The sequence below is a fragment of the Notamacropus eugenii genome, chromosome 1 (genome assembly GCF_028372415.1).
Source record: "Notamacropus eugenii isolate mMacEug1 chromosome 1, mMacEug1.pri_v2, whole genome shotgun sequence".
Lineage (NCBI taxonomy): Eukaryota > Metazoa > Chordata > Mammalia > Diprotodontia > Macropodidae > Notamacropus > Notamacropus eugenii.
The window spans coordinates 172,180,915-172,301,249 of NC_092872.1; the positions used below are offsets into that span (position 1 = coordinate 172,180,915).

At 36.6% G+C, this 120,335-nt stretch overlaps 1 protein-coding gene across 22 annotated transcripts; it reads left to right on the forward strand.

The window, feature by feature from the left end:
• Window positions 1–622: 622 nt before the first annotated feature.
• Window positions 623–109,027, forward strand: ZFAND6 (zinc finger AN1-type containing 6). 22 transcript variants are annotated; one of them, XM_072618991.1, is made up of 9 exons: window positions 1,568–1,600; window positions 28,114–28,160; window positions 59,480–59,640; window positions 80,711–80,845; window positions 90,153–90,323; window positions 91,948–92,059; window positions 96,010–96,110; window positions 106,544–106,657; window positions 108,086–109,027. In XM_072618991.1, the coding sequence occupies exons 5-9, from the start codon at window positions 90,170–90,172 to the stop codon at window positions 108,232–108,234; spliced, it is 630 nt and encodes a 209-aa protein (XP_072475092.1). In that variant the 5' UTR covers window positions 1,568–1,600; window positions 28,114–28,160; window positions 59,480–59,640; window positions 80,711–80,845; window positions 90,153–90,169; the 3' UTR covers window positions 108,235–109,027. The 22 variants fall into 22 exon arrangements, with proteins under 22 accessions (XP_072475138.1, XP_072475207.1, XP_072475092.1 ...); XM_072618965.1 differs by lacking the exon at window positions 1,568–1,600 and adding an exon at window positions 1,919–2,088; XM_072619088.1 differs by lacking the exon at window positions 28,114–28,160 and having other exon boundaries at window positions 1,585–1,600; window positions 91,984–92,059.
• The last annotated feature ends 11,308 nt before the right edge of the window (window positions 109,028–120,335 follow it).

The following is a 120,335-nucleotide window of genomic DNA, read 5'->3' on the forward strand; positions in this document are numbered from 1 at the left end:
GATTATATAGATTTTCCAGTCATCTTTATGTAGTAATAACCTGTTGAAACCAAGAGGGTAGATGAGCTCCATCAATCAACAAGTATTTATTAAGCATTCCAAAGTGCCAGGCTCAAAGCCAGGTGATAGGGATGTAATTACAAACATATACTTGGCAAGCAAGTCACTTAAGGAACAGAGGCCACCTGGAACAGTGGATAGAGAGCTTCCCTTGAAGTCAGACCCATCCACCCCAACACATACTGACCCTGGATAAATGATTTCACCTCACAATGCCCAGTTTCAGATCTGGTTTGGTAGAGCGTTCTCCTCCCCAAAGAGCTCCTAGACCAATACGATCACAGATCCGAACAACCACCACAAAAACCCGGTGTAAAGCACTTTATGTGATCCCAGAAAATGGAGAGAGGGAGCATTATCATTCCCATTTTTTAGCTCCAACACGTTAGTTGACTTGTACAAGATCACACAGCTGCTAAGTGGAAGAGAGACCCTATGCGAACACGAGGTCTCCTCACTCGAGGCGCTCTTCCTTCTATCTTGCTGCCAATGGGGAGCACAGAGTGAGAACCCAATTTTCTTTGACTGATCCAAGATATGTTCATTGCAATCATTAAGGGTGGGAATTGACTGACTGGATCCCTAGATTTAGGACTGATTCTAACCTTCGAGACTAGAGCCCTCTTTGCCTACGATGACAGCTAATACAATCAATAATTTATATTCATTCAGAGTGAAGTCCTGTAGGAAGTTTCACCAACATAGCCTCAGCTAGAAATCAGTCTCAGGAGTGTATCTGAAAATGCAGGGATCAATTTATACCAACGTGGCTTCTCACGAGAGCCTCAGGGTTCTTTCAGTGCTGCGCCCAGGGGGCACACGGATGACTTGGGGGCGAATCAGCGTCAAAGAGCACTGACTTTGTTATTAGAGCGCTGGAAGATATTCCAGATATAGAGGAGAAGGCACTCGAGAGGTCACCTTATTCCAGTCCCTCTCCTGGCTCCAGCTGAAGTGTGGCTCTAGGCTTGGGATGTGAAAAAGGGGTCGGGGAGGGGGCCTCTCTGCCCCTAGCACTCCAGAGGTTGGGAAGGGCAGCCTCTGGAGCTGGGCACCCACCCACGCACGTGGGCCGGGCACGTCACCAGCCACACCTGCCCAGCCAGGGGCAGCCTGCGAGCAGCTGGAGCAGCTGGCTTGGGGGAAGCAGCCGCCGGCTTTCCGCTGCCCCCGACACTAGGACAAAGGACTGTTTCGGCGGCAGAGTCCCCCATCTGGGGGTTCCTGCCGCTTTTGCCCTTATAAATGTGGGGTGAGGAGGGGCTGGGGAAGGGCGAGGGCTCCGCAGCTGCGCCAGCAGGTGCAACTCCTGCGAGCACCGGGCGCTTTCTTCTTCTCGTGACCCAAGGACGGAGAAGCCCCGCCCACCTCGCACCAGCTGGGTGGGAGGCGGAAGGTGCAGCCTCTACTGCGCCTGTCTCTTTAAATTTTCACCTCGCCTGGGAAAGCCCAGCGCGTCATGGCCACGCCCCACTCCGTGCCCGAAACTATTAGGTGCCTGGAACACAGCTGCGAGTGGGGGAAGGAGTAGGACATGAGGGTGAGGAAGGAGTGAGGAGGGAGGAGCTGAAGGGAAGAGGGACCGGGGAGGGGGTGGGGACAAACAGGGAGAAGGTGGGGATGGAGGGGGGGAGGGAGAACGGAAGAGAGAGGGCGGGGGAGCGACGCTCCGAGGGTTCGGACCAATCGCCGCGCGCTCCGAGCCATCGCCCCACCCCCGTCGCCCATCCCCCGTCTCCCGGCTCCGCCTCCGCCGGTAATAATTAGGCTGCGGGAGGGGGGCGCCGCGTCAGCGCCCGGCGTCGGCCAATCCCAGGGCTCTTCCCGGCGGTCGCGTCACGGGCCGAACAACCAAACAGAAAAGTTTAATAAACAGCGGACGGAGGGGCCGGCGGTGGTGGCGGCAGCGGCGGGGCCGGAGCCGGAGCGAGCGGGGGGTTCGACGGCCTCACCTGTCCCCATTCACCCGCGGCGGGGGCGGCGGCGGCGGTGGTGGCGGGCGCGTCCGGCGGAGGGAGCCGCCGCCAGGTGAGAGTGGCCCGGGGCCCTAGTCGGCTAGCGCTGTCCCCTCCCCCCGTTCGGGTCGGCCGGCCGGCTGGCAAGCTGAGAAGCTGGCGGGCGGCGCTCGAGCCCGGAGTTAGGCGCCTCCCTCCGCCCCTCCCGGCTCGGGTGGGGAGGGGGGAGCCGGAAGCGCCCACGCAGCAGGTGGTGGGGCCGGACCTCCCCCCGCCTTGTGGGTCTCGCACTCTTGCGGGGTGGGGAGGGAGAGAGAAGAGGAGGGAGCGAAAAGAGGGGACGTTTGTGGGGGAGGGGATTCCCGGTTGGGGGGTGGGGGGAGGGGAGAGAGGAGGCGGGGGCGGGGTGGTGGGCGGAGGCTTGGGGAGGCCGCGTGTGTGGGGGGTGTCCGGGGGCGGGGCGAGCCGCGGGCTGGGAGGATTAGATTAGGGTGTGCTGTGGCCTCTGGGGCGGGAGAGGAGGGGACGGAGAGTCGGGGCCCGGCCCGGTTAGGGTGGGGTTGGAGTCTACTTTGTTTTCTGAAAGCCAGCTCGGGTCCCGGCCTCTGGATCCGGAGGGTCCGGCCCTTGGGGGGTGGGTCAGCCCTGGGCAGCTTTCCTCCCGGGGGGAGTCAGCTTCCTTCGGGCAGCTGTTCGCTAATGGACGTGTTTACCTTCTTAGGTCCCTGGGGAACTCCTTTCCGGCCCTGACGTTCCCCGACCTCTCGTTGCTCTCTTAACCCCAATTTTATGCCCCCGTTGGGGGTGTTGGGAGCTCCTTCGGACGCTTGGCGTGTGTATACGTTTAAAACCGATCTCGTACCTTGCACGACTCTTTCTGTATAACACCCGAACTGTTCGGCGTTACAAAAGTTAGCCTTTTGGTTTGTCTTGGTTAATGCTTTGGTGGCATCTCTTTCTAGCGGACGGGGAAGACACATTTTTATGTCCCCTGGCATAGAAATCTTACGTATTGGAGGATTCCCTCCTGATCGATCCCCTTCGGGAGGCGGTGACTTTGGCATAGAACGTGAATTTGGCGGATCGGTGCCCTTCCTTTGGAGTTTTCTACTGCTTGTGCTAAAATACTGTTTTTCCAAGTCACAACATGATTTCAGGCCTCTGATTCTAGTGGGATAGGTTTGGAGAAGCAAGACTTTTGACTTTAACGTTGGTCAAGATATGGTTGGCAAAACGTCTTTATTAAATGTCATGGAAGGGATATTGTTACTGTAAGAAATTTAAGATGCTTCCACCACTTACCTCCTAACAAGTAACCGTGGCTATAATTGTAGTTATCATAGCTTGAAGATATTAATAGGTGGAATTCAAACGTTGATTCCAGATGAAAAGTAAATTTTGTTACATTAAATTAACTGTAAAAAGTTGTTTTTAATGACACTACAGATGTAGTCCTGGGTGCTTTAGGTTGGGTACATAAAGTGATTTTTAAAACTGTTGTATTTTGAAAAGGAATTTTAGCTTGGGTGTTTTTTTAGTAGCCAGGAGTAAAATGGAGTCTGCATATGATCTTTTGTGAATTTTTAAAAATAGAATCCTTAAGAATTTTTAAAAATTTATATCTTTAAAAGAAGCCATCATAGTATGAAAATGATACTTGAAAACATAAAACTGCATTGACTGTTACGATCTTGTTGGCAAGTGTGCTGCTGTTAATTTCCTTATATTTGAAGTGGAAATAACCCTTTCCCCCTATGCATTGTGAGTACTAAGTAAGGTTCTGTAACTTGAGGGAAAAACTAAAGTTGAGTCCACAAGGTGACTACTGCAAAATTCCCAAGTTTCTGCTGGAATTTGTGTGTAAGGAAAGCTAGCTACAACGACAAGTATAGTGGTTCAAAGAATAATGCTTCAACTTGATTTTAAAAAACAAAATGTTACTTTTAAGGTAAGAGGCAGTATCTAAATAAGGAAGTCCTCTTGACTTACTAGATGGTGACCCTGGGCTGACACTCTTAAAACCTAAGTTACAGAAAACCTGCATTGGTAGAGGTGGTTTATTTACCCTGAAATTTCCCTGTACTATTGAAATCAGGGGTACAGATCTCTGTCCCTCCCTATTCATAAGGTAGAAATAGCTTAAACCATTGTCAAGATTAAGAATAAGAAATTGCTTTTCTGTACCACCCTTATTTTTTTTTTGTCTCATTGGAAAAAAAAATAGTGGAAAAATCTTCACATTCTTAAAGATAACATGCACATGTAAAATAAGCCACTTTTGTCTTTGAGTAAGTCACATAGTTGATGTAAAAGTAGAGAAAGAAGACTTTTAACTTACAATTTTGAAAGGAAATTCCAGTAGTACACTTTCAATAACATTATGGTTTTTAACTTTTAAAAAACTTTTTTAAACCTCCCATATCATCTATTGCAGATTCATTGCAGTTTTATTTAAGAAATTATTTGCCTTAATGTTACAAGTAATGTGGAAAATGAATTTTATGTCCATTTGCCCATAGGCCTGATACTGTTTTGGGCCAGTGGAGGTAGTTTTCCCTAGTTGTGCTTATTCATGAACTCCTTGAAAGAGCTTTTTTTGGTAAACTTTTTCCTTTCCATAATTACCCTTCCTACTAATGATTTTTTGGCTCCATCATGGTGACCTAGTAAGGTCTGTCTAGGCTCCCTAGTGATTCCAAATGATTTTAAGAAGTGTTTTTTGGCAGACTTGTATCTTCTGGGGAAATATGAGTCTTTAGAAAGATCTGAGTGACTTTTCGTCTCTTCTTCAGCCATAGAAATTGTTCCAAAGTTCTCTTTGCTCCACTTATAAATTAAAGTACCTTAAATTTAATGTTACTGATATGCTGGCTCCTACTTTTCTTGCTAGGATCTTGATCAGCAGGAAAACTGAATATCTCTTATTCTCCAATTCTTTCTAAGATGATTATATGGGAAAACCTCTTGGATTGATTTACATGGTAAATATACATTCTTAGGATACAAATATTTTGTTCTTTGGAGGTGGAGATAATGTCACATCAAATTGGAGACCTGATTTCCTTCTTCTGGCATAGGTGGATTTCTGTGTGTGTTCCCTTTGAGTTTACCATGCAGCTTTCTAAATTGACCTGTTTCTGAAGGACAATTTTCATACTGGAATAAGTTTTGGGTGCTTTGTATGCCTAGAAGGACATTTGGGGTACAAAATAATTCACTTTCATATCTGAATTTTTATTTTGTGAAATTGTTTCTTCATTGAATTTAATCTATTTTTCTTTAGTCTTTGTTTTCTAACTACAGGTTGCAGCTGTCTTGATGACATCCTGGTTGAGCAGGATTGCTTGTGTTGCTTGTGTCTGTTTCATACCAATAATTAACTTTTGTGGGTGAACGATTGTGGTCAGATCAAAGGTTGTTTTGTTTTGTGACTGCAGCTATTTGCTTCCGATTTCATGCCAAATTTGATGTTTAAAATGTTTGCCCTTTGAATCTTCTCATGACCCCTAAATTTTACTAGTCACACACCTCACATCTGCAGTATTAGTTGTGTATTTATTGCTTATGTTGTGTACCTGGTACTTTGGTGGCTTTACATTTTTCCTAGAACAAATGGGAAGTTAGGTTAGGAAGAAAACCTGGTGAACTTTATATTCTTGTAGTTTTGTGCATTCAAAGCACTGGGTCCTTGCAAAGCATCTTGGGACTAGAACTCTGTGAATTGGCTCTTTCAATTTGTACACTTAAACAGCATAATACACTATGCAGCTGTCTGGGCTTCTTGAGTTTAGCCTTTTTTCCCCTTTATCACCTCATGTTTGAGCCTTAGAAACAAATATGTGGATTTAATTTTATTTTTTTTAAAAGACCTTCATTTAATATCCAAAGCACCTTGGTGTTTCTTTATAATAGCACACTGTAACAAAAGAATTGTTTTGAAATGGCGTGTCTACAGAAATCGTGTTTCTAAAGTTTAATTCCTTGAACCATTAAGAAGAATATTTGGTGAATTAAGTAGTGCTATTTGGAAACTTAATAAGACAATTTTCAAAATTGGTGAGTTACATAAAATTTTAAAACTTTGTCTTCATACTCTTTTTTTTTTTTTTAACGACTCCATTTAGCAACGTCATCCTTTAGCGTCTTTAGGTTCCAGAGATACATAGTGTCTTAAAGGAGGAATTTTTGAGAGGAGTAAAAATAACTTTCTATTGATCAGACAAAAAAATGAAATTGGTTACTTAGGTTACTAGAACCTGGGCTTTGTTTAGAATAGATGCAATAACTTTATAAAAATGACATGTATTGTCAGACAGATCTCTTAAGTTATAATATGGAAATACTGTTTCTGCCTATAATATTTTTCTCTAGTTTAAAATGCAGTTTCAAACCTTACGATAATTTTTTTTTGTGATATTTCGGACAAACTTTTAAAAAAATGTTAAGAGATATCCCAGAAAATGAATTTTTAATAGCTTTATGATGAATGATAGTTAAAAGTTTTGGTGAATCTTCAGAATGATTTTCTCCATGGTGGAAACTTATTTAGGTATCCAAATTAGAACTGCATGAAAGCTAAGAATGTTGCTGAATCGTTTGCTAAGTTAGTAGACTGAAACTAGTTGAAACTTTTCGAAACAGCATAACCTACTTGTTATTTGCCACTATTTCAAATGAGCATTATCAGTTTTTAATTTCAAGTTAGTGTCTTATTGGTGTGATAATTCATTCTCCCGTTTAAAAGTTCCGACAGGAAGAAGTGATTGCGAGGAGGGGGGAAGAGGTGGTTCATCTGAATTTTTAGACAAAGTGAAATCCAGTAAAATCACGGTTAAAAAAGAATCTTCACCTCTTGTCAAGGACTAATTCCAGCCAAAATGAAAGCATTGTATTCTGAATGGTTTGACATCATGAAATTCCATTAAATAAGTTTGTGGCCCTGCATGATCTTAATTGGTAGGCCATGCAGTTTTATTTTCTGAGTAGGCAAAAAAGAAATTCGATAGGTTGCGAGATACTGAAGCCGCATTACGTACTGTTTCTTTAAGGAAGCAGCTTTTTCAGGGTGTTTTAACATGCTTAACCTAACCTGCTAGCTGGGAAAAGTTCTTTAAAATAATGGATATTAGTCTTAACCAGTCAAAAGGAAGAGTTTGATCAAAGGGGCGGAGATTGGACTGTTCAGCCACTAACCTTGAAGAGGGCGGGGCTTAGTATTCAGGGTTGGTTGCTTTGGAGTACAGCTTCAAGTGAAGTTAATCTGAGGTGAAGCAAACAGAAAATTGGGGAGGTTTTGGTAGGATTTTTGTTCTCATCTCATAATGTTCCTCTGTTTCACACTCGTGCACTTTTGGGTTTCTGTGTATGCCAGATTTTGCTATTGTTTTATTTTCCATTGCTAATTGAATATGAGAATTAAGCTGGGAAGCAGAACAAAAGGGCTGTTTGGACAGGAAATAGAGTGCACAGAATCCAACTTGACTTTCCGTGACGATTTAATTTGGTGTAGTGTCTGTCTTTTATTTAAAACTAGCCCCCATCCGTATGAGAATCTTGCCATGTATTGCTCTTGTGATGAATAATTCTTGAATAAAAAATGAGAACTTTAGGAGGTCTGCTTGGTTTTTAAAAATGCTCATTTCTTTGATTTTAAGAGATTAAGTAGCTGAATGAGTGTCCAGTAGGTTTTATTTTTAAGTACTGAGATGTAGTTTCCTTTATATTCTAACATCTTTAACTTTTAATTACTTGTAAATACAGAAATAGGAAATTTAGATTTAAAAATATGTTCTTGGTACAGTTTGATTTTCTTGAAAAGATAACTTGTTTACTTTTGAACAGGAGGAAAACCTTGATTCGTTAAAACACCATTATTTCTTTGAAAGGTAGAGATTGAAACGGAACTTTTATTTAAAGCCTTGCAATCATGTTATGATTTGAATTTGTTATGTTTTAAAAAGCATATCTTTATTGGGAAATGACACAGTAGTCTTTTATTTAAAAATTATAGCATATTTTAGTTATTTGGCATTTCTCTGTTAAAGGAAAACAATTTTAAATTTTTACTGCATTACATCTGTGAATCCAGGGCTCTTTTTTTTACAAAAAGAATGGCTCCCTTGCTTTTAAAGTAACACTTACCTAGGGAACTTAAATTCTTAAGTAGTTTGCAGACTCAGATTTGTCAAGGTTCCTCAGTAAAATTTCACTGCTTTTTGTTAAAATTTTTATTTGGAAATAAGAAATTGAATGCTTTTGGGGGATATAAAAAGAATTAGGAAGACTGAATTAAGTATGAGGCTACTTTGACTGGATTTGTTTTCTGAAATGTCTTTGGTCTCAAGTTCTCTTAAATAGTCTTCTTGCCACGTCCACCCGAAGCAAACTGAGAAAACGCTTTCTGAAAACCAAGAAACATCTCTACTATCTATTTTTCAGTTGTCGTAATTGGTTTTATACTTACACTAACTTTGTTTTTATTTAGGCTTATTATCTTTGTATCCTTTAAATGTAGAACTATTTACTACTTTTAAGACATTTTTTTTTCCTGAGGAAGCTAAAAAAGCAGCCAGTGTCAGTAACCTTCCATTTTTTTACCTGAAGGTCCACTCTACATATTATAATTCTCATGTAGCTGTTCTCAAGAACAGCAAAAATAATGTTTAGTTTAAGTAAATGATAATACTAGGTCTAGCTTTAAAAGTAGTGTCAGTACCCTTCAGTGTTTTATTGGTTTTTATGACACTGGCTTACCCTTAATTGTATATACTATATATAGACAAGTATTGTATATCTCTTTGCCTTTAATAGCATTCTTTGTTTCCTGATGACTAGCTGATTATATGTATTCATCACTACTAGTCTTTCTGTGCTAAATGAGCTAGACTAGAAACAATTTGAGTTCTTAGTCTAGACATTTACTATTGATTTTTCTTCCCACCCTCCCTTTCTCCCACCCCCACCCCCAGCAAAATACAAAACAAATATAAGTAGTATTTTTAAAATGCTAGATTTACCAGTGAAGGTCCAGTGATAAAATGTTTGTGAATAGGAATTATCCTTAAGCCAAATATTTTATTAAAACATTCTAATCCACTCTGTAAGTCAGATACTATAACCAGTCATTCTGAAAAGGTTGATTATTCATTAGTTGCACTTTATACTACTTGCAGCTTTTAGACTTGATAGTAGTGATTGTGTATTTTTGTATTTGACAGTTTTATAGGTAGAAATTTTGTCTATCATGACTGAAGTTCTATTTTCCTCAATGTTTGAGCTTAATAAGTTCTATTTTTGTACCAGGGGATAGAAATTTAGCTTTGATTATTGAATATGTTAGTCAGTTTATTAGTGTACTAGTTTCTTTAAGGATCTGTTGTACCCTTGTGTTTTAAGTTGCTTTTTAATGTATAAGAACTTGAGTATTTCTTGCCTTTTTATTAATAGAGCAATTCATTGACTTCTTATTTGAATGATTGAATCCAAACTTCCATTTGGTCTTAACTGTCCATATGAAATATTTACCTCATTCAAAATTTGTGAGAAAATGAATATGATTTTCATTTCTTTTGCTTTCATAGAAAAAGTTAATTTCATTGCCTCCGTATCAAAAATAAGCTCTCATTTGATTAACTTTTAGACAGAATTGTTTTAAAGCTTTTTTTATTGTTTGTTTTCTATGTAGAATCCCAAGTAAGAACTGCCAACTTTCTCTTATGCTATTGAAAAGTCCAAATTGGTGATTCTTGGTCAATCTTTTTAAATTTCCTGATTAGAGTCTGTGGTAGACATTCTATATTGTACAAAATAGAGGTTCATGGTTGAGTCAGGAAGCAAAATAGGAATAATTTTTTTTCATAGGGAAGAGGTTTTAGAACTCAAACTCTGTAAGTTTCTTAGGTTTTTATAGAGACTAGACATACTTATTTTAAAAATTTTTGGTATTTTTTAACTGAATGGATCAAGAAAAGTAAGTAACCTTTTAACAATGCCAGTTGCATAGGTAGGGGCTTAATAAGTGCTAGGTGACCAGTGTAACAGATGATTATTTATAGACTTTTTATAGTAAGCCTGTAAATGTGGCATTCAGTATGGAATCGTAGATTTACAGCTGAAAGGAAACTAAGAATTTTTAGAGTCCAAGTATCTCATTTTACAGTTGAAGAAACTGAGGTACAGAAAGGGGAAATAGATGTGTCCCATGGATAGATAACTAATGAGTGTTTTTACCAAGAATTTGAACCCAGTTCTTCTTGACTCCCAAGTCCAGTGCCCCCATGCCATTACAGAACAATACAGCTACAGTATGCTTTTCTGACTTGGAATTGAACCCAGGAGTTAGCAGGGAAAGCACAGAATCTTAACCAGTAGAGCATCAGGAGAAAAACACAAATTGCTAGTATATTTTCTTTCCATTTCCTACTGACGATTATTTTGGGAGGCCATCTCTTTGAATTGTGACTATCAATTCAGGATTAAAAAAACAATTCTATAGAACAGAGCTATTATAGTCTTATAAAGTAGTCTTGTAGGTTGGCTTTCCTGTTCATCTGCTCTTGAAAGTAGGTAAATGGTTTAGTATAGGTAACTTTTGTTCCTAATTCTAGAAAAGTTGTTAACCATTTATACTCCCAAAGTTGTTTTTGAGTGAATCTGTGTTTTCCTGTATTCTAATCATTAGAAACAAACTGGAAGAAATCTTTATATCTGGGATGCAGAGAGAGCTCGGGGACAGGGGAAGAGCAACTGGAAGAATCAGTCAACTGCTGTTAATAGTTGGTTATATTTTTATGTCTTACAAAAAACTAGCTTAAAACTACTTTTTAGTAATGTTTCCAGGTGTCAATTAACTTTTGGCATGCATTGAAAACTGTTATATAAGCAGGTAACTGACATAGGGTATAGAATACTGGTGAGGATTAAGTGGTGTAATTTGTAAATGCACTTTGAAAACATTAATTTGCTCTCTACATACATACATACATACATACACACACATTCTGTTATTACTACTACTACTTCTGTTAATACTAGCACTGGGCTTTGAAGTCCTTTGATCAATACCTGGATACAAGTCTCTTACATCTGATCCTCAGTTTCCTTGTTTGCAAAATGAGGATAACATCTGAACTACCTTTTGGTTAGTAATGATTTGATTCAAATGATATGAAGTGTTAAGCATAAGCCCTAAAAATCCTAAGCTACTTCTTTTAACATTGAACCCTACTTCCTTAAAACCCCTACGTGCTTCCAAAGGTACTTTTGACACTTGAAATATATAAAAGGCTTGTTTTTCTGTGTATTTTGGAATTAATAGCTACTCTGTTCCCTAAATCCTGGGGCTGAAATAGTGTGAAAAGAGATTAGGGAAAGTGTGAAAGCACTTTATACTAGTCTCTCTACTGTTTGAAATACTAATGTCTTAGAATTCGCACTTAGTTTCTTCTGCTTTCAGGTATGGGGCATACCTCAGAGATATTTTTGGTTGGGTTCCTGAAAGCAAGTGAGAATTTTTTTGGTTTCCCATTGTATTTAAAAGTTATGTTTAACCATAATGTTGTCTATTGAATGTATAATACTATCATGTTTAAAAAAAATCAATGTATGTATGTACCTTAATTAAAAATACTTTATTGCTGAAAAAAATGCTTGCCATCATCTGAGCCTTCAGTGAGTCATAATCTTTTTGCTGAGGGAGGGTCTTGCCAAGATGTTGATGGCTGCTGACAGATCAGGGTGGTGTGATGTGGTTGCTGAAGATTGGGGTGGCTGTTTATCAGTTCTTAAAATAAGACAGCAATGAACTTTGCTTCATCAATTGACTCTTTCACTTACAGGGTTATTAATTGGCCTAATTTCAGTATTGTTGTGTCTTGGAATAGGGAGACCTGAGGAGAGGGAGAGTGATGGGATTTGGAGGTCAGTGGAGCAGTTGGAACACCAGAACATCTGCATACCCTCCCCCAGTCAGTGTGTTCAAACAATTAAGTTTGCTATCTTAATGTGGGTTTGTGGCACCCCAGAACAATTACAAAAGTAAGATCGCGGATTTTAAAGATCATAAATAACAGATCATCGTAACAGGTGTAATAATGAAAAAGTTTGAAATATTGCTAGAATTACCAAAATGTGACACAAACACCATATGAGCACATGCTTTTGGGAAAATGGCACCAATAGACTTGCTTAGTGAAGGGTTGGCACAAACCTTCAATTTGTAAAAAATGTAGTATTTTTGAAGCACAATAAAGTGTGTGTTTGTCCTTTGTTGTCAAAGAAGACCATGCCATCAGAGAATTGATGACATGACTTGCACTTGACTTTGTTTTGAGTGAGGGAGGGCTGTGCAGGTCGCCAGCCTCACTTCTCCTCCACAGCCATCTGAATCCAGTGACCAGATATTCATCAGGATGACTGGAGATGACCCAGGATGAGGCAATTGGGGTTAAGTGATTTGCCCAAGGTCACACAGCTAGTGAGTGTCCAGTGTTTGAGGTGAGATTTGAACTCAGGTCTTCCTGACTCCTGCACTGGTGCTCTATCCACTGCACTACCTAGCTGCCCCAGTTCATCTTTGAAGCACAATAAAGCAAAGTACAGCAAAATGAGGTATGCCTGAATATGAAGTATCCACCTGTGAGTATAGCATCTTTGAAAGCAAATTGAGGGTAGCTTTTAAAATAGCTTAATCCAGTTACTTTCCTTTGCCCCCCAGCTTTCAACCTAATTTAGACTTTCTTTTGCCATCCCAATCTCCTCTCCCCTCCCTTCCCTTTCAGTGCAAACTGTAGTGCCACATCTTATGCAAAGTGACTCTTTGGATGAAAAGTATGATCCTATAAACTTCTGGTTGGAGACTTAACAAATGAAACTGAAGGCCCTTGCTGTCCTCTAAAAACACAACTAACTGCTTTCTCTGTAGATATGAAAACTCAACTTTTCTCAGTATGCCAAATCCCTGAGAAAAGTTTGAATGGATTACCTTAAAAATTAGAAGTTTGGGTAAAGCATTGACAGTTTATTTTCAAAAGGGTTTTTTTAATTCTTTGCCTAAAGCTTTGAGATTATAGGCATCTTGATCCTGTTTAGATTTGCTTTTTAAAGACATAAAGCCATAACTTGCTCTTCAACATTTACGTGTAAGGCATTTTGGTAAGTGCTGAGGATAGAAAAATATAAGTATAATTAGTTCATGCCTTTAGGAGAAAGAAATGTAATATGGTAGGAGGAAGGAATAGTACATATTCAAAAATAACATGCAAGGTAAATTATAGTTAAGACAAAGAAATTTAGGCACAGTGGATCCCTGTAGACTCCACATTGACTTTCAAAACCATAAATTGACACTGTTGTATTGTATCTTTAGTTTATTAAACTTTTCCCATTATGTTTTTATCTGGTTCAGGCCACACCGGGAAGTTTTGCAAGCGGTGAATTGGGCACCCTTTTCTAGATAGCTTGTCATTAGGAAGAATCATATCCCTTTTGTGGAAAAAGAGAATGTGTGCGAGTCTAGAAATCAGAAAGGGGGCAGAATGGAGTTAAAGTAGGTGAATACTGCTCATCTCATACTTGTGAAGCTTGTTTATCATGGGATCTTGGATCTAGAGCAGCTATCTAGAGCAGTCTTTTCATTTTACAGATAAGGAAAGGAAGCATAGGGAGGTTAAGGGACTTTGTGCATGGTCGTATTACTTATATAGTAAGTGTCAGGGCCAGAATTTGAACCCAAATCCACTGACTAGAGGTTCTTTCCACATTGCAGCTCTGGTTTTCTTTTTCTCCCAATTACTGTTCTTTACTGAATCTGTTTTGGTAGCCACATGGATACAGCTGAATAGCCAGAAGGTAGAGCTGGCAGTCTTTTCCTTATGAAGCTCTTCCCCCTGGTTTTATTCTCTAGGTAGAACACTTTTCTTTATGATAACCATACCATGACAACCATTCCTTAATGGCCTGTGAGATCCAGTTTCAGGCATGAGCCCTTCTGGCTTTTGATGATCTGAGTGTTAAGGCAAGTGAGGGGTGGGTAACTTTTTTAAGTTAACAAAGATTTAGATTTTGGATTTTCCTTCAGAGACTCTTAAAGGCAGGTTGTATTTGCAACTGTTTGCAAAAGTGGATTATTTTTAGGATTTAATATTTGAAATTGTTTGTGGCTATAAGCAAAAACATTTCAGCCTATGCTTTTTTTGGTCAAATATTCCTGTACCAAAACTTTAAAACATTTTCCAGTTAATGGGCCCCCCTCAAATTTCTAGTTCATTGCCAACATAAGAAGAGCTGCTATAAATGTTTCTGTGTATTTGGGTTCTTTTATCTCAGTGGGAGAGGGTGGGGGTGGCAACTAGGTGTTGCAGTGGATAGAGTATCGAACCTGAAATCAGGAAGACTTGAGTTTAAATATGGTCTCAAACATTAGCATTTGACCCTGAAAAAGTCACTTAAACTTGCTTGCCTTCAGTGTTTTCATCTGTAAAAGGAGCTGGAGAAGGAAATGGACAACCATTCCAATATCTTTGCCAAGAGAACCTTAGAAAGGGTCACAAGTTGCGACCTGACTGAAAAACAACCAACCAACATCATCATCTGGAGGGGCAATAGGGGTAGGAGTACAGGTGGTATTATAGACCTCGTACTGGTATCACTGGGTCAATGGGTTGCAATGTAATAACATTCTGGGCGTAGTTAGAAATTGTTTTCTTGAATGACTGGACCAATTCACAATTCCACCAACAGTGTATTAATGTACCTGTTTTCTCACAGCCCCTCCAACATTTGTCATTTTCCTATTTTTGTCAGCTTCATCAATTTGATGCATAGTAGAATCCAAGAGTTGTTTTAATTGGCATTTCTGGAATAGTGATTAAGAGGTATATTTTGTATGGCTTTTGACAGATTGGATTTCTTCCTCCAAAAACTGGCCTGTTGATAGCCTTTGACTGACTGTCAATTAATTGGACAATGGCTTTTAGAAATTTTTTGCTTCTGAAAAATAAAGAAAATGAAAATGAGCAGTTCTTTTATAGCTTTAAGTGTCTGTTTCAATTAATACAAATCATCACATTTTCTAAATGATTGGGAAGAAATCAATACTTTGAGAATAGAATGTATCATGAAACATCTTTATTTAATAAGAATCACGTTTCATAATGAAGATTGGTTTAGATCCTGTTGATTCTACATCTGCCATACTAAACATCCCTTTTTTCTCGAACTCACAGTGCATCTATTCTGGTTCAGTCTCCTGTCACCTTTCCTTGGACTGTTAAAATCACTTTCTAGCTATTGTCCCTGCACCCATAACACGGCTGCCCGTGTAATCTTCCTGATGTACTGTTCTGTTGAAGTAAGTTTTTCTTAAAAAAAAGTATGGTAACTCCATATTGCCTACCAAATAAAGTTCAGACTTCTTAGCTTCACGTTCAAAGTTCTCCACAATCGAGTTCTAACTCCTTTCTTTTTGTATTCCAGCTTAATTAAACCGCCCACTATTCTCTGTTCTCTCATCACCCTCTTATCTCAGTGCTGTCCTGCTGTCAGTTGAGCTTGGAATTGATTCTTCTTCCTTCCTCCTCATACTTTCTGTCAGTGCATGACTTAAGCTTTATTCCTACTATGAAGCCTTGTATGATTTACTTCCATTAGTTGGAAAAAGTAATTTGTGTCTTGTCTTCATTTTGAGGCTACTAGATAGTGCAGTTGTTAGAATGTTGTACCACAGTGTGACCTCAGACGCTAATTGTGTGACCTTGGGCAAGGCACTTAGGCTTTGTTTCAGTTGCTCTAATTGTAAAATGGGAAAAATAATAGCACCTTCCTCCCACAGTTGTTTTGAGATCAAATTAGATATTTGTAAATCACTCAACAAAGCTCCTGGCACTGTGTTAATACAAATGCTAGTTATTATTATAATTATCATTATTATTATTCATATTCCCCTTACATTTTTTTACCTCCTATTGCCTTAATTCAATTTACTGTCCCATATCTTTCCTCCTTTTTGCTGCTGAAGTACCAGAAAAAACTGCATATGATTTCGCTTCTTTCAATTCTGTCTTTTATAATTTGACTTTTAATCAACAGAAATTTATTAAGGGTTTAGCAACCATTGTGCTAAATGCGAAAGATATAAAGACAAAAATGAAACAATCCCTGCCCCCAGAGAGCTTAGCATCCTTTTAAAAGAAACAGTGTATTCATATATAAATATGAAAATAATAGATAACCAAGTGAATCTAAGACAGTTTGGATGGAGTGCATGAATATTTGAGGGGGTCAGGAAAGCATTACAGTATTGTATATTTTATGCAACCCTAATTTTTAATAAATGAAATTCCCTATTAATTTGAGGTTCTTATGCATTAATATATTTCAGTACAAAATATGCAAGTATTTTGGGCAAATTTTAAAAAATGAACTCATTGCTATCTTTTTTATATCTCCTTTAATTCCCAATATGTTCAGACATTCTTATTTATTCTTTTATTTTGTTACATATTTCCCAATTACATGTAAAAAAAAGTAATCATTTTTAAAAATTTTGAGTTCCAAATTCTTCTCTTTCCAGCCACTTCCCTCTTCCAAGCAATTTTATTTTAGTTATACATGTGAGGTCATGGAAAACTTGTTTCCATCTTAGTCATGTTGCAAAAGGAAACAACAAAATAGAACAATAAAATAAAGTTTAAAAAAGTATGCTTCAGTCTGCATTTACAGTTCATCATCTCTGGAAGTAGGTAGCATTTTTCATCATAGGTCCCTTGAAATTTCTTGAATAGAGTAGCTAAATTTTTTGTATTTGATCATCCATTACAATATTGTTGTTCTGGTTCTGCTCACTTCATTTTGCATGAGTTCATATAAATCTTGTGAGGTTTTTCTGAAACCTTCCTTATCTTTTTTGTAGTATAATAGTATTCCATCACAGTCACATACAACAACTTGTTGAGACATTCCCTAATGGATGGGCATCCCCTCAATTTCCAATTCTATGTACTTACAAAAAGAGCTGCTATAAAAGTTTTTGTACACATATATCCTTTCCCTGGGTCAAAGGGTATGCACAGTTTGATAGCCATTTAGACTTAGTTCCAAGTTGTTCTTGAGAGCGGTTGGATTACTTGACAGCTCCACCAGCAGCATGTTAGTGTCCCAATTTTTCAACATCTCCAGCGTGTCATTTTCCTTTTGTGTCATGTTAACCAATCTGATAGATGTGAGGTGATATCTCAGGGTTGTCTTAATTTTCCTTTTTCTAGCCATTAGTGATTTAGAACTTTTTTTCACATGACTGTTGATAACTTTGATTTCTTCTTCTGAAAACTTCTTGTTAATATTCCCTTGACCATTTATCAATTGGGGAAGTGGCTCTATCTTTGTCAACTTGTCTCAGTTCACTATATATTTGAGAAAGGAGATCTTTAATTGTAAAATTATTTCCCCAGTTTCCTGTTTTCCTTCTAACTTTGGCTGTGTTAGTTTTGTTTGTGCAAAAGTCTTTTAATTTCATGTGATCAAAATTATTTATTATTACCACTTGTGAACCTCTCTACCTTTTGTTGAGTCATTCTTCCCTTAGATCTGACAGGTAAAATTTACATGCTCCTCTAATTTGCTTATGATATCACCTATTATTTCTAACTCACGTACTCATTTTGATCTTATATCATTGTATATAGCTTGAGATATTCATCTATACCTAGTTTCTGCCAAATTGCATTACAGTTTTTCTAGCAATTTTTGTTAAATAGTGAATTCTTACCCCTAAAACTTGGATCTAGATTACTATGGTTTTTTACTGCTGTATAGTTAATCTGTCCCACTGATTTACTGCTCTTGTTTCTTGGCCAGTATCAACTTGTTTTGATAATTTGTAGTATACTGCTTTGTAGTATACTTTGAAATCTGGAACTGCTAGGCTGCCCTTCCTTAATCTTTTTATTTTCTTTTCATTGATTCCCTTGATATTGACCTTTTGTTCTTCCAGATGAATTCTGACATTTTTTCCTACCTCTGAGAGAAATGATCATTTCTCTTATACTAATAACCAGTTATTGAGATTAAGATTTTTTTTCTCATTCAGAAATAAATTCATATCAGTTTATACAGTCTTTGAAAGATCTTACTGACCTAGCTCAAAAATTTGCCCCACTTAGACCATCTTATCCAGGTGGAATTATTACTCCACCCAACTAGAAGAACCTTTACTTAGAAAATCTAATCTAGGTGAATTCTGGCCCATTGTGTTCCACTCAGGCTTAGGTCCGGGTAGACCCTTCGTCTAGATTGCCTGAGACTGGAGTGGTCTGGGAATATGTGTGACATCATAATCAAAGTCACAGGTCCCCCGGCCTCTCCCTAGAATAGGTTTGTCTCATTATATTCATTCTCTCTTTAAATTGTTAACCAATCAGAGTTGATTGCTGCCTGTTGGAAACACCTACTCTTCCAAGGGTATATGAGAATCAAGAGGCCTCCAGGAGAGGGGTCTTTGGTTTACTAGAGACAACCAGATGGTATCCTTTTATTAATTCTTCACTAGCCATAATTGATAAAATTATTAATTATCCAGAAACTAAGTCTCAAATATTTTCATTCACAGCTCTATAAAATAATTCTTTGGTAATTTGATTGGTATGGCAGTAAATAAGTAAATTAACTTAGGTAGAATTGTTATTTGTATCATTATGGCTCTGCCAACCCATGAGCAATAAATATTTCTACAGTTGTTTAGATCTGTCTTTATTTGTGTGAAAAAGTGTTTTGTAATTGTGTTCGTATAATACCTGTGTTTGTCCTGGTAGAGTCCCAAATACTTTTATGTTGTTTGCAGTTATTTTAAATGGAATTTCTCTTTCTGTATCTTCTTGCTAGATTTTGTTGGTAATATATAGTAATGAGTTTATTTTTGCTTTGCTAAAGTTGTTGATTGTTTCAGCCAGTTTATTAGTTGATTCTCTAGGGTGTTGTAAGTATGCCATCATGTCATCTGCAAAGAGTGATAGTTTTGTTTTGTCATGGTCTATTTTTATTCTTTCAGTTTTTTTTGTTGTCTTTACTATAAGCTATAACATTTGTAGTACAATGTTGAGTTATAGTGATGATAATGGACATCCTTGCTTCATTTCTGATCTTGGGAAGACTTCAAGTTTATCTTCATTACAGTTTGGTTTAAGATAGATACTGCTTACCATTTAAGGGGTTCCATTGATTCCTATGCCTTCTGATGTTTTTAATAGAAATGAGTGTTGTATTTTGTTAAAGGCTTTTTTCTGTGTCTGTTGTAATAATTATATGGTTTTTGTTGTTTATTGATATGGCCAATTATGCTGATAGTTTTCCTAATATTCCACCAGTCCTGTATTCCTGGTATAAATCCCAGCTTGCAAATGTATGATCTTTGTGATATATTGCTATAATCCTTTTATTGGTATTTTATTTAAAATATGCTTTGATATAAAAGAAATTGGTTAATAGTTTTCTTTTCAGTTTTTTTCCCTGACTTAGGTATCAAAATCATATTCATGTCATAAGAATTTGGTAGGCTCTTTCTTTTCCTGTTTTTTCAAATAGTTTTTATATAGTATTGGGATTAATTGTTGTGTAAATGTTTGGTAGCATTCACTTGTACATCTGTTTCTGGGAATTTTTTTTCTTGAGGAGTTCATTGATGGCATATCTTTTTCTCAGATAGGGTTACTTAAGTATTTGATTTCCTATCCTGTCAATCTAGGCAGTTTACATTTGTGTAAATATTCATCTACTTCATTTAGATTGCCCTTCTGGCATATAATTGGACAAAATTAATTCCTTTAATTTCATCTTCATTGGTGATGAATTCGCCCTTTTCATTTTTGATTTTAGTAGTTTGGTTTTCTTTGTTTTAAAAAAAAAAAGTCAAATTAACCAATGGTTTATCTGTTTTATTTTTCCCCCATAAAACAATCTCCTAATTTTATTTATTCATTTGGCTTTTAAAAAAAAAATTTTTTTGTTTACTTATCTCTTCTTTGATTTTAAGGATTTCTATTTTAGAATTTTAATTTGGGATTGGGGAATTTTAGTTTGTTCATTTTTAAACTTTTTCATTGCATGCCCAATTCATTGATCTGGTCTCTTTTATTGATCTGTGTATTTAAAAATACAACTTGTCCCCTAAGTATTACTTTGGCTGCATACCACAGATTTTGAAATGTTGTCTCTTTGTTGTCATTCTCTTTAATGAAATAATTTATTGTTTCTATGATTTGTTCTTTGACCCACTCATTCTTTAGGCTTAGATTATTTTGTTTCCAGTTAATTTTTAATTCGTGCTTCTGACCCTTTATTAAATATAATTTTATTGCATTATGGTCTTAATAAGGGAAAAGGTGTGATCACTATTATCTTGGTCTGAACGGTCTTACCCAAGAAGGGCCTCTGATTCCTTGGGGTCACAATTGATAATTGTTCCTCAGGCTTCCACTGCCCCTTGCCTGAAAATGCTCTTCTCTGCCCTTGAACTATGTGTTCCAGAAGTGGGTATAGGCAGTGGAGTTGACAAGTAGTGGCTTCCACTTTCTAGACCAGAAGTGGGGAAACTGAGGCCTCTCAAGACCATATATGACCTTGTGGTTCTTGGGAGGGGCCTTTTGACCAAGTCCAAGTTTTGCAGGACGAATCCTTTGATTCTGCGAAATTTGGATTCAAAGGGTCTCATTTGAGGACCTAGACGGGGCTGTGTGTGACCTCAAGGCTACAGGTTCCCCAGCCCTGCCCTAGACCCTAAGTGTTCCTCCCTGCCCTGGAATAATGACCTAGAGATAGATGTAAGCAGTGGAGTTACCAAAAAGTGTCTGGTCCTGGGTCCATGCTAGCACGGGGTTACTCTGTAATCTCTTTCTAATCAGTTGCTAGTTACCTATACAGTCTCTTGCTTGAGAGTTCAAGAACCTGCTGCTGTTTGTCACCACCATCTAGTGTACCACCGCTGGCTGTTTCATCCACATGGACTGCAAGATTATCTTATTCTGACCTTTTGTTGACTGCTACTTCAGAATTCGATTTGATGAGTTATTTTGAAGTTGTTTGGAAAGGAACATTGGAAGAGCTCAACTGGTCCTTCTGTATTCTCCTGTCTTGGCTCTTCTCCTCATCCCCATTCCCATTCTTTTATTTATATAACCAAACCGCCAACCAAGTCACATATTACATACAATACTATGTACCCATGCACTCTCTCTCCCACCCACCCACCCTTTGTACTTTGGAAGTAGATTTTCATAGTTAATTGGGCTATGATGGGCATTAAAATTATACTGTGTGCTCAGTTTTTCGTTTTTTTCCATTTGCATTGTTGTAGTACTTGTGTATATAGTCATGCTTCATTTTGCACCATTTCACATGTTTTACAGCAAAGTGGCCCAGTAGATAGAGTGCTGAACTTGAGGTCAGGAAGACCTGGATTCAGAACCTGACTCAGACACTTACTGGCCATGTGATTCTTGACTTCGGGTCTCAGCTTTCTCATATGTAAAATGGAGCTTAATAATATCTACATCGCATGTTGTGAGGATCAAATAAGATTCCAAGCATTTTGCAAAACTCAAAGCACTATATAAATGCTAGCTGTGGTTTTTATGTTTCCCCTGCTTTTCTGAATTCTTCATAATTATCATTTGCAGTACAATACATCATTATGTTCAAATGATATACTAAATCTGTGACTTAATTTAGGTAGTATATTTTTTATTGGAGTAGCCTAGGCATGAACATTAACTGTCCCTCTGGGTTTTTAGATATATTTTTAATTGTATCTTTATAGGACCTGAGTGTGACTGTTGATCACATACCAAATATTTTATGCAGTTTTTTAATTACTTTGAATGAGGCATACCTTTTTATTTATTTCCTAAAATATTTATTATAAAAACAATTTCCTTTATCTTTACGAAGAAAAATGTCAGTTTTTGAAATACTTTGAAAATTCTTTGACTCATTCTTTGAATTACTTTGACATGCAATAAACCTAACATATTTCATAGTAATATATAAATGATTTATGCTCTCCCCCATATTGTTACACATTTTTGCAAAAAAAAAAATTACTGGACTATTGTTGTAAAGTTGGTTTTCCTCATAACTTGACAAACTGTATGTAACATTTTGCTCATATTTCTTTAAGCAATTATGAACCATTCCTTGTATCTACATTGCTTTTAGACCAGTGCTTTATCACATCCATTTAACTGTCAGTACAGAATCGGTTATATCATCATTCTGTTAATGTGATTTAAAAAAAAAAATCAGTTTTAAGTTTAAGATTTACCTTCTTCCACTCTAACCCATTGAGAAGGCAAAAAAATAGAAAAACAGATTACAAATGTGAAGTCATGCAAAACGAATTTCCATGTTAGCAGCTTTCCAGAGATAAGAAAGAAAAAGAAAAGATACATTCCAGTCTTAGTTTGAGCCCGTCAGTCCCCTTTTTGGAAGAGAGAATGCTATAAGACCTTAGCCTGAAAGGGCCAGGGTCCCACATTGCTTCCTGGGCCATCTCCAGTCATCCTGATGAGTATCAGGCCACTGGACCCAGATGGCTCAAGAGAAGAAAGTGAGGTTGGTGATCTCGCACAGCCCTCCCTCACTCAAATCAAAGTCAGCTGCAAGTCATGTCATCAATCTGATGTCATGGTCCTCTTTGAGAACCAAGACAAATACAACCTGTGAATGAGTAGCAGTTCTCCTCCTCCTCCTTCTATCTCCTATCCTCCCTCCTCCTCCTGTGTTCCACCCCCCAAAGCTGCTTTTTTTTTTCCTCTGGGTTTACTGGCTACATTTTCTGCGCAAAGATCAAGTCTTAAACCCAATTCATTCTGGAGCTCACAGATTGGACAAGTCCCCACTCACCTAGCACAGAATGGATTTAAATACTAAATAATAATTGTTTCTCTTTTATCCAGGAACCCTGAAGGTCTTCTCCCAGTGTGATTTTTTTTTTTTAAAGGGGCCATCCCTTGAGTGACAACTTAAAGAAGCCTTTTCGTTGAATGGGTGTGTCTCACTCAGTTCCCTTTTTGGAGGTGGATAGCATGTTTCTGAAATACCCTAGGCTGTCCAAAATCCTTTGGCTATATGTTTTAGAAATGAAACCTTTATTAGAAAAACTTGCTGCAAAGATCCATTCCCTCCTCCCCCATTCCATTTTTCTCCTAATTTTAGCTGCATTGGTTTTATTTGTGCACAAACTTTTTAATTTGTGTAATCAAAGTGGTTCATTGGTACCTCCTATGAAACTCTCCATCTCTTTTTTTTTTTTTTTTTTTTGGTCACAAACTTCCCCTAAATTTGATAGGTCATTTCTTCCCATCTCTGCTAATGATAACACCCTTCTTTAACTAGGTACCCATTTTGAGCTTATTTTTGTATGCAGTGTGAGATGTTGGTCTGTGCCCACTTTTTCTGCCAGACTACTTGCCAATTTTCCCGGTAGTTTTTGTCAGATAGTAAGTTTTTGCCCCAGTAGCTTGAATCTTTGGCTTTATCAGATGCTGACTTAGTTATGTTCATTTGCTTCTGTGTATTATGTACTTAATCTTTCCTGTTGATCAGTGGAATCTTGATTGATCTGGATTTTCATTGATTTTTTTTTTCTTAGTACCAAATTGTTTTTGATGATTTATAGCTTTGTAGTATAGTTTATGACATGGTACTTTAGGCCTTTTTATTTCTGATTTTTTTCATTTCCTTGATATTCTTGACTTTTTTCCTCCAGATGAATTTTGTATTTTTTTCTAGCTATGGCAGTGAAGAAGTAAATTAGATAGTATTGTCATTTTTATTACACTGACTCAGCCTATATGTGAGCAATTAATAGTTCTCCATTTATTTAGATCTGTCTTTATTTGTGTGAAGTGTTTTGTAATTGTGTTCATATAATTCCTGTATGTATTTTGTCTCTCCCAAGTATTTTATATTGTCTGTAGTTATTTTAAATGGATTCTTTATAATTTTTAAAAAATATCAGTTGTATTGAAGATTTATCCTAATGCAGCAATGCTATATTAGACTGCAAAAGAACAAATTTTCCCTAACATCACTTTTAACAGCATAGCATGCCTCATCTGCAGTTTCCTTTACTTGTGCACAATAGGAAGATTTTAGTTTCTCAATTAATGAATCACATAAGTCTTCGAACATACGGAGGCATGATTTCTTCTCACCATAATATTTGAAAATGGAACTGTTGGAAGCTGTTTTTCACATTATGTGCTAAGCTTTGTTTCAACTCTGTGAAAGCTGAAGTTAATGCCTGTGTTTCTCTCTGTTGAGGCCTTTCATGCTCACCTATTCTCTAAGTGACCTTAAATGATCGAGTCTTTTTCCTGTCAAAGATGTAACTTTGAAAGAGTTTCTGTTAAAAGTATTTAATTTTCTCTGGAAAACCTTACCTTGTTAATCTTTTGCTTTACAGTGTCAAGAGATTAGTGTTATTTGTGACATTGCTCTGTCCTACTTCTCCATTTTTCTTCCAACCCTTCCTGCTTAGGAATTTTTGATAGATCATCTTAGATTGTAAGCATATGCCCAAAACTTTGTCCCCTCCCTTTTGTTTCTCTGTGCTCTCTTGAGAATGCTATCATTCTTTCTGTATAGCTCCCAGTTCTGTTTTTTAAGTGTCATTCTCTCATTGCCTTTTGGATTCAAACTAGATGTCTTACTCTCCACACACTTTAACCTCTTTTTTGAATTTGCATATGTCTAGTCTGTCAGATTCTCAGCGTTGGCATTGTCCTCAATTCATCCTCATTTTCCTGTCATCAACCAAATCTTGGCATTAAGACCTCTAGGATACTTTTATCTGACCCCTTCACAGTTACATCAGCTTAGTTCAGCCCTCACTGTCTCTTGCCTGCACTATTGCAATTGCCTCCTCAATGATTTCCCTTTTTCAAGTCCTACCCTATTCCAGTCCATTCTCCACACTATTTCCAAAACCATTGTCACTAATTTCAGATCGACTCTTATCACTTTCCTATTTAATCATTTCATTAAATTCATATTTGACTATCACCTTTCTGTTTAATCAACCACACTATATCCCTTTTGTATTACTTCTAGTATGAACTTTTCTGTTTGACATTTAAAGCCTTTTGAAACCTGGTCACAATCCAATTTTCCAGCTACACTGGCTTTCTTACTGTTTATTTCATCTCCCCTCTTGTGCCTTTGCACTAGTTTTGTTTCCTATGCATGAAATAATACTTTTCTCATCTCATCACCAAAAATCACTGGTTTTTTTCAAGTCAGGCACCACCTCGTGAAACCCTTAAGTGTTACCCTCTCTCCTTTGTATTTATTCTATATCTACATGCTACATGCACTTACTTACATGCACCCTACTACAATATAAGCTTCTTGAGAACAGGGATTATTTCCTTCTGATTTTGTATTTTCAGTGCATAGAGCATAGTAGACACTTAATAGATGCATGCTGATAGGTTTCATGCTAAATGCTCTTAAAGTGTATAAAGCAAACCTAGCATGTGTTTCTGTTCTATCAGTAACAGTACTTGTGAATCCTAGTTGTTAGTATAGTAGATTATATATCTCCTGGATTTGAACTTTTTACTTTTTTTCTATCTTTGCTTCTTACTTATTGTTGCTCCAGTAGATTTTATCTGCATGCTGGTTATATATTTTCCTCTCACAAAAAATTATTATTTCTGTCTAGAAAATTCTTAAAAAATGACAATTTAACTTATTAAATATTTCAAACAATTGTCTATCAGTTATCGAATTGCCTATGAGAGTTTTCAAATTATTTTAGTTTTTTACTTGTGATTTTTTTGGAAACCAGCTTAAAATAACTAATAAAGAGAATTGTAACAGAAAATTATAATACTTTATACTTGTGCAAAAAGATTATTTTTGAGTTGATGCTTTGCATTCCAGGCAGCAAGCAGCACTAGAACACTGATTGATGGCACATGCGTACACCTACTGACCTAAATTTTACTCTGCATATACCATTCAATTGCTATCCTGGATTCTCAGTCACCTAGAGCAGATTCAAATGTTAGACTAACCTTTGTTGATTCTGACCTTTGTTTTCTTTGAAAAAAATTAAACAATTTTTTGGGAAGTTGCCAGTCATTTTGGCTATTGCTTCTTATATACATCCCATAATTTGGAAAATTCTGGATTAAGATAGAAACAAGTTGCTGGAGATTACTAAGGTCTGGCTACTGCTACTGTCAAAATAATGGTATGAAAATTATGGTATATCTTAATATACTTTTTGCTGGGATGTGTATACAAATTTTATATAGATGAATGGGTAATTTCATGCCAGCCAAAATGTGTGCATGTAAATTGGTCTCTCTTTATCCCCAGTAATGTGTGTTGGGAAAACTTTTGGAGTGTTGGAGAAGAGTAAAAGGTGAATTTGTTTATAGTCAGTAAGAAAATAGTTTCTGTAATACTGGTCCTTTGTTCATCTTGACTCTTAAGTGTAAGAATAGATAAAAAGGAATTTAGTGAGGTTGAAAGCACCCTAGAATATGGACAACAAGAGATAATTGTACCCCAGGGTTCTTATAAGTTATTAGCAACAGCTGAGTATCTTTCTAAAAAATCCCATGAGGTCTAATTATTTTATGGCATTCATAGTTGTCTCAGTTAAGCAAAACTGAGTGAGGGGTGTCATCTTTTTCATGAAAACTTAGTACTTAATTGAAGAACACTCATGTTTGACATTTATAAGGGGGAAATATAAACTTCAAAATTCTTTACTAATCTAAACCTTGGCAGATTTTGAACCATTCAGGCTAATCCAGTCATGGTCTTGTCATGATTTAATCTCTGAAGAGAAACATTTTATTTATTTGTTTCAAATGTTTAATGAAGAAATATGAACCATCTGCCCTTCCCTGTTCACCAGTCTCAAGGACAGTCCAGAACCCATCTACTGGCATTTGCAAGCTTTTGAGGTGCTTCAGAAATGGCCTGAAGTAGGGAAGTCTAAATTACTGGTGATAGATTTTCTGGAGAGCATTTGGGGAAAGGGAAGGGAATAAGCATTTAAATAGCAGTGCCACGTATATAGGAGGCACTAAGCACTTTATTACAGGTATTATCTCATTTGATCCTCACAACAACTCTGAGATAGGTGCTGAAAGAACGTATAAAAAGGAAAAATAGACTGGAGACAAATTATAGAGGATTTTAAATGGCAAAGAGACAGGGTAAAGAAAGATGCTGAAATACACTGGGAGATGTGTAAATTAGTCTAATTTCTTCACAGCTGTTAGGGAAACCAATTTGGAAATACGCTAGAAAGTTATTAAATTTTGACTGAGATCTCATTGCTAAGTATACACTTCTGGGAAGTTTATCTATCTATTTGTAAAAGACCCATGCACCAAAATGTTCATAGTAGCACCTTTTGTGGTAGTAAAGAACTGGGGGCCAATATAGATGCCCTTCAGATGTTACGGTACACAGATGAAATGCCGTATCACTGCGCTATAAGAAACAGTCGATATAATGAATTCAGGAAAGCATGGAAACTGATTCAGAAGGAAATAACTGACCCTGTAAAATAATTCATAGAAAGAGTAAAAAAGATCTTGTTAAGTGGGATAGTACAAATAAAAAAAAAAATGAGCTCTTAAAGAGCAAGACTCAGTTTTGGGAGAACCAACATGTAAAAGAAAGTTCAGTTGTAGGGCATATGAAAAGTTCCATATGTCCTGAAGTTTATTAGTGGCACATTGGTACGGTCAAACTCAAATAGAAATGGGCTAGGGCTTTGTATTGACTTAAAAACTGCAATTAACATTATGGATGTTCTGTTGTATTTTTATTTTGTTAAGTATTTCCCAATTACATTTTAATCTTGGAGTTTGACACCTGATTTACATCACTAGAAGACATACAGTTGTTGACTCTCATCTTACTCAAGCCATATGAGCCACCAAACAGCAATGGAAAAGAACATTTAGGTGGTAGCAGATCCTTCTGCTTGTCCCATGTGGGTTCTAGTGAGTAGAGAAAAGAGGGTCTTCTCACTACGTGATTATAGTGACCAAGCTTGGCCCTCCTCCCTCTTTTTCAGGTATTTGAGACTGTCGATGTGGGAAACTGCATATGCTGTCAGACTTGGTGATGTATTAGTTTTTCTGAACTTCTTTTTTTCTCTTTGTTACATGGGATAGGTCACTATTGAAACAAAAGTGATAATAGGAAAAAAGAATTTTTAAAAGAAACTTTTCCAAAAGGACAAACAGTAATTAATATTTTATTCTAAACAAAATGAGGAGCTACTGAAGCTTCTCTAGCAACTCTTAGATCTTTATTTAGTATTATTATTTGAGGAGCAGCCTGGAGAATTCTTGATGGCAGGAGAGGCTATATGCAAGGATGCTATTTATTACAGGAGCGCAGGCTTGATAAAGATCATGAGAGCCTAGCCTTGAGTTGTAGGTATTTGAGAGAAAGGGATGGATGGAAGAACTGTCGAGATGAAATGAACAAAACATGGCAGATTATTAGATGTGAGAATGAAGTTCAGAATGAACTTGCCTCAAGATGGTTGAGTGTAGGAAAAATTGTTCAGCTTAATTGGCATTAATCCAACCAAAAAATTTTTTAAAAGTGCCTCACAGAAAAATGATCAAGAACTCTTATTTGAAAATATACTGCATTTTGCTAGACCAGGTTAGCACTAAGAGACACCCAGAAGCCTGTGGACACTAGGGATGAGGTCCAGATAAAACAGCCCAGCCTCAAAACATAGCCCGGAGGAGCCTTCCAGCTTGGGGATTACAGAGAAGATTGCAAACCCTGGGACACTTAGAGCCTAGAGCTATTACAAGGAGATAAGATTTAGTCAGAGGTTTCTGGAACTGTGTTAGCCTGACTTGATACCTTGTGGGAATGGGGAATGAGCATCTTATCACCTTGTCATATAGTCAGTCTTGCATGCAGTGCCTCAGTAATTAGGGCCCTAATTCCCTTTATATCACTTTGTGGATCACCAGTAACCTGAAAGAAACCCCAAAATAGAAACTTCCATGAACATCATAGCCAAAATCTGGAGCTTTCAGGTTAAGGAAGTCCGAAGAGGTAGGTATTGTTGTTATCCTCATTTTTCCATTGATACTGAGGCAGACAGAGGGACTTGCCCAGGGTGACATAGTAATGCCCAGAGTCAAACAACTAATAAGTGTCTGAAGCTGAATTTGAACTCAAAAATTCCAGACTAGAGTGGACCTTTAATGAAATAGAGGATTTTGAAATATCGCAGATGAAGAGACCATTCCTGAGTAGATACTTTAAAATGCCCAACAACTGTAGAAGAGTAAATACATTTGAATAATTAGAACACTAGATGGTCAAGTGTTTATATTCTAATAGGGAGAGAAGAAACATTGAGAGCCTTATTGTTTTCTCAAGCATCATAGGAGTCAGTAAGTCTGAGGACAAAGGAGTAGTTTTGTTACATTTTGATGACCCTAAGAGAAAAAAGGAAACCCTAGGGAAGAAAAAAAGGAAGGAAGAAGGGAGAAGGTAGAACTTAATTTGCATAATTTAAGTGTGGTAGACTATTCAAATATGGAGGAAAGGGTGCTGGTGGGGAAATTGGCAAATTGGAGAGAGTTAAATGCACACAAAATTTAGTGTGGGAATATATTAAATTTGTCAGGGAATTGGGGGAAAAAGGGTATTAAGTAGTGTATTTTGAGAGAGTGATTAATCATAAGCAAAACAAACTATTTGGAGAATGAATCTTGAAGGAGAGAATAAGAGAATGGAAAGAAAGGGTAGGAACCTATCAAAGACTAGTAGAGGAGTAGAAACAGATATTGGATTCAATATAGATGAGTAGTGTTGAGCACACTCCTGGAGACCTTTGAGAAGAAGGAATTGGGAGGCCAAAAGAGGGGAATGGTAATGTGGAGGAAGTTATCTACCTACATCTGTGAAGTTGAATGGGATGAATCAAGGCATAAAATGGAGGAGAAAAGTAGGATGGAGTAGAAAGTAGAATCCAACCTTTTTGTTGTTGTTCACATGAAGTGATAGGATTGTAGTTTTTGAGCTGGAAAAGATGGAGGCCATTGAGTCTCCCTCCTTTACAAATGAAGCACTTGAAACTGAAAGCATCACAGTTAAAATATAACATTTCAGGTAAAAAAAATGATTTCCTGTAAGGCAACCATAAAAATAGACTGGATTAAATAATATATGGGGAAAGCACATCATGTTTAGAGGTAACATAGGCAATGAATTAATGTCAAAGCATGCATCTAATGGTATAACATCTAAATTCTTAAAGGAAAAAGTATTTACAAGAAGATGATCAAATTATAATGGGGGGGAAATCTTAGTGTACCTTACAGTGTATCTCAGAGACTTAAGTAAATAAAAACAACAACCCAAAACCTGAAGTCAACGACCTAAATACAGAGTTTAGGTTTGATGGCTCTTTAGTGATAACTAAATGGGAACAAAAAGTAGTTATATACATTTTCTTCATTTTTGCATGTTTCTTTTACAAACTTTTCCTAAACAAATACAGAAAAGAGTTAAAGGTAACTTGTAGGTTGTAATCCTTGATGACTAGAAGAGGAGTGATATCTTCAACAGAAATGGGAATACTAGAAGGTATGGGTTTATGGGGTGTTCTCTTTGGATGGTTTTAAGTTTGGGCTATGAGATTTCTTTACATAAAATTCTCAGTGTCTCCAAAAAGAACTCCCTAAGATGTGGCAACTAAGACCCACATTGACAGATTGGAGATTATTTTTAGAAATTGGGACAAAAATAAAAGAGGTGACTGTTAATAGACTGTTAATAACTCTTAATGGCTGACATTACTGAAAATAGCATGCTACTTGTAGCTACCAAGAATTAAAACAGTATTTCCTAAATTTCTAAGTAGGAGTTTCCTGAATTTTAAAGTAAGAGATTGCTACTTTTAACTTAACTTCCTCTTACTGATATAAGATGTTTTTTATCCTCAGAAGACTTGGAGGGGGAGATACATTAGAATTCATCTGGTTTATTAAGGAGTCCCCTGAATTTGTCTTTTTGAGTTGCCATATTTTCAAGAAACACCGAACCCAGAGCATGCCAGAGGCCCTTGACTGAATATGTCAAGGACAAAACTCCCCTTAGCTGACATAATTTGTTGTTGTACCCCAAGCTGGACTCCCTGTGTGTCCTTGGGAGTCAAGACAGGTGCCAGTCAGTCTGTGCCAGGCTGGGATAATGCTTGTGCAGTTGGGGTCCTTTGCAGATAAGTAGACTCTCCTTCCTGTCTTCATAGTCTAGCAGTACACAAGGGAAAAGAATGAGGCTTTAGCCATTACCTTGCTCTTACCCATAGAGCGTGGTCTTTTTTTCCACCTTTGCTGGACCATCCCTCTCCCCTGTCATGTCCATTCCTGGTATCCCCTTCTCCTTTTGTCCTGCTATTATAAAAATGTAAACTTATGTAATAACTGGGAATCCTTTGGATTACACTTGCATGTTCATTTCTCTTGTTATAAACTTGGTTTTTGCATAAGTCTTGTGATGTGTTGACCTTTCCTCACTCTTGTCTAGGGATTCTCTCTAACTCGGTAGAGTTATGGTATCTTGAATTTGTTTGGAATTTTGAGGTTACACATTCCTGTTTCTTAGTTGGCAGCCAACTAGAACTCCCTTAAATAACTCTCTGGGCTTTGCTTTTTTTTCACCTATAAGAGGAGGTGTTTGAACTAGATGAAATACTAGACTTAAATTCATCAGAAAGACCTGGGTTCAGATTATATGTTCTTGGGCAAGTCACTTCACTTTGTTTTGCTTCAGTTTCCTCATCTGTAATATTGGGGAAGTGGATTCAATGGCCTTTTCAGGGCCCTTTTAAGTCTATGTTTCTAATGTATTTTCTGCTAAAATCCTGAAAGTTGAGTTCACTATCCCTGTGAGGCCTAGGGTGCTTACTGATCTTGAGAAAGCTCATTATATGTTTGGACACTTACTGGATAAGTTTCTTTATATGAAGCTGAAATGTATCCTTTTGTCACTAATTTCTCCACCCTTAGTTGTTTTTATTTTTTTCTTTAAATAGTACTTTATTTTTTCCCCTAATTATATATCAAGAAAATTATTTTAGCATTCATTTTTAGAAGACTTTGAGTTCCAAATTTTTATCCCTCCCTCTCTTCCCTTCCAAAAATGGCAGGCAATTTGATATAGAAGTGCTGTCATGTAGAACATATTTCTATATTCTTCACAGTTGTGAAAGAAGAAACAGATCAAAAGGAAATAAAACCATGAGAAAAATAAAGTGGAAAAAATATGCTTCGACCTGCATTCAGAGTCATCCACGGTTCTTTATCTGGATGTGGATAGCATTTTCCTTAGTAAATCCTTTGTACACATCTTGGATCATTGTGTTGCTGAGAAGAGCTGAGTCATTCATAGTTGATTATCACACGATCTTGCTGATACTGTGTTCAAACAATGTTTTCCTGGTTCTCATTTCACTGTGTCAGTTTGTACTAGTAGTCTTTTCATGTTTTCCTGAAATCTGCCTATTCATCTTAATTGTTTTTAGTAATTCTCTTTGGGGCAAGGTGATCTTATTGTTTGAGGTACTGCCAGGACGTTCATGTGGTTTTCTTGGTTTTGGAGCTGAAGGGTGAAGCCCTATCTTCTCCTCTTGGTATTTTTTTTCCTCTTAGTGATTTCATCAACTCATGATTTCAGTTATTTTTACTCTCTACATGAAACCTTTCCTGATTTCCTCCAACTTCAGTTACTAGTTCCTTATTCTTTTCCTCCAACAAGTACCTTTTCTTATTTTATACATAGTTGTATTTGCATATGCTGTCTTTCCAAATAGAATGTAAGCTCTTAGCAGGCAAGGATTTTTTCACTTTTGTTTTTCTATTCCCAGGACCTGGCACTTTGAAGACAGCTAATATATCATTTATTATTCAGATGACTTAGCAAATTTGTGTATCTAGCTCCTAAATTCCCTTCACAGTTTGTTTTGCATTGGAAAACTACCAACTAAACATGTCCACATGGGTGTCTTTTCAATATCTCTAACTTTAACAGGTCCCAAAAGCATGATCTCTTCTTTCCTTCCCTTTTTCTCCCCTATCCTACCCTACCCCAAACTCGTGTATTTCCTTCAGATTTCTTGATTTCCTCTGAAGGATCCGTGATCCTCTGTTTGTAGCCATACGATGTAGCCTCATAGTCTCTACTCTTCCATTTTCCTCTTCCCCTCGTAACTATTTAGTTTTCAACAGCATCTTTAACGTATGTACCTTTTTGTTTATTATCCTAGTTTAGACTTTTATTATCTCTTTCTTTGTTGTATGTCTTTGTACTTATTCATCAGTGTAGGGAACTTGACTAAGTGACCTCTAAGGCCAATTTTTAAACTGTCTGATGTAGAAGGAATTCTTTTGTAATATGGGAAGTTAGATAGCTTCTGAAACCCTTTCTGATGGATTCATTGACTTTTCAGATAGCTGTTTATTTCATGTTGTAACAATTTATAGGAACCTAAATTTTTCACATTCATTGTTTTTTATAGTATGATATCCCGTGTCATATCATGTACCCCAAGTTATTTAGCCACTTCTTAATCTTTTGCTAGCTATTTTCCAGTTCTTTGGGGAAAAATGTCATTGTGAACATTTTGGCAACTTCATTTTATAGAAAAAGAAACTAAGGTCTAAGAGGTTAAGAAATTGCTGGTGGCCCATGCAGTTGGAAAGCAGAAGGACTAACATTTAAATTTAGGCCCTCTTAATTCCATTTATGATTTAATGGAGTGTCTTTGAGCATGACAAGATAAGGTTGTGAAGTCAGAGGGGCAAAGCCATAACTGTAAGTATCCGTTTTACAGATAACACACTGGAGGCACTGGAGTTTTTGGATTCCAACCTCTTAACAGGTTCACTCTTGATCTGGTCAGACAGGCAGAAAGCTTTGGAGCAGTTAATAATCAGCTTTATTCTAGTCTAGTCTTCTCAAATGGTTGTGAGAGAAGCAGCTCCTATAGAATTCCCTAATCACCCTTCTCAAAGGGACCAGCGAGAAAGGGGAGGTGGGGGAGGGACAACTACCCCTATGTCTCATTGGGGTCAATTGAGACAGGAACACTTGTGCACTCCCTTAAAATCCCCTCAAATTTCAGTGGGGGCTGGTTGAGGCAGGTACAAGTATTCCCCCATGCATTACCTATGGCTTTTCTCCACTCACTGACTAGTCCTCACCTGCTTTATCTGTCTGTATTTGTCCTTTGCTGCCAAAGAGGACCATGCCATCAGAAATAATGACATGACTTGCATTTGACTGTTTTGAGTGAGTGAGGGGCTGTGCAGGTCACCAGCCTCACTTGTCCTCCAGAGCCATCTGAATCCAGTGGCCAGATATTCAGCAGGATGACTGGAGATGACGCAGGATGAGGCAGTTGGGGTTAAGTGACTAGGCCAATGTCACAAGGCATCTTGCCAACAATTGTCACCCCTTACCTCACGGTACAGCCTCAGTAGAACTGTCTATCATTATGATTCTATGAACTAATATCTAGAATCCTTGGGGCTATTCTGAGAGTTGAAAACTAGACATTCCCATAGCCATGGATCCTGAGAAACTAAAAAGGATAACAGTCCTCCTTACATAGTGTATCATTGAAAGCTTGATGGAGAAGATGGCGTTTGTGCTTTTATATTTGGATAGGAGTCAATAGGCAAAGAGGAGAAAGAGAAAAGACACTTCTATCCATAGAGAATATAGCATGAAAAGAAGTATGATAGTATTTAAACTCAGTTCATATTTTGAGGGCACCAAGTCTGTTTTGACTGGAGTATAGAATAAGTAGATAAGAACAATAGAAAACGAAGCTAGAAAGGTATGGTGGCACTTAGAATGTAGAGAGCGTTGAATCTCAGGCAACACAATCTGAATTTTACCCTAAAGGTGGTGGTATGGAGCCACTGTAGAGTTTTGAGTAGGTATGATCTTGAGCTCTAAAGAAGCAGAAATACAGTATATCTGTATTGCTAGTGATAAGGTGGGGAAAGTCCCCAACTATAGACTATCCCTGGTTCAAGCAAGATTTCTTCTACAAAGTACCTAAAACATCATCCAGTGTTTGATTGGAAATCTATGACTTATAGATTGACAATCTGGGTGAAGTAGTAATAGCTCCAAATATTAAAAAACTCATAGGAAAACTTCATGTTGGGTGGATCCTACTTGGAAGATTTATCCAGAGACATGGACAAGAATCTGGAGATAAGAAGTGGGGTATGCCTGGTTTGTCATCTATACTAATGAAGGGAATGTGTGGGACAATGAAATCAGATAAAGTGAAATAAATCTATTTATAGTGCCATTAGGGACTCCTTACCCTTAAAATTTTATTTAATCTTAACGTATTTACATATTGGAGATATTTTGGAGGAGAGCATTAAAAGCTAATTTATTCTACAAAATCAAAATTTTTTTTTTAAATTACCAGACAATTGACATGGGGTTTTTGTAAAGCTGTCAGCTGTAAAGGAATGTGATGCAGTGGGGAAAGTACTGGTTCAGAGAACTTTCAGAGCATTTGAGTTCTAAAATTGGCTCTGCCCCCTACTACCTTTGTTGGGCAAGTCACTTCACTTCTGAACTTGAGTTTCCCTTGTGAGGATGGTTGAACCAGCTGTTCTCTTATCCTACAATCTTACAAGATAATCCATTCCAGTTTTTTAAAAGTTCTTATTGTTAGTCCTTCCTTAACTCAAGCCTAAATTTACTTCTTTTTAATTGTTACCCATTGCTGTTAGCTTTGCTCTCCTGGGCCAGGTAGGGCAAATGTGATCTATCCAGGTAATGGCCCTGAACATATTTGAAGAGAGTTATCATTCTTCAGTCCTTTTTTCTGCTTCTCTGAACCTCATCTTTAAGATGAGGAATCTGGGCTAAGTGAGTTCTTAAAGTTCTTTCTAATTCTGAATCCATGTCCTATGACAATACTTGCATACCATAAGAAGGAATATCCCAGCAATAGTAAGAAGAGAGAATGGAAATAACAACAAAATATGAGGGATGAATCTGAGATAACCCAAGGTTGTGAATATGGGATAATGAATGATGGTTCTATATTCAGAAATAGCAGTTGCAGAAGAAAGAGCTGGTTTAGGAGGAAAGATAAACCCAATTTTGGGCATGTTAAGGTTTGGATTCTGGAGAAATGTTAAGGTAGAATGTCTTTTAGCCAGTTATTGATGAAAGTCTAAAGGTCAGGGCTAGAGGTCTAGAATTTTGAGTCATTTGCATAGAGGCAGAGAAGAGTATAAGAAGAGAGCCAGCGTCAGAATCCTACCCACATCAGGAGGTGGGAAAGAAGACTAGGAGCCAGGAGTGACATTTCATATTATAGAAGTCACAAGATACGGGTGTCGCTGAAGCCAGGGGAGGACAATTTCCAGTAGCGGGAAATGGTATGACAAAATGGAGAAGTGGCTTTGTAATCCAGGGATTTTTTAATTCTTCCTCTACTATTACTGAGAATTTGACAAGAGACCTGTTACATTTATAGGATCAGAGGTAATAATGATTAAAGAATTTATGTATTGTACCTCACTTGATCCTGATGGTTACTGAGAGATTATAATGAAGTCCAAGTATTATCTCTAATTTACATATGAGGAAACAGATTTACTGAGGGACCTCAAGCAATTTGAGGTGAGATTTGTACCCAGATCTTCTGACCTCAGATCTGTATATAATCTTTCCTTTACATATACTTCTATTCATTCAAATGTTGAGCATTTATCTATACACTTAAACAATAACAACCTGTTTCTCTCACAGCTTTGGATTAGATTGTATTACTTTTGATCAGTTCCTATTTCATCTTTCTCTCAATAACTTTTCTTTCTATAGTCATCAGTGTCTTTGTATCATTAAATCCAATGACCTTTTTTTGTTAGCCCTCATTCTCCTTGATCTCTCTGTAGTTTGATTATAATCTTTTTGTTATCTTCTCTGATATTATTATTGTGATTCTCATCCTGTTTCTTTTCCTTACTGGCTTCTCATCTTCCTCCTGCCCCTTATTTTTGATTTTCCTGCAAGTTTCCCTCCTTTATGTGCTTCTTAAAAGAAGCACTGAAAGGGTCTTGAATGGAAAAAAGTTAAGAAGCATTACTGAGTTAATAATTAGTTTCCTGACAATTTTATAACATCATTATGACTTCATTTGTCATTTCTTTACTGACTCCTTACATCCTCAACTTCTTCCCAGGGTAGTTTGTCCAACTGCCTATTTCAACACCTTCACCTAAAGGTCCTGTCAACATTTCCAGACTTATGTTCAAAACAGAACTCAATATCTTCCCTCACCAAATAATTAAGTGTTTTCTGTTCCTTGAAACCATACCCAAGATTGTGATCTTGGGGGCATTTTTTTAAGCATTTAAAAAAATGTTTTGTTATCTGAATTTTATAGACATCAGCAAGTATCTATTTCCGTAAAAAGAACAGAAAAATATTCTACATAAAACCTTGAATCTATTATGTATAGCTTTTTTTTAAGTATATAATAAATTTAGTACAGTTCAACACTTGTCCTCACTTGGCCAGGATTATGGTTGTGGAATAGTAGAACTAAAGAGTCGTTTTAATTTGTATATTTCTCTTCATTATTAGCGACTTGGAACATGCACTTCTTTTAATGTCTGCCTATTCATATCCTTTGACTAGTTCATACCTTTTGGGGAAATACTTGTTCTCATATAGTTGTTTCAGATTCCTGTATATCTTGGACTTTGGACCTTGCAACAATCCCTTCATCTCCCCCAGTTAAGTTTTCCTTCTAAATTGAGCTGTATTGATTTTGTTTATGCAAAAACCTTTTCAATTTTATGTAATCAAAATTGTTCATTTTATCTCTAGATCCTTGGAGAGTTGGGCAGCTGGGTGGCACAGTGGATAGAGTACTGACTCTGAAGTCAGGAGGAACTGAGTTCAAATGTGGCTTTACACACTTACTAGCTATGTTACACTGGGCAAGTCACTTAATCCTGATTGCCTTCCCTTCCCCCCCAAAAAAGAATTAGATCTTTGGGGGCTATAAGTCTTCCTTATCCATGGTTGTGAAAAGTTATCTCTTTCCCTGCTTCTAATTTATTAGGTGACTTTTTACAGTGTTATGGGAATGCTATATTTAATTCTAAGCTAGATATGTTTAAACCATTGTATCTAGGTTCTTTATATATTTGTTGCTTATTGTGGTATGTGGTGTGAATGTCAGTCTAAACCTATTTTCTGCCAAGCTTCTTGTCTATAGTAACATCAATTTTTTGTTAGATAGTGAATCCTTAACTTAAGTAGTTAGCAACTTCAGGCTTATTGAATACTATGCTACTCTATCAGATAGTATTTATTAAATGTCTGCTCTACACTGGGCACTGGTAATATTTGCTATGTTTGCTCTTGCATAGCATGTACATGTTCCATTAGATGACTTTTTTTTTAAACAGTACCAATTAATTTTAAAGATAGCTGCTTTGTCCTATAAGTTAAAATCTGGCATGGCTAGGTTCCTTTACTTCCTACTTTAGTACATCATTACATGGTATTTTTGACCTTTCTGTTTTCTAAATGATATTTTTTTGTTTTTGTTTATTCTGTAAATAACCCTTTGATACTTTCATTACTCTGATACCAAATAAGTAGAATGGACATTTTTATCATATTGGCATGGCCCAGCCATGGATATTTTATATCCTTCTAATTATTGAGCTCATCTTTATTTCTTTAAGGAGTTTTTACTAGTTGTATGCAAAATATTCCTATGTATGTCCTAGTAGGTAGGTAGATTCCCAGATATTTTTCATATATTTTGAAAGTTTATTTTTTTAATGCGATTTCTATTCCTTATCCTGCTGGGTTTTGTTGATTTGTATGCTGATTCATGTGGGTTTATTTTATATTCAGGTTTTTTATTGAAGCTACTGTTAAAAATTAATTATTTAGTTTATTTTCTAGGGTTTTCTAAGTAGATACTGCCTGTAAGAAATATTAATTTTGTTTCCTTTATTCTTAGACTTTTTGGGTTTTTTTGTGTGTGTCTTATTGCTACAACTAACATTTCTATATCAAATAATACCGTTGTTATATAAGGGACATTATCCTTATTTTATCCCTAATCTTATTTGTAAAATCCTTTAGGTTATCATTGATGGTACAGATAATACTGGTTCTTGGTTTCAGATGACATTTTTGTGATTGACTCTTTTGTCAGTCTGGGTAAGCCTGTGAACCCCTTTTCAGGTCACTCATAAAATACATAGGATTACAAATCCCCTCATTAGAATTGTAATTTGAGGGAAGGGACTGTCTTTTGCCTCTTTGTATTCTTAATACTTAGTACAGTGCCTGTCACATATTAGGTACTTGACAAATGTTTTGGTTGACAAAGGAGAAAATAATATTTTGAAATACAAATACTTGGATCTCAGGCTAAGAATCAGTTTTTCTGATATTAAATACTTCATTCTGGATATAAATTCAACTTGATCATAATCTATAATCTTTCTAGTATGTTATCATAGCCTCTTAAATGCTTTTATGTCCATATTTATTAGGGAAGTTAGCTTTGTAGTTGCTTCTTCATTTCTCTATATTCTCTAAGTTAAGACCATATTGTTTCATAGAATGATTTTTTATAAAATACCTTCTTTCCCTAATTTTTTGGTTTATATAATATTGTAATTAGTTATTCTTTGAGTGTTTGAAAGAATTCACTTGTAAATCTTTGTCTTCTTGGTTCTTCCCTTCTCTCCCCCTTTTTCGGAGTTCATTTATGTACTTGTCCAGTTACTTTTTCTAAGATTTGGTTATTTAAATTCTTTCCTATCATCTTAATCTGCTATTTATTATTGTAACTTGTCATCATTTTTCATTGAAATTATTGCTTTTATTGACGTAATTGGTGAAATAGTTTCAAATTTCCACATTTCTCCTATTGTGAATTTTTTTTGTTTGTTTTTCCCAGCTTGATTTTTACTCATTTAAAAAAATATTAGCTATTGGTTTATGATTTCCTTTTTTTTTTTTAATCTCCATTGATTTTTCTGATTTTATTTTTGGTTGTGAGGTGGTTTTTTAATGGATTTTCTTGGTTGTTGGTTTCTTTTTTTCCTCTTATTGATCTAAATGTTTGAAGCTATACGTTTCCTTATGACAACTTTGGGTTCACCTCAAATGTTTTACTTTGTTGTCTTATTCCTATCATTCCTTTCCATGAAATTCTTTGTTATTTCAGTGATTTGTCCTTTGATCCATTACTTCTTTAAAATTAGTTTCCGTTTAAATTTTACTACTTTCTTCAGATGCCTTTTATGATCATAATTTTTATTGTCATGATAGTAAAGAATATTTAATATTTTTGCACTTTTCAATATGTGAGATTTTTTTTATTCCCTGAATCCATGGTCAGTCTATTTTTGTAAAGGAGCCACGTACTGCTGAGAATTAAGACTATTTTTCCCTCTCAAAGTTGCTCTAAGAGATATATATTATATCAAGCTTTTCTAAAATTTATTTAGTACTTTAACTTTCTTACTAATTTATTTTTTTAAATTTTTTTTTAAAAAATGTCTAAGGTCTGAAAAGGGAAACCTTGGGGTCCCTGAATATTAGATTTTGTTGTCCATATCTTCCTACAGTTTATTTAACTTTTCCTTTAAGTACTTGAATGTTATGCCATTTGGTGCAGATTTAATAAATATTGTTATTCCTTCTCTGTAGTGCATTTAGACATAATGTAGTTTTCCCTTTTTAGCTCTTCTATTTTTAGTTTTGCATTGTCTGAGATCATGATTGCTACATCTGCTTTTTCAAGTTTGCCTAAAACATATTCTCCTCTATCTCCTCATTTTTTAAATATGTGAATCTTTATTTCAAGTCTATTTCTTGTAAACAAAAAAAAAAAAGAAAGAAAACCCAAAACAAGACATGTTTGTACTTTTTAATCCATTTCATATCCCCAGCTTTGGCACATGCTACATGCTTATTAAATGTTTATTGACTGATTCTTAGATTCTCTTTCATTTTATGAGTAAGTTTATTCTATGGCCCATTTTGCTTGTTAATTGTATATTTTACTCCATCATATCACCTATACTTTTTTTCTCTGCCTACCTGCCCTCCTCTTTACAAATCAGTGAAGAAATACTTAAGTGCCTTTTATGCACCAACTACCACATTAGATGCTGGGAATAAGAAGAATGAAACAATTCTCACTAGCAAGGTGCTTATATTTCTAATGAAACAGTAAATACTTAAATATATAAAGCATAAATATAAAGTTAATAAATCCCAAATATATACAAGGCTATTTGAGAAGGAGAGCACTAGCAATTGAAGGGATCAGGAAAGGCTTACTACAGAATTTGGCACTTGATCAGCAGTGTAAAGGAAGGGAGGGAACTGGAGGAGGCAGTAGGAAATGCATTCTAGACATTGGGGGATGGTCAGTGAGGAGATGGACTGTCATGAATGAGGAGCTTAGAGGTTGTTTTGCAGAATGTCAAGTCAGTAAACATATATTAAATACTTAATGTGTGCTAGATCTTATACTCTGGACTGCTTTCCAGGAGCTTAATTTTGAGTGAGGAGGATGGTATGCAAATAATTAAATGTAATCAATTGAAAGAAAACACTAACATTCAGGGAGCTGATCAAGAAAGCCTCCTTGAAGAAAGTGTTTACCTGGAACTTGAAACCAGGATTCAGATGAAGAGGGAGAAATTCTTGGCATGGAAGGCAGCTAGTGAAAATGCCTGGAATTGTTTGCAAATGGAGTGTTGTGTTCAGCACACAGTAAGGAGAAACTCATTAGATCACCGAATATGTTGGTGGGATTCAGGTGTAAAAAGACTGGAAAGGTAGGAAGGCACCCACTTATGAAAGGCCAAATAGAAAATTTTATATTTGATCTTGAAAGTTTTTGCAGGTCTTTCTGAAAGTCAGCCTGCTCATCATTTCTTATGGAGCAAGAGTAAGAATGTTCCACTATATTCACATGCCACAACTTGTTCAGCCATTCCCCAAAATGATTTTCTATTTCCAATTCTTGGCCACCACGTAAAGAGCTGCTATAAATATTTTTGTACATGTGGGTCATTTCCCCATTTTTATGATCTCTTTGGCATACAGACCTAGACATGGTATTGCTGGGTCAAAGGGTATGCAGAGTTTTATAGCCCTTTGGACATAGTTGCGTATTACTCACCAGAATGGTTGGATCAGTTCACAACTCTATCAACAGTGCGTTAGTGTTCCAGTTTTCTCACATTTTCAACATTTATCATTTTCCTGTTTTGTCTATACCATTACTTCTTTAGCTATTCACTAGTTGATGACTCTCCCTTCAGTTTCCAGTTCTTTGCTACCAGAAAAAGAGCTGATAGAAATATTCTTGTGTACGTATGAATCTTTGCAGGGGTGGGGAACCTGCATCCTCGAGGCCATGTGTGGCCTTCTAAGTCCTTGGGTACAGCCTTTTGATTGACTTCAAGTTTTACAGAACAAATCCTTTTATTAAGGTGATTTGTGAAGTTTGGATTCAGTCAAAGGACTTCATTTTAGGACCTAAGAGGGTCACATATAGCCTCGGGACTGCAGGTTCCACACCCCTACTTTGGGACATAGACTTAGTAATGGTATTGCTGGGTCAGAAGGTATTCACAGTTTAATAATTTGGGGGCATAATACTAAATTGCTTTCAAGAATGGTTCGTCCAGTTCACAACTCCTTCAACAGTGTATTAGTGTAACTCGGTTCCAGTGTATCACACATTCCCTCCAGCATCTGTCATTTTCCTTTTCTGTCATGTTAACCAATTTGGGTATGAGGTGGTATCTCAGAATTGTTGTTGTTTGTATTTCTCTAAATATTAGTGATTTAGAGTATTTTTTTCATATGACGATTGGTACCTTTTGACGACTTATCAAAACTGCCAGTTCATATCTTTTGACCATTTATCAATTGGGGAATGTCTCTTATGTTTGAACTCTGGCTTCATTCCCCCTGTTTTAGAAATGAGATCTTTATCAGAGAAACTTGTTAGACTTTTTTCTCCCAGTTTCCTGCTTTTTTTCCTAAGTTTTTAGATGTATTGTTTTTGTTGTGTAAAATTTTTATGTGATCAGAATGGTCCTTTTTATTTCCTGTGAAACTCCCATCTCATGTTCGGTCACAAACTATTTCCCCATCCATAAATCTGACAGGTTAATTTCTTCTCTACTCCACTAATTTGCTTCCGGTGTCACCCTTTCTGGTTAACTCGTGTATCCGTTTTGAGCTTTTCTTAATATATAGTGTGAGATGTTGGTCTATGCCTAATTTTTGCTAAACAGTTTTCCCAACAGTTTTTGTCAGCGAGTTTTTGCCCTAGTAGCTGGAATCTTTGGCTTTATGAAACACCAGGTTATTATGCTCATTTGCATCTATAGATTGTGTACCTAATCTGTTCCACTGAGCAACTTTGAAAAACAGTTTTTTGATGATTGTAGCTTTGTTTATTATAGGTTGTGATCTAGTACTGCCAGACTATTTTCCTTCTATATTTTTTCCATTCCCTTGAATAATCATTGACATTTTTCTCCTCCAGATGAATTTTGTTATTGTTTTTCATAGCTCTTTAAAATAATCTTTCTGTAGTTTGATTAGTATGGCAGTGAACAAGTAAAGTAATTTAGGTGGTATTGTCATTTTTATTAAATTGGCTCATCCTGCACGGGAACAAATATTTCTCATTTAGATCTGTTGTTATTTGTGTGAAGAGTGTTTTGTAATTGTGTTCTTATTTCCTGTATGTGTCTTAGCAGGTGGACTCTCCAATAATTTATACTGTCTGTAGTTATTTTAAATGGAATTTGTTATTCTATCTTTTCCAGCTTTTTTTTTTTTTTGTAATATGCAGAAATGCTAATGATTTGTGTGGGTTTATTTTGTATCTTGCAACTTTACTAAAGTTGTTATTTATCTTTATTTTAGTTTTTTAATTGACTATAGGGTATTTTAAGGAAGCTGTCATACCAAAAATGATAGTTTTGTTTGCTCACTTCCTGTACTTATTTCTTCCATTCTTTTCTTATTGTTATAGCTAGCATTTCTAATACGGTATTTAATGATAGTGATAATGGACATCTTTGTGTCCTTCCCCCACTCCCCCCACAATGCTCCTCACTTCCATCTAGCTTATCTAGGCTTCTAGGTTATTCCCCATTACAGATAATGCTTCTTCTTGTGTTTATATAGTTACTACTTTAGAGTTTTAAGGAAAACTTAATTTTTTCCCTATGCTTTGCAGTGGTGGTGGTGTTATTTTAACAGGAATGGGTGCTGTATTTCGTCAAGGTTTTTTCTACTGTGGTGAGGTATATTTATATAGTTTTCCTAATATTGAATCAGTTTTGCATTCCTAGAATAAATCTAGTCTAGTCATCGTGTATCATTTTTGTGATATATCTTGGTAATTTCCTTTCTGGTTTAAAAAATATTTTTGCATTAATATTCATCAGTTTTCTCTGGGTATCAAGATCAGATTTAAATCATGGATGAATTTAGTAGGATTCCTTTACCTTTTTTTTTTTTCTCCAGACTGTTTATGTATGATTAGTCTTAATTCTTAAATGTTTTGTAGCATTCACTTGGAAATTCAATCAGTCCTGGAGCTTTTTCCTTAGGGAGTTTATTTATGTCTTGTTAAATTTCTTTTTTATTTTAAACAGGGTTCTTCAAATAGTTTCTTTCCTGTTCTGTTAATCTGGGCAGTGTATGTTTTGTAAATATTCATCTCTTTCACTTTAATATCAGTTTTATTGGTATATTGTTAGGCAAAATAGTTCCTAATAATTGGTTTGTGAATTCATCTTTTTCATTTTTGTTACTGATATTTGGTTTTCTTATCAAGTTTATCAAGTTTCTTATTGTTCTTATAATGGCTTACATATTTTGTTATTTTATTTCCTTCAAAACCCCAACTCCTAATTTTATTTATTAGTTCATTTTGTTTTTACTTTTAACTTTCTTAATTTCTTTAATTTTTCAAAATTTCTATTTTGATGTTTAATTGGGAATTTTTAATTTGTTGGTTAGTTTTTTTTAATTACATTCTTAATTCTTTAATCTGTTCTTTCTCTTTTATTGATGTGGTTGTTTAGAGTCTTTTATTCCTTTAAGGTGGTACCTGCTAAATCTTATGTGATCTCCCTGACTGTGTCTCTGTGATAATTGAATTCTTTCTTTCTGACCACTTTCAGCATTTTCTCTTTGACCCAGGGAACTGTATTTTGGCTATAATATTCTTGGCAGATGGGATTTCTTTCAGGAGGTGAATAGTTGATTCTCTCGGTTTCTACTTTGTCCTCTGGTTCTAGAATATTTGGACAGCTTTCCTTCATAATTTCTTGAAGTATGATGTGTAGGCTCGTTTTTATTCTTGTTTTTCACAGCTTGTACATAGTCCAATGAGTTATAATATCCTCTATTATCCAAGTCAGGTTTTTTTAAATCTATGAGATATTTCACAAATATTTCATTTCAATCTTTTGTCTTTTTAAAAATTATTTCTTGATGACTTATAGAGTCATTACCATCCATTTGGCCAGTTTTCATTTTTAAAGGAGTCATTTTCTTCAGTAAGTCTTTTAATACTTTCTTTACCGAGTTGTTAACTCTCTTCATGATTTTCTTGCATAGCTCTCATCTTTTCCCAGTTTTTCTCATACCTCTCAAATTTGGTTCTAAAAAAATTTTCTCTCTTTTTATCTTTTAAGTCTTGTGAGAATTATTACTGGCCTTATGTGCAATCTGCATTTTTCTTTAAGGCTGTACTTGTAGATATTTTCAAGGGTTTCTTGAGCATCCATTTCACCCTAGGAGCTCTTTATACCTGGGTTTTTTGTTTTGTTTTGTTTGCTTATGCTTTTAGCCTGCTTATTGACTTTGGACTTTATTTTAACTGTAGGCTCTGCTCACCTGGGGGTAAGGACAGTTACCTGGCCTATCCTTCTGTCCTTTGATGTCTTGCTAGTTGCTTTTTTTAAAAGTACTAAAAAGTACTAAAATTGCCAAACCTCATTGGCCAATTTGATTTTTTTAAAAAGAGGGCAAAATCACATTAATAGCAAAAAGTTGAATGAGATAAATGCATGTAGAATGGAGAGGAAATAAATGTAATAGCAAAACCTACTATTTAACCATTAAATATGGTAGTGGTGAAACATGAGAATTGAAAGAAATTGAACATTTTCTATAATATGTAGGATTCTACACAGTTATACCAAGATTCTGGCAACACCCTGCATAATATCAAATTAACATAAGAAATTGAGATCTTAAACAATTATTTGAGAAATTGATCAAGCCATTAATAAACTACCAAAGAGCCTTAGATCAAATAGATTTACAAGCAAATTGAATCAAATGTTTAAAGAGCAATTAGTACCTATACTACGAAAAATTTTTCTTGTAACTTCTTCCCTTATCCTAGAGGTGCACGTTTTGTTAACCCAAAATTATCATTTTTATTTTTTATAAATAAGTGTTCACCCTTTACCCATAGCTATGAGAGACCTATGGTCTTCTACTCTCCTGCTGCCTCTCACCTGTAAACTTTCTTGTCACATATATTCATTTTTAATGAATTTCGGACTGTGATGTGTTTCTTATGCCTGATTTCTGTCAGATTGCTTTCTAGTTTTCCTAGCCATTCTTTTCAGATAGGGGATTCCTAGGTAGTTTATTCTTCCAGATTTATCACACTCTTGGTTATTGAGTTGAATTGTTTCTGATGAGTTCAATGATTTCTTAAATTCTCTTCTTACCCTCCTTTCCAGGTCATATGTTTTGTATAGTAACTATCTTTCATTTTCTATTTTTTTCCAACCTTATGATTTTGTATTGCGTTCTTTTCTTGGAATCACTGAGTTGTACTTGCTCATATTTTTTCCAGTGAACCTTTGGGGGTAAGTATCCTGTCTTATTCTAAACTCTGTTTTATTCTCTTTTTTTCTCTAGAGCTGTTTCATATTATTTCTTGTTTGATTTCATATGGGTACTTTTGTAATTCTTATTGTCAGACTATTATTTTCTCTGAGGCTCTACTTGGACTCATATCTTTGGGGATTTATCTCTTGGGGGGTCTCCTGATCTATAGTAATTCTTGATTGTTTTTTGTTGTCTTTTTAGACTATCTCTAGCCTCAGTTCCTGATTTAGGACTTTGTTGCTGGAGCAGTCAGACTCTGCACACCGTCCCTCTTAGTATATGGGATACCCTGTTTGGTTCTGACTTCATTCTCCTAAAATCCTGAATTCATCTGCCCTAACATGTCTTCATTTTTGTTACTGTTAGGTTTTAGTCCCTTTCATCCAGTCAACAGTGCTACAGTCTTCAGAGCATGGGACTTCTGCTCTCCTCCTTCCTACCACCTTCTTGTAGTCCCTTACTCTCCTCATGTCCTAGTCAAAGCTCTGTGGACTTCTGAACTCCCTGGAGTTCTCCCATCAGAATTCTCTGAGATTTTTCCCCCCACTAGATACTGCCCCCTCTTCCTCTGCACTGCAGGTTTTAGGTACCCCTAGAATATCTATGGTGTGTATACTCACAAGCTTCCACCCTGTTTACTTTTCTGTTCATCTGACATCACTGTGCCTATGGGCACTGGTGTTCTTTATATATAGACCTAAGGCTAGTTGAGGGTACTTTTCTTTCAAAATTGATTTTTGAACACAGTATACTTCCTAGTATTCTCTCCTACATTTCCTTTAAAAAGTTCAAATATAGCAGTTGTGACAGAACATGTAATGTATTTTTTGCTTTTATTCATCATTTCTTAATAGAGAATGTGATCTGGAGCCAGTATATTTTATCCAAATTCTGTAATGTCTTCTCTCATCTTTCTTTTGCATGATCATCATCATTTATATAAGATTTTCTCCTTGTTCTGCTTCCTTGATTCTGTATCATTTCATGCAAGACTTAACCATACTTCTATTTCATTTCATTCTTTTTAAAGTTTCTTGTATTCATTGTTTCCTACAGCACAATAATATTCCATTATATTTACATACTGCATTTTGTTTAGTCATTCTCTATGACTAACCCCCCCAACCTTTTGTCTGTTCAGAATGTTTATGTTATGAATGTTTTGATATTTGTGAGACCCTTCCTTTAATCGACCAACCTTCTTGCCACGTAAGCCCTTAAAATTGTATTGCTGAGTTTACCCTCACATTACCTGCTTGAAATCTAAATTTTTTGAGTCCATTTTGTTGTTCTTTTTTAACCTTTTGCTTTTTCAGCCTTTATAAGTGTACAAATAGAATCTTTTTTCTTCTACCCTACCCACACAAAAACTCAAACCATCACATCTTTTAGTTTTAACTACATACACCTCTGTTGCCCCTTCCCAAGGCACATTATTTTAATTCATCCTATTCCTTGTCCCTTTCCTCTTTTAGTATGTTCTAGAATCTGATATTCCATTTATGGGAACAATATTCTGAAAAAGAATACTTAGACTTCATCAGACTGCTAAAGGGTCCATGAAACAAAATGAATGTAAGAATCTGTGCTTTAGTTGATTACTTCTCCAGTTTCTCTTTCCAAATACTATTCACAGATGTTTATAATGAACTGTGTTGGTAATGCCACCTCTCTATTAAAGGGTCCTCCTTGACTTCTGAGATCAAGAATAAATTTTTTCATTATCTTGACATTTGAGGTCCTTTATAGCCTACCTCATACCTATATTTTCAACCTTTCACACTATTCCACTTCTTGTACTCTCATAGCCAAATCGGGCTGCCCAATTTTTACCTGTTTTATTTTGCCTTTCCCAATTGTCTTACCATTTGTTCAGAACTATCTCCCATGCTTTCAATAAGTTTCCCTTGCCTGGTTCTGCATTTTTATGTTTCTCTAGCTCTCTTCTGTCAAGGCCCACCTCATTCTTTTCAATTAGACTTTACTCCAACTCTATATATTCTCCATTGCACCCATCACATTTTTCCTTATCTGTTATTTGTCTGCTATTTTCTCCTACTATAGCATTGAAATCTTCTTGAGAAACTGAGTCCGATTTTTCTCTGCTGTCTTTGTATCCTTAGCCCCCAGCAAATAGTTGCTCTTAGTGAATGTTTATTGAATTGAGTTTAATGATAATAATAATAGTAATTATCATCCTCCTCATCATCCATTTTTCCCTTGCTGCTATTGTGAGATATAAAATACTAAGAGCTTCAAAGGCCCTTAGAGATCTGCTGGTCTAACCCCCTTGTTTTAGAAATGGAGTTAAGGCCTAGAGTATATCACATATCACATTAGTCATTCAGTTAGGTAATTGCAGATGTTATTTTATTACTTCATCTAGATGAATATGAACTAACCAAGGTTTCTTTTGTGTAATATTAGCGAGTTTTCTCCCCAACTAGGATGATTAGCGAACTCTGTACTTAGGGAGAAAATTAGGTTTCTTTTGCTTGGTTTTAGATATGATCCTTTCACATCGAAACACGTCTCTGTATTCTTCTAAATCCATGCGTTTTGGCAGTTCTTTGGTGGGACAGGCAAGGAATTAAAACTTGGTCTTGAAGTTTTAGAAGACTTGAGTTTGAATCTCGCCTCAGACAGTTATTGTGCGATCCTGGGCAAGCCATTTAACTTTTCTTGGTGTTAGTTCCATCATCTGTAAAGTGAGGGGGCATAGAAGTTAATGGCTACTGAGGAAATTTCTCACACTAAATATTTGATCCTTCTTGATCTGGTTGGTGTCTTCCTTTGTTCCTTTTCTGGCTTGGAAAAGCCCAGTTGCTTGTGGCTGTTGATTACACATAAGTTTTTTTCTTAACTGATTTGCTTTTGAGTACTTTGGGTGGTCACTGTAGCCCTATCAACTTGAATCTTATCTTATCTCCCCTCCACTTTTTAAGAATATATTAACATAACTTTTTCACTTCTGACCTTGTCAAAGCCACTTTCATGAGACTTCAGTGAAACTTACGAAGAGGTGAGTTGTGTAACATACCCTTTTCAGGAGCACATGTAGGTATAACTACAGTTATAGGTATGGTGAATTGAATACAATTTCAGCTAATATTTGTCTTGACTCTTGCTCCTCTCTCTCTGAGTGTGAACCAGAAGATGAATATCTAAATCTGAGAACTTGGGGTTATTTAAGAAAAATTGGTCTGTAATCCAGGAAGTCTCTCAGCTTGTATATTGCTGTGGAATTCTGTAGAATCTAGTCACACTGTTGGTTTATAATGCTATTGAACTTAAAAGAGAGTTTCTAAGCTCTTGTTACCTTTTTAAGAAACGACATTACACCACATTGCTTTTGTGATTGATTTGGAGCCATATGAATTTTATCTAGGAGTACAGAAAAATGGGACAGCTGGCACAAGGCCTATAGAAATGAAATCTACATCTGGATGTCAGCTGTAGATTGGTGTCAGTGAATTCCATGGTACTTAAACAATTCCAGTATGTTTTCAACTGTAGTAGTTGTTGATGATGATTTCTTTTACAAACCAGATCAGGTTTGATGGATTTTTAAAATAGTTTTGGAATTTACTTTTTTGTATCTTTTCAGTATCTTTCCTAATTAAGAGAAATTGGAGAGATAGCCAAATTGCTAATGGTGGAAATTAAGGTGTATGAATTTTTAGGGAAATATTCATTATATTTATGCTTGGTGAATACTACTGAATAAAAGTGACCCTAATTCTGCATGAAAATCCTGAAGACAATCTACTTCTGTAAATGAGAATTTAGAAAAAGAAAACTTGGGGCATCTGGTAACCTATTTTCAGGTTATCACATTGCTTAAATCCAGTGCTTAAGTCATGGGGTGGTGGAATAAAGAAGAGAAGTTGAGAGGCTTGGTATGTTTCCAGTATAAAGAGTTTACTGAATTACCTAATAGAAATAAAAGATGTAAAAGATTATATTACAATTGATTTTTCTATAGCAGACAATTTGGTTTTGTCCCCTTTTTATTAATATCTTTAAAGTATTTTTTAAAAACAGTTTTGATTTCCAAATTCTTTCACTCCTTCTGTCCCCTTCTCCTTCACCAAGAAGGCAAGCAGTATGATACCTTTTTACGCATGTATCAAGCAAAACATTTTTCTCCATTAGCCATGTCTCAAGAAAACTAAAGTGAGAAAGTTATACTTCGGTTTATGCTCAGAGTTCATCATTTCTCTTTCTGGAGGTAAATAGCAGTTTTCATTATAAGGTCTTCCAAATTATCTTGGATCACTATATTAATCAGTAGATAAGTTTTTCATAATCCTGTGTAAAATTATGATCTTGTTTTGCTCACTTCACATCAGATCATATAGGTCTTTCCAGGTTTTTCTTGAAACCATCTTCTTTTCTCATAACACAATAGTGTTCTATCACAGTTGTGTTGTATACTGTAACAGCCATTTCTTAATTGATAGGCATACCCTCAATTTCCTATTCTTTGCCAACACTAAAACAGCTGCTGTAAATTTTTTTTTAATCTGTAGATCATTTTCCCTTTTCTTTGATCTTTTTGGTGATATAGACCTACTGGTTTTACTGGGTCAAAGTGTATGTACATTTTTGTAGCCTTTTGGGTGCAGTTCTAAATTTTTCTCCAGAATGGTTGCAGCAGTTTACAACTCTACCAATAGTTCATTAATATACTTATTTTCCCACATGCCCTCCAGCATTTGTCATTTCTGATAAGTATGCAGTGGTACCTCAGACTTGTTTTAATTTGCATTTCTCTAATCAGTGATTTAAAACATTTTTTTTTTATATAACTATAGATAGCTTTGATTTCTTCTTATGAAAATTGCCTGTTCATATTCCTTGACTGTTTACTAATTGGAGGATGGTTCTTATTCCAGTGAATATTATTTTGTTCTGTACATATTTGAGAAATGAGGCCTCAGAGAAACTTGAAATAAAAATTTTGGCTATTACTTCATTGTCTATGGTTCCTTTTAGCAAAATGTAGTTTCCCTGCTTATCTCTTTTAATTAGGTCTGTATTTGCTTTTGCTTTTGCTTTGTCTGAGATCATGATTACTGCCCCTACCTGTTTACTTCAGCTGAAGCATAATAGATTCTACTCCAACCTTTTATTTTAACTATTTTTCTGTTTCAAGTGTGTCTCGTGAACAGCATAGTTTTTGATTCCAGTTTCTAATCCATTCTGCTACCTACTTATATTTTTGTTTGTTTTAAAATTATTTTCTACTTCATAAAATATTTCACAATTTAATACAAAATTGCTAAACACTTAAAAGTTTTGAATTTCAATTTCTTTCCCTTCTTCCTAGTCATTACCTTTCCTTGAAAGGCAAGGATTTTGACACTGTTTATACATGTGAAATTAATGTAAGACATATTTCCATATAAGTCATGTTGCAAAAGAAAACGAAATAAAACAATAATAAAGTTTGGAAATTATGCTTCAATCCTATTCAGAGTTTATTAGTTCTCTCTGGAGGGGAAAAGCATTTTTCATCATTGGTCTGTTGAAATTGTCTTGGATCATTGTCTTGATGAGAGTCTGCTTCCACAGCTAAAAGGAAGGATTTGGGTTAGATGATCTTAAGGACTCTCTGCCTCTAAATCCTAAGAAAGAAGATAGGACTGACTGGAATCATGATTTCTTTAAACCAAGTAATAAATGCTCTTTTATTAAGTACTTACTTTGCACCAGGCACTATGGTAGGAACATGCAGATTCAAATTACTGACATTAAGCACTTTCTATTCTTGGGGGGAGGGGAAGGGACACACAGGGATGCGTTGGATAACATTCGGGATTAGACAAAATAAATCCAGAGATTTGTGCTTGTAAATGCATGTTTATATGCTGTTGTTGTTGTGTTCGTCCTGCCAAAGAAGACCATGCCATCAGAGAAATGATGACATGATTTGCACTTGACTTTGTTTCTAGTGAGGGAGGGCTGTGCAAGGTCACTAGCCTCACTTCTCCTCCAGAGCCATCTGAATCCAGGGACCTGATATTCATAAGGAGGCACTGGGAAACCTTGGACCCTTTAGTCCTGAGAGTTAATGTACTAAGAAACACCTTTGCAAAACATCCTTTGCAGAAATAAAGAAGGTCTAAATAACTGGATTGAGTATTCTAGCTATATAAATCACAATTTAGTTATACCTCACTCAAAGTCTTACTCTTCTGGGAAGATGGTCTTTCTGACTCTTCAGGAAAGAAGATATGTTGGTTTTTTGTATTTACTTGTCTGCATGTATCTAGAAATTGTGTTTTATGTTTTGCATCTTACCCTAGGTATTTACCTTTCCAACTAAAATTAGAAATTCCACCATATTTTTGCCCTGAGCCAATATTGGGGGAATCAAGAAAGGCCTCTTGAAGAATGTAGCACTTGAGATAAACTTGAAAAGATCTAGCAGTGCAAGAGCATTTCAGGAGTATGAGACAAACTATGCAAAGACATCTTAGGTGGAGTGATAGCATGTTGTGAATGGGAGCAGTGTGTAGGTCATTCTGGTCGCTACTTGAAGTGTGGAAGAGAAAAGTAGGCTAGAAAGATAGGTAGGAGCCAGTAAGCGTTAAATACTAAACATTTAATTTGTGTTTTATTCTAAACATAACAAACCACTACTTCTTGAGCATGTGAGTGACATGGCTAAACTTAGGTCTCATTGTAACACTGATTTGACAACTGATGTTTGGAGAGGGCAGAGACTAGGAGGCTACTACATTAGTCCAGGCTGATGAGGATCTTTTGTGTAGGAAGAAAGGGACAGTTGTGAAATGTGGGACTGGAACTTTGGAGAAAGATGAGGACTGGGTATGTAGATTTGAGGAGTTACCTGTATCAGAGATACAGATTTTGCCCCTTTGTGAAGGTCCCAAGGGATACTCAGGACAAAGCTCTAGGTGGTCAAGGAGAAAGCATAAAAATAAGACAGGGATCATTCCTTACTATGAAAAATGTATTTAAGAATTACTACAGCTTTACAAGATGTTTGTTTATATTTGAGTAACTTTAAAACATTCTAGAGCCAAATAAAAGCAATTTTAAAAATATTTTGAGATAATATTGTAAAGTAATTTAAAACCTTAAAGTGCTTTATTTAAATGTATTGCTACTTAGAAGTACCCATGCTACTGCTATCCATCATTATTGCAAGTAAGTTCAGTAAACACTTTTAAGATTGTAGTTCTTAACCTTTCTATGTATCATAGGATGCTTTGACAATGTATGGGCCACTCAGAATAATGTTTGGATATGTGTAAAATGAAATATCTAAGATAATAAAGGACACCAATTATATTGAAATGCTTATCAAAGTAATTAGTCCATGGAGCACAGCTTAGGAACAAACCCCTGCTTTAGGATACAAGAGTAATCGACAGACTTTATTTCATTGGACTTGATGTTGGTTAGTATTGTATTCATCTTAGTCTTGAAAGAAAATTTTATAATCTTTGGTTTAGAAGGGACCTTATGACAAACTCCTACGTATTTTTTTCTAATTGTCATTAATAACTTCTGGTTTGCATCACTTTCATTTTTGAATATCCCCCCTTGCACAACCCCCAACTTATCCAGCCATTCCTTGTAACAAACTGCTGTGATGGAAAAAAAAAAAAACTCAAAAAAAAACCCAAAACATCACACATGATTGATAGTATATGCACTCCACAGCTGCAGCCCCCAACCTTGAGGGGAATGCATTTTTATTAATTTTTCCAGGGTCAGCCTAGATCACTATAGTTCTACAATATTGATTCTTTTTTTTTAAATTAAATTTACATTGGTATGACTATATATTTTGTTTTTCTGGTCCTTTTTCTTTAACATTGCATCAGTTCATATATGTTCTACCTCACCTCTCTGAAGTCTTCATAGTGTCTTACTGCGTAGCAGTATTCCTTTATAGTCCTATACCACAATTTGTTAAGTTTTCCCCAGTTGAATGAAATCCACTTTGTCTCCAGTTCTTTACTGCCATAGAGAGATCTTCTGTGAATTTTTTGTTGTACATGAAATTTCTCTCAGCATCTTCTGAGTATATTTCTAGGAGAGCAATATTTGAGTCAATAGATATGGACATGTTCACTTTTTTTAAAGCATAGTTTGAAATTACCTTGTTAGATTGCTTTCACCCAGTTTTGACTCTGTCAACAGGGTGAACAATACATGTATTGCTTTACCTGTCTTTCCCCTACCACTGCAACATTGATTATTTTCACTTTTTATCATATGCTATTCTAGTACAAGATAAAAGTGTCAGTTTTCATAAAACATTTTTCTTGTTATATGTGCTGTGGAATAATGTTACATTTGGTTGTTAATAGTGTGCTATTCTTTGTAGGCTGTTTATAACGTTTGACTACTTAATCTCTCCCACCTAAGTGGAAAAAAATTCCCTCCCTTTTATATTCCTCACATAGATGTTCAACCTCTTTACTTTAATCCTTCCAGTGGTTGGTAGAGTTCACTACCTTTCACAAGAAAACCTCTTCTAGTATTGATTAGTTCTAGCTATGGAAAGAACAGATCTCATAACTCCTTTTCTACTTAATCACATAAGGCAGATGTCCTTCTCTTCCACAATCTACCTCTAAATCTCATTAGGCTAATTAAACACATCTAGTTCCTTCAGCCATTCCTTATACAGTAATCTCTAGATTTCTTTTAGATGCACTCTAGGTTGTCAGTTTCCTTTTTAAAGTGTATTGCCCACAATTGGATACAATGTTGCAGATATGGTCTGACTGGTATGGAATATAGTGAGATTATTATTATTTCCTGTGGTCTGGAAATTCTGTTTCTTTAACGCAGCATGGATTGTTAGCTTATTTAACAGTTGCTTTTTTATATAGCTGCTTCAATAAGGCTGTGATTAAGCCCCCAAATTTGTTTCACAAACATAAATTTTCTCTATTCTCTATTATGAACTTTATAGCAGCATCTGTAAACATTTGTCTTCTTGCTTTTTTACTTTTTAACTTTTAAATATTAAGACTTTTCATTATCTCTAATATGGTTTAACTGCCACTTTTAGCTTTATCTTCTGATTTAATAAATATATTCTAGTCTTCTTACAAGTCATTGATAAAAACAAGTGAGCAGTATAGGAACAAGGAAAAAGCTCTGCAGCATGCTACCAAAGATTTGATTACATTTGTTCAACCAGCTGATGCACTTTTTGTTTTATTCCATTAGAATATTTTCCAAAACAGTAACAAGGTATAAGATTTTTACCTTTAAAACCCTTGAACACATACTCTTTTGGGGCTAGAGATTCCCAGATTGTTCTTTGGAAATAATTCGGCAGTTTAGAGTTCCGCTGTATCTGATGGACTTTATTTTTTTCTCACTTTGAGAAGGGTGAAAGTTGTTTATAAATTGTTATTATATGTTTTTAGTCAAAGTTGAGTACTTTGATTAACTGCTTTTCTTTGTTATCCTTGTAAAAAGCCAATTAAATATCTACTATTATAGAGAGAAACTAAACTACCTATTTTCTACAGGATAGAGAAATATTAAGAATTATTAAACTTGGTATATAAAATATCCATTCTATTTGCTTTTAATAGTGTTATTTCTTAGTTCCTGTTATTCTGGGTTGAGTAGAAAGTGTCAAGTACCTGAAATGATTTTGTGTGTTTACTGCTATGACCTAGAATAAAGTTAGCATATTGTCTTAAATTTTTTCAGTTAATAAGATGTGTTGAATTCACTTGTTTGTCTTATACAGAGAACATTTTTAGGTAAATTACCAAATTTAAAGTGTAGAGAGTCAAGGGAAACTCTTTGTAGGCCTGGCCATTTAAAGAACATTTTGTACAAATTTGGGGCATTTTGTTTGTTTGTTTGTTTACCAATGAAGATGGATAGTAAAAGTCAAACATGTTTGAAATTCATGAGATTTTTATAAATATCACTGAAGCACATTTTAGAAGTTTAGAATCAAATCTTTTCACAACTTACCAATTTAAAAGAAGGTCATATTGTAATATTCTTACGAGATTTTGACTTATGTCTTTCAGTGCTGTAAATCGAATACCTGTATATGTCCAGTGTAACTTAGATAATAAAGAAACTTTGGAAATATTTTGAGTGGACTTGTGCATTTGGTCACCTTTTATAGCACAGCAGGTATGTCAGATGCTTCAGTATAAAGTAGTACTTTATTCTGATTTTATGATGCTGATTTATTTCAATTAGTTGCTGCATTTAGTATGGAAGAGATGAGGGGAAAAAAATTTTTCAATAAACTGGGGAAAAAACCCACCCCTCTTAAATCTCATTAAAAATCAGCATGGCAAATACTGAATACATAAGACAGAACTAGAAATTAAGAGGCCTGGGATCTAATTCCAGCTCTACCACTTCAGTTCCCTTATCTCTAAAATGAAGGGTGGAAATAGATCTTTAAGAACCTCTTAGCCTATGAATCTCATTTAGCAACAAGTTGAAGTAATAAGAAGTACTAGTGTGGTGTTATGGATAGAGTGCTGGACCTCAGTAAGACCTGAGTTCAAATTCAGCCTCAGACACTTAATAACTGTGTGACCCTGGGGAAGCCCCTTAATCTTTCTTAGCCTTAGTTTCCTTATCTGTGAAATGGGAATAATTTTACAGACACACCTACCTCACAGGGTTTGTTGTGGGGATCATATGAGATAAATGTAAAGTGTTTTGCAAACTGCAAAGCTCTGTATAAATGTTTGTTAGTTGTTATTTTTCATGATCATTTTTCAGCTAGAGAAAACATGAATGCTAATCAAAAGGCAAAGAGATTGCTATAAGCAATTGCTATAACTAGAGGAATTCCTTATCTTGGAAATATTCACATTCTTGTCCATCAGCATGATGTCAGAGACAAACTGTCTGTTTTTGTGGTATTAATAGGAAATTCAGGATTTGGAGTTAGAGGCCCTGGGTTTGAATCGCACATTTATTATTTAGTTACCTATGTGACATTGGACAAATCATTTAACTTCCTTGGATCTCAGTTTTCTCATCTCTAAAAATGAAGACCCTGTACTAGACCTCTGAATCCCTTCTAGTTTTGACAATCTGCGAATTTGTCATTCATGGAATTTTGATTGAGAGATGAGAATACAACTTTATACCATTTGAGAATAATATGAAAAGAAAAACAAATCAGAACATCTTGACCTCAGCTGGTAGATCTAACTGACCAAGTATATATCTAACAATAGTATCTACTGTTTAAATAAATAAAACTATTGTAAGATTTAGTGATGGTGCCAAAATAATTGTCTTTTTCTTGCTACTATGATTTAAAACTCTATTTTACTTTCAATATTTAAATCTTTTGTTCTTGGTATATAAACTCCTGGCTCCCCTTCATTTCTTCACCCCCACCCCCAAGATAAGAATATTGGGAAGTTTCCTTGAAGAGTGGGGAAGAGCAGAATGAATTGAAGACTATGTGTTTCTTTAATATATGCTGTTAAAGACAGATATTATAATACCAAAATAACAGGCATAAAGAAAGAAAAGTAGAAATGGGGATGTTAGCTTGTTATTGTAGGGCACTTGTCAGATTTGCAGTATGTGCAGTATGAAGTTAGGTGTTTGAAATTCAGAGCCCATTTTTACTTGTAGAAACTACATAAATGAAATGGTTAGAATCCCAAGGCAACCCTCCTCCTACCCCCAAGACTATTTAACTTACAATATACCTTATAAAATCTGCCATTTTATAGCATGAATTGTTAAGGGAAATGTATTCCAAGCCTAATATAGCATATCTCTGACCACTGTCCCTCTTATCCCCTCACCCCCAAGGGTAGAAAATTGATTCTTTTCCTATCCACAGTGTGCAAATGTACACACTCCAGCAAGGGTAAGTGGAATGGGAACTTCAGGTATCCCTGTGATGGAGAACTTGGGATTTTTGATTCTAGGTCTAGTACTTGCTTGGATGTTGAGGTCTTACAAAAGTCAGGGCCTGTCTATGTTAACTCAAATGAATGTCCTTTAAGAAAATAAGAGAGCTGATGTGCTTATTTTAATATTCACCCAGAGCTGGGGGCTGGGAGTACAGGGAGGGTAGGAGCAGTTATGGAGGGAGAAAGTTGACAAATAGTTTTCAAAAGATAGTCCTTGCTCCTGATTGTACCAGATAGAATAAGAGAATATTTTTTATGGGACTTTTTTAAACCTAACCTACCCATAAATTTTATTAACCAACTTAAGAAATCTTCTGTTAGAATGTTTTGGGGTTTTTTTGTATTTTTTTTTTTTACTATGCTCACAAAAAATCATTTTTAAATAAATATAAAAAGTAATGAAACTGTTCCTTTAAAATTTTGGAAGTTTTTTTTAGAATGTTCATAATGGATTTTAACTATTTCAATTCTTTCATATTAAATGTGTTACAGGAATGAAACTGAAGTCTGCTGCAATAAAACACTGAAGGCTTTAAAATGTTTTCTTGCACAAAACTCAAACTTTAAGTAGCTGCTTATGAGGATAGGGAAGTCAGGAAACTAATGTCTGTCTCAAGATACAGGACAGCTGTTTGTTCATCAACTTCAACTGTGTGAGTAGAGCCTTAAGCCTGTAAGCTTGCTTAATTGGACGTAGTGAATAATTTTTGTTTGTTTCTGTGAGGCTATAGTTAAATCAACATGAATAAATATTTTAAAAGGCTTTTTTCTTCCCTCTGTTCCCTCACTACCCTGCCATTGCAGGCTGTTGATGGTGAAGTGGGTAGTGATAGTTTTAAAGAGTAGTAGAAAATTCTTGGCATAAGTATTTCTATGAGCATTAAGACTCATAACTAAATGGAAGTGTTTCTTTTATACCGAAGTTATTCTAAATCATAGGGATTCTACCTCTTATAAAAAATAACCTACATCATACTTAGAGATATGTGATAAATTTTTTATTTAAATTATGCTCCAAGCAAAATTTACTGATTTAAAATATAGTGTGTATGTATTTTGTGTAGTTTATATCTTAAAAAAAATGTTTACATGTATATACTCATACATGACAGTGAAAAACAGAATTTGGGGAAATAATAGGTCAAATTCTAATTTGGAACAATATTCTGAAAAGACATTTTACCAAAAGTTATGCCTAACCTTTGTATACTTAATTGATTGTGGTATTTTAAACTCAGCAGTAATAAATCTTTAGTTAAAGAACCATTGATTATATTAAAGTAGTTGTGTCTTAAATACAGTTGGAATTATGTCTATAAACTATTAGGATGCTTGTTCTTAAAGTATGTTTTATAATCGCCTTTCTCTTGAAAAGCAAAATGATAGCCCTATCTAAGAATCAATTTGTAGAGCTCTGCTATTTCTACTCGGTCCTTGCTTCACAGATTTGTCTGTGAGAGCCTCTTTGTGTCCAAGAGAAATATGGCATTTCATAGGATATTGTTCAGAAGGCATTGTTTTAAAACATAAAATGCTATATCTTAAAAATAATGAAATCTCGTTGCACTTAATCAGCGAAGTTAAGTAATTGCTTGGCAGTGTCAAGACTGCAATGAAGGTATCCAAGTCTAGTGCTGTTATGATTCCTTTTAAGGACATATAAAATGATGTCATATTTTCAGAATATTCAAGGGAAAGGAGTCAATTGTTTAGCAATTCCTAACATACAGTAAATCTGTACCTTGAAACTTATCTCCTCTCTTCTGCTATAGTTTAGCCCTTTGTTTTTTAACTAATGAATATCAAAAACAAATGGTCACAAACCTTCATGTTCTTGTATTTGCTGGATCCTATATGAATCTGGCAGGTATGCCTCTTTCAAGAAGTTGGCTCAAGTAATGTTAATTCTACAAATAAATGTGGATCTGAGTTCTAGTGCTAAAATTTGAAAGGGCATAGAAAGCACTTTTGTATCACTATTTCCTCTAGTTTTTCAAGTTTCTTATTGACCTGTATGTAGTCCACTTTCTTTGCATTTGATTTTAATTTTATTTTTCTCAATTACATGCAAATAAAATTTTTAGCTTTCATTTTTGTTTTAAAATTTTAAGTTCCAGATTTTTTCCCTGTCCCCCTCCTTAAGAAGTCAAGAAATTTGACATAGGTTGTATGTGTGTAATCATGCAAACATTTTCATATTAGCCAAGTTGCAGAAGAAACCAGACCAAGAAAAAAAGAAAGAATAAACTATACAGTATATGTTGTGTAATTATTCAATTAGTTTTCCGTATCAGCAGGTCTAGTGGGTTTATTTTTTTCCTTTATCAGCTAAATTTGAACTTCATGACAGAAAAGTATCCAATGAAAACTGTACTAGGCTGGAAAATGAGAGTCAGGTTCTGATCCCATAAACTAGCTATTGAGAAATTTACTTCTCATTTTCCCCTATCTGTAAACTAAAGGAGTTAGACTAAAGCCTTAAGACCTTTCCAACTCTGAAATTCTATAATGACATAGATAATTTAGATGTATCCTTCACATGTTTAAGAGACAGAAAAAGAATCTTTTTTAAGTAAATGTATGAAAAGAGTGTCAATTTAGTATTCCCTTTGACGTGAAAATAAGAAGTTCGAGGGTATATATCTGGGTTTTAAATTAGCTGGAATTTTTTGTTGTTGTTGTTGGGTAAGGTAAGGTAGATGGAAGTGTTGGGGATCCTAAATCTTTTATGACCCAGTTATAATTAGTGACACAAAAATAAGAACCAAGGTCATGTATATGTTTGTTATGTATACATTTGGAGAAATCTTTTCTCTTGAATATAATTCCATTATGTTCCACTAGCTAGAAACAGTACACTTTAAAAGTCCAGTATCTATTTCCAAGGAAAGACATTGAGCAGGAAAGTCAACAGACAGATTGAAAATAGCCCTGCAAATGATGACAGTTTCAAACCAGTCTTTATATGTATTGAGGAAAACACTATTGGTGATCTAAATGATACTGCTTGTTAAGATTATGGTAATTCAATTCTTTAAATATTTATTAAGTACCTATGATGTGTCAGGCAATGTGCTAAACACTAGGGGTACAAAAAGAGGTAAAAGACAACCCGTGCCCTCAAGAAGATTACAGTCTAATAGGGGAGACAAATATGAACCCAATACATAAATACATATATAATATGTAAAATTCAAATTATATGCAGGGTAAATAGAAAATAACAGAAGGAGAACATTAGCGTAATCATTAAACATAGTAAAATGTTGTATGTATGATATGCACAGATGGTAATATTTTTGAGCAAACATCAGATATTAGTATGCTTAGGAGAGGAATTAGAGCCCACAAAGTTAGTTTCATACAGTGATGCTAAAGATATTTGGCCCTTTGAATGTCTGAACTTTGGAGTTTGTTTCAGAATCTTAGAAATATAGGTTTAAAATAATTAAATATTTGTTGAACATATAACAAGTTTCTATCAGTATTCTATGTGATAAGAAAAATATGAGGAACTACAAAATATGGTCTTACCCCTTAGAATTTTATAATCTAACTGGGGAAACAAGTTGTAGACTTGTGAAACATGCGATAGCGATTCAGAGAGAAGAGAACTCAGTGGGTAACTAGAAGGTGGGAAAAAAAAAAGATCATTCTGGAGGAAGGAGGCTATAGCAGCAGTGGGAACCAAGACTTGGAGGCAGGAATGAACATGATTATGTTAAAGGAGCAGAGTGACCTGAATGAACAGAAAGGTTTATATTAAGATATTACACTTTTAGATTTTATTATAGAAAATAAAGTTGGGCCATAATTAGGAAGAGCATTAAAAACTAGGCATAGAAATTGAGTTTTAGTATAATTGACAATAAGGACATAATTCTTTGAGCAGGAAGTGATGAAAATAGCTTTAGAATGTAGAATGTTTAGGGCAGAGGTATGTAGAATGGATTGCAGGATGAAGGAGGGAGGAGAGACCTACTAAGTGTATTGCTGTAATCTCTATGAAGTGAAGAGGGATTGTATATTAGGTTGCTAGTTGTAGTTACAAAGAAGAAAGGGTGAAGAGAAAAATGAATAGACCTTAGTGAAAGAAAAAGAATCAGAAGTGATGCCAAGATTTCTAACCTGGAAGGCTGGTGAGATCATTGTAGAGATTTTAATGTGTTTGTAAAGAGACACTTGTTTAAGGGAGAGCACTGAGCAGTGCACATAATGGACACTTAGTTTTTTGTGGGAGGGTATCTGAATTGAATAATGAGGTTTGTTTTGTACATCTCCTGAAGAAGATGGGAACATTTCTCAAGTGTAGGTTAGTGATTAGTTTTATAAACTAGCAGATAAATCTCTTCCTAGGGCCTAGAGGAACAAATAAGGTGTTGAGCTGAAAAAGGGGGTGGGAATTATGAGGGAACTTATTTTGTGGATGGCCTCAGTCTTTTCTAGAAACTAGGGAATAAGGACACTTAATAGAAAGTGAGGACATTGGGCATTTAAGGAATTTAGTGTCATTCTTAGATTGCTGTGTTTTGTGTTGGGAGCTCCAAAACAATTAAGTACATATATGTGCATATATGAGAAATGCTGTTTCTTGGCAAGAGCCAAATTTAATGGGTAATTGACCACTTCTTTAAGAGCAGAATGGGAGAAAGCATGTTGGTAAGACTGAGGATTTGATAGAATGACTCCATGCAAAGTCAGGGGTTGAGGAAGGACTGTGTGACAAGACAGTCCAAAGTACTAGAGATTGAGATAGTTAGTTGACCTTGGAGTGTGAAGAGAATCCATTGTAATTGTGAGAGGGCCAATAAAATGGATAAAGTAAAAAAGAGTGAAAAATCTCTTTGAAGGTAGATTGATTGGTTGGTTGTTGTCCATCATTCTCTAAGAGTACCAAAATGGTATCACTATGATAAAGTCAGGTTTCAATGTGTCCAGCTGTGGCTGATTAGACTTATACGAGCTCAGAATGCTCTACCACAGATTGGGCACAAGTAGTCCATGTGAATATTTGGGGTGGATACTCTAAATTTGTGCATCGCAAGTTTCCTTTGAGCTGTTTCAGTTCTGCTTTGCTCATAGGGTATAGCACCTTCTCTGATGCTGGCACACCATAATGAGTGATCCCATACCAGTGTCTCCCATGTCACACAATCAATTCCAAAGTTCTTGAGGGAGACCTTGAGAGTATCCTTGTATTGCTTCTTCTGACTGCCATGTGATTGCCTGCCCTGTGTGAATTCTCCATAAAATAGTCTTTTTGGCAAGCATATGTTTTGCATTTGAACAATGTGGCCAGTTCATTGGAGATGCACTCTCTGAAGCCTAGTTTGAATGCTTGGCAGTTTAGTTCAAGTAAGGACCTCAGTGCTTGGTACCTTATCCTGCCAGGTGATCTTCAGAATCTTCCTAAAACAGTTCAAATGGAAGCTATTCAGTTTCCTGGCATGGCACTGGTATGGTAGACTTTCCATGTTTCACAGGGATACAGAAATGAGGTCAGCACAACAGCTCTGTAGACCTTCAGTGTGGTAGTCAGTCTAATCTCTCCCATGCTTTCCTTTGGAGCCTCCCAAGAGCTAGTCTGGCAGTGCATGTGTCTACCTCATTATCAGTGTGTACATCCCTGGAAAGTACACTACCAAGGTAAGTGAACTTATCCACAGCATTCAAAGCTTCTCCATTTGCTGGCAACCAGTGGTTCAGCATATGGATGGTGTGGTGGTGGCTGATGAAGCACCTGTGTTTTCTTGGTGTTAATTGTTAGGCCAAAATGAGCACAAGCAGCAGAGAACTGATCCATACTTTGTTGCATCTCAGGTTCAGAGGCTGCATTGAGTGCACAATCATCTGCAAACAGAAAATCATACACCAACACTCCTTCCACTTTGGTCTTGGCTTGTAGCCTTTTCAAATTGAAGAATTTACCATCACTGTGATAGCTGACCGTGAAGCTATGTTCATCCTCATTGAAAGCATTTGACAACATGGCTGAAAAATCATTTTGAAAAGCATGAGAGCAAGCACACAACCTTGTTTCACTCTGGTGTCTGCGAAGGCACAAAACCCAGGCAAACGTGCCATCATGAAATTGATATACAATGCTGATGAACTTTGCTGGGCAATCAAATTTTGACATAATTTTCCATAAGTCCTCATGACTTAACAGTGTCGGAGGTCTTGTTCAGATCTACAGATGTTGTGTACAGACCTCTGTTCTGCTCCTGATGTTGTTGGGCAGCAAATACCATATTGACTGTTCTTCAGTCCTTTCTGAAGCCACACTAGCTCTCTAGTAGATGACCAACTTCCAGGTGAAGGATCAGCTTATTAAGGAGGACTCTGGCAAGAATCTTGCCAGCAATGACAAAGAGAGACCCTCCTCCCCCCATATGATTGTCACAAGACATTCTATTTCCTTTACCTTTATAGAGATGGACAGTGGAGGCATACCTGGACTCCTGGGGGATAACCTCCTTTTGCCATATAACCTGGAAAATTTCAATCAGCTTTTGTATGAGCAGTGGTCTCCCCTACCTTGTAAATCTCAGATGGAGTAGAATCAGCACCAGGTAATTTGCTACATGAAAGGAGCCTAATGACATTCAAAACCTCTTCTTCAGTTGGAGGTTCAGCTAAAGAGGGATTAACTTCAGTCTGAGGTAAATTGGCCTCAACGCTGATTGATGATGGTCTTTGGAGAACACTATAGAAATGTTTAGCCCATCTCTCTAGGATCATATCCTTATCACTAATCAATGTGGCTCCATCAGCACTGAGTAGTTGTGATGCACCATAGGTTCTCAATTCATAAATAGCTTTCACAGAATCATAAAATCGGTTTGGACTGTTACTGTCAGCTTAAAACTGTATTTCATCTGCCTTCTTACTGAGTCAGGAATCCTGCATCTCTCTAAACTTTGCTTGTACTTTACTTTTGATGGAATTAAATGCTACCTTCTTAGTGATGGATTAACCATCCTGCTGGAAAATCCTGTGGAGTTCCCGTTTTTCATTTAGCAGTTTCTGAATTTCCTCATCATTTTCATCAAACCAGTCTTGGTGTTTGTGAGTTTTCTGACCTATTTGGGCAAATGCAGTACTGTACACCACATCTCTGAAAGTTGCCCACTCCTTTTATGCTCCACCGTTGCCATCTGTGTGTTGGCTTAACTTTCCCTCCAAGTTAGCAATAAACTGTTCACACTCAGAGAAGAGCTCTAATTTGTTGACATTAATTCTTGTGGTAGTCATTTTGCCTTGGGGGTGGCACTTTTGTTGAAGGAGATTGATGATACAGACTTCATAAAATTTTACTTTGACCTAATCAGGGTTTGTCATGTGGGAGCATAGGCGCTGATGATGGTGGCATGACGTTTTCCTGCAAGTGGCGATCACATTGTCATGAGCCTCTCATTCCTTTTGGCAGGTATACCAGTTTGTTCACTAGGTTAGCTTTAATTGCAAAACCTGTGCCAGCTCTGCGGTGACCTCCTTCACTGCGACAACTCCAGAAAAATGACTTAAGTAAGCTGGTCTTCATTTGCCAGCTTTGTTTCGCGCAGGGCTGCTATTTGGATGTGATACCTGTTGAGTTCTCTTACAACAGGAACTCTTCATCTTTCAGGTCTACTGGATTTTGTGTTGTCTATAAGTGTGCGCATGTTCCATGTGCCAATGGTGAGTGGAATCATCTTTGCAGACGTTTTTGTACGTTTTTTTTGTTTGAACCACAGAGTGAGATTCCCACCTGTTGTGGTAATCAGGCCAGGGTTGGGTAAGCAGACAATTTTTAAAAAGATACAAACATACATAATTTATTTTCAGTTCTTAACATTCACTTCCACGAGAATTGGAATTCAAAATTTTTTCCCCATCTCTCCCCACCCCCAACTCCGGGGTAGCATGCACCCCTTCCTTCAATCTGTCCTCCGTTCTGTTATTTACCATTTTTCCATCCCCCTTCTCTATTTTCCTGTAGGGCAAAATAGATTTCTATACTCCATTGCCTGTATATCTTAATTTCCAGTTATATGCTAAAAGAATTTATAACATTCATTATTAAAGCTTTGAGTTCCATATTCTCTCGCTTCCTCCCTCCCCACCCACCCTCATTGAGAAAACAAGCAATTCAGTGTAGGTCATACATATGTAACAGTGCAGAGTACTTCCATAATAGTTACATTGTAAAAGACTAACCACATTTCCCTCTATCCTATCCTGCCCTCCATTTATTCCATTATCTCCCTTGACCTGTCCTCCCACAATAGTGTTTGTTTCTGATTATCCCTTTCCCCAATTTGCTGTCCCTATTATTAACTTTCATCTTCCCCCTCTTCCCCTCCATTGTAAAAGTTCTTATATGTGAGATGATTTGCTATATTCTACCTCTCCCTTTCTCTTACTCTTAGTACATTCCACTCTAGAAAAAAATTTATCTTCCTTCATATTCAGCTCAGTCTATGCCGTGTGTGTGTGTGTATGTGTGTGTGTATTCCCTCTAACCATCCTAATACTGAAAAAAGTCTCATGAGTTACAAATAACATCTTTCCATGTAGGAATGTAAACAGTTCAACTTTACTGACTTCCTTAAGGCTTCTCCTTCCTGTTTACCTTTTCATATTTCTCTTGATTCTTGTATTTGAAAGTCAGATTTTCTGTTTAGCTCTGGTCTTTTCAACAAAAATGCTTGGAAGTCCTCTATTTCATTGAAATTCCATTTTTTTCCCCTGAAGTATTATACTCAGTTTTGCTGGGTAGATGATTCTTGGTTTTAATCCTATCTCCTTTCATCTCTGGAATATCATATTCTAAGCCCTTTGATCCGTTAGTACAGAATCTGCTAAATCCTATTGTATCCTGATTGTATTTCCACAATAATTGTTTATTTCTGGCTGCTTGTAATATTTTCTCCTTGACCTGCGAACTGTGGAATTTGGCTACAATATTCTTAGAAGTTTTCCTTTGGGGATCTCTTTCAGGAGGTGATTGGTGAATGCTTTCTGTTTCTTTTTTACCTTCTGATTCTAGAACATCAGGGCAGTTTTCCTTGATGATTTCTTGGAAGATGATGTTTAGGGGCCCCTCCCCCCTTTTTTTTTTGATCATTGTTTTCAGGTAGACTAATAATTTTTAAATTATCTGTCCTGGATCTATTTTCCAGGTCAATTGTTTTTCCAGTGAGGTATTTCACATTGTCTTCTATTTTTTCATTCTTTTGGTTTTGTTTTGTCATTTCTTGGTTTCTCATAAAGTCATTAGCTTCTATCTTCTCCTTTCCAGTTTTCAAAGAACTATTTTCTTCAGTGAGCTTTTGAACCTTCTTTTCCATTTGGCCCATTCTGTTTGTAAAGCATTATTCTCATTGGCTCTTTGGACCTCTTTTGCCATTTAAGTCTATTTTTAAAGGTGTTATTTTCTGGAGAAAAAAAGCATTTTTTTTTTGTCTCCTTTAGCACGCTGTTGACTCACTTTTCATGATTTTTTTGTATCACTCTCATTTCTCCTCCCAATTTTTCCTCCACCTTTCTTACTTGATTTTCAAAATTCTTTTTGAGCTCTTCCATGGCCTGAGACCATTGCATTTTTTTTTTAGAGGTTTTGGATGCAAAAGCCTTGACTTGGATGTCTTCCTCTGAAGGTATGCTTTGTTCTTCCTCATCCATAAGAATGGAAGAAAATACCTGTTCACCAAGAAAGTAACCTTCATTTTTTCCCCCTTTTTTGGGCATTTTCCCAGCCAGTTACTTGACTTTTGAGTCCTTTGTCAAGTGGAGGGTATACTCTAGGGACCTGTAAGTTTTCAATTCCTCCTAGGTGACACAATCAAGGGAGAGGAGTTTCCTCCTCTCCTGGCCTGTGCTCTGGTGTGTGAGGAACCACACGTACTCCTTTCTGTCCAGGATCTGTGAATAGGATTCCCTCTGCAGAGCTTCCACCAGATCCACCATGTCAGTGCTCTTCTTCACTCAAGGACTTGCCACTCAGAACTGAGACCTAGATCAGGAGATCGATTCCTCCAGGGTTATTTAGGCTGAGGGCTCCAATAGTGTATGCTGCTGCAGTGGTCTACAGGTTGGGACTGGGGCCTGAAGTCACTCCTCTTTCACTCAGGTGAAAGAGGTTTCTTACTGACCTTTGAAGCTGTCTTTGGGGGTTTTGGGCAGGGAAATATGGGAACCACAGCTACCACTTGTGATTTCACACCTTGAAGCCTGCTCCAGTCCTGTCTATGCTGTTCTGAGGTCAAGGCTGGGCTGCACCCCATTCTAAGCCTGGTGGGATAGACCCTTCCTGTTGGCCTTCCAGTCTGTCTTGGCCTGGAAATCTCCTTCACTGTTGTTTTGTGACTTCTGCTGCTCTAGAATTTGTTTAGAGTCATTTTTTACATTTCTTTTATGGGGGTAGAGCTAGAACAGGTCTGTCCTGTTACTCCACCATCTTGTTTCCTCCCCCCAAGCTGACAATTTTTAGGGCACCTTTTCTACCTCCCTTCCTCACACCAGGAAGTGAGCAATGTGATCCTTAAAAGGCTGCTTAGAAACCCAGGGCCTGCCGAATCCCACTGCTCCTTCCAGTGAGAAACGACCCTATGGCTTGGGGGCCCTCTGTTGTAACTACAGCTCCCATTTTATCTGCACCTACTGCTTCATCAGTTGCCTGTTGCCACAGGGCTTTGTGATAAGTATAATAGCATAGAGATAGGTATAATAGTAAAATGGTATGGGTGATGTCTTTGAGCGTAAATTGAATATAAGTGAGGCAGAGTTGCATGAAATCAACAGCCTCACTCCTCTATAGTCATTACAGTCCAGTGACAGGACAGAATCAAGATGACTGATGATGGCTCAAGATCCGGTGGATGACCTTGGCATCTATGATGTCTAACCAAATTCTAAGCACTCCATAGCACCTGCTTCAGTTGCTTTCATGGTTGTTGGAATAAATTGTTCTCATCTGCCCATTCCATCAGGCAGTCTTCACATGCTTGGGGTAGACACCCCCCTAACTCACCAGTGGGTTTGAGACCCCTTAGTCACCTTCAGCCTGGTTTAGCTTGTCTGCTGAAATGGTTTACCAGGGTGTGGCTGCTGTGCATCCCACAGCTTCTTGGAGTCATAGGTGAGAGTTGGGTGGAACAGGTAGACTCCAGAGATGGAAAGCAGCCCTGAAATGGCTTGGCAGCCATCACAACCAGAGGTACTGGTCCTCCCTGAACACACCCTACACCCCAGGTAGATAATCCATATACAAGTACATGAGAGAGAAGGAGAAGTTTGGTCAGGAAAAGGCCAGGAGGGAAGGGAAAGAGAAGGAGAACAAGAACAGGCAGCATGGTTGTGATAGAAAAGAAGGAGCACCAAATTTCAGAGATCCAAGGAGGATGATAAGTCATAATGATGAATTTTGAGGGTATGATTAAGTTACTGTCTGGCTTAGATGTCTGTGAAGTAGGGGATGGTGAAAGGATCCTGTGGTTACACCATCACATATGCTGAAGTTTCCAGAAATAATAGTAAGATAAGCTTAGAGGAGAAAAAGCAAGTGCTTCAGTCATCTAGGGAAGAAATGAAAAAGCTTTTGAAGCAAAGACAGTTTCAGTCAATAGTGTGGTAGAGAATAGTCATGCGCATAGATAGTTGTATAGAATCAAGAATATCTTCTACACTTCTGCTGCTAAAATAAAAAAATGACATGCCTAATATAACTCTGGGTCTATCCTGTGCAGCCTCTTCTGGGCTCTTGTGGTTTTCTTCAGTGTGAACTAACTTTAAAAAGGGATGGGGAAAAGATCAACTCTTCACCCCCCCCACCCCCCCAATGGATCTCCTTTTCTAGCACAATGATTAGGCTATAGGATTCTTCTCTATCATTGGGTCTCTTTTTTCTTCTTGCAGAGGAAGTAGCAGTGCTCAAGTTCTGTGCCCCCAGTTTTACATTACTGAGTTCTTTTTCTTTTCCAAGAACCTATTAATAACTTTAGGTGACTCTCACACTGTCTTTAAAATTTTCTTATTCAAGTACCCCACCCAAGTCTTATCTTTTCCTCTGAAGTTTTTCCACATTTCCTGTTACAGCTCTTTCCTTTACTTTCATTAAAACCTTGATCAAGAATAATAATAATAATTAGCATTTATGTAGTACTTACTATGTGCCAGGCACTGTGCTAAGTGCTTTATAAATATTATCTCATTTGATCCCCACGATATTCTTACATCTCTATTTTTATAGTTAAGGAAACTGAGGCAAACGGAGGTTGAATGACTTGCCCATGGTCAAACAGTATGAGCGTCTGAGATTTAAACTCAGATTTTTCTGACTCCAGGCCTGATGCTCTATCCACTTGCCACCTAGCTAGCTTCCTATTGATTCTCTCAGTATTATTCGTCTCAGTTTGATGTGAGGCGAAGTATTCTGATTAAATTTATTCTGCTTAGCACTTATGTGCATTAAGTGCTAAGCATAGAAATAGAAAAGTCAGAAGGCCCCTATTCTCACGGACCTCAAATTTTAATGGAGGATACAATACATAGAAAGCTTCAGCTGCCAATCAAGTGAAAGATTCTTAGAGTGCAGTGTCAAAATAGATGGAAATGGCTGTTCTTTAGTGTCATTTCCACAGATAAAAGCATATCAGTTTTTGAGCTGGTGTCGAACCATCTTTACAATGCCAAGGACTTTGACAAGAAGTTTCTTTTCCTTCAAATTCTCTTGCATTCAGTTATGAGTTGTCCCCATCTGGGTCTGAGAGGAGATGGTAAAGGTGGTGGTAAAGGTTATTCTGGCATGTTCTGCCTCCTGTCTGTACTTCTACTCGGTTACGTGGCCATCCCTTTGTTTTGTAGTTTGTGAAGGCTATTGAGCAATAAAGGGTATAGCCCCTTTTTAATCCTCCCTGGGTTTTTTGTACTCTAGGACAGTTAACTTCTGTCTGTATCTATTTGGATGAATGCCACAAGACAGGAGAGGTATTGGAAGTTGTTTGTTTATTTATTTATTTATTTATTTTTACCATCTTGACAGTAATAGGAGTGGGCTAGAAGATGCCTTATTGTCTAGTCTCTAGAAATCTTGAAAGATGGCTCAGAGTAGTTTTGTGTCCCCTCCCCACAATCAAATCTCAAAAATGTTCTAATCTTAAATTTTTATAATGTCTTTACTCTCTCCATGCCCAGCTCCTTACCCTTTTACTTGGTTTTCTTGGAGGTTGGGATGTGTGATTCAATAAGTCTCCTCTCTGAGCTACCTATTTACCACACTAAAATAGACCTGATAGTCAATCACAACCTTCTGTTAAGCACTTATTATGTGCCAAGAACTGTGCAGGAATATGGATATAAGTAGAAAGACTATCTCTGCACTCAAGGAGTTTATATTCTAATGAAGAAAGATAATACATAAAAGGAAGCTTAAAAACTCAGGTGGTAGGGTTGTGGGGAGAAGAGTCAGGGGTGGAACCTGGGGAAGGAATGAAATTCCATTGCTGGTCTGGGTGCTTTCCTTAATGAGGAAGATCTGGGAGGAACTAGACAATCTTGAGGAAGGGCCTACAAGAGCAGAGTGTGTGATGTCCAGGGGTGAAGTAAACTTCAGCTTGAGGAGGATAGTGCCACTTTTTTCACTTGGCTCCCAAACTTGAGTAATTGGCCTCCATTCTCAGCTTTGTGGTATTGGGCTGATTGGAATATCAAGAACGAGTTGGGGAAGGTGAAACTTTAGAAAGAGGTAATGGGAGATACAACAATTAATAATTTTTTCATTTTGTTTTAACACATTTTATTGTATCTTATGTTTTTGTATAATCATTTCCCATTATATCACTCCTTCCACATCTTCCCAGAGAGCCTTGTAAGAAAAAATGGACAAAAAAGGGAAGGGGAAGATAAATTCAGCAAAACCAACCATTGATTGGAATATTTGAAGTTAAATACAGTGTTCCACATCCGTAGTCTCCACCTTTGTAAAGAAGCTTTGAAGGGGATGTCTTTTCACATTTCTTCTTTGGGATCAAGATTTTGCAGCATTCGGTTCCAATTTTGTTTTTTATTCTAGACTGTTTACATTGCTGTTCTTATGTCAGTAGTCTTCCTGGTTCTATTTATTCTACTTTGCATCAATTTGTAGAAGTCTTATCTATTCTGCTAGTAGTGCCTTTATGAGGAATATTGAATTCAGATGACTTTTTTGATCAAGAAAGTAATTGAATTTGTTGGTTTTGAAAAATTCAATTTGCCAGACATTTATTGAGCACTTACTGTTAGGTCAATGTGTTTTATCAGACACTGCTAATATACACAAATAGATTATGATCCCTGACCTTAAGGAATGGAGGGACATAACAAGTACACAAATAGTACTGTGCATGATAATTGAACAAAGAAGTGAGAGGAAAGGATGAGATGGGTATCAGAAAAGAATTCTGAGAGGAGATGATGAGTATCATATCTGATAGGCAGAAAGTTAGTGAAAATCTATGCAGGTGGGAGATGGAAAAGCTAACCATTCAATTTGGCTAGAATATAAAGTGAATGAAGTAATAAGAAATAAGGTGATAAAGTTATATAGGAGTGAGATTGTGATGAGCCAGCCTGTGGAATTTGTATTTTATCCAAGAACCAGTAAGGAGAATATCTGATTTTTATTCCTACTTCATATACAAAAGGTTTTTGAGTAGAAAAGTGTCATTGTAAACCAGGCTTCTTTTTTTTTCTATTTAGTTCTTTATTTTTTAATTAATTAATTTGTTTTCAGTTTTCTACAGTCACTTCTATATATCTTAGATTTTTCCCCCTCCCTCCCCAAGACAGTGTGCAATCTTATATAGGTTCTACACATAAGTTCCTATTAAATAAATTTTCACCTTAGTCATGTTGCATAGAAGAATTACAATGAAGGGGAGAAACCATGAAAACAAAACATAACACAAGAGAAAATAGTCTGCTTCATTCTGTGATCCAATTCCATAGTTCTTTCTCTGGATGTGTAAGGCATTTTGCCTCAAGTCCACTGGACATTTTTTAGGTCCTTGCATTGCTGTGAAGAAGGGCTAAGTCTACCAGAAGAATTCCTCGCAAACTGTGGTTGTTGCTGTGTACAAAGTTGTCCTGGTTCTACTCCTTTCACTCAGCATCAGTTCATATAGGTCCTTCCAGGCCTCTTGGGAGTCTTCCTGGTCATAATTTCTTATAGCATAATAGTATTCCTTTGCATTCATATACTACAACTTGTTCAGCCATTCTCCAACTGATTGGCATCCCTTTGATTTCCAGTTCTGGGCCACCACAGAAAGAGCTGCTATAAATATTTTTGTACATGTGGTACCCTTTCCCATTTCTATGATCTCTTTGGGATACAGTCCTAAAAATGACATTGCTAGGTCAGAGGATGTGCACCATTTTTGTAGCCCTTTGAGCATACTTCCAAATTGCTCTCCTGTAAACCAGGCTTTTTTGAAAGACTTTGGAAAACTCGTTCACAAGATGGGTTGGGTAGATAAATTAGGAAACTCTTTAAAAGAGTTTTGTTAAAAAGCTTGAACTTGGTTGGGCCATGTGAGTAGAGGAAAAAGGACAGCTACTGGAGATACAGAATCGACAACTTTAAAACTGATTGGATGGGGCAGAAGGATGGGTGGAAGGAAAGGTTAAGAATGGAAGATGATTTAAAATTAACCAGCATGACTGAACACATGATGGTGCCTTTGACAGAAATAGGGAGTACGAAGGGATTTGGGGGTTAGAAGAGAAAAATGTTGTTATATTTGAGATATTTTGAGGAGAACTTGCTATAAACCATCCTTCGCATATCTTTGGAGACAAAGGTGCATTGGGGTAGCCTGCTTTGGTCAAATTCTGTGTCTGTAGAACCAGATGTAAAATAGTTTTGGATTTTAGGTTGGCATGTGTTTCCTGTTGAATATTTTTTAGGATCCACTTATTAAAGGGACTCTAAAAAGCTTTCCTATATAGCATAGGTTCCTGGAAGGAACATCATATCATTAGTTTTCTGTATTCTACAGCTACATACTTTTTATGCTGAAAAGTACTTCCAAAGTCATAATTGATGGATTCAGTGGTATACATTATTTAAATATCAAGGTGCTTAATAAAATTTGCCATACAACATAGGAGGAACTGTGCTCAAATAATAACCCTGATATTTTTAACCTTATTAGAAATTGATTGTTATTTCCTTGAATTTAAAAAAAGAGCCCCCAGTTTTCTTCAATTCCTTTAGGCAAACTGGCAAAATAGAAAAGGAAGTTCTTTTGTAACTTTACAATTGAATTTTACATGGAATTACTTGCGTGCCATTTTGAAGGCTTACAGCATTAATCTGAATGGAGCATGTTGGAAACCATTCCTTATGTTGTCAGTCAGTAAAGCTTTTTTCCCCCTGCTCCCTAAGTAGAAAGCCTTATTCAAGAATGTCTACTAACAGTAATTGTTGGCTGCATGGATGGGAATTACTGTTACATAGCCAACTGTCTTTGTAGTTTGCATACTTGTTAAAATTTTTTTAAATTTGAGATTGCAGTGCCCTTGCAGCACCTGTTACTGTAAATCTACGTCCTGTGATTGTCACCTTTGTTAGCCATATTATATAACAGACCTGTCCGTCACTGGTTAACAGTGGACTGGACTAATGGTTACAAGTTTTCACAGAGGCACAAATGTGAATTCATTAAAGTATTTCTCTGGCTCCCTTGCTTTTGACTGGCTGTCTTCATCTCACCAAAAAACAGTTATTCTACTTGGGTATTCTGCTTTAGTTCTCTTCTATCTGTTCTCTAAACATTTCCAGTCAAAAGGATCTTTTGTAGTAGTGGTACTAGTTTACATTTACAGAATGCTTTGCTTTCTCATTTCATCCTCAACATGATGTTATGAATTAGATAGTAGTGTAAGTATTATTATCCCTATTTTACAAGTGAAGAAACTGGTGTTAGAAAGGTAAAATGATTTGTCCAAAGTTACAGTAGTTGGTGACAAGCCTCGGGTTCAGATGAAGGACTAGTTCCAAATATAATACTCTTTGCATTCCATTGTGCTCTCAAGCCTGCTGCTTTCCAGAATTTATTTATAGTCATCATGACCTGTATATGACAATCCAAGACTTCAGGCTTTGCTGAAGACTTTGCACAAAAAGTTGGACACAAACACTTCTTTTATATATTTTCAACGTAATCTGGAGTTTGGTACCTCAGCCTTTGAGGAATTTTTCCTAACAACATCAGCCGCGGTTGGATGTAATTTTAAAGTCTATGAAACACCTTAATTATAATACTCTGAGTTAGGTAGCATGTGTTTATTCTCATTTCATAGCTGAAAATCCTATGGCTCAAAGAGATGAATAGACTATAAGAAAATTTTCACACAAATGGATTAAAAATTCAGAGCATGATATGCATTTGGATGGAAGTCTTACAGAGCTGATCTGTTAATGTATATATCTTGGACACACACCTCAAATGAATAATATGCTTGTTCCAGGAAAGAATAAAATAGGCTAGGTTGAAATTGGGGAATCATGTAACAATTTAAAAGACCTCAAGACTTCTTTTATGAAACAAAAACTCAGCTTTATACCATTGTTTTTCCCATGATGCCATATGGCTTGAAAATAAAATAATGACTATAGGCTATAGAATTTTACCAAATTTCATGTGAGGTGTGAATTTTAAAGGTATCGTGAAAGAGAAGTATGACTAGAAAAAAAGTGTTCTTTTGGGATAGCAAGAGGAAAGGATAGTAGATAAACAGATGACATGGGTTGTCCCCATGTAGTGATAAGAGGTCTAGATGAAGGGACCTAGCATATGGGTGTGTATAAGTGAGGTGTTGGAGAGAATACATTAGTGCCCCTCCTCAAAAAGTTACCTGGTATACATTTTGCATATACTTGTATTCAAAGCTCTATGTATATGTTGCTTTCCCCAGTACACTCTTAAGTTTTTGAGGGCAGATAACTTTTCATTTTTGTCTTTGTCGTTCCCCAATCAATTGACAAACATTTATGAATTCTGTATGTGTTAGCCACTGTACTGGGTTCTGGGAAGACAAATTACAAAAATGTAAACTATACTTGGGGAGCTTGCATTCTGTTGGGACAAATAATATATACATGACTAAGTATAGAATCAATGCAAGATCATTAAGGAGAGAAAACATTAGGATTTTTTTCATTGGAATGGGCAGGAGCTTGGCATGTCAGGCATGATTCGAGGAAACAGTATTCCTTGAGTTGAATCTTGAAACCTAGGGTTTAAAGCAGCATTCCAGGCTCAGGAACAGCCTGAAAAGGCATAGAAATTGGAGATAATGAAGTGTTTTATGTGAAGAACACAAAGGCCATTTGGGTGTGTTATAGAGTACTGGAATGGAAATGCTGCATCATCAGGCTGGAAAGGTAGATTTTGTCTGATTTTGAAGGGTTTTAAGTGTTAAACAGAGTTTGTATCAGAGAGGGAGCTACTGGAATCAGAGTAGAGGAGCAACATTGTCTGACCTATGTTTCAGAAAAATCATCTTTGTAGCTATGAAAGCTGAATTAGAGAAGAAAGACCTGAGGCGGGAAACGAAGACGTAAGCTATTGCAGGAGGCCAGTGGAGAGGTGTTGCTAGGGTTATAGAAGTAGAAACAGGAAGATTTTGCTGCTGAGTGGATATTGAAAGGAGAGGGGTGAGGAGTCGGGAAATGCTGTGAGGTTTAAAATCTTGAATGATTGAAAGGATGGTGGTATCTGACAAAAATAGTTAAGAAGATAGGTGGATTTGAGGAGTTGGGCAGGTGGAATAATTTGGTAGAATTTATTTGTGCCATGTTTAGTTTGAGTTGATGATAGGCCATTTGGTTTTAAAAGTCTAATAGGCAGTTTGTACTGCAGGACTGGATCTTAGGAGAGAGACTAGAGCTGGATATATAAATCTGGAAGCCTTCTGGTTATATAAATCATCATTGACACCTTGGGAACTCATGAGGTCACCAAGAAAAAAGAGAAGATCTACATCGTAGTATTGGGGTATACCGATCATGTTAATTAAGCTTGAAAGTGCACTAAACTTTTGGGACACTGACACTATGAATTTCCACAGGAAAACAAGTGGTGATAGGAAACAGAGTTTAAAAGAGGAAGATCAGGAGGGGGAAATTGTCACAAACAAAACAAACTTTGTGATCTCAAAGCATTAAATGGAAAAGGCAGGGTGGGAGGAGAGCAGTAGCTAAAAAACCTAGAGTCTAAGGGGAAATCAGTTGGGAAGTGGTTAAACAATTTTTGGGAATGCCATGAAATATTATTTTGCTGTCAAACAGTTTAGAGAAACTTGAGTAATTTTTAACTGATGCATAGTAAAGAGAGCTGAATGAGGAGAACAATTTATACAAAAACAAAGTATTGTCAAGGAGAACAACTTTAAAGACCTAGGAATCTTGTCACTCGTAGCGAGGACCATGTCTCCAGAGGGTTTAGGATTAATCTTGTTATCCACTTCCTGACAGAAAAATTATGTACTCCAGGTACAGAAGGAGATACATGTATGGACATGGTGCATATGTGGCTTTCTTTTGCTTCACTATGACAGTTTATTACAATGTTTTCCCTTTTTTCCTTTTAGGTTTTAATTGGAGGGAGAGGGTAATTGTCATGATAACAAAAAATTGAAACATTTTCAGGAATGAACACAAGAAAATAGAAAGAAATTCAGAAGATAATATAGCTAGTATAGTTTGGAAAGTAGTGTGTAATTTTGTACTTTTTGAAAAGTATGTAGTTTAAAATGGAGAGTCACGATTTCATAATAATACAATTGTGTTCTGATGTATATGGAAATGATCTTTTGTTTATTAATAATGAAGTATAAAAGTTTAAAAATTATACTTTTATATTTGATCTGGAGGTAATGGAGAAACACTGTGGTTTATTATATAGAGGGGTGAGATAAATAGATTTATGTTTCAGGAAAAGCATTTGAGAAGCTGTGTGGAGGATGAATTGGAGTGGGGAGAGACTTAAGGCAGGGAAGTTAATTAGAAATCCGTTGCAGTAGTTCGGGTGAGAGGTGTTAAAGGCCTGGACTAATTACGAAGTGAGATAAGAGGGTTTATACTAGAGGTATTGTGATAAGTAGTAACAACAAAATAGTGCAAATTAATTGGATATATGAAAGTGGAAAGCTGAGAATGACACCTTAGTTGTACACCTTAGTGACCAAAAGAGTGTTAGTACCCTCAACAGTAACAGGGAAATTTGGAAATAGAGGAAGGGGCGATTTCTGGGAAAAGATTGCTGTTTTGGAGTTGCTGAGTCTTAGAAGCCTACTGGACATACAGTTGGAAAGGTCCAGTAGGAAGTTGGTGATAATTAGAACTCAAGAAAAAGACTAAGAGTGGACACATAGATCTGGGAATTATCTATATAGAGATGGTATTTGAATTCATGGGAACCAATGAGAGAGAAAAGAGCAAGTGAGCCCCAGTACAGAGCCTTGGGACATATATACTGGTTGAAGGTATACTCAGAGAGACTAAGAAGCAGTCAGATTAGGCAGGAGAACCAGCCAGGAGATATGGTCCTGAAAATCTAGAAGAGATAGTGGAGAAAGTCTACAGAGTTAAATGCTACTGAGAGGTCAAAAACTATGGCGATTAAGAAAAGGTCATTAGATTTGACAGCTAAGGGATCATTGGTAACTTTGTAGAGAAAACTACATCTTACTGCCATTGTTAAAAGTTGAAGGTAATGCTGACCTATGTCCTTGCTGTTAGAAGAAATTGACTTTATTGTTAACCTGCTAGGCATAATCAGTAATCAGCAATTATTTAGTAATGGCTTTGTAAATGCTTGTTAATTATTTCCATTTGGCACTTGGCACCCTGTGTGTAAGGGGTAACAGGTAATCCAGTTATCCTTTTTTTGGGTGACACAGTGACTGGAATTTTTTTCGGTCTTATTCTTTTATATAATAAATGTATTCCTATGTTATTATTTAGTTGTTTTTCAGTCGTGTCTATCTCTTCATGACCCCATTTGGGGTTTTCTTGGTAAAGATACTGGAGTGGTTTACCATTTCCTTCTCCAGCTCATTTTACAAGAGAGGAAACTGAGGCAAACAGAGAGAAGTGACTTGCCCAGGGTCACCCAACTACTAAGTGTTTGAGGCCAGATTTGAACTCAGGAGTATCAATCTTCTGACTTCAGATCTGGTGTTTTTCCACTTTGCTGCCTAGGTGCCCATACTTTAAGGCCTATTTAAATATCGAATCAAGCAAGAAGTAATATTCTTAAATTTCAGGTGCATTTGCCTTGGATTTTTAGAAATCTCACTACTAATAGGTCATATGTTTGAGTTTTCCCCATATTACTTGATAAATTGCACTAGGCCATGTGAGAACAAACTGGTAATGTGAGTGTCCCTTCTTCAGTACTGTCTTTTCTTTGTACCCTGTTCAGCAACAGGTAGCTTCTGTGTCCTTACATGTGGAATATGGTATCAATTACGCTGCATTAGTCATTGAGGTCTTTACTACAAACTTGATAGCAGGGTGGGGGAGGGAAAAAGAAAGTATTTTCCTAATTACTAAAATGAGCTTTAATGTTCTCATATATTGTATATGTTTGTGGCTTACGATTTGGGGGATGACTTGATTATCATTAAGGGGGAAAAAATTGATACATGAATCTTATATCCTTGTCAGCCAGTTGTAAACCTTTTGTCTTTCAGCCCAAGCTGCAGAGGGAAAGGCAGCCTGACATAGGGGAAGTGGGGACAGCTACAGAGAGAGAGAACTGCAAATCATCCTCAGTACAGTAGCAGGCCTGTACTCCCAATCCAAAATCCCTATACTTTTTCACCAGAGTGAGTAACATCTTTCCCTCCTTTATCAAAGCAAAGTACTTTTATATATCATTGCAGTATTTCTTAGCTAATTCTATTGCAGGCTTTCCTTTCTTTGATCTCCATAGATAATTTCTTGCCCCCTGGACCATCCTTCTTTTTCCCCATAACATAACTGTCTCTGTGTCTATCTCTGTTTCTTTCTTCCTCTGTCTTCCCCCATTGTCCCATGTGAAACTTTAATATAAAATGAGTTGTTGGCAAACACCTGTGGTTATTTTCCTTTAAAAGACATTATTACTCTGTTCTCTTCTGACTTCAAGAGGCTACTGCACATAACTACTAGTAAGTTGTTAAGTAAGTTGCTACTCAAGTAATTTATATCAGAAAAAAAAAGTGAGTCATATACCTAATAAATGGTGTGATTATAGTCTTTAGATTTAAAGTAACTTCTAGTTTAGCTTTCCTAACATGCCTGCTACCAGTTTTCCTTTGTTTTCTGGAAGATCATATTATAGAAAAGTCAATTTAGATCCCAAGTTAAAAGAAGAGATCAATTTTTACCACAAGGTATTCTAGTCTTATAATTAAGATAGTTTCCCATTCTATTCTCTCCAGGAAAAACACACATAGTAGTAGTGGTAGTGGCAGTGGTAGTGGCGGTAGCAGTAGCAGCAATAGTGAAATCAGCATTCCTAACTGCTTGCCTAGCAGTCAGTAGCCCTCCTACTTAGATAGACATCTTATCTAAGAGCAGAAGAAGATGTGTTCATTTTCTTTGTGACTAATTTTTCTAAAGAGGAAAGGCTTTTGTTCTTATAAATAAGATGAAAACTTAAATGTTTTTGGAATTGAAATAAAAAAGGACTTTTTTTTCAAATATGACATTAGCACTGATTTAGTTTTTCATTCAGTGAATATTAATGGAATACTTAAGATGAACACGCATGGTGGGAATTTCTTTGGGAGATACAAAGGAAGTTAGTCTCATTCTCAACTATCTTATAATCTAATTGGAACAGTAAAACCTATACACTTTTCTTCAGCAAACATTTATTAAGACACCTTTGTGGGAGGTATTCTGCAATCTGCTAAGGAAATAGAATTCTAGATAAGAAAGGTCCTTGCCTTTAAGGAACTTGTACTTTAATAGAAACGTATAGAAGTTAAATAACCATGCAAGGTACATCATAAGGTGCCACACGTAAGTGGTGTAGAGCGTCTGAAATTGTCTCTCTGGACCCACAATTTTAGAAGCACCGAAAGGGCTGAGAGTAGTTAAAAGTTTAAGAAGCCCTGATAGACAACTTTTTTTAGATGGAGCTATGATTTCATAGATTTTTGAAGTACCCTTCAATGATGCAGATCACAACTCATCCATCCCTGCTCATCCTGTGTAACTTTTGTTGATGTTTTATTGTAAATTCACCACTGGGGGCTGGGGAAGGCTATGTCCTTCTCCTGATACTACAAAAACACTAGTGTGACTACTGGGATTCAGGGTGAAGGATACTAGAGTGTTCTTATGCAGTGAGGTGCCTCATGAAGGTTGGTGATGGGGATTTTAACTGTACACTTGAAAAAAAGAAAGAAGGGATCCAAAGAATCTGAGCAGAGGCTTATGTTAAGAAATGAAGATTTGGGTGTTCAGCAAACAGTAATAAAACCAACCTGATTGGTATTGAAGTATTTGCATTGGGGAATAGGGGAAGATAAAATTGGATAGATTGATGTCAAATTAAAGAGTTTTAATTGCCAGAGTAAGGAGTATTTAAACTTTATATTGACATTTGGGCTTCCTTGGCAGGTTTTTGAGCAAGGGAATAAATGACATGATAATGGATGTTTTAGACATTTTATCTGTATAAGTAAGATGTATAGAATGGATTTAGGCAAGGTAAAGCTGAAGGCAGGAAAACCAGTGATGGCATCAGTTCATAGTGTGTTAGAGTATAGTAATAGTAAAAATGGACATAAGTTGGGATGATGCCAAGGAAGAATTGGTAGAAATTAGAGATGACAAAGCTATAGTTAAAAGGTATTTGCTGTATTCCTCTTGAAAGTACATGGTGTGAGAGACAGCAAAAGTGTTCACACAGTGAGTTATTGTTAATTGATGAAATCATTGAGAATAAGTTAGATAATAAGAAAGCCAACAGACTGCAGGTGGACTTAACCAATCAAAAGACAGACAGTGGCCTTTAGAAAATTACAAGTTTTTGATAAAGGAAGCAAATCTTCAACTAGCTGGAACTAGCCAAGAACAATGACCTAGAGTTACGTAGAGAAGGCTTTTCTTCACTGTGCTTGCTTGATGAACTTCATGCACATAAGCAGACATACCCCACATAAAATTATTCCTCTGTTTTTTGATCATGGGTCCTATGTTAGAGCATGTTTGGGAGGGGAGATCATACTTGAGAGGGGGTTACATAATGGGCTTGTAGAGAAGATGGTGACCTATTGGAGGATGGACTCATCTCACTTCCATATGCAGTGCTCCCTCCCCCTCCTGAAAAGAGATTGGTGACCCTCTTTGGCCAAAGTGTTCAATTCCTCTTAATTCTGCTGCAATAAATTTTCCTTGATACCTCATTAGTGTCAAGTGTGTTTCTAGCAATGGCATATAGGGAGTCAGGAAGAGGGTGTGAATCCTATCTCTGCTATTACTTCCTCTGTGACTTTGAGCAAGACACTTCATCTCTCTGGGCCTTGGTTTTCTCCTTTGTAAAGTGAGGGAGTTGGGCCCTCAAGGAGACCTCCAAGTTTCCTTCAAACTCTGTATTTGTGATCCTAAGTTATAAATTTAGAAGCATTTTTTTGTGAAGATATTTGAATTTTCCTTTTATTAATATCATCCTAAATCAGAGTTGGAAAAAGCTTAATGGTCATGACTTGAGAAATACAAAAGGTTAGGTTAGCAACAAACTTAACAAGCATTTTCTTCAGAGTTCTGTAAAGCCATAAAATCACCTTAGCAGAATAAATACAAAAATTTTAAAACATAGAGTTTGGAAAGAAGAATATATTTTAAAATTCACCCGAGTGAATCATATCCCTTTATTTTATGGCTGGGCAAATTAAGGCCCAGAGATGTTAAGGGACTTAGCCATGTTCCTACAGATAGTGGCAGAAAGAGACCTGTATCTGTGTTCTAATCTCTCCCCTACTGAAGAGGTATTGATTCCTCCCCCCACCCCATTACCTGTCACTGTTCTTTTTCTTATCTTTTTTTTCTGAGTTTTGATACTGAGAGGAATTGTACTTGAGGTTTCATTTATATAAGAAACTGCTAGATGAGGAAATGTCCTCATTTAGCAAGTAGAACACCTCTACATTTTTGCCTAGAGCAATGGTGGTGTCAAATTCATAGAAATGGATACTTCAGGCTATATGTTGACTTAGAAAACCACACATTAATATTTTCTGTATTGTATTTTAAAATACCTTGTTAGACATTTCTCAGTTATATTTTAATCTGGTTTGGGCCACGCTCAGAAGTGTTGTGGACTACATGTGGCTGCAGCTTCTTGGACTTAGCAGCTACAGGACTTTAGAGATTCAATGACTTGTCCAGCATTGCAGTGCCAGATTGGTCAGGCAGGAATTGAACCCCTGAGTCTTGAGAATCTAAAGCCAGCTCCCTGTCTACTTCACTGCCCTGCTTCTTCTTAAGCATAACAGAATATTAATTAAGGACTTAAGTTCTTTTCATATTCTTTTTTACCTAACTTCCTTCTTGGGAATGTTAGGCTTTCTTTGGTATAATTAGTCATTCACCAAATTGGTATAACATAGAAAACATGTTCCTTCCCTTCCTCCTTCTACTGCTACCCTATCCCTTCACCAAGCTAAGCCTAGTTTATTAGGGCTTGTAAACAGGAGTTCAAACCATTCAAGGTATTGGTCTCCTTATAACTTGTATCCTCCATACTTACTAGTCTGCTTATTAATCTATATAATTTTCCCCTACTTTATGTTGTGTCTCTCCCCCAACCCCCCCATGCCCCTGGGGGGGGACTTAGAAAAATGCTTTTAAGTTACCAAAATTCACAGAATCAAAGCCCTCTGTCCCTTTACCTAGAATGAAACAATAAACTGTGGCAGGCAGTATCAGTGGGGCCACATCTCAACCTCTCATGAAAGAAGGCTAATATCTTTCCCCTTACAGCATTCTCTTTCTCTAGACATTTGAAAGTAAAGGAGTCTGATCAAACCAGGAGGAAGATTTCAACCATGAGAGGAGAATCCTGAGGCATTTTGAAGGATGTCCCTGGTTCTGGTTTTGTACCTGCAGCCTAGTTAAAGAGGTTGCAATTTACCACTCAGTCAACCATCTGGAACCAGTTACACAATGTCCACACATGCTTCAGTCTTTCCAAGGGACTTTGATTGCATGTCATCATGACTTTTCTTGGAAGCAGGCCTCCTGGACTTTCTTCCTTATGGGGATTGTCTCAAAGATACTCTGCAGATGTTAGGCCCCCATTACCTTGACAAATAGAATCAGACCTGATTAGACCTTTTTGAGTAAAAATGCCGACTTGAGAATCAGTCAAATAAATAGGGGAAGTAGATTAGATTCCTCAAGGATATTCATATTCATTTAAAGTAATTAAGATATAGAATCTAATTGAAAGCACACATTATTTGGAGGTTATTATCAAGAGAAAGTAGTTTACATCAAAAGTAGGTGGTTGAAGATGGAATGGAAGTAAGAAAAACCTACTCCAAAACAAAGGAAAATTTTGACCTGGTTCAGATACCATGAATGTAATAGCAAAACATGAATTTGAGAAGTTCATGGAGAGGACAACATAGTCAATAAGGTACACTACTGTTTCAGTAAAGAGCTTCTAAATTTTAAAAGGGCAATGGAGATTTTGTATTGGTAGAGTGCAAGGCCAAATGTTTTAGTAACTTGAGAGTTAATTTTACTTGAAAAAAATATTTTTTGAAAAGTACTGCCTATACTTTAATTTCCCCCAGAATTTTCATTCTTCAACTTCTTCCATTTCCCCTTTAATAAAATTCTGTCATGTCAAAATTTCTAGAAATCTTACATTTTTTGTGTCAAACATGTTTTACCTTTTACAAATCTAATGTCATAGTTAAGCATATGAAAATTATTATATGAGACTTTTAGTAATTCCTGTGTTTGCATAATACAATTAAAAGTGTCAATCACCTAACATTTATTAAGTACCTACTATGTGCCAGGCACTTTGCTGAGTGCTGGGAATACAAAGAAAAGTGAAAGACAGTTCTTTCACCTGGAACTTATAGTCTACAATCTCACATAATATGCAAAAACAATGTACAAACAAGCATATGTAAGAAATTTGAAATAACCAATGGAGAGAAGGCACTAGATTTACGGAGGATCTAGAAAGGCTTCCTGTAGAAGGCGTGGTTTTAGCCAAGACTCTAAGGAAACAAGTAAAGCAGAGATCAGTATTCTGAGTATAGGATACAGCCAGTGAAAATGCTTGATGTTAGGAAATGGAGTGCTTTGGTTGAGAAACATCAAGGAGGCCCGAATCACTGGATCTCAGAGTATGTGAAAAATGTAAAGAGTAAGAAGACCAAAGGGGGTAGGGGAGAAAGGAGGGCTTTGAACACCAAACTGACAATGTTAAATTTGAATCTATAGAGGAGCCACTGAAGTTTATTGAGCCAGAGGGTGATGTGGTTAGATCTGTATTTTGACAGCTTAGTGTAGGAGTGGGGAGAGACTTGTGGTGTACCCAGCTGGCTGCTTCAGTAGATGGAAGTGTTTATACCAGGATGATGACAGTGTTAGAGGAGCGAAGGGGACTCATGTAAAGATGCTGAGATGGTACAATCAATAGATCTTGCAGCAGATCGGATATGAAGATAAGAGAGAGTAGTTGAGGATAACATGGTGGCACCTTTAATTGTAATAGAGAAGTTAGGATGTGAGGAAGCCTTGAAGGGGGAGGAGAGAGGAGATAATGAGTTCAGTTGTGGACATGTTGAGTTTAAGATGTCTGAGAGGGTCATCAGGGTGGTGCAGTGGATAGAGCACTGGCCCTGGATTGTAGAGAATCTGAGTTCAGATCTGGTTTCAAGGGCTTACTAGCTATATGACCCTGCTGACTGCCTGCAGAAAATGTCTACAAGACCAGTTAGTGATGTCCAATAGGCACTTGGAGATACAAGACTGTATGTCAGCAGAGAATATGCTGGTTAAGGTAACTTGAGAATCATCAGCCTAGAGGTGATAATTGAATGCATGGGTACTGATAAGATCACCAAGTGAAGTAGTAGAGAGGGAGAAGAGAAGAATGTGGAGGACAGAGCCTTTTTTCAAAACTCATAATTAATGGGTATGAGTTGATGAAGATTAAGCAAAGCAGATTGAATAATAGATACATAGGAGGAAAACCTAGTGATCATAGTGTCACAAAAACTAGAGAAAAGGCAGCAGAGAGGTCAGGAATGATGAGGACTGAGAAGATACCATTAAATTTGGCAGTTAAGAGGTCATTGGTAATATTGAAGAGAGCACTTTCAGTTGAAAGATGAGATTGAAATTGTTGCAGAGAATTAAGAGGAAAAGGAAGTAGAGAGATCTATTGTTGCTAGCTTTCTTCAGGACTTCAGGCAGAAAAAGGAGGAAAAATACGGGTTTAGTTATAGCTTGTCAGGGTGGCTGGATCAGTTAGGAGAGAAGGGCATGTGTGTAGGCAATGGACAAACAACCAGCAGAGAGTAGGGGCAGTCTCTGGTGAAGATGGAATGGGATGATATCACTGTGTGCATGTAGAAGAGTTTGCCTTGGCATGGAGAGAGGATCACCCCAGTATGAGTTAAAAGAGATGATAGTAGCAATACTACTATTGATAGTAGCAGTAGGCATCTGAGTGACGTGAGATAATGAAGATGAGAGAAAATCTCAGCAGTTGGCTGTTTTTTTTTTTTTCTTCAGTAAAATATGTAGAAAGGCCCTCAGCTGAGAGGATGGGAGAAGGGTAGAGGTTTGAAGAGGAATGAAAGGATTTGGAAAGTGGGTGGGATAGAGTTAATTGGGGAGTGGTGAGGGCAGTATGTAAAATAACTGTCTTGCAACCTTGAGAGCCCAGGTTAGGTTATATAACATAAATTTGAGGTGGACCTAATCAACACCGTTTTCATCATTTTCAGCAGCATATAGTAATGGATCATATAATTTCAGATTTATTAAAAGTATTTTAAAGTAGATTTGATTTTTATTACAAATGAAAATACAAGCTGCTGAACTTGAAGGGACCCATTGTTAACCAGTCAGGAAAGCTTTTTTTTTTTTTTTTTTTAAATTTAAACACTGATTATGTGCCAAGCGCTATACAGAACACTGAGGTTACTAAGAAAAAAGTGGGTCTCTGGCCTCAAGGAACTTATATTTGAAATAAGCAAAAACTCATATTAGAAAGCATTATAACAATAAAACAACTTTATTATATTTTTTCAATTTTATGTCCCCTACAAAGTTCAGCAAATAGAGTGATAAAAGGAACTGGAAGGAGGTGAGGGAGAGGGAAGGAAGAAATCGTAAACCAGTTGTTAATTAATTAATTGAATAAAATTATTGTCATGTAAAACTTCATTGACTTAGTATAATTTTCTGGGATTTCACTCTAGTAGTTTCTGCTTCTTCCAGTATTTTACTTTCATCTACTGGATATGAGAATTGAGTGTTTGTCTGGACTGAGACAGATTTCCCTGGCCTTTTGTATTACTTGATTATATTGGTTAAGTGGAAGTACTTCTAAATAGAGACCTATTTCTTTCACATGCTGCATAAAATGTAGGAATTTGAACTAGGTAAAAAGCTAAGAGAGTCAAAAGCTACGTTAAGGACAAAAATCAGAATGTACTTGAATGAATTTCTAGCCTGTCACATAAACCTTCTGTATTTTGCAGCAGTTGACAATACCTTTCTACATCAAGTCTTGTACGTTGCTTGTATTTTAGTCCAGTGAACTGTAGTAAGGATGGTACTATTAATGTTTTTTCTTTGGATTTTTGAACTCAGACTTGAAGCAATAGATGGTAGGTAATTATCTATGAAAAATCTTCCTAATGTGTAATTTTGGGTTTGTTTTGTTTTGCTTTTTAAAATCAGTTATGCTCAGGAAATTGTTATTGTAGAAATATATAAGAAATTTTCTTGGATAATCTTCATAGCACATAGGTGATTTGGGGGATGATGGCATTAGAACTTGCACAGGCTAGTAGGCTGACCCAGAAAATAATTAACCTCCATCTACAGTCTCTGCCTATATAGCTTCTCTCTGCCTTACCTGGATCTTCCAGTACACACTATACAGATCTTCCAGGCATTTGGGCCATCTGCAGTTTTCAAGATTGTTCCAAGTCATTGATTCACGATTTCAGAGGAACATAGAATTGCTTCCCTCACAACTGCTAACATGCTGTAGGACTTCTGTGATATTTTGGATCCTAGCAAGGATCAAGACCCATTATTTCACTATCATTCCTAAGTGTTATACCTCAGTGATCTAGAAGTCAAATCTGAAAGGTCATCTGAATTGATAGAGGGAATTTCTTCACCAGGTAGTTACTTAAACACTATGCCAGTAAAATTACACTTCTAGCGCCTATTTATTCCTAGCCTAACGTATAGGTAATCATGTATATAAACATTTTCCCATTTGTTCCAAAGATTTTCGTAATGTTGAATTTTTCAAAATTATCTTTTCTCCCTTATATCTTAGTTTTTGCTTTAGCGCAGATTTATCTCTATTACCATCCATGTAGAAATTTTTGCAAGCTTGGGAAAGAAATTATATTATTTTTTGTTGTAAGTCAAGCATGTTAGCCATTTATTTTATGGGAAAAAATGGCACAACAGAGGGCTTTTTTCCCCACTCCCTTCCATTATGATAATTCTAAACTAAATGACAATATCATTCTGTTACTTTAGCATCATTTGGCTGGAGAAGATCTGGTATGTACCCTGATGGTTTAGAAAGCTTCATTGTAATCTAGGAGAGTCCAAACAGAAGTGATTTGCTCTGAGATTCTTACAGTTCTGAAACTTACGACAGTAAGGTTTATGGTTAAGGACAAACTTTTCCCAAAATATCTTGATTCCTGAACCACTATATTTCTGATCTGACTCCATGTTTGGTGGGACGTAAGGGAGTGTGCATTTTTATCTTATTTGAAAAAAAAAAATTCTAGCTTTGTCACCCAAATAAATGTGCTTTTAGAAATAAAATTTATTTATTTTTTATGATACTGAACTAATTTGGAGAACACTTGGAGTATTATCTCTGAATGCTCTGACTATGATTTTCAGGTGCACAGAAGAGGAACATGGCTCAAGAAACTAACCATAGCCAAGTGCCTATGCTTTGTTCCACTGGCTGTGGATTTTATGGAAACCCTCGTACAAATGGCATGTGTTCAGTATGCTATAAAGAACATCTTCAAAGACAGAATAGTAGTAATGGTAGAATTAGCCCACCTGGTAAGTAGTTCTTATGAGTATTATACCTGTTCTAAGTAATGTATAAAAATTAGAATCTTTGCTCATTTACTACTACACGTACATACATATATGTTATTGTGTATATACACATGAATGTGTATATAATGTATGTATGTCCTTTGGTAGCTTTTAACTGTTCACTCTGGGTAATTATAGAATATATTACAAATTTTTTATGCAGAAAGTATTATTTAATCTGCAAAGTGTAAGGCATGGTCTTGGAAGAGTTAGAGACTTTCCACTGGGGAAAGTTTTCATCTCCAGCTCATAGGAGTTGTTTTTTGTCTTTATAAGTAGAATGTTGGGGATGTATGTTTGAGAAAGGAACATCTCCAAGGTTTAATAGCTATGGATGGCTGGTAAAAGTCTTAAAACAAACAAAAATTCATGTGCCTTTTAGTGAAGAGTGTGGATTATCTTTTATGCCATCTAAAATACTTGTATGTTTTATGTTATGTTTCATATTCTAAATAAAAATCTAGAACCAAATTAATTAAAATGTTCCTGATTTTTTCTTTAAGATCAAATTTAATGTATTTTCTTACTTCAGTTTCCCAAGAGGCTCTAAATTTTGTGAATAAACAAGAGCTTGTGATTAAAATTGTGTCCTTAAGATTAAATGCATTTTTTGCCATGGTTAATAGAATACTTTTATATTTCCAAAAGTGTCCTTATAATACTTAAACAGATATTAGTTTTAACTGACTTGTAATTGTGATAAGAAATTTCTGATATTTTGCATCCATAGCTAAAGTAAGTCACACACACACACACACACACACACACACACACACAATATCTTATTAAAAGTAAATCACTTAACCTTTGCCTTGGAGGCAGCAAGGTGGTTCACTGGATAGAACACTGTGCCAGGAGTCAGAAAGATCTGAGTTCAAATGTGGCCTCTGTTTGCCTTAATCTACTGGAGAAGGAAATGGCAAACCACTCTAGTATCTTTACCAAGAAAACTCCATATGGGGTCACAAAGAGTTGGACACAACTGAATAACGACACTGTAATACAAATAAGTAGGCCTTTTTTTCTTTAACTCTTGTATTACATACATAAGAACTGATGATTAGAAGAGATCTTAGAGTGGAATGATATTTAAGTTCATTAGAAGAAAAATTGCTAAAGGACTTAAGTAGGCATTAGATATAAGTATTAGAAGTGGCAGTGTTAGTACACATTTAATGTGTTCATAACTTTTATGAAACACCTGGAAGTATAACTTAATGGACTGGCAGTGACATTTAATTCTAACCTCAAACTCTCAAAGTGTATTTGACTGTAGACCTTTTTTAAAGTTATTTACTGACCACGGATGTGTGGACTTACACCAGGGGATGTTTGTGCATTAAATAATAATAAAATTGGTGAATTTTTCTTCCTAATTTATCATTCTAGCCTTAAAACTATTACTCCATTTAAAATAGTTCAGAGTAGATCTGTTGATGGAATATGTATATGGTAAGAAGTATCTCTAAATTAGGTAGTAAAACAATCTTTCATATTTATTGGAAAACTAACCTTGATTTTATAGATGTACTCTTGGATTTGCCAGGGTGTATAAACTTTAATGTGAAATGTGGTATTCTTATAGCAACTTCTGTCAGTAGTCTGTCTGAATCTTTACCAGTTCAGTGCACAGAAGGCAATGTCCCAGAAGCTCAATCAACATTAGACTCCACGTCTTCCCCATCTATGCAGCCAAGGTAAGATCTCTTTAAGTCTCAATTTAAAAGATAATTAAAAATAAAGTATACAGCACCTGTGTTTGACCCATTTGCCTCCTGAGGAATGGTGTATGAAAAATGACTTTTGCCCAAAAAAAGTGAGTTTCATTCTGGCTGTTTCTGTCTGTGTAGCTGTAATTTCTATTGTGCTCATTTTATATAAAATATAATTTTATTTTTTCCTTGTATTACTGAATTACAGCTGGTCAAGTTTTCAAGTATTAATTTATTGACAAAATTCTCTTGTGTTTTTCTCTGTCCCAAGTTCATGTATATGTTCAGATTTGATGATTTGCGTTTTTCCTATCTGTGAGTTGCATGTAGTGCACATAGTACTAGAACTTAGTTTACCAAGATAGAAACTGATGCTTAAATGTTGAGTGACATGTTCACCAAGTGACAGGTCTTCATAGTATCACAGAGGTAGAACTGAGAAAGATCCCAGAAGCCATGTAGTCCTACTCTCTCTCATTTTACAGATAAGGAGAGTGAGGTCCTAGTAGCTTAAATCACTTTTAAAAGGTTAGACATGTTACTGGTAGTCATAACCATGACTGACATTTTGTTCTCTTGAATCCAAATCCAACAGTATTAAGAAATTTTCCAGTATTAACAAATTGTTTGTTTCTGTAGAATGACTGTTTCAAGTTATCTTTTAAAACTTAGTACCATGCATTGAGTGAAAATTAAATAAATTTAATAATTTATTATTATAATAACTTACCAAGCCCTCATTCATGTCTACATTGACACATTTTTAACTTTGAATTTTCCATCAGTTTCAAATTTTATTGCGTTGTCCTTCCTCCACAGTTGACATATTATGCCAAAACTAGTATCTTATTTTCCTAAGTTCAAAAGACCATAAATTACTTAGAGGTGGAAATAGAGGGCATCACGTCAAACCCCTCTCATGTTCCAGATGAGAAAACCAAGGCACAGAGAGGTTAAGGGATTTGACCAGGATCACAGTTAGTAAATGTCTGAGGCAAAATCTGAACTCAACTCCTCCTTACTCTTTTTTTTAAATTTTAGGCTCAAACACCAGAACGTAAATAGTGAAAAAACAAAAATGTATCATAAACTTAAATACGAAATTAAAAAGAAAAAAAAGTCATGTGCATAGCAGATCATAAAAGAGGATTTAAATTATGTAACAATATAATTTCATTTCAAGAAAACCATTATGAGAAATAATGCTTGTGTTGAACATTATCCCTCGTTTCTTTGCTTCTTTGTGAGTTCTTTTGTTCTTTACTGTGCACTTTTTTCCTTTGTTCTTTTTTCCCCTCCTCCCAACCCTCCAGAAGGCTACGCTGAAGTTTAGATATGTTTCTCTATAGCTGTAGATGCACACATACACATATACGTGTATGTATACATACATAGACATGTGTTTTCCCTAACCTATTCTACACCTGATCTTTGGATTTTATGTTTGTGCATATCTCTTGTTTCCTATCCTTCCTGCCTCCTCCACTTCTCTACCCACTACCTTGCTTTCCTGTTACTTGCCTACCCTCCTCCAAGGATGCCTCCCCTATCCTCCATTCACCTAAATACTCTTCTATACCCCCCTTTTATCTATTCATTCCCTCACCCTCCCCTGTAAAGATCCTTTCCTTGTTCTCTCCTCTCCTCCTTATGCCCCTATCATTATATTTCCTCTGAGTTTAGACGGTTTTTATATTCTTCTAAATATATATGTGTTGTTCCCTCTTAAACTCATTCCTGATTTAAAGTAGGTTACCAGAACTACTAGCCCTCCTCCCCATCCAATTCCTCTGTATCAGTTCTTCCTCTTGCACCTCATTTGTATAAAATAATTACTTTTTTTAGCTATAGTTGGGTTTACCCCAGTCTTTGTTATGAGCTACCCAATTATTAATGAGTCTTAGACATACATTTTACAGGTATAAAGGTAAACAGTATGTCTTTATGAATCCCTTATAATCAATCTTTGGTATATACCTTATATTTCTCATGGTTGTATGTCAAATCTTCTATTAAGTTCAAGATTTTTGTTAGTGAAGTCTTGAAAGTCTGAGAGTTTATCAGCTGTCCTTTTTTTTAATTCCAAATAATACTTGACTTTGCAGGGTATGGTATTTTTGGCTGGAACTCCAGTTCTTTTGCTCTTTGATATATGGTATTCCAAGACGTGTGGTCCTTTATTGTCTCTGCTGCTAGGTCTTGTGTGATTCTAATTGTGGCTCCATCATATTTAAATTGTTTTAATCTTGATGCTTTTAATATTATATCCTTGAGCTGGGGGTTTTTGAAATATGTTTATCATATTCCTATGAGTTTTCCTCATAGGATCTCTTTTAAGCAGTGATTGATGGATTTTTTCTGTTTCTATTTCCCGTGTTGTTCTAATGCTTCAGGATAATTTTCTTTAATTATTTCTTGCATTGTATCAAGATTCTTTTTTTGATCATAACTTTCTGTTAGTCCAATTATTTTTATATTTTGTCTTCTTGATCTATTCTCCAAATGTGCTGTTTTTCTTATGTTTCGCTTTCTCTTCTGTTTTTTCATTATCCATAATTTGCTTAATTATTTCTTGATCTCATATGATTTTGCTGGTTTCACTTTGCCCAATTCAAATTTTCAAGGTGTCATTTTCTTCCTTGAGATTCTAGATCTCCTTTTCTAATTGGTTGACTTTCGTTTTATAACCTTTTTGTTTTTCTTGGAATTCTTTTTTTTTTTTTTTTTTTTTTAGTTTTTCCTCCATCTCTGTCATTTGATTTTTAAAGTCTTTTTAAAGATCTGTGAATTCTTTTTAGGCAGATGACTGTTTGATGTTGTTACTCTTTGGGGGCTTCTTTGCTTCAGTATCCTCCTCTGAAGATGTTCCCAGGTCATCTGTATTCCCATAATAGCTTTCTATGGTTGGATTGTTTCTCCTTTGCCTCTGCTTTTTGGGGTGTGGGAAATGGTGCCACTTGACCCAGATCTTCAGTTCTGCCCTCTAGCTAGCTTGGAACCAAAACCAAATTTGCAGGCTCCTGTAAGTGCCCCCACAGCCAGAGACTTTCAGCCACACTGCTTCTGCACTCACTGCGTGTGTGCTGGATCCTTCTTGCTCCTTCACAGCACAGCCGGGTTTGGTGTTTCTTAATCAGCAGAGGTTCGCTCAGTCTTCCCAGGCTCAAATGCCCAAGGGGAGGGGGGGCAGGGTGGGCAAGCAAACTCTCCAACCAGCTAACCCCAGGGCTTGCCGCTGGTTGTTTGAAGTGGCTTGCAGCTTGTTAAAGTGGAACCTGTCCTGGAGGTATTTACTCTACACTGGGACCAAAGCTCTTCCTGAGATTTTTATTCTGATCTTCTTGTTGTAACCCTATTCTTATTTATCTCCACCCACACTTTATTTGCCCTGAGGTGCTATTTTAACTCTTGTGGGGGACAATCTTGAGAGCTTGGAATTTTCTGACCTACTCTGCCACCTTCCCAGAATCCTCTCTTAAAGTCCAACACTTTCTGCATTGTGCTACCTTATCATTCGCGGCTGTTTTATATCGTGTGGTGTTCTGGTTGATTATTTTGTATTGACAGTATTGTAAAAAAATCACAAATTTACTTTAGTGTTTCTCAGGCATTTATTCATCATGCCATTCATATCACCTTTATATGGTACCTGAGGCATGTTACAGAGGTGTCTACTGTACCTTCTGATGGAAATAATTGCTTAATGGCTCATTTGACCTTTATTGATAAAATTTTCTAACTGGAGTGCTTAGTTTCAAAAATATTAGTTTTCTTGTACCATTTAGATGTTCTAAAATTACACTTTCTGTTGATTTCTGTATGTTGTAATAATCTACTTCAGTTAGCTGGATTGCCCCTGATTATCTAAAAACACTAACCGATTGAAACTCAGACTTAGACTTTTACATCTAAAGAATTGTCCTTCTCTCTTTTAGCCCTGTATCAAATCAGTCACTTTTATCAGACTCTGTAGCATCTACCCAAGTGGAAAGTACATCTGTGGACAAAGCAGTACCTGAAACAGACGATCTGCAAGGTGAGTAAGCGACTGAGCAGGCACACAGAAATGTCCCTTCTTAAGGCCCTTTTGTATTAATGCCTTCCCAGGGTCCCTGAGCATGTTGCTTCATTAAATGAATGGAGTAAACTTACTACAAGGTTGGAAAAAAAGCTTTCCTGTTTAAGGGTGCCAAATGATACAGTGCTATATAAAGTATTTGTTTACTATAGAAGCAGGAAACTCAAAAGCTGAACAAAATTGACCAAGTGGCATTTCCTTAGTTTATAATTATAAACTAATTATAAATTATTATAAAACCTTATAAATTATAAATGACAGGACTTTGGTTTGGTTTGCATTGTCCAGGGCTTTGATCAGAGTCATTAGTCAGTCTTGAAGCTTAATTAATTGTCCTTTTTAAAGCCAGCTGCCCCTGCCACACTCCTTTCTCCAGAGTTTGGGATTCCTTTTGGGGAGGGGAGCACATTAGTAGCTACATTCCCTTCCCCACCAGTGATATGCAGTGTCAGTTACTGGTCAGCCTTTTGGATATTCTGCACACTCAGCACACATTATTCATGGCTTAATGAAAGTTCCTATTTTACAAAGATTTGTTCATGATTAGTATGGAGGATAGATTTAGTGGGAGGGGTCACAGTCTCCTGTACAGGAGGCTTTTGAAGTAATCCAGTTGAACTAAGGTAGTGGGAATGGAGAGGAAGGTAAAGAGACATTTTAAAGTATAAATTACTAGACCATATTTACTGAGTGTAAAAGAGGAACAAAAATATGAAACAAAGATGACTTCAGGTCATCTTTAGACCTTACAAAAGACTCTTGATGCCATTGACAGGTGGAGAGGGATCTTTTTTCAGACTAAGGATGATGAATTTTGTTTTAAATTTGTGGAGTTTGGCATCCAAGTAGAAAATTTTAACATTTAGTTGGATTGAGAAGTTGAGATTGAGAGGTCAGGATTGAGCATACAGATTTGAAAGTCATCATCATAGAGAGAAGGTAATTTAAGGCAAAAAAATGTAAGTACTCCACTGAGGGAGTTTGGACATAGAGAGGACCAAACTTGGGAATTCTGCTATAGCCAAATGGAATAAAGAGGAACTAGCAAAGAAAATGGAAAACAAAAGAATTTATGCAGGATTTGATCCTGGAAATCATGTCATCCAACTCTACCATTTTAAAAATGAGGAAATTGACGGGCAGTGAAATAAAGTGACAAGATTTCAAGGTTAGTTGGTGACCTCAGGGATAGCCTGACATCTCTGAAAAACTTAAGCCAAAGTTTAAACCAGGGCCCTACCCATTGAGATAGTTGGAAGGAAGATCTATATATGGAAGTTTAGAGAGGAACAACCTGAGCATATATAGAATAAAAGCCAGAATAGCATGATAAAAGTGAGAGGGTGGAGATAATATCTAATCATAAAGGGATGTGATTTAAAGGAAGGAGAAAAATCTCTGAACTAGCATATTTTTAATTTCTTTCATACTATATATGATGCAAGTGATAAAATAGAGGAATTTGTTTCCCAGCAGATCTTTTTCCTTCTGCAGTCTACCTAGAACTAATTATATGCATCCAAAATAGGAGTTCAGATTACCATATAAATAATAATGGGATGAGGTTCTGAAATGAGCTGTTAGATGTGGGCTACTATACTTCATAGATGGTTGCCTCTTTCCTATGTCCAGAGAAATTGTTTTGGGGTTAGTTCAGCCCTGACTGTAAGTGCTTGATTATTATGTCTGTTATTATTAAAGGCCTGACTTATTTAAGGAAAAACACCACAGGGAAAATTTGCAGTCTCCTCTTTAGCTGGTTCACTAGCCCTGTTGATCTGAGGGGATGATATTTAATGGTAGAAGAGGGCTGAACTTTGTGTTCATTTGCACTCTTTCTCTGTTGATGGGTAGGAGGCAGGCCTTAGATCTATATGGAAGTTCTAAGCAACAGGAACAAGGGAGGAAAGTGGGAAAGTATCCTTTAACAAATTAGACTCTATCCTCAGGAGGAAGTTTCTTCTGAGTCATGTGCTTGCTCCCTTCTTTATACTGTCATTCAAAAATGAAATAATGATAAAGTGTTTAAGTGCCCATACAGTAGTGTTATGTTGCCCTTGTTTAATAATTATCATTTCCATGCTTCATCATTTTCATTGATACTTTGGTTTCTTCTACTCATATCCAAAGATACCTCAAGATGAGCCTAGACACAGTAATTTTGTATAGCCTTCTGACATTTAATGCCAAAGGAAAGAACAGATTGCCTGTGAAAAGTATTGAACTTAAATGATAGTGATACTGAAGTAGTAAATTAGTAAAACTAATTTTTTAAAATGTGTAAGTACTACTCCACTCCAGGTAAGTTGTACTCTTGACCTCATAAGGGATTCCAGTGTTTAACATTGCATGCTGGTATCTTTTTAAGTAGAGATCTAAAAAACAGACTTGATTTCATCGTTCAGACTTCTGAACAGGCATGTCAAGCAGATATTAATAATTTTGAAATCTGTTTGAGTTTAATTATCCAAAATTTGTCAACAGAGATTGTTAGTATACTTTTAACCTCATCCATCCCTTTAGATTTAAATTACTGTGGTCTTTGTTCTCATGATACCCCCTTGTCACCCCTGTGTCTAATTGCTTAATAAATGGCTTTTAGTGAAAAATTAGAATTTATACAATTTCTGTTTTCACAATAGCATTTAATTTCCCTAATACAATGGTGTTTAACATGTGATTCTCTAATAGACATGGTCCATGCCAGCTGCTTGTTTGCAGTCAGATGAAGTTCAGCTTCTACTGATGCCACTTTGCTGTTGCTGTGCTGCTTCTTTGAGACTAAGGACTGAAAGGAAGGGGAAAGCCAGCGTTCAGACTTTCATCTTGGCCTGATGTCCTATTTTGTTCCTTACTTTGCTTTTCCCCTCCTTAAGTGACCACAGAAAAGCATTTAATAGGAATATATGCTATTTATAAAACTGCATGCTATTTTCTGCATTTCTTAATGTCTTAATTATTAGTGGAATAAAAGGAGGCATTTGGCTATAAGTTTGATACTAGGAAAATTTTGCTATCATGGGACTTAGTGTTAGACCCCTTGGTAAAGCTTAAGTCAGTAATATTTCAGAGCTCATTTTGTACAGAGCATTGTAATATATGCCTCAGACACAAAATGAGTTAAGGTGTTCCATACTTACAGTTATAGATTATCATAAATATTAACTACACTGTATGTCACTTAGTGTAGTTATTGTGTAGAAGGTATAGTCCCTGCCTACAAGGGCTTTGTAATCTTAATTAGCCATAAAAGACAGCCTGTGCTTGCAAAGCACAAAGACAAAAAAAAAATGAGTATAATGCTTATGGTGGCAGTTGGAGGAGGGCAGGTCAAGGATAAAGGAGGCTTCATGCAGCTCAGTCTTTTAGTAAGTTTTTGAAAGTAAAGTGAGTGTGTTTTCCCAGCAAGAATGAGGGTGGGGAGATTGCAAAGAGATAGAAACGGACTCATAAACAGAAGACTACAGGGAGCTTTGCTGGCTAGAGCAAAATCCATGGTGAGGAGAAATGAAAGTAACATTATTTGGCATCAGGAAAGTGATTTAGTCACAAGATTGGCATTGGTGAAATAGGAAGTTTTACAGAAAAGATGATAGGTGAGATTTGATGAAGAACTAAATAGGAAGGGAAATGTTAAGTTATGATGTATGTCTAATTAAAAAGAAAATCCCATGTTCTGCACATCTGGCATTTATGAACAAGAAGTATTTTATGTAAAATAACAGTTGCTTTAAAACATATACAGAGGCGTCACTAAAAGTTAATTCACTTATTTCTTTTTATTGTGATTGATGGTTTCCTTCAACCTTCAGTTTTTGGTTCTTTTATCTATATATTTCCTGGGCCAATAGCATTTTTAATCTTTATAGAATGATTAGAAAGTGGAGAGTATGATGCTAAAAAATTGCAAATCAGATGATGGTTCTTCATTGATAAAGAATGTGTTTACTTTGGAGACGGGTGTAAAATAAGTGTGTCCCTTTAAATGATCTCTAAGGGTTCCTTCTGGCTTTGTCTTTTTATAAGGGTAAACTAGAGGAGGAGGTAAAATGGGGAATTTTAGGAAGAAAAGGAAATTGATGGTTAATATGGAAAGTCCTGAGGACTTCATCAACAACTTCGTAAAGTTTGGTTTAATTTTGTAGACTGGTTTACTTTAGAAACTGAGAAGGAATGACAGTTTAGGGAAGAAAATGAGTTCAGTTTTCACCATGTTAAAATTCAAGTATCAGTGAAACACCAAGTAAACACTTTTCAATACACCTGAACGTTTGGATCTGCATAAAGGATAAAAGGCAAGACTCTGAGGATAGAGATTAAGGTATCATCTGTATAGGCAATTAATGCTGGCTTAACACGTGAAACATTTGATATGATAGCTTATAATGTAGCATTGTATGCCTGTAAATGTGATTTATGATAAAAGGGGAAATTCACTTGTATATTACGTTGCATGTCATTTCTCTTTCTGGCTTTTCCCTCAATTTCCCATTCCCATTACGTTTACTGAAATGGCTTTTGATATCAGTTGTAAATTCGCTTCCTACTCTTGTAGACAAATATTTTCTTACTCTCAAGAGTCAAATAATTAGTGTGGGATGTAAGTGAGGGGGTGGGGCTGAGGGTGGAGATTACTTTGTAGAAAGAAGATTGAACTTGGAACTAGAAGACTTTATAACCCCTTGAGCCTTAGTTGTCCCATCTTTAAAATAAGAGTACTTATACTATTTACCTTATATTTTGTAAATTGTAACTATGTAAATGTAGGTGATTATGATGCGTAAGGCCTTACATCTCAAGATTACTTGGTGTTTGTCGTTCAGAAATTATAAGGTAATGAAGTGTTGGATAGAGCCCTTGGATTAAGAGTCAAACCTATTTTCCAATTCTATTTCTCCTACTTAATTACCAGTATGACCTTAAGAAGATTACATTTTCTGCAAAATAAGAAATTGTGAATAGATTGATCTTTAAAGTCCCTTCCAGTTTTAGATCTTAGTATTATTCTGTGAGAGAAGAGTTTAGGGTTGGAAATAAATTTGAATTTTTAAATTTTAAAGTTATGGATAGTGCTTAGGCTTTTATTTTCCTAATTAAATGAAATAATATACTTAAAGTATGTTGCAGCCTTTAAAGCACTGTACAGATATCTTCTGATATTACTGAGAAGTGTAGGGATTTCCCATCCCTATGTATGGCCTCACAATTTTTTGATGAAGGAAAGGGGAAGCACAGAAAAGTTAAGGTTTCTTGCTGGATTGTCACACCGTTATTAAAGCTACAATTAGAACCCAATCTTCTGGCCCAGTGTTTTTATCACTGGACAGCTCTCTGGTGCCTCCTAAATGTACAAGTGTGTCGCTTGCTCTCTCTCTTTATTTTGACTGGAAAAACTCATCAGAAGCTGTTTGTTGTTTTTCTTCCCCTCAGTCATACCTCTGAATAGTACTTTATTAATATTAGCAGGTACAAGAGGCAGAATGTTGGTGGAAAGAGATTTTGAGATAGAGGCCCTGGATTCAAATTCTGACTGCTATTTTATTTCCCTGTAAGACTTTGGACAAGTTTATTTAAATTTAGAGGGGCTCATTTTTTTTCATCTATAAAATGAAGGGTCTTCATGGCCTTTTCCACCTCAGATTTTATGATTATGGGTAATTTATTTCATATCATTGGGAAATGAGAGGTTCCACATAAATGAACAGTAAATGCAGAAGAGTTTGAATACATAAGGTTAAGCTACAGTTACCTGGAAAATTACATTCATTAAATAGATATTAAGGGCCTACTACATAAACATGCCTTTTAAAATATTTTGCTGAACCTAACAATTGGTTTCTCAATAACTCAGTAGTAAGTATGCTTAAGAGTCTTGAAGAATATAGGACTATTTGACTTCTGTTTTAGTGATCCCCGTTAGCTTTGTAGTTGGTGATTCTGCTGCTTCTGCTATTTCTCTCTTCATAATATGCCCATTGCAACATTCATTCCTACTCCAACTTGTTTACAGATTTATAGATATAGAGCCATAAGGGACCTCAGCAACTATATAATCCATTTCCCTCATTTGACAAATGAGGAAGCTGAGACGGGTCACAAAGGGTGACCTGTATGTGAGGTGGGATTTAAAATGAGATTCCTTGGTTCTGGAAACAGTGCTTTTTCTATTGTGTTAAAGGCCAGTAAGCTTATTTTTACACAAATTAGTGAATAAACTAGGACCAGAATATACTTTTACTGCTGAGGGAAGGGCTTAGGTCTTTTCTACCCATGCCCTTTGGTCCGTTATTTTCAGAGGTTGTTGTAGCTTATGTGCTGTTCAAGATCACATAAAATATTGGCTTTAACCATATTGTTGTTGTGATTTTGCCAGATATTCATTTAATAAATGGAGTGTTAAAAGAAATCTTTGATATTAAGAGTCAAGTTTACATTTACAGAGCGAGTAGTATACTTAAGTTTGTCAGACTGGTGTTGTAAAAGCAGCTGGTCTGCCTGGGAGCTTAAGGGCACTTGTTTTTGTCATATTAAGAATGCTTTGACACTGCTTGATTTAAGTTACTGTAGATACAGGATTTAAACTGGAAGAGAAGGATCTCAGAGATCATTTAATCCATTTGAGTCATGTGACTTGCCCTAGGCCACATAGGGTAGTAAGTAGCAGAACCATGTTTTGAAACTAGATTTTTTAGTTCATGTCCATGTTCATGTCTTTTCACCATACCCCACTGTACCCTTATGAGAACAAGTCTTTAAATGCTTCCTGGTTCTAGACCATCAGATTTGGGTTGTTTTTTTTTTTTTTTCAGGGAAACCAACACTGGGAATGTTGTATAATACAAGATTTTCTCTAGGTATCATAAATAATGAAATATTTTCATTTTAAAATTGTAGTTTTTTGCTTGGAGGCTTTTGGTATATTGCGTACTATACTCTTGCTAGTGAATGCTATTTCGTTTTCCACATCATTTTCTGTTATAACTTAGAAGTTTTTTATCTTGCAATAAGTCAATAAATATGTTTAGTGTTTCTATGTGCCAGACATTGTATCAAAGTGAGAAATATGAGCAATGATGTAGTATAGCCTCTGCCCTCAAGGGATATGCAGTTTTGCTGAGAAAATACAAAGGGGAAGAGTTAAAGAACAAAATAAGAGAGGAATAAGTCCAGTATAATGCAGGAGATGTCATGGTTTGTGAACACTCAAGAAGAAACTGTTGACTGCCAGAATGTTGCACAGAGATGCCCTTCTGAGTGTTAAACTGACCTCTCGTTAGATCCAAAGATCAAATAATATTTTAGACATGGTATGTCTTATTTTAGCAATCTGTTGGACAAAGCTCTCACCCTTTTGGCTAAGATAATGTGACATGGACTGCATGCTAGCTGTAGGGATTTTAATGAACTTAGACACAAGCTGACAATATAATGTGACTGTCATATTAAGTAATTTGACATTAGGCAGTACCAAGAAGTACGGTATCCAAAATAAAGTAGTCAGCCTCTGTACGTATCATCCTTGGTCAATTCAAGAGCCATATTTTAGGATGGCCATTATAACAAGCTGTTTTTCATCCAGAAGAAGAGGATAGTGAGAGAACTCAAAACTTATTCCATACAGAGATGAGTTGAAGGTACTGGGGATGTGGGTAAGGTTTACCTTGTCCAGGAAGAGCATGCTTTATTTATAGCTACAACATGTACCTGTCATGCTTTTCATCCTTTACTTACCTACTTTAAAGAGTTGTGAAGAAATTGTAAATTATGATATATAAGTGTATTGTCTGTTATATTCACCATTGTCTACTCTTCTAAATTATTAAGAAAATGATGTGTGTCTATAGTCTGGGTACAAGTAATATCTTATTCCACTTAGTCATTTTACTCATCTGAGTGCACAGATACTAAAGAATTATCTTTACAAGTGCTAATAATTTTGTGTATTTTACTTTTATTCATGCACTTCTTTTTTTTACAGGACTCAGAGCAGAGGACCTTGTTCCTCTTGAGTGTGATCCTCCATGTGGAGAGTTAATCTAATTTTACCTGCCTGGTGCTTTTTAAAAGTTATAATAGCTAGTGGTTAATGGTCTAAATTTGACTCCCCCAATAATGGAAGCTGCTGAACATGAAAACCGTATTTTCCCCACCACAGTCTTACCCTTTTTTCACATCTCTTTGCTCTCCAGCTCTCCCCTCCCCAGCAAAATAAATCAGAGTCTTAAGAAGTATAATATATCGGGCCACTGACACCTATGTAGGCTTGCCATTGACAAATGGATGACTTTGTTAACCTGATTTTTGAGAACTCTATTTGTCACCATAGTTAACGGTATACTCAGGTCTCATTTTGATTCCAAATTCAATAAAGTTTTGCATGAGAAATCTGTTGAATTTGCAGGCCCTTTAGACCAAGTTGTTTGCCCCCAGATTAAAACAAGCAGCTTATTTAGGAAATGTTTTCCATTTATTTTTATTAACTTACTGTTTTTAATACTTTCACTTAGAAATAGTTACTCTGTGAATCAGAGATAACAACGTACATCTCAGAGTGTCTACTGGCCTAGGCTTAGCTTTCTCATTGCATGCAGTCTTGTTGATAGATTGGTTGGTCTTTAGAACCCCAAATTTATTCTTTTCATATATAAACTATAATGTCTTATGCTCATTTTAAAAAGATTTAATGCAGTAAAAGCTTATAACTGAAGTTTTTAGGTATGATAATGATCCATTTTATTACAGATTAATTTCCCCCCCCCCTCCCCACTTTTTTTTCATGTAAATACTTTTAAGAAATGTGCATCTGCCCTGACTAAACCAGTTTGGATGTTGATAATTTGTAGTCAGTCTTGTAGAACTGTTTTTGCCCCAAGATATAGTACTGGCTATTTCAAGTTGTTTGTGTGTCATATTTTTATTGATGTAAAGAAAACATACAAGTTAGACATTTCTAACTGTCAAGGAAAATGAGATTGAATTTTCTTGATGGTCACAGCCTAGTATTGTTTGACCACTTCCACATCAAGTTTTTGCTTATAGTGGGACCTCTTTTTCTCCCTCTTATGTAGCCATAACTGAATCTCAGTTTTCTAAAAGGGATATGTTTTTTTCCTATTCCATAAAACTGTCTTCAAATATCACTTCCTTTTTATACAGAGAATCAGTTTAGTAGAAATGTGCACACTATTTGAAGTCTTCAGTGTCATATTTTTGGCAGATTAAAGTTACTTTTACCTTAGTCATCCTTTGTTCAACTAAAACATTAAGTTAACTAAAAAAACTTTTAAAAATAAATTATCATTATCATCACCACCACTAATAGCTAAAATTTATTTCGCACCTATGTGTATCATATTGTGTTTGTTATAGATGAGAGGGAAAATAAAATTAGATACCTGCCTTCAAGGAGGTATTAGGAATTATTCCTAATTAGGAAGCCAAGTCAGATACCTCAGCTATTTATTAAGTGCTACATGGGTGGTACAGATGATTAGTGATATAGGACTTAGAGTTAGGGGACATTGCTGAAAGGTTAGGGTAATAAATAGCAGTCTTTATGGAAGAGATAAAAACTCTTAACTGTGAGGCTAACTTTGAAGAAAGAGTAGACCTTAATTAAACAAAGATAGTTGAATTAACATAGAATGTTCTATAACAGAGAATAGACATCCTAGACAGAAGAATATATTGAATTAACTTGTGATAATAGGAATGTGTTATTTTAGGAGAATAACATAGAAATGAGTTCAACAGGATCAAAGGATTTGAGTTAGGTGTTCAAGATCAGATTGCAGAGAAAACCTTTGTCCTTAGGTGATAGAAAACCATTGAAGTTAGGTAATAGGGGGATGGGCCGCTTACGATTTTTCTACAGCTGTGCGTGTGGTTGTTGTTATTTTAATCTTTACATTTTTTTTAAAAAGTGCTTCCTCATGGAACCATTTCTATTCATTTTAGAACTTCCTGTCTTCATACCTATTTCTGTTTCCCAGTCTTTAAATTATGTGACCTGAATTCTTGCCTTTGGTCACCCTGTCATTTTTGAAACTTGTCCATTGAGATTTTAATTTTTAATATTTCTGGAATGACTGGGCTCAGAGAATCTCTTTTGTGTGTGTGTAATTTTTTTGGTTTTTGTTCTTGTTTTTAAGTTAAATCTAGTAATGAGAGCATGGTATGGTGTGGTATGTTTGGACATGGGACTTGGAGTTAGTTGATCTCAACTATGAGCTCTTCCAACTTAAGCACCTCACTTTAGATACCTCTTTTAGATCTCAGTTTCCTTATCTGTTTGAATGTGTAGAATATCTAATGTCTAGCTGAATATTAATTCTGTGACACCAAAATTTTGTTAAATGATCATTTCATCATCACATTCCTATCTTTGTTAGCTTCAGTATCGGACTCTGCACAGCAGCCCTCTGAAGAGCAAAACAAGGCACTCGACAAACCAAAACAAAAGAAGAATCGCTGTTTCATGTGCAGGAAGAAAGTGGGACTGACTGGTAAGGAAAAAGAAGGATATGCATTATCTAAGATTAAACTGGATACATACATAACAGGTGTCTAAGTGTGATTTCCTATGAGTAACTTCAGTTCGCATTGTTTTTGTGTCTTGAAGTATTGCCATAAGAAGGAGCAGTTTCCTGGAGAGGTCGTGATATCTAAATCCCCATTTAATGACATTCATAGAATTGGTAATGAATAATATGGCCCCATATATTCTATTGAAAGCCTTTTCCATTTTAAGTCTAACAAATAATTATTTTTTGAATTGGAAATATCTTTCTTTAAAGAATACCAAAGGTGAAGTACATGTAGGAGATCTCTATATAAATACTTACTATTCAATATATACAGTTCTGGCTTTTATGATTAATCTCACTTTTAAGAGACATTGCTCTCAAATTAATAACTTTAATACAAAAGAAGGGTAATTCCAGAGATGAACTTTTTACATTGTATTTTCCAGTTGATTCCTGTGGTTCATCTCCCAGAATCTTTGAAAACATAAAAATAGGTGGTGAAATTGCTAGCTTATAACCACTGGGAGAAATCAGGAATAGTTGTAAAGACCATCTATATTTTGTGGATTCTCCACAGTTCCTTTTTTTTTTCTTCCTTACAACTGCTAATCCTTTGACCATTTCTTTTACTGATCATTAGCACCTCTGCTGGAGGCTGGTAGAGGGAGCAAGAAGAGATGGAATGCAACATCAGTCACATGTTGTTTGTTATAGTTTTCATGAAGGTTTGGTTCTTTTAAAGGAGGAAATTTAAACTTAGGATGTAATAGTGTGATGTAGTAGGAAGAGCACTGGATTTGGAAAGGACTTAGTTTTGAATTCTGGCTCTACTACTAACTCGCAGCGTGATCTTGGGCAAGTCACTCTCTGGACCTCAGTTTCTTCATTTGTAAAAATGAGGGGATATGACTAATACATGAAGTTCCTTCTAGCTCTAAGTCCCATGATATCCTGTATCATTAGAATCTCACTTCTTAATTTTCTTTCAGTAGCACAGATAGGAGTTTTCTGCATACTTGTTTGAGCATTCATCTGACATTGAATTTGAGAGGCATTTTACATTCACATTTCATTCAGCAATCCTATGAGAGTGATCACACAAGATAGGTGATGCCACTTAGACATGAACCATACCAATCCGAACCAGAGTAGCAGCTCTCAGTTTTCAGAATATCATTTGACTCTTTTGAGTCATGCTCCCCCTTATTTTGATTAGTTTAGCAATTGGGATCATACTGCTTGCCCTAAACATGGGATTTGGATTGAGATTTACTCATGTTTCAAAATGGTTGAAGTACTGATATGACCTGTCTTACTGTTAAGTCTTTTCATTCAGCCATCACAGCCATGATGTTTTAGTTCCTTTTGGCTAATGTGCCTCTAATAGGCTGATATTTCTGTTTTCAGGGTTTGAATGCCGGTGTGGAAATGTTTACTGTGGTGTGCACCGTTATTCAGATGTACACAATTGCTCTTACAATTACAAAGCTGATGCTGCTGAGAAAATCAGAAAAGAAAATCCAGTAGTAGTTGGGGAAAAGATCCAGAAGATTTGAACTCCTGCTGGAATACAAAAATCCTTTTGACCATCTGCAAACTAAATTGACTTGAGCTTTTTTTTCCTAGTCATTGGGAATGTAGAGCAATGTATCTTGCATAGACCTTTTAATCATGCATGTCATCAGAAGAATAGATTTTTGTTTTTGTTTTGAAAATGACTCTGAACATTTATTTCCATTGCAGTTTCTGTGGCTGAAAAGACTTAAGTAAACTTTACAAGTATTATCCTTTTAAGATCATTTTAATTTTAGTTGAGTGCAGAGGGCTTTTATAACAAACATGGAGAAATATTGGAGGGCTGTGCTTTTCCAGTATTAAACATGCATGCGTTAACCTTGCAGCAGTTTATTTTCTCATTGTGTGTGTATCTATAGCTTTTCTCTGCAGCACGATTTCTCTTTGGATAATGCCCCTTATGGCACAACTAGTTATCAGTAACTGAATGTATTTTAATCATTATGGCTGCTTCTGTTTTTCATTAACAAAGGTTATACATATGTTAGCATATTAGCTTCTTTGCACCCACGACCTATTTATGTATGAATCATTTGTAATGAGAGAGTGTGTGCCAATGAGATTATAAGTTTGTGTGGTTTTTAAAAATTCTTTTTGAGTGAGGGGAGGAAAGGCTGTATGCACTTCATTGCTGACTGCAGGTTTCACTGGGATTAAGTTCATCAGTCTGTATGTACACAAATATGAAGAATGATCTGAAGTAATTGTGCTGTATTTATGTTTATCCACCGGTCTTAACTTTGATTAAATAAAAAAAAAAGAAAGACAAAGCAACTCCCATTGTGTTTCAGCATTTCTCAGACACACTACCAGGTGATTTTGACTCTTTTCTCTGATTCTGATTTTCTAATGTAGGGAATGACAGACATCACGACAACCAGTTTTCCCTCCTTGGAAGAACAATGTCTTACCTATTTTTAATTATATGACTAGGTGACTGAAAATTCAATGTATTTGAAACACTTTTCTTCCCTCCTAGATTTCTGGCCGTTTCCCAAGTGTAGTTTTTTTTTGACCCTAGGCAGTCTTCTTTTTTTCCTCCACTATTTTAAAGTCTTTTCACCAGAGGAATAACTGGTAATCTATTAGTACCTGTCGTTTTGTTATATGGATACTTTTTGTGTTACTCTATATTTTTAGTGTTCCTGGAAAATAAGTTTGTTGGGACAAAATAGTTGAGAGCACTTCTTCCCCTACCTGTTTACACAGAGATTGGAAACAAACTGACAGTTCTACATGCATTCAGCTTGATCTGAAGGAGCACAAGGAGAATGAAGTTCTCTTGGTCCACCTCTAAGTATACAAGTCAGATTTTTCTAAACCCTTATGTATTGACTGGAGAATGGTTTTGCATGGGACTGACCATTGCAGGGTGGGAGAGGAAACTTGGAATTGCTCTCATAAGTTTTGATTACATTAATCCATGGCTTTGAGTATTTGATTCATCTGTCAGGCAATTTTCATGTTGATAAGTTTACAGAGGTTTTTCCTTACAACAACCAGGCCAAGGGAATTGGTGGAAATATTATTGCCATTTTATGGTTAATGAAGCTGAGGGTCAATAAAATGAGCTGTCAAAGGTTATGGATTGAATTAAAACTCCTGTCTTGTGACGCCAGGTCCAGGGCTCTTGCTCTCTCTAGTTACAGTCTTGTAAGAAAAGACGTGTGAAAGCAGGTTGAACCAAGCTAGGGGAAAGAAATCATGAAGTAGGCATTGAGCAACTAAAATGAATATACCAAAGTTCATGCATGTTACTCAGTTCAGGGCGGTTTCCCATTCCTTGTTCAGGGTTCCTTCACTCTTTATTTGAGACACATTAGAATCAGCTTCCTGGCTTGGTTTTACAGCCTGCAGCTATAGGCAAGCATCCTTAGATCACTGTAAAGTGACAGCCAATGAGCCTAGCAGTGTGGGGTCATGTAATTGTACAGGCAACGTAACTTTTGCTTCAGTAAATCCTGAGGATATTGTTATGTTATAGCATAGCATGAGAATTGATTGCTTGTGGGGCTGATCTGTCATTACAAAAAAAGGTTAGGTTATACCTGCCACATTGTTTAAGAAAGTAGGAAAATTAGTAGTGCATTTGAGAAATCTTCCAAATGGTTAAAATGAAAGGTTGTGGCACTTACAAGTGGTAAATTGTAGTTGTCTGGCACATTCACTTTTATGGAGTGCTTTATCCCCTTAAAATGTCAAGTAAATGAGATATTCTTTTGAGTTTAGAGTATCACGACATGATATTCCAGGATAGGTATATAAGAAACTTTTTAGTGTTCAGGGAAACTTGGAACAAAGATGGTTGAGGGAGAAAATCTCTCTCATGTATTCAAAGATCAAGGTATTTAAATGTGTCAAATATTGTCAGTGCTAATGTTTTTCTGTCAGTGTTCACATGTTTACATATGCCCCAAATTTCCAAAGGTGCTCCGTAAAGTAAGGGACTCCCAAGCTTACTGGTGTGCCCTTCCCTTCCATTTTGTCTGTTGTATATCCAAACTGTGCAAGTGCATGCGTGTGTGTATGATACTGAATTTTATTAAAATCCATTTGGCAAGACAAAAGTGCTTTTACATTGCTACGGATAGGCCCACTTATCAGTAACATGACATGTTTATCTATATTATGTGACATTCGTTATTGAAAAAGATATATTCATTGAAGAAAATGCATTCAGTTGTACTGAGCATGGGTCCCTGTATCTCTTCCTCTCTGCTTTGCCATTTTAAATCCTTTCTCCTTCCCAGGCATCTTTCAGCTTTAAGTCCTTTTTAACACATGCGTGATTTTGACAGATGCCAAACTGCAGGCATTGTATTTCCCAATTGATTTTTGTGTACCCCTTGTGACACTCAAGAGCTTTAATATTCCAACATTCAGCTCTGTGTAACACTGGCTGCTAGTGTCTCTGTTGTCACATTATTCTAGGTGCTGCTTTCATTTAAAAAAAAAGTTTGCATATTTTATTCATTTGGGGGTCATAAACTAAATTATCCTACTCCCTCTGACATTTGTCATCTCTTCATAAGTTTGAATTTACAACTCTTAACCATAGTTTGTTGCCTTTTAGAGACCAGGTAATCCAGGTAGCAAGCGCCCAAGTCAGTGATAGTCCTTGCTGTAGCTGTAATTCAAATACATAGGCTTCTTTCACCATCTATATGTCAGTAATGGAGTCAGAATAAGTAGCATTTGCTTCCATGCCTATTGTGGATGTTTCTGAATAAAATACACATTTAGAAAGGAATGGATACAAAGTTTTTCTCATTTTCGTCTTTATATCCCCTAGCACCTTGTACAAGGCCTGACACATAAATACTGTTTATTGCCTTGTTAATAGAGAATTTAAGATTAAAAATTTTAAAATAAAAATTGATATCTAGGGTACAGTTTGCTACCTTTTTTTAACAAGGTGTTAGGGTTGCTACACAAATGCAAATCACATCTTTTCCTTAACCTGCAACTCTTAAATCACTCATTGATGTGTAATTGCTAGCTTTATATGTAAGAGCTGAAAAAGAAGTAGTTTGTATGAGTACAGTTGTCTTGCTTCTGTGCTTTGAGTTTTTGAAGGAAGTTTGGCCTCAGAAGCTCCTAACCACTTAGAACTTTGAGTTGTGAATACACTGATGTACCTTTTGAGCATAACCAGCTGGCTTTCTTTGTACTCTAGGCTCTGTTTTAACTGGATATCAGGAGAAGTTTATAGCCACCTAATAGCTCTGTAGTATGTGTCCATAGCGAATGACTTCCTAGGATAGTCTGTTTGAAGCAGGAGATTTTCTTCTAACATGATCTGTTTTTATGACTTAATACCTTGTTCTTTTGTAGCTGGTTTTTATGTAAAAACTAAAGGATATCCATTTCCTTAAGATTTGCACATTAAACTCCCATTTAAACAGAACAGTTTAAAAACATGTAGCCTTTCTGAACCTTTAACCACTTCTACATATTGGCTCTGCTCATTTCATTCTGAGTAATTCCCTTATCTCAGTTCTTCATTCCTTTTGGTGACCCTCCACCATCCTAGCATCTTTTACCTTTTGTTACCAAGCAAATAACTTTCAAGTCTTTATGGCTATCCTTCAGTCTCACTCCTGTACCTTGATTCCCACATTGCTAATTGCCTGCTTGAATATCACAAACATGGTATAGTAGATGGTGCTGGACTCTATTCAGCTTTAGTTTGGAAGAGTTGAGTTTGAATCTTGCTTTGGACACTAGCTGTGTGATCCTGGGTTTGACAAGTCACTTATCTTCTCAGTTTCCTAATTTGTAAACCTCCAAGGAAGTGTTTGTGAGGATCCAATGGAAGGGTAAAGTGCTCTGTAACCCTTAAAAGTTTTATGTAAATATTAGCTATTATTGTTACAAGGTAACCTGAAGAGAAAGTGGAAAAGGCTTGGGAAATACCACAATTCTGACATAACGATATTAGTGTAACAGTAATGAATGTCTTAAGTTATCCAGATATCTGCTAAATCTCTCTCCTTCTGTCACTTCCTCCTCCACCCCCTTAATACTTTCATCCAAAAAAATTCTATTCTGGATCTAATTCTTGCCAACAAGGAACTATTGATTGGTGAGGTGTAAATGGTGGAAATCATGGGAGGATGTCTTGGAATATGTGGTAGAAAAGAAAAGGAATATCCTGACTTGCACATTAGGTTTCACAGTAAGGATAGGTATTTGCCTATGTACTACTAAAATTCTACAAGAAAAACTGGCTTACGAGGCATGTGAAACTCTTTAATGAAATTCTAAAGACAGAAAGAATTCCAAGGAAAAGGGAACTTCTCTGAAAAGATGAATGTTGATGGATGCATAAAGAACTTAATAGCCAACTTGTATTTTTAAAATGTGTAAACAGTGAATGCAAGTGTGACACAGCTCTTACACTAATAGTCTCTAGAGTGCCAAAGTTTATAATGAGCAGAGGTTGAGGAAAACTAAGGATGATAAAAAGGTGGATGAGCCTAGATATATTGGGGGAAAGCAGATCAAAGAAGGGATTAACCCACCACTTGGTATGATCACTGATGTGAGAGGGTACCTGGCTACTGAACTTTGCCAAGAATAAAATAGACTCATCCATTTGGCACTTGAAGCCTTAAAATCTGAATCCAGTTTATATTTGTATTTTCCCTCCCTCGTATTAGTTCTAAATAAATTCACCAGATGCAGAAACCAGAGAGGGAAAAGAATGGTCCTTTAACATGAAAAACCAAGGGCTCCAATACAAATATAGGTCAAGTAAGCAGGTCCCCTTATCTCAACAATTTTTTAACAACAGTTCTAGAAATACTAGCTAAAGAAGTAAGACAAACCAGGAAAATTAAAGGCAGAGACATAGACAAGAAGAAATAAAACTTCCTGTTTTTCAGTGATGTGACAGTGCACATAAGAAACCCCAGAGAATTAGTAAAGAAACATTGAGATGATTAATGGGTATAGCGAGGTTGCAGGATGAACCACAAAATCACATTCCATTCAGTAATATTAAGAAAGACTGATAGTTCCATTCATTTGCTATAAAAACTACAAAAAACTTAGGAATTAACCTACAGAGCAACAAATTTTTATAAACATGAAAACACTTTAAGGGAATAAAGGGAGACAACTGTGGAGAGAGCTTGTTGCGCATGGTAGAATCACACCAATATGGTTAAAAAAAAATGACACTTTTCTACACTCTTTGTGCAGACTAGCCCTTCATTTCTGAAATGTTCTAATCACCTTTGCCATCAGACTCTTATCACCCTTCGTGGGCTCAGTTAAAACTATTAGGTTTGTTCTGCTTAACCCCAGAAGACAATGTACAAGTAACTGAGGGGAAAATTGAGACTTGGTTAACAACTTTTCAAGTAGAGCTCTCCAAAAGTGGCAGTGAGCTGTGTTGAGAGATAGAGGGTTTGTTCTCAGTAGAGATCTTTAAGCAAAACTAGACATTAACCGATTAGAAATGTGAAAGATATTTTCTTGTTCAGGTTGCAGTTAAAATAGATGGTTTCTGAGTCCTCTTCTGATTTTATGATTGTGTGATACATCCCTACTCATCTCAAGTTGAATTCAATGTCTTCATCCTTACATCCACCACTCAGGCAGTTAGCATGACCTTCTCAGTCACCCAGACTAACCCTCCTTCCCTAGTAGTCAGTTACTAGCCAATCAATCAATATTAATTAAACATATACTATATATCAGGCACTGTGGTTGGTCCAGGAGAGGCCAAAAAAAATAATCTTTACTTTAAAAATTATTTTCTATTCAGAGAAACTAATTACATATGTAAATATATGGAGATTAAATGTAAAGAATAAAGAACAACAAATACAATACAATTAAATGTGAAGCGATTAAATTACAAGGGAGTTGAGCATCTTTTCTGTAGAAAGAAGGTGGTACTTGAACTGTCTTGACATAAAAGGATGGATCTGTGGAGTTGAGAAAAGAATGAGTTCCAGGAAGGAGGACAGGGTGAAGCAAAGGAATGGAGAAAGGAGATGAAGTACCTAGTGCAAAGAAAAGAGAAGACTAATTTAACTGGATCCCAGGATATAGGATGTAAAGCTATTAAGAGAGATGAGGGTCTGTTTGTGAAGGACTTTAAAAACCCAATGGGAATTTATATTTTATCTTAGAGGCAATAATAGGAACCCTCCTAGAATTTTTAGAATAGTAGCATATTCTGATCTGTCCTTCAGGAAAAGCATTTTGATAGTTAGGTGAAAGATGATAGGGGATAGAATAAGATATTTGAAGAAGAAAGAATAATTTGGAAGCCGTGAAAATTATCTGAGCAAGAAATGATGAGTGCCTAAGGTAGTATCCATGTGATCTTGACTAAAAAAAAAGGTCTAGTGAGATGTAGAGATGGAGATAGTAATGAACCTGGGAGACGGGAAGAGTAAAGTTGCTTCAACAAAAAATGGAAAGTTTGGAAGATTGAGTGAGTTTGGAAGAAGAGGTAGTAGTTTAGCTCTGTGTGGGACATGCTAAGTGAGTGATGTTTCTGGGACATGTAGTTTAAAGTTTTCAGTGGAAATTTGGAGATGTGGGACTAGTTCACAGGGGAAGAGGCTGGGGCTGGAGATATGTCAGTCATCTGTGTAGAGATAATAATTAAACTCATGTGAATTGATGAAGTCTCCAAAAGAGGACATGTAGAGAAAGAAAGACCCAGGACAGAACCTTGAGGAATACCTACAGTTAAGGAGTGTGATGTAGTTGATGAACCAGCAGAGGAAACTAAGAAGGAGCAATCAGATAGGTAAGAAGACCAGCAGAAAGTGGTATCACAAAACAACTACAGAGGAGACTCTATCCAGGAAGAGAGGGTGACCATCAGTGTCAAATTCAGTAGAGGTCAAGAAGAATAAGGATTGATAGAAGAAAGACCATCAGACTTTCATCAATAGAGCCTACCTAATAATTCTTTTGTAACTTCCAGAATACCTATTCTGCCAGGTCTATAAAGAATGACAGATTTAAGAGCTGTGGAAAGTACCTTGTCAGTCATTTATTCAATTTCTTTATCCTACAGATGAAGCAAAAGAGGTTAAATAACTAGACAGGATTTGAGTGCAAACTCTTCTGCACTTGTTATGTACTGTGCCACACATTAAATTCTTATTAAGTACTGTTCATTCATTCATTCAACCACAACTCATATTTGTATTATACTTTGAAGTTTTCAGAGCACTGTTCTCAACACAGTCCCATGGTTGTTTTACAGAAGAGGAAACTGAGGCTCCAAAAGGTTAAATGACTTGTCCATGATCAGTCTGCCTGAGCGTCTGAGGTAGAATTGATTTGAAATAAAGGTCATTCTAACCACTGTACTACAGCTTCTATTAATGCCTAAAGCAATGAAAAAATAGGCAATGCCAACTACCAGTAAAAGCATTTCTCCTGCCTCTCACTCAGTTCTCCCATCTTAATCCCTTTTAAAATTATATCCCTATTCTTTGCCTCTCCCAAATTTAAAAATAAAAGTTAAATAGAGAGGGCGAGGAACTAGAGAGAGAAGAGAATAAGCGAAGAGAACAGTTACTTTGGAGAGATCAGGGCAGGGCACATATAGAAAGGTTGGCCTTGGCAAGTGATCACAGACTGAGGGAAAGGAGAAAGTAGGGAGTGATGTCAAAGTGTTTTGAGATGAAGAAAAGGGGAGCAGAGAGAACTTATGAATGGCCCCAATTTTTACAGTAAGTCATGGGGGCAAAGTAAAGTGTGGGATGCTTGGAAGACAGAAGAGTTGGAATCACTTCTGCAGAAAGTGAGATAGAAATTTAATTAAGAAGGAATAAAACAATCACCTTGCTTCAGTGAGGGCCCAGTTGACACTGAATAAGAATTTACAGTGTACCACTTATCTCAGTTGGGTTATCTCCTCTTGCTTTGTTTAGTAGCATGTGAAGTAGGAATAGAGGATGGGCAGATGGTGGGAGTAATTGGGACAAGGGTTTAGAATGAGCAGTAGTAAATGATGGATGGAGGCAGTGATTTAAGTGTAGATGGTAATGTGGGGTTGAATTGATTATAGTAAAGTACAACATAATTGAAGTGATGGCCTGAGAAAGGCACTTAATGAGTCCTTAACAAGGGCAAAGAACTGGATTAGGAATGACATAGTCCAGGGAGTGCCAGGCCTAGAGGCCTGAGGGCTACCCGAGTCTTACCTTACACCTATTGCAGGTCTTCGGCTGGCAAAACCGGATAAACATATGAGAGAAGAGACTTTCCGGAGTCGAACAAGGGTTAGGCTTTATTCAGGGTCCTGGTTACATGTGCAGGGGGAGCTCTTCCTTAGGAGGGAGAGAGAAATCTCCCAAGGAGGCAGAGATCTTACAGTAAGAGATTGGAAGCAGAAGTGTAAGTGGGGAGAGAGGGGGAGGGGAGAGCGAAGAGAGGAAAGAGGGAAGAGGCGCCTTCTGTCCTGTAAGGGCCCCTCCCGAGCTAAGAGCGCCTTCAGGCTTTCCTGACCCTAATTAAGCTCTCTGGCCGTGTAGTTTGCACCTGAATACCGTGCCTGTTAGATAACAATAGGTGTGCCCAGATCCGGGACAGTCTCGAGGGCGGGGATGCTCCTCCCATCACGTTTCTCACGGGAAGAGGCGGAAATACACGAGATAGCTCGGTCTCACTCCTCGATTCCCTGGTGTTTCATGGGGGGCCTCATGAGAACTCTAAGATTTAGAAGTTCCCACCTTTACCCGCCTGAGACTGTCCACATGGAATTGAGCTTCCATCCCCAACAAGGGAGAGATGAAATGATAGGAGGTTCTTATGGTCATTGGATAGAAGAATGTCAGTTTTTTATTTTAAAAAATGGAGTGCTTGAGGGTGGAGCCAAGATGGCATAGTAGAAAGATGCACATACTCTAGCTCTTCCCCCACAACCCATAAAATATCTATAAAGAAAGACTCTGAACAAATTCTAGAGCAGCAGAAGCCACAGAACAATGGAGTGGAGGAGATTTCTAGCCCAGGGTGACCTGTAAGGCTGATGGGAAAAGTCTGTCCCACCAGATGCAGAATGGAGCCCAGCCCAGCCAGGGTGGAATCCCCAGTGGTTCACACAGATCCCTCAACTCACAGGTGCCAAAGGCAGCTTCAAAGGTCAGTGAAAGGGCTTCTTCACCTTGACAAGGGAGCCAGGGTCCTCCCCTAGCCCTGGTGGCAGCAGCGGCAGCAGCAGCAGCAGCAGCAGCGGGCTGCACAGGCATCAGTCACCATCCATTGTTGAATAAAGCCCCTGGGGGAATTGAGCAGGTGATCTGAACCTCAACCCTGAGTGGTGGCCTGCCTAAAGCCCCTGGAGGAATTGCGCAATGATCTGAACCTCAGCCCTGAGCCTGGCCAGGGAGTAAACTCCTCTCACTTGATTGTGCCACCTTGGAGGAACTGAGATCTTCTAGGTCCCCAGAGTATATCCAACTCTTGACAAAGGACCCAAAAGTCAAGTAACTGGTGGGAAAATGCCCAAAAAAGGAAAAAAAAATAAGACAATAGAAGGTTACATTCTTGGTCAACAGGTATTCTCCTCTATCCTTTCTGATGAGGAAGAACAACGTTTACCATCAGGGCAAGACATAAAAGTCAAGGCTTTTGCATCCAAAAACCTCCAAAATAAATATGCAATGGTATGTGTGTGTGTGTGTGTGTGTGTGTGTGTGTGTGTGTGTGTGTGTGTGTGTGTTCGTTCGTGTTCGTCCTTGATTGCTGAAGAAGACCATGCCATCAGAGACACTTGCACTTGACTTGCACTTGACTTCGTTTTGAGTGAGGGAGGGCTGTTCAGGTCACCAGCCTCACTTCTCCTCCAGAGCCATCTGAATCCAGTGACCAGGCATTCATCAGGATGACTGGAGATGACCCAGGATGAGACAGTTGGGGTTAAGTGACTTGCCCAAGGTCACACAGCTAGTGTCAAGTGTCTAGGGTGAGATTTGAACTCAGGTCCTCCTGACTCCTGCACTGGTGCTCTATCCACTGCACCACCTAGCTGCCCCTATGCAATGGTCCCAGGTCATGGAAGAGCTCAAAAAGGATTTTGAAAATCAAGAGAGGTGGAGGAAAAATTGGGAAGAGAAATGAGAGTGCTGCAAGAAAATTATGAAAAACGAGTCAACAGCTTGCTATTTTGCTTTTTTGGAGACCCCAAAAAATGCTGAAGAAAATAACACCTTTAAAAATAAGCTAACTCAATTGGCAAAAGAGGTCCAAAAAGCCAATGAGGAGAAGAATGCTTTAAAAAGCAGAATTAGCCAAATGAAAAAGGAGGTTCAAAAGCTCACTGAAGAAAATTGTTCTTTAAACATTAGAGTGGAACAGATGGAAGCTAATAACTTTATGAGAAACCAAGAAATTATAAAACAAAACCAAAAGAATGAAAAAAATGGAAGATAATGTGAAATATCTCATTGGAAAAACAACTGACCTGGAAAATAGATCCAGGAGAGACAATTTAAAAATTATGGGACTACCTGAAAGCCATGATCAAAAAAAGAGCCTATACATTATTTTTCATGAAATTATCAAGGAAAACTGCCCTGATATTCTAGCACCAGAGGGCAAAATAAATATTGAAAGAATTCACTGATCACCACCTGAAAGAGATCCAAAAAGAGAAACTCCTAGGAACATTGTGGCCAAATTCCAGAGTTCCCTGGTCAAGGAGAAAATATTGCAAGCAGCTAGAAAGAAACAATTCAAGTATTGTGGAAATACAATCAGGATAACACAAGATCTAGCAGCTTCTACATTAAGGGATCGAAGGGCGTGGAATACGATATTCCAGAAGTCAAAGGAACTAGGATTAAAACCAAGACTCACTTACCTAGTGAAACTGAGTATAATACTTCAGGGGAAAAAATGATCATTCAGTGAAATAAAGAACTTTCAGGCATTCTTGATGAAAAGACCAGAACTGAAAAGAAAATTTGACTTTCAAACACAAGAATCAAGAGAATCATGAAAAGGTAAAGAGGAAAGAGAAATCACAAGGGACTTTCTAAAGTTGAACTGTTTACATTCCTGCATGGAAAGATAATGTTGGTAACTCTTGAGACTTTTCTCAGTATTTGGGCAGTTGGAGGGATTATGTACATATAGACAGAGGGCACATGGTGAGTTGAATACTAAGGGATATCTAAAAAAAATGAAATTAAGGGGTGAGAGGAATATATTGAGAGGAGAAAGGGAGAAAAGGAATGGGGCAAATTATCTCATAAAAGAGGCAAGAAAAAGCTTTTTCAGTGCAGGGGAAAAGGGAAGAAGTGACGGGAAAGTGAAGCTGACTCATCACATTTGGTTTAAGGAGGGAATAACATGCACACTCAATTTGGTATGCAAATCTATCTCATGCTACAGGAAAGTAGAGGAGAAGGGGATAAGCAGGGTGGGAGGATGATGGAAGGGAGGGCAAATGGGAGGAGGCAGCAATTAGAAGTAAACACTCTTGGGGAGGGACGTGATCAAAAGAATAGAAGAAATGGGCAGGATAGGATGGAGGGAAATATAGTTAGTCTTACACTTCATGAGTCTTAAGAAAGTCATTTGCAAAACTACACATATA

Bases quoted from the DNA above. Each gene is read 5' to 3' on its own strand.
- ZFAND6 (XM_072618956.1), top strand. From the start codon at position 28,130: ATGTGGGAAACTGCATATGCTGTCAGACTTG. The intron at 96,111-106,543 runs GTGAGTAAGCGA...TATCTTTGTTAG, and splicing joins TGAAACAGACGATCTGCAAG to CTTCAGTATCGGACTCTGCA. The intron at 106,658-108,085 runs GTAAGGAAAAAG...TTCTGTTTTCAG, and splicing joins GAAGAAAGTGGGACTGACTG to GGTTTGAATGCCGGTGTGGA.